Source organism: Cherax quadricarinatus, chromosome 36 (genome assembly GCF_038502225.1).
Source record: "Cherax quadricarinatus isolate ZL_2023a chromosome 36, ASM3850222v1, whole genome shotgun sequence".
NCBI lineage: Eukaryota > Metazoa > Arthropoda > Malacostraca > Decapoda > Parastacidae > Cherax > Cherax quadricarinatus.
Window position 1 is genome coordinate 5,161,285 of NC_091327.1, and position 144,179 is coordinate 5,305,463.

At 44.1% G+C, this 144,179-nt stretch overlaps 1 protein-coding gene across 1 annotated transcript; it reads right to left on the reverse strand.

Moving 5' to 3' along the window:
- Positions 1-3,535: 3,535 nt before the first annotated feature.
- On the reverse strand, positions 3,536-99,361 carry LOC128691336 (uncharacterized). The gene is made up of 5 exons (XM_053780153.2): positions 99,175-99,361; positions 98,891-98,982; positions 6,283-6,599; positions 6,106-6,188; positions 3,536-5,463 (listed from the first exon to the last, which is right to left on the reverse strand). Exons 1-5 carry the CDS (start codon positions 99,184-99,186, stop codon positions 4,285-4,287), a joined length of 1,683 nt encoding a protein of 560 aa, XP_053636128.2. The 5' UTR covers positions 99,187-99,361; the 3' UTR covers positions 3,536-4,284.
- Between the last annotated feature and the right edge of the window lie 44,818 nt (positions 99,362-144,179).

A 144,179-nucleotide genomic window follows, 5' to 3' on the forward strand; every position in this document is an offset into this window, starting at 1 on the left:
ACAGGATAGATAACAGCAGTGTAATTTTGGTTCTTTTAAGCAAAAACCAACAGGGGAAAACCGGGAGAGCAACATCTGAAACTCGCCCAAATTACCCGAGGCCACGAATACTCCACTGTAAATAGGCCATGATTGGCAACGATAAAGATACCAGAAATCCACAGGTAAGGGTACCTAGGGACTAGAGAGGTTAGAAAAATCCACAGTGGCGGCAGCAAAAAACGTTCAAGTAGCGAAGGAATGGAGCACTGCAAAGAATAGAGTTGTGCAGATGGAGGAGAGGAAAGAGAAGGCACAGGAGGTGGATTAGTGTCCAATCATGGTTTAGCCTCTGCAATACATTCTGAAATAGCTTCAAGTGTTTCAGAATTTGAAGACTATGGGAGACAAATATTGGAGATGGAATGAGGAGGGCGAGTAATGATTGAGACAGCAATGGACTGTACCAAAGTAGGGGGGGAACGAAAGGGTGGAGGGAACTGGAGAAGTGTGGGAGGGGACAGAAGAGGCAGAAACCTAGGAGGGGGCAGAAGAGAAAGCTTAGGAGGGGACAGGGGAAGAAGGCACAGTACAAGGAGGGTGAACCTTCACACTTGTAACAGCCAGTGAGGGGAAGAACCAGGTACAGAGACAGGAAAGGTAAAATGTGGAGGTGGAAGAAGGGATTAAAGGAGATTTGAGCTTCTGAGAAGTATAGGGGTGATTGGAAGGTGTCGTCGTATGAGGTCTTGTCGATACCAGGGCTTGTGAGGGAGAACACAAAGAAGCGAGAACAGGCCGAGGTGTTGAGGTGGGGACTTTCAGAGTCCAGGACAACAAAAGAATTAAGAGACAGGAGTGACTATGGAAGGAGTAACCACAGAGGAGGCTGCAGAAGATGGGACCCCAGAGGTGGGGGTATGTTTAGAAACATGAGAATAAGAAATACGGAGTAGTCTCCCTTAGAGGCATGAGAAACTGCCATAGCATAGGGGAAACCTGCTTCTGAGGCACTGGATTTATCCCTCATTTAAGTCGACTTGGCAACGGCAAGAGTAAGAAGGGTGAGCCTCACGACAATTAAGGCAAGAGGTACATCAACTACAAGATGCATTAGAATGGTCTTTGGCACCACAGATTGAGCATTTGGCTATAGACCTGCAATATTTCACTGGATGACCAAATCGCCAGCAATTTCTGTTGCAGTGTAGGGATCACCTTTCGAACTTGTAAATGATGCCCTGCTACATAAACAGAGGATGGGAGTTCATGGCTGTCGAAAGTTAATCGAGCCACATTGCAGGGGTATTGTCTCTGCCCGTGGGCAGGATGGACATAAGCATCTACTTTGAGGACTGGGAAATCTTGGAGTTCCAGCTGTTCGAGAATGCTGTTGCCACACGTCTGGAAATTCTGTTGAACTATGGTTTGGGGCAGAATGACAGTACCACTACAAGAATTGAGGGAATTGTTTTTCGATAGTGACAGGGATAGTATCGATATGTGAAAGAGAAAGATCATGAGCCTGGGTTATGATGCATGTACCACTGAGTGTGCGAAAGGAAATGTCTAACAACACGGCATAGTAGCGCCTTGCCAATACTATGGTTGGAAAGATAGGCAAGAGAGGAAGTCTCAAAGTAAAGAATTTAGTCCATTGTGGAAAGGGAGTGCATGACACGTCAGCCTTTTCTGAGTAGAACGAGAAGGTGGTGAAGTAGTATCGGGCAATTGTCGTTGGCATTTAGGAGTGGGACCAGAGTTGGTCTGACATGGGATGAACTGGCGTTTCGAAAATTGCCGCATCGGGTGAGGCCAGAAGCATAGTCAAAGGAGAGCAGAGGTCAGGCAAATCAAAGGAGTCAGTCAAAACACCAGTACCTGAAGTGGGTGATGAAACAGCACCAGCAAGAGGTACAGGGGCATTAGAAGGGTTTGAAGAGTGGTCAAAAAATGAGGCAGGGTCAGAATGGGGTGCAGTATCAAGAAGGGGCCCGGGGGTAGCAGGGTCATGGATTGGGTCCTCCATGGTTAGGTTACTTTACTTTTTGTTTTTAAGAAAATAAAAAAGGCACAAAGAAAATAGAAATAAAAAAAGGGTGGGGGAAATGGGGAGGAATAGTTCCTAGGAGGAATGAAAGGACCAGAAATCTCCCTCCATGCCCAAGAGGACCTCAGCACAGCAAGTAGCACAGATGCGGCATGTAATCCATGCCATACCCTATCCTTCATGTTAGTAAACCAGCAATCCAGGATAGCAACCTCACATCTGCCGAGCTACCTCGGTGGACAGAAGAGAGGGTGGCTGGATATCCACCACAAAGCATACCTTCTTTGGCCATCACCCCCAGAATCTGAAAGGCTGCCTCCAGAGATACACCCATTGCCCAAAAGATGCCCAAAGCCACCTCTCCCTGGGAGACCAGAGAGGGATTGAGACATCCCCAGGCAATCCAGATTCCATGGCGAATTACACCACTGCCAAGAACCTCAACAGAATAGGATGGACCCCAGTACTCTTCCCCCTACCTAGGAACTAGCGTGCCTGTGGGAAGAATCCCAAAGGCCAAAAAGAGGAAGGGAATAAGGAAGGGGCAGGGAGGAGGAAAGGAAAAAAGGAGGATGGGGATAATGGAATAGGGATGGGGGGATTGGGGGGTAATTAGGTTCGGTCTGAGGAAGGAGACCAACAGGTCTAATTCCTCAGACCAAGAGCCTCTTCATGCCAAGAAGCCCCCTTGAAGAGGACAGGGGCATTAGAGAGGTCCAAAGGATGGTCCAGTAACAAGGCAGAGTCATAAGAAAGAGGCCCATGCGGACATTTTCATGGATTTGGGGCTCCATGGTTAGGTCTCTGTTTTTAAGAAATAAGAGGGGGGGGCCAAGGTGAAGGGGTAGCTCCCAGGAGGATTGAAAGGTCCGTAAATCTCCCTCTGTGCTGAAGAGGACCTCAGCAAAGCCAGTAGTGCAGATGTGGCATAGAACCCATGCCATACCCTACCCTTCATGCCAATAAACCAGCAATCTGGGATAGCAACCTCACATCTACCTAGCTACCTCGGCAGACAAAAGAGGGTGGTCTGAAACCTGCCAGTGTGTACTTCCTTCGGCCACCATCTGGAATCCGACAGTCTCCAGAGATACATCCATCACCTGAAAGACACTCGAAGCCTTCCCCCAGTAGACTGGAGGGGATCGGTATCTCCAGACGATCCAGATTCCATGGCAAACTACATTGCCACCAAGGACCTCAATGGAATGAGATTTACCTCGGTACCCTCCCCCCCAACCTGGAACTGGAATGCCTGAGGGAAGAACCCTACAGGCTGAAAATAGGAAAATGGAAAAGGGATTGGAAAGGGAGGATTGAGTGGAATGGGACAGGGGAGGATTGGGGGGGGTAATTAGGTTCGATTGGAGGAAGACCAAAACGACCAATTCCTCAGACCCAGAGCCTCATTACTACTGCAAGGAACCGCCTTCAAGATGTTTCTATATTTCCTGTATGGGACGTCATGTTTTGCTTTTTTTCAAAGGAAAATGGGTAAAGTCAGTATGTAGAATGATGTTTTATTCATCTTTTATTAATCTCAGGAGTATTTCATTTAACTTTACTTGATCAGTTTTCTCACCAGCTTTAACATACTAGTACCCGTTTTCTACTTTATCGGAATACGAAACTTGCATATTTTAGCAAATTTCAGTACATGACAGTCATGCTGCCGACGTTTGATTTATGAAGAGGCTCATAAGTTGAGGGATACTTACCCGTATTCTTTATTGAATGCTAAGTTACAGTGTCACCCACTTAACTGCCAACAGTAATGTATGAAGACGTTATTTCCATACTTCATTTAACAGATTCGGTTCAATTCATACAATACAGCTTCTGGATAATAGGTTCCCGCTTTATCGCACCTAGAATATTCAACAGGTGGCTTATGCACTTTTTAACTTATCAGGTCTTTTCATTACAAATAATGGCACAAATATCAGCAATATGGAGTTTCCGGGTGATAGTCAACTGTCTGAAAAAGATCAGAACCCAGAATTACAGCCTCATTTGAACCATCACGTTTCACACTGCTTGTCAGTGTGATGCGTCTATGACAGTTCATTTCAGATTCGTCCATACTCTTACTTATTCAGTTTCTTCGACAGTTGCCACTACCGTCAGTCTCTGGTATCTGAAAACAGTGTAAACGTTAATAAAATCTTGCCGCAGAGTATGGAAAAAGACAGGCTTTTGGGTATAACTTCAAGTAGGCTGTTACTAGCCTTCTGACTGAAGATTCATCCATCTTTTTAATTCTGGTACTCAAGTGTTGAACCACTAAATTCGTCGAGGGACACAACCCGAAGAGGATACCCATCCTGATCTTCTACAACTTGTCCTGCTCCGTCTATTATATGTACTCCATCCACCGTCTTGAGAAGTGATGCTCCAATACTGTTATCCAGTCTGAGTTTCATCTTCCCACTTCTCGGTTTCACTTCATTACCCAACTGATCTCTTAACTTTATTGCCAGATTGTCTCTGTCCACTAAAGTCACAGTCTCTCCTCCTCCATCTACAACAAAAACGTCCTCAAAAACGCTGGGGGTAATTAACGAGACGTAATTTTCGTCTGTTAATGAAATTATGTTATTTTCGTCGGTTATTAAGTTGCCTTCTTTATCAAGCATGGCATTAACTTTTGCTTTGTCTAGAGCCACAAGATCTACCGAAGCATTTTCTATTGTGTAGAAATCATTCTCAGATACCAAAGGCATGTTTATCATAAAAGTCACTCCATCAGAGTTCATTACAGTTAAAGGATCATCTTCCATTTTAAGATTCTTGCCGTGTCCCATGATCATGTCACCCATTGAGTGTCTTTGATCACTAACCCGATAGTAACCTTTATTTGAATATTCATTACCTTTATAATTGATATTCAAATTCGGAATTTTAGTTCTTTTGACTGTAGCAGTGAGCGAAAAATCTGAAGACACTATTCCAAGTACCACTTCGATACCTTCATCATTAAAGACTAAAGTGGGGCCTGTGCCAACCTGCACCAGCGTTAAAGTATTGTCGTTATCGTCTACTACAACATTTCCTTTTCCATCTTCAATAATAAAAACTACATCTTTTTCAGATAACTGCACCATGGTTTGGGTGCGTGGTGATCTTGAACCAGGAGCCGAGGCAGAACTGGCGATCACCGGAGATGTAGCCACTATGGTCACCACGTCACCCTCATGTAGTGACACAGGGCTACCATGAGCATTCACCACGACACTAACTGGCTCACCATCAGCAGTCATTACTAGTGTGGCTGCAGCTGCCCCCTTGGTCTTTAAGTGATGATGATGCTGCTGCTCTTTTAGAGCGTCTCTGCGAGGTCTGTCTCCCACAGCAGTCTTACAGACGTGAGCCTCGAGGCATGCATCAAAACAGCATTTATCAGATGCAGCACAGTCGTAGTCTGTGTTGCACAACTGAAACATAACATACATGTTAATAGTAACCGTACTTACAAAACTATTACGAAGAGAATTTAAAAATGTTGCTAAACTAGTAGTGTCATGTACAGAATTATATTATACATTCTTAGCGTCGGTTTTTTTTTCCTTTTAGATACGAACGCTATATAGTACATCGTACATATTTTTATTTATATAATTTTATAAAGGGGGTTCCTAAATACTTTTAAATGCGCATTATGTATACATTCTACAAATTCATACATTTACATAAGCGCTCATCTTTAGTTAGAAAATTACCGTCCCATAAATGAGTTAAGTTTTACAACCTTTCACAAGTTTTCTAAAATTACTCGACTATGCTTAATACATTTGAAACTTACTTAACATTGGTTCAAGAATGAGCTGTATTACGGAGACGAACGCAAACCAAGTAGCCTATATGGCAGTCAAATATTTACATGTAGGCCTTTGATAGACTACCAGCTATATCTATTGTTTACCTCTCACACCTGGCAATACTTAACCTCTTCAACTAAATTGGTAGATAGAGAGTATGGGCATCAGGAGGGCTAAGAAAGTGTTCTATATGAATCTGCTATGGACTATCTGAATTAACGTTAAAGAAGAATAGACTTATTGGATCGTAGCACTTACTGCAAGATGCGGTGCAGCATCCTGTCCGCGGGGGCAATAATCTCGTAGCGGTGGACACAGACCACGATCCTGAGATACCAAATCTGAAGATATTAAGAACGTTAGACTGCATCAGGATGTGGACATTCTATGCTTAAATATACGTCTTGTAAATTTACTCAACTGGAGAAAAATTACCTATGACTGTGGTAGCAGTAGCAGTTGATGTAATTACTGTGGTAGGGATAGATGGGCCAAGAGAGAGTGCTAGCAGATTAAAAAGCGGGTTAGCAGCATGTGTGTGGGTGTCAAAGTTTCTTCCTGCGGCGCTGGGTCTAGTGCCATGGATAGTTGAAATGGTTCTAGTTGGGGATGGAGCAGTGGGGAGAGACTGGGGAAGAGGGAGTGAGAGACCCTCGAGGTGTTCTGAAGCAAGAGTTACTTCAGCTGCTCGGCAACAATACCTCAGAGCATTTCCATATTGGTGTGACTGACAGTAGTGCAGACACGAATACCTGTAGAAAGGGCCAAGTCTTAATTAGTTTAACCTGAAAGTGCTCCCCCCTCCCCCCCACAAATCTGAGGTCTTCTACCTAGTAGATCACCGCGATCTTGGTAATAAAGTTAAAACTATAACAGATCAAATAAAACTACATATAAACTAGAAACTAACCAAGTATTCTAAAATTGCTAGTACCAGTAAAATTTTTTTTAATAACCTTTGAACGTTACAAAAAAGTTCTACAGCTGCTACAGGCAACTAATAAGCTACGGCATGATAAAAGGCAGAAACCTTGGGAAATATTTTTAATTCGTGCTACAGTCAGCTGTGTGCCTCAAGCAACAGAGCGCAACTGCACACAAGTGGCTGAGTTAGGTGTGTGTTCTTATCCTCAGTCGACAGAGTGGCACGTCATCTCAGACTATTCATGTTAAATTAATAGGTACCCCAGAAGGGGTACCTTTGAGGGCATTATTTTACTCCCTCTTATATTTTAGTTATCTTGATAATGCCGGAACCGAGCGGCTTCAATATTCATTATTGGCTTTACGGAAACTATGTAAAGATGCATGAAAGTGCTTGTGTATGTAGCAGCCTTCTGGTCAGTTTATACACCAATTTCTGAATTTTGTTTGTGCAGTAAATGATTAGTTTCAAACTTTTATAACTATGGTATCCTACTGAGGACTAACGGAACTTTGTAGGTGCAATTTTTTTTTTTTTAATATCTACGAGTGTCTCTTGTGAACTATAATACTCCATGGATAATCAGGTTTATGGACTGACTATATGGATTGCAATATTCAGATGAGGCTGTGTAGAACTGAATTTGCCATTTTATTAACAGGTAATAAAATATGAAGTGTTGATTTCAATTAAACTAGAAAATACACTTCTTTTGGCTCCACTTTCGGTACCGAGGACTAAAGTTTGCAGGGATTTTTGACATTAAATAAGCAATAGTAAGATAATTTTCTAACGAGATTCAAACCCTAAATGCTGATTTTTTTTTCAGAAATTATTTGGGGGTTTGATTATAATCGATATAGGTTCTACTTTACTAATTTTATTGAAGACATGGGTTTTAATTTAATATTTTTTTCCTCCCTGCATTGTCCTCTTCGCTTTCAGGCTGAGTGGACGCACTGCGCAAACAGCTCCTGCTTTCTCTGGTGCGCAACTTCCTATTTTCACCAAGATGGCTGCCAGCTACCGCAGGAGGAGCAACACCATGTGTGTTGACCTTGTTAAAGGGGCAATTTACCCTACGAATGCCTCTGTTTTATTACCAACGATTATACGGGACACGTTTGGCATTGAAGTTGAAGAAATACACGGAATAGCACTTAATGGATCATCACGAATCTTCATAAAGTTCTGCACAGTGGAGGCATATGAAAGGACGGTGACTCAGTACCAGGAGAAGAACATCACCGTATCATCTGGTCTGGAGGTACGCCTGCGGGATGCCTCAAAATACTACACCTGGGTGAGGATCTGCAACGTTCCTTTTGAGGCAGATGATGTAGATATCAGAGAGACATTTCAAAGATATGGCGAGGTGCATGCTATAACTTTAGTTCGATGGACGGAGGGAATCTATGAAGGGTTGCCGGCTGGATCTTACACCGTCAAGATGTCTTTAAGAAGACCTATTCCATCGTATGTTGTCCTGGAGGATTTTAGGACACAGCTGTACGTGACCTATGCGGGACAACGAAAGACGTGTCGCCTGTGTGGCGCTTTTGACCACATGGTGGCCGGATGTGGTAAAGCAGCAGCGCCACGGCCTTGGGAACGGCAAGTAGTCACAGAGCCTCAGGCGGCACCTCTGCCGAAGACTTTGAGTGCAGCAGGCACAGGTAATTGGGCGGAAGAAGTGGAGGGCGTGTTAGAGAATTGTGTGACACTACCAGTGGCTTCGGATGCTCCCCCACAAACGGGCCCGGGAGTTGAGCAGCAGCCTGTGGGGGTGGGAGAGACCGGTGATCCACAGGAGTTATCTACGCCCCTACAGGAGATGATTAAGTCTTTCCTGGACGTGCCTGCGGAGGAGAACCCAGCTACAGACAGGAGAATTCTGATGGTTGAGAAGGACTTGATTGAGCAGATTCCAGAGCCTCTGGGGTCAGAGCCTGGCATGTTGCAGTTGCTACAGGTGGAAGCTGAGGTGCACAAGGGCAATGGAAATACTGATATGGAAATTGAGGGCACATCTAGAAAGAGGGCTGGAGGCTCGTCGGATGAGGAGGTTATAACACCAGCTCAGCGTACAGGGAAGAAGACGTGGGCAGGAGTGATTAAGAAGGGGCAGGGTAGTGCACAGGGGGGGAGGGGGTACAGGCGGGAAAGAGTGCACGGGAAAAGACAAGCAGCAAAAAGTGGAACAGACAGGACACAGAGACAGAGGAAAGCCACCCTTTCTGAATCTTTAAGTGCCTAATGATAAACGTGAATGGCCTTAGAGCTGACGGTAAACGAGTATGGTTGGAGGATGTTTTGTTGAGTTTTAACATTGATGTGTGTTTTATTCAAGAACACAATTTCAAGTATGGCAGAGAGTTGAGGCTGAACGGTTTTAGGATGCATGTTGGTAGTTCAGGGAAATTAAAGGGTGGGGTGGCAGTGGCAGTGAGGGAGTCCAGCCCATTCCACGTGCTCAAGTGGGAAGAGGGAGGGGAGGGTGGTGAGGGTGGAAGGGATATGGGGTGAGATTAGAGTATGTTTTCTGGGGATATATATGCCGGCAGATAGTAACATATGGGTAAAGGTGAATTTTGTAAGGGAGGTTTTGCTTTTCTACATGCGGGGTTTACCAATGGTTTCTATAATAGGTGAGGATTGGAATTGTGTAATCAGGAATAAGGATGTGGAGCCGAGAGGGGCAGGGTGTGTGCTTGGAGTATTGAGGGATTTGTTGAGGGATGCAGGGGTTTATGACATAGTCAGGGGCGATGGGTGGAAAGTAGAGCACACGTTTATGCGGAGGGGTTATGCTGCCAGGTTGGATCGTATATATATAACTCGAGATATAACAGTAGAACGTGTAATGACGATAGATTTAGGTTTTTCGGACCATCGTGCCGTTTTGGCAGAGATGGCATGGGAAGGGATGGTTCGTAGGTATGTGGGTTATTGGAAAATGAATGTGAGGCTACTTCAGGGAGAGGGGGAGGGGTTGTTTTTTAGGGAATGGTGGAAGCGACTATGGGAGGCTCGCAACGAAGAGGAGGATGTCTTGGAATGGTGGGAGAAGCACGCTAAATTGCAGATTAGGGAGTATTACCAGCATAGAGGAAGGGATGAAGCGAGGTGGAGGTATGGTTTACAGAAATATTTAGAGGGGCAGCTAAATGATTGTTATGAAGGGGGAGGGGGGCTAGACATGGAGAAATAGAGGTTTTAAGGGGAAGATTGAGGGATATACAAAATTCTCGTTTTGATGCGATACGTGTGAGGGAAGGTTTAGAGGAGGTTCTATGGGGTGACAAACCGTCAGGATGTGTTTTGAGGAGATTTAGGAATAGGCAACAGATGACCACGATTATGGGATTAGAGGTGTGTAAAGGGGTGGGGGGATATAGGGTGGGGCAGGTACTTAGTACCACTGATGGAATGAGCAATTATGCTGATTATTGGTTTAGGGAGAATTTTAAGCAGAGGGAGGGAGGAGAGAGGGAGGGAGAGATTCTGGGAGAAGGAATTCGAGGTATTTTAGGGGACGAGGAGAGTGCGGTAATAGAGGGTAGGATCAGTGAGGAGGTGGAGGAGGCGATGAGGGGCTTGAGTAGGGGAAAAGCACCGGGCATTGATGGAATTCCTAATGATTTCTATATTACACATTGGGATTGTATGAAGGAATGTCTGGTCCGGTTGTTTAACTGTATGAAGGAAAGGGGAGTGTTGGGGGAATTGCAGGGCACGGTGGTAGTAGTTTTGGTCTATAAGGGAGGGGGGGGGAAGACCTTGAGTGCTTTTAGGGCGATCTCCTTCATGTGTGCAGATTACAAAGTTTTTGCGAAGGTTTTAGGTAACCGTATGAAAAAGGTGCTTGACCGAGTCCTACAGAGGACAGTGTGGGATTCCAAGTCGAAGTATGCATGAGAGGCATGGAAGAATTAAGGATTTTGTGGAGGGTAGACAATGGGGGGGGATCTTGAGGATTGATTGGAAGCAGGCTTATGACAGTGTAGACATATGTTGTGGTGTATTTAAAAAAAAAAAAAACAGGGTTTTGGTGATGAGATTGTGCGCTGGGCGACTACTTTGTATACGCCTGCAACGGTCAGGGTACAGGTTAATGGGAAGTTAGGGTTGCCGGTGCAGATGGGGATGGGTTTGCGACAGGGTTGCCCCTTGTCTCAAATCCTCTTTGCATGCATGCAGGACCCTTTTTATAGGCTTATAGAGGAAGGAGTGTGGGAACAGGGAGAGGTGGGTCCTGGGAGATGTGGTATTGTGGGGTATGTGGATGACACCACAGTTTTGGTAGGAAGGGAAATAGGATTGGGGAATGTGGGACGTATAATAGAGATTTTTGGTGGGGCGACAGGGATGAGGGTTAATGGAGCAAAGTCAAAGTTATTAGAAGTAGGCACGTGGGTGGGGAGGGGGTTGGGGGAACAGTATGGGTGGAACGTAGTGGATAGAATTAAGATATGTGGGGTTGTGTATATGGCAGACGCTGGGGAGGCACAGAGAATAAATTCCAAGGAAGTAGTGAGTAGAGCGATGGGTAGGATGCGCGGGTGGAGGGCTGGGGATGTAACATTGCAGCAGAGGGTGGTGGTAGTAAATACACTTGTGTACAGTAAAGTGTGGGGCGTGGCAGAAATATATCCCCTGAGGTTGTGTGATATTCAGGAACTGGAGAGGGTGGTTTTGAGGTATGTGTGGGGTTATGGGAAGCCATGGCTACGGAAGGAGGTGGTGATGATGGGCGTGCGGCAGGGTGGGCTGGGTCTTATACCTTTGGACACACGAGTGAAGGCAGTGTATGTGAAGCAGCGATACTTGAGGGTGGGAGGGGAGAGAGGTAGAAGGGTGGGAGGTCATGAAGGATGTGCGAAAGTGGTGGAAGGGAAAGGCACTACTGGAGTGTGAAGATATGGTGCGAAATTTGTTGGCAGTAAGGGAAGCAAAAAAAAGTAAGGGTAAGTAGGCTTGGGAGGACAGGTTGGCAGGGTACAGTGATACAGGGAGTAGCTACATACCCAATGTATGATTGGAGGGGCATTTGGGAAGACTTTCAGAAGATCAGATTAAAGCCAAGGGTTTGTGAAGTGGTTTATAGATTCTTTATGGGAATTCTAGCTACAAGGTCAGTGCTATATAGAATGGGTTATGTAGGTGCTGGCACTTGTTTGCATTGTGAGGAAGAGGAGACGGCTTTTCATGCCATATATTTTTGTGAAAACTTGGGTTTTGTAAGGGCATGGTTAGCGAGAGTTCTGGGTATAGTGGCGGGAGGGGGGAGAAACATTTCGACTTTGAGGGCTTTGCATTTTGATGTGGGAGGGGTTTCCAAGGACATTCGGAGGGCAGTGATGTATGTGGCAGATTTTTTGTGTCTCTTGGTGCATGCGGGAGGTGGGGGGTGAATATAGGGTGCGGGCGCTTGCGGTGAGTGTGTATCTTACAGTATGCAGAAATAGGCTACTATATGGGAGGTTGTGGGTAAATAGTTTTCCCTTGGGTTATCGTAATCTGTCGGTAGGTGTAATGTTAGGGTTGGGTGTAGTTTAGAGCTGGATTGGGCTGGTTCTCCCTAAACTGGCATTCTTGTTCTTTTTTGAGATTAGTGGAGGATGGAAGGTGGAATAAAAGTGTGTGGTAGTGGAGCATATGGGTGTAAAGTAGTTAGGAATGAAGGGGGGGCGTAGGGGGGGGTGAACTGGTGACATTTGGTTAAGAGACAGGGGTTTTATGACTTTCGACGTCAGGTACGAACTTGAGCATGGAAGGGAACGTGAGTTTGTGTTTTTAATACAGATAGCATGGGGTGGCTTTCTGAAGTGTCTTTTGCCAGGTTGGTTTTGTTAATGATTGAGGTAGTACTGCCCGGTACATGTTTTATTAGGAGCCATAAGTTATATTGTGTAACTTAGTGCATGACAGAGTAAGTCTGATATTGCTCTGGAACATTGTTAATAAATATATATATCTTGTTGAACATAATACATAAAAAATGGGAATATGTATTAGTGAGTTACAATTTCTAGTGTACTGTTACCATATTAGTTGGTATTCTTCACTTTGTCAAATAATTACTATCTATATATTGTTATAAGTTATTTATGTTAGTTCTTATTTTATACGTTTTAAGTGAACAAATGTAAGGTGTTGTGACGTCTAGTGCAAGTGGCATTTATCTTGCACTGGGGAAAAGGGGAAGTGTAAAGTAAATATGATTGGATCATAACGAAATGTCATTGGATATATGTACACTGTATTTAGAAGACGGGAAGGATTGTGAGGATTGTCAATATATGTATTAATTCTTATGTAAATTTCATGGAACTCAGGGTGATAATAATGTACACCTATTAGTCGGATGATAAGTATTGATATTATGCTTATTGTAATATAATTTGATTGATGAAATGTATAATCTGGTTTTTAGCTTTGGAGTAAAGAGATAAAAAGCATAGGGGATGGGGGATATTTTGTAAGCACAAAGATGAATCAGCAACATGTATTTAGAAAATGTAACAATTTTATTTTTCTGTGGCGGAGACGATAAGGGGTTCTCATATTCCTTTATGTTATTGTACTTTAATGTATTTTTAAATTCAATGACTGATGGAGGTTATGAGTGGTGACGGCAGACAGTTACTAGGCATGGGGGGGGGGTGAAGAGTCAGCGGTAGTGTATTAAATCCACCACCGTGCACGATATTGATTGTTATCATGGGGTATATGAGGGTTAGGGTGTGGATTGGTTTCTTTGGTGGATGTGTGCCATCATGTTCAGACTTTTTTTGTATTATAGTCAGCCTTTTAGATGGCTGGATTATGTTTATACATGTTGTCAATGATGTCCTTAATGCTCTAATAAATGTATAAGAGATGTCAATGAGTATACTCAGGTGAAAGTGGTATGTTTTTCAAGGGGGGGGGAGCGTCAGCATTACTAGGTAGGACTATCGTTTTTATTATAAGACCATCTTTTCACGTGAAGCACAGTACATAAAAGTAGTGTTTGATTGGAGTGCAACAGCCAATTCTGATGTCATTATATAAGTGCTTCTTTGGTATTTGTGTAGTCACTGCAGATTATCGTTTTAATTCCTGTATCTTGTTACATATTGATTATGTACCCATATATTTTTTGTACCCGAGTTTTAAATAAAATATAAAAAAAACTTTCGGTACCGAGGACTAAAGTTTGCAGGGATTTTTGACATTAAATAAGCAATAGCAAGATAATTTTCTAACGAGATTCAAACCCTAAATGCTGATTTTTTTTTCAGAAATTATTTGGGGGTTTGATTATAATCGATATAGGTTCTACTCTACTAATTTTATTGAAGATATGGGTTTTAATTTAATATTTTTTTCCTCCCTGAAACAACTAACGCATCTCAACTTTTGGACAGCAGGTATTTTGTAAAGATTGACAAATCCTTCAGTTTTTATCGTCTGGCAGCTCATTAGGTGGTTTGCAAATTCCAATATCACTTGCATATAACTGGCAAACTGGGACTTACCGGTCTGTGTAACAACGCGTGTATTGCTGTCCAGAAGAGACGCCAAGACTGACGAGTCTAACTGATCAGGAAACATTCCTCCAGTTATCTCACGAGTCTAGAGATTATGTTTCGTAAATAAATTTGGTTCACTGGCTTAATGGGTACTATCCTGACTAAGAGGTATCAGCCATTAAATACTGAAGCTATTCAAAAGAGTTGTGTGTGGAGTTAAGGCAGTGTACGAGTGGGAACGACTGGATAGTTATTAGTCCCTGGTCCAGTAGTTAATTCAACGTGAAGTCTGCCGCCCTACTTCAGAGTACTTGAAAGTGTGCGTTATCCTGTATTTCCCACAGTAGACAGCGTAATAGGCAGCTGCGATGGTAATCTCTGGTTGTGGGTGGCCACTCCCCGCACGAATATATAGAGTATAGAGGAATATTTAAGGCTCATGAAATCATAATGACACGATTGCAAATAAACCATACCACGGGTGGAGATAGAGCCCGCGGTCAGTCATAAAACTCGTCGGTCTGGAGTTTTATGACGCTGAGCGCGGGTTCTATCTCCGCCTGTGGTATGTTTTATGGATAGTCAAGGAGTCTCATACTTACGCGGAGGTAGAAGGCCGGGAATTACCTGAGAATACCTGTCTAATCGTTACAGCTGCCTGTTCCTTTTACCGAGGACGCCTTCAGGCGGCTTGTATGAAAGTTAAAAGATTAGTAATTTACCAAGCAAGGCCGGGGATTTATGCATCTCATTAGCTTTGTTGGGACTGACCCCTCAGCCCAGCCCGTACGGGTTGAAGGTGCCTATAACAATGTATGGGACGTATAGTTACTATAGTAAGCTAACTATCTCTTAGCTTTTATACATGTCGACATTGCTCACAAGGTAGACTGAAGTAAACATTGCCCCGGTTTACTATACAAATAGTAGGAGTCTAAGAAACAAGATAGATGAGCTAAGATTACTTGCAAGTGCAGGTAATAGATATTGTTGGTATAACAGAGACCTGGTTCAACTTGAAAGATAGAGAAATGCCTTCTGAATGCAACATACAGGGTTATAAACTATTCCACACTGATAGGGTCAACAGGAAGGGTGGTGGAGTGGCGATGTATGCCAGAGTAAATTTAAATTGTTGTCTTAGACATGATATAAGATTAGAAACATCGAACACTGAATCTGTTTGGCTACAGTTTCTCGAGGGACGTGAGAAATTAATTTTGGGTGTGATTTATAGGCCCCCCAAACCTTTATAGGGAGGGCAGTAAGCTGTTATGGGACGAAATTCATAAGGCATCTAGATATGAAAATGTGACAATGGGAGATTTTAGCTTTAGACAAATTGACTGGAACAATATGACAGGAAATCTTTAGTCTAGTGACTTCCTTGATACGGTTCAAGATTACTTTTTAGAACAGGTTGTGACAGAACCAACTAGAGGAAGCAATCTGCTTGACTTGGTTCTTGCCAACAAAGATTCACTAATTAATAATCTTGAGGTTAATGATGAGCTTGGGGAAAGTGATCACAAATCACTTAGTTTCAATATATCATGGAATTTTTTTTATATTTTTATTTAAAACAACACAATACATTAAATATATAAAAGAACACAGTATCAGTTCTTACTCAAAATTATAAATCTCATTGTCTAAATGAACACAGACGATTAACGTTGTGTTGTCACACCTGTCCCTCATCCCATATACATTACATCCAATGTAACTATGTTAAGTAAGATTACACAAGATAACATAACAATATTCATCATTATTATTATAACCAAGGAAAACCCAAACCTACAATCTGCATTATTTTTTCCACTTTGTTATTTATATATTATTAATCCACATAATCTTCAAACCCTCCTTTACAATACTCATTATTGCCAGTGCCGACACAGCTGACACTTCTACCCCCCCCCCGTATGTACAGTCCCCATTCTAAATAACATACATTAATTTCCCTAATGAATGGTCATTGAAAACAATTTCTACTAAAATAACCCAACCCAGCAGACTTCCAAACAAAAACAGTCAGGGTCATTATAAGACATGTAGGAACGAGTCCTGCAATCATATATGTATACATATATGCATGCATATACACATACGTGTATGTGCACTTATTCATAAGAACAAACTAAATCATACATAGAAATAAATCGCTAAATGACTTGTCTGCAAATAAACTAAATATTACAATCTAATTTCCTCACTAACAGAACACAGAGAGTAGTCGTCAACAGAGTAAAGTCCGAGGCAGCTACGGTGAAAAGCTCTGTTCCACAAGGCACAGTACTAGCTCCCATCTTGTTCCTCATCCTCATATCCGACATAGACAAGGATGTCAGCCACAGCACCGTGTCTTCCTTTGCAGATGACACCCGAATCTGCATGACAGTGTCTTCCATTGCAGACACTGCAAGGCTCCAGGCGGACATCAACCAAATCTTTCAGTGGGCTGCAGAAAACAATATGAAGTTCAACGATGAGAAATTTCAATTACTCAGATATGGTAAACATGAGGAAATTAAATCTTCATCAGAGTACAAAACAAATTCTGGCCACAAAATAGAGCGAAACACCAACGTCAAAGACCTGGGAGTGATTATGTCGGAGGATCTCAACTTCAAGGACCATAACATGGTATCAATCGCATCTGCTAGAAAAATGACAGGATGGATAATGAGAACCTTCAAAACTAGGGAGGCCAAGCCCATGATGACACTCTTCAGGTCACTTGTTCTATCTAGGCTGGAATATTGCTGCACTCTAACAGCACCTTTCAAGGCAGGTGAAATTGCCGACCTAGAAAATGTACAGAGAACTTTCACGGCGCGCATAACGGAGATAAAACACCTCAATTACTGGGAGCGCTTGAGGTTTCTAAACCTGTATTCCCTGGAACGCAGGAGGGAGAGATACATGATTATATACACCTGGAAAATCCTAGAGGGACTAGTACCGAACTTGTACACGATAATCACTCACTACGAAAGCAAAAGACTTGGCAGACGATGCACCATCCCCCCAATGAAAAGCAGGGGTGTCACTAGCACGTTAAGAGACCATACAATAAGTGTCAGGGGCCCGAGACTGTTCAACTGCCTCCCAGCACACATAAGGGGGATTACCAACAGACCCCTGGCAGTCTTCAAGCTGGCACTGGACAAGCACCTAAAGTCAGTTCCTGATCAGCCGGGCTGTGGCTCGTACGTTGGTTTGCGTGCAGCCAGCAGCAACAGCCTGGTTGATCAGGCGCTGATCCACCAGGAGGCCTGGTCACAGACCGGGCCGCGGGGGCGTTGACCCCCGAAACTCTCTCCAGGTAAACTCCAGGTATGATAGAACTATACCAAAGACATTGGTTCCCCCAAACACCCTACACACACACAAAGTTAATGTTACTGATTAACACTCAATATATAATAGGACCTTCCATACAAAATAAGGGTATATATAAACCCCATCAAATACTTGTATATTTTCGTACATAGTGCATAATGTACATATTCAATACAATAAAAAAAAAGAGGTGTATGACAAGGCTGAATCTATCTTCAGATTAAAAATATATAAGACATAACCTCACATTATACATATAAATATAAACCTCCTATATAATGATTCTTATAACAATAAGGGAAAAAACCGAAAATCACATACAACTTTTGACTATGATTTTACAAAAATTCATAAGGTCTACATACCCAGGAGCCCCCAACGGCTCCCTACAATAAACTTTACCCACAACCACCGTGCAAACCAATCAACCATACCTCACCAGGCTTCCAATCACACCAAGAGGGCGCACCACTGAAGAGACCAACCCCTTGCCTCTCGCCCCATACTCAAACGGAGTAAACGTTCAACAGTAAGTCCACGATATCCCTCCGGAAAACTAATTACCCACCTTCCCCCGTATAATTGTTTGTTCCTACATGCTGTCCTATAAAAACTCGCCGCCAACGCTTTTATCCTAATGTTCCCCTCCACCTCCCTCATCCCCCAAGAAACATACAAGTAATCAACTATTACATATCTGATAGCCCTTCCCACCTCTTTGGGTACCCCTTCCATATCTAACATTAAAGCCCTAAGGGGTGATATCTTTCCCCCCCCCAATAAAAAGAAAACCCTCTTCAACCACAATCTTACCACCTCCAATGCAGAACAAAAATATACTACATGAAAAGCCGTTTCAACTTCCCCACAAAAACCGCATGATGCCTCTCTCACAAAACCCATTCGTCTTAGCACCTCTTTCGATGCTAACGTCCCCATAAGAAATCTATATACTAATTCCCTCGCTCTTGCCGGTATTCTTAATTTACTAAATTCCACCCATATCACTCTCCAATCATATGTGGGATACACTGCCATCCCTTGCATTAATTCCTGACGACGGCCCACACCCACTAACCGTTTTACCTTGAGTTTTTTAACATTGCATACCTTTAACATAAACCGCAACATATCTTCACACTCCACTAAGTCCCTGCCACCCCACCATTTGCGGATATCCCCCATCACCTCCCCCACCCGAAGACCCCTTTCCCCCCCGGTGCCCGAATATACCTCTGCTTCACATATAGCGCCTTCACCCTAGACCCTAATGCAATCAATCCCAGTCCTCCCTGCCTTACCGCAGTCATTACTACATCTTTGCCCAACCACGCCCTCCCATAGCCCCACACATACCTTAAGACTCTTCTTTGCATTTCCATAATATCCTGACTTTGTAATGGGTAAATTTCCGCCACTCCCCACACCTTACTATAAATCAGCGTATTTACCACCACAACCCTTTGATGCAAGGTTACATCCCCGGCCCTTAGACTCCTCAGCCTACTCAAAGCTCTGTCCATTACCATTTCTGAATTAACCCTCCTGCTCTCCTGTGCATCTGCCAAAAACAAAATCCCACAAATCTTTAGCCTATCTACAGTTATCCAACCAAACTCTTCCCCCAAGGTCCCTCCTACCCAAGCGCCCACCTCCAACAACCGTGATTTCTGCTTATTAACTCTCATCCCAGTAGCATTCCCAAAAATCTCAATTACCCTTCCCACTTTTCTTAAATCTTCTATCTCATTAAGTAAAACAGTTGTATCATCTACATAACCAACAATATTCCCACAATATCCTCCACTCTCCCCCAACCTTCCCATCCCACCATCAACCAGAACATAGAAAGGATTCTGCATACATGCAAAGAGTATTTGGGAGAGTGGACACCCCTGCCTTAAACCCCTCCCCATGCTTACTGAACTACCCAACCTCCCATTTACCTGTACTCTCATTGATGCATTCTCATACAAAGTCCTCACCCATCCAACCACCCTCCCTCCAAAACCCATTCTCACCATACTCTCAATCAAAAATTCCCTATCCACATAATCATAAGCTTTCTCCCAATCCAGACCTAGAATACCTCCCTTATTACTACCCTCAAGGAAATCCCAAATACGACCATGACCTACCCGCATACTCATCCCCGGGATACCAAACTGTCCCCCATGTATCACCGACCCCATGACCTTCTTCAGTCTATTACCCAAAATTTTCGCAAAAACCTTGTAATCCGCGCACATCAAAGATATTGCACGGTAAGCACTCAACTCTCTACCCCCCCCTCTTCTTTGGCACCAAAACTATGACACCCGTACTTTGCGATATGCCCAACTTCCCACTAGTTAACATATGGTCCAATAGCCTAACAAAACACTGCCTAATACACCCCCAATGTGCTCTATAAAAATCATTTGGTATACCGTCTATCCCTGGTGTTTTCCCGGTACTCATCCCGAAAACTGCCTCTTCCACCTCAACCTCACTTATACCAACCTCCAACCCCACTCTATCCTGCTCACTTAAAACGCTATGGAACCCCCCTTCAAAAATACCCTCCCAGGAACCCCCCTCCCTCCAACTCCATTTCTCCCTAAACCAACTATCAGCATAGAGACTCATACTTTCCGTATTGGATAGGACTCGACCCTCTGGATACCCTCCCACCCCAGGGCTTGTCTCCAATTGTAGAATGGTGGTTACACTCTGTCGGTCCCGAAATTTACGTAAAACATACCCAGACGGCTTATCACCCCACAAAACATCCTCTAACCCCGCCCTAACCCTAATTGCATCAAACCTATCATTGTGTAATTCAGCTATTCTACTCCGCAGACTGTCCATATCATCCCTCCTACCACCTCCCCCAACATAACAATCTTGCAACTATCCCTCCAGATAATTTTGCAACCCAAAACGCCACCTCGCCTCTTCTCGTCCCCTAACCTTAAAAAAATTCGCTATTCCAGGTTTTGCCTGCATTTTCCACCAATCTAACAGATCTATCTCCCTGTTCCTAGCCTCCCAAAAAGGCAACCACCAATCACTGAAAAAAGGCCCCTCCCCCTCCTCCTTAAGAAGCCTTACATTTAATTTCCAGTACCCAGAATAAATACGCACCACTCCATCCCACATCAAATCTGCTATTACCGCCCTGTGATCAGAAAACCCCACATCGAAGGTTTGCACCCTCACAACATCTATACCCTGCTTAATATAAATTCTGTCTAATCGCGCTTCATATCCCCTACGGACGAACGTATGCTCCACTAGGTAACCCCCCCTCCCCACCACATCAACAACCCCAATATCTCGCAATACATCCCTCAGCACACTCAGCACACAACCCGCCCCTCTCGGTTCGACATCACCACTCCTAATCACACAATTCCAATCACCTCCTATTACTGTTATAGCAGGCAAACCTCTCAAGTGATACAGCAATACCTCTCTGACAAAATCTACTTTTACCCTGATATTACTAGTTGCTGGCATGTAAACTCCCACGAAACTAGCTCGACTCTCACCCCAGACGCCATCCACCCTCACGATCCTCCCACCTCCCCCCCTCTTCCCAACCGATGACACGCAAGGGGCTGGTCTCCTTTACCGTAACTGCTACCCCACCTTTCAATTGCAAACCACTGGTTACATACATCCGATATCCTTTCACCCGCAACACACTACCAGCCCTGTGATTATGCTCTTGCAAAAAGCATATGTCAACATCAAACCGCCTTAAAAACCACTCCAACCAAACTTTCTTGACCTCAGTCTTAAGTCCATTAACATTAAGCGTGACACATCTGAAAATTACAGAAGGGGCGGCTTTCCCCTATGCCTCTGGGATTTACCCACTGCACTTTTCATATTACGTGTTCCTTTGCCACTCGAGTTTTCCTGTGCAGTCACCTCCCCCCTCCCTTTCCCAATTTGCAACTCAGGCACACCTCTACCACTATGTGGCATCGGCTCCACAACTGCTGCCCATGACTTCTTCCCCGGCCTCTGCCCCGGGGTAATGACCTCGTCTATCTCTGATGCCGCAGTTCGTTTTCTAGAACTCCCACTTACACATATATCACCCTCAGACAAATCCTCCTGGTGTACCTCCACGGCCACCACATGCTCCCGCCCAATCGTACTCAAGTCTTCCTCCACAATTTGTTGTCCCTCCAACGCTCCAGCTTCACATGAACTGAGGACACCTTTTGCACAGGGTTCCTCCTCATCCAAAAATCCTTGATCACATCTGCCAATAAACCATCCTGGGTTGAAGCGTCCTGGACGAAAGACTCCTCAGATGTCACCTTCGACTCCCCCGACGCCCCTGGGAGAGTGACACACGTCTCCGCCTCCGCCACCTCCCGGTCGACCTCTTCGCTCCAGAGGTCATTCCTCCGGCCTCCCGAGGCATCAGAGCCAGGCACCAAATCACACGACTGTTGAATCGCAATTGGAGTGTCCAGAATTCGAGAAGCCCGCCTCCTAGGACACTGGGCTGCCATGTGCTCATAAGAGCTACACAGACGACATGTTTTCCGTTGCCCAGCATAGTACACATAAACCTGTGTTCTACAACCGATCATCGTAACATAGGATGGTATAGGCCTTGTTAAAGTCATTTTAAGGGTGTAAGAACCTTCCGGCATTCCTTCATATGGACCATCCCTCCACACCCCCATTGTTGCAGAATGCACTGTCCCATAACTTCGGAAAAAACTCCTGATATCATGGAATTACCCAGATAACTGCAATCAAATCTGTCCCAGATTTTCGCTTGGCCGACTTAATGGGACTGAAAAATTACCTGGGCGGGCTAAATTGGGATGTCCTGACTGGGTCAGGTAGGTGATCTTGGTTGCCAATATGACATTTTTCAGAGCATAGTTCTAGCTGCCCAGACAACTTTTGTTCCGAGCAGGGAAATTAGATCTAACAAAAATGATCCCTAATGGATGAATAGATTAAAACATTTCATTGGTCAAAAGAGGCATATATAGGCGTATCAAAAGAGGGGATGGGCAGTTAAGAAATCAATATACTCAATTAAAGAGAAATGAAGAAAGGAATAGGAAACAAAAAGGGATTGTGAGGCTAAGGTCGCAAGGGATTCAAAGACTAGCCGAAAATGGTTCTTTCAGGTATACAGAAGTAAGATTAGGGACAAAATTGGCCCACTTAAGAGTAACTGGTCAGATCACTGACAGTGATTAGGATATGTGTGAAATTCTCAATACCTACTTCCTCTCAGTTTTCACCCAGGAAAATATTAGCGACGTTCCTGAAGTAATAGATTATGTAGAACAGGATAATAAACTATGTACGATTGCAGTAAGTAGTGACATGGTCCTCAGACAAATAGAGAAACTAAAACCTAACAAATCCCCAGGTCCTGATGAATTGTTTGCACGGGTGTTAAAGGAATGTAAAGAGGAACTTAGCATACCTTTGGCTAATCTTTTTATCACTACAAACTGGCATAGTACCTGATAAGTGGAAAATGGCAAATGTAATACCCATTTACAAGGCAGGTGACAGGTCCTTTGCTTCGAACTATAGACCAATAAGCTTTACCTCCATAGTGGGAAAATTTATGGAATCTATAATTGCCGAAGCAATTCGTAGCCATCTTGACAGGCACAGATTGATTAATGAATCTCGACAGTTTTACAAAGGGGCGTTCATGTCTTACGAATTTATTAACTTTTTTCACTAAGGTGTTTGAGGAGGTAGATCATGGTAATGAATATGATATTGTGTATATGGACTTCAGAAAGGTTTTCGAGAGAGTTCCACATCAGAGGCTATTGAGGAAACTTAATGCACACTGAGTAGGAGAATTTTTTTCCTGGGTAGAGGAATGGCTGACAAATAGACAGCAGAGTGTTTGCATAAATGGGGAGATATCAGAATGGGGGCACGTCTCAAGCGATGTTCCTCAGGGGTCAGTGTTGGGCCCGTTGTTCACAATTTACATAAACGACATAGATGAGGGAATAAATAGCGACATAAGCAAATTTGCTGATGACACCAAAATAGGCCGTCCAATTCATTCTAATGAGGATACTAGAGCACTCCAGGATGATTTGAATAGACTGATGCAATGGTCGGAGAAGTGGCAGATGCAGTTTAATATTGACAAATGCAAAGTTCTAAATGTTGGACAGTTAAATAACCATGCCACATATAAACTAAATGTAAATCTTAATACTACTGATTGCGAAAAGGATTTAGGAGTTCTGGTTAGCAGTAATCTGGTATAAACCTTGGTAATAAATACCGACAAGTTGGTTTAGAAAGACACGTAAGCAAACACTATAACATATTTATTAGAAAACGTTTCGGTCCTGGAACCTTGATCACTTCTAACATACAGAGGTAGAAAGACATTATATATATAGGCGGAGAGTGAGATGTGACGCACGTGACCTGAGGAATGTCATAAGAACATAAGAATGGAGGAACACTGCAGAAGGCCTACTGGCCCATGCGAGGCGAGGGTAGACGATGAAATCACGTGACTCCTGTGTTGTTGGGTTGGTGCTGCTTAAGTATCATGTATGCCAATGTTTTTGAAATTTCAAAATTTCAAAAACATTGGCATACATGATACTTAAGCAGCACCAACCCAACAACACAGGAGTCACGTGATTTCATCGTCTACCCTCGCCTCGCATGGGCCAGTAGGCCTTCTGCAGTGTTCCTCCATTCTTATGTTCTTATGACATTCCTCAGGTCACGTGCGTCACATCTCACTCTCCGCCTATATATATAATGTCTTTCTACCTCTGTATGTTAGAAGTGATCAAGGTTCCAGGACCGAAACGTTTTCTAATAAATATGTTATAGTGTTTGCTTACGTGTCTTTCTAAACCAGCAGTAATCTAAAACCAAGCCAACAGTGCATTAGTGTTCGCAATAAAGCTAACAGAATTCTTGGCTTCATATCTAGAAGTATAAATAACAGAAGTCCTCAGGTTGCTCTTCAACTATACATTCTTGGTTAGGCCTCATTTAGACTATGCTGCTCAGTTCTGGTCACCGTATTACAGAATGGATATAAATGCTCCGGAAAACGTACAGAGGAGGATGACAAAGTTGATCCCATGTATCAGAAATCTTCCCTATGAGGATAGACTGAGGGCCCTGAATCTGCACTCTCTGGAAAGGCGTAGAATTAGGGGGGATATGATCGAATATAAATGGGAAACAGGAATAAATAAAGGGGATGTAAATAGTGTGCTGAAAATTTCCACCCAAGACAGAACTCTCAACAATGGTTTCAAGTTGGAAAAATTCAGATTCAGGAAGGATATAGGAAAGCACTGGTTTGGTAAGAGTTGTGGATGAGTGGAACAAACTCCCGAGTACAGTTATCGAAGCTAAAACGTTGTGTAGTTTTAAAAATAGGTTAGATAAATACACGAGTGGGTGTGAGTTGGACCTGATTAGCTTGTGCTGCTGGGTCTGGTGCCGTGCTCCTTCCTCGAGTGGAGGTGACCAGACTGGGTGGGTCATTGGGCTAATCCGGGGGGGGGGGATGAACCTGCTCCACATGGGTCAGTAGGTCTGTTGCAGTGTTCCTTCTTTCTTATGTTTCTATGTTGGGAACGAGTCCTATTTCGGTGTCCTGTAGCTCGATCGCTCACACACTGAAGTCGAATCATTGGTATGGTTGGAAAACATTATGACGTGTTTACATAAGACACCTGCTGTCCCCGTTCGCCCATCATTATAAAATGGGTACCTGGGTGTTAGTCGACTGGCGAGTTACCCTGGGACGAAACTTTACCTAATTTGCCTGAAATGCTCTGCATAACAAGCTGCTTTCTATATACGTATTAGTATGTCATTGTCAGCTAGGCCTGTATACCTTTTACATGTACTTTTTGAAATAAATATAACTGGCCATAGGCCACCTGCACATGCTAATTGTTCTTAGAATTTGGACCGCGTGACAGTACATTAGCACTGAAAATTTTAATAAAATCTCGCGAAGCCTTTTGGTTTATCAGGAAAACTGAAACCTGATAAACTAAGAAAAAAAATCAAGCAACTACTTTAGGCCACCGTTAAAGAATACCTAATTTTAGACCCCTCATCAGACCACCCCCACCGGTGGGAGGGACGTGGGGGGGGGGGAAGAGTACACGGCCACTTGGGAGAAGCAGCACCCAGCGTAGTCGAGTGGGAAGGGAGAACAGGAGCAATATTAACAGGAGACACTCAAGTAAGGACCCACTAAGGGTGAGGGGGATGTGGAAATAAATGGTATAAAATACCGACACAATGGAAATATAAACACAAATGCAGTATAATGTGATCCTTTATTGACAACGTTTCACCCACACAGTGGGCTTTTTCAAGTCACACACGGATCTACCTGGGGTTGGAAGGTACGAGAGTATTTATAGTTCAGAATGTTGAGGTCAGGTGGAGAATGCTGCATCTGATGATCTACCGGGTGGGGTTATAGAGTCTTGGGTAGATAGGCAGGGGTATTGGACAAATTGTGAGAAGACCTTCTGCAGTGTTCTGTGTTCTTATGTGGGATAGCGATGAAGAAGTTTCTTGGCGAGTGGTTCAGCTATGTTATAGAAGCCATTGTTCTGGTTGAAATTGTTGGTTGTAGAGATGAGCGATGATTCCAGGATTCTTCTGTATTGAGTGTTGTCTTCTGTGGCTATAAGTCTTGAGTTTCTGTAGTTAATTAAATGGTTGTGTGAATTGCGATGTTGTACACAGGCAACATCGCAATTCATACAACCATTTAATTAACTACAGAAACTCAAGACTTATAGCCACAGAAGACAACACTCAATACAGAAGAATCCTGGAATCATCGTTTATCTCTATAACCAACAATTTCAACCAGAACAATGGCTTCTATAATATAGCTGAACCACTCGCCAAGAAACTTCTTCATCGCTATCCCACATAAGAACACAGAACACTGCAGAAGGTCTACTCACAATTTGTCCAATACCCCTGCCTATCTACCCATGACTATAACCCCACCCGGTAGATCATCAGATGCAGCATTCTCCACCTGACCTCAACATTCTGAACTATAAATACTCCCGTACCTTCCAACCCCAGGTAGATCCGTGTGTGACTTGAAAAAGCCCACTGTGTGGGTGAAACGTTGTCAATAAAGGATCACATTATACTGCATTTGTGTTTATATTTCCAGTGAGGGGGATGTAAGGATAGTTGAATAGAGGGGAGAGAGAAAAAAAAAGTCTGGGCTAAACCCAACAGCAAAGCACTGTAAAGCATTTATAGAGCATTTATATAGGTCTCCCAACTACTGCAAGAATGGTCGCGCAATTTCGGCAAAGGTTGGATTGTGTGGTGGCCCCAAACGACACTTGGCAAGTCACTAAACAACTGCACAGTGAACGCCTCTTCGCTGCTATGGCTGATGAAGATGAGATGGAGAGAAAATTGTGAAAGCAACGATAATTGCTCTAGGACAAAACAGAAAAAAGGCACAAAAACAAAAAGAGCAAGAATGCATTTAGAAGAGAAAGATTGAGGGAAGATTAAGTATAACGAGGAGCAACAGGGTCGTAAAGAACTAACGAGATTCACAAAATTCTAATAGCGTCTGATAGTCATCAAGATAAGAAGTCCAACAGCCGTAGTGTCTCAAGTCTGTCAAGCGGTCACTGAATGTTTTCCAGAACAGTCAAAGCTGGTATGCCAGTCCTGAGGCTGAGGGAGTGGCTTGTGGCATAGTCATCCCTCCTCACTCCCAGTACCCAGCGTAATGCCCTGTTCTGGATACGTTGTAGCTTTATTGCGCTGATCTTAGTAGTCAGTGTTAAGGCAAGTGGAGTGTCAGTGATTAGAGGCCTGATGAGGGCAGTGTATTGGAGGAGTTTTGCGGCAGGACGTGCGCCTCTCGGCTTATAGAGCCGATAGTCTAGTTCCCGCCACAGGCGTTTTAGAAGTGATGTGTGATTTTATTTGCAACAGAGTAAAGATTGACTCCAAATACGACTGTGGAAGATATAAGATGTTCGTGGTATGGTTATCCATGAAATACTGGTTCTGATTTCCACAGGAGCAGGGATGCCACCTCTTATGGAAAAAGTTTTTTTTTTTTCTTCACTTTTTTGGCATTGGTCAAGTCACCATAATTTCCATGCTCGATCATTTATTATCAAAGAAAGCACTAAACCGACAAGGGTCACACACTGCAGGGCAGAAAATAGTCCTCAGGCTATAAACAGCTAGGTGGAGAGGGATCAGAGGTGAGGGGAGAAAAGGGCTGAAAGGGACGCTAGGGGTTATGTGCCAAAGTTCATACAGTAAAGCAGTTGCTGACAGTCAAAAAGTGATTGCAAGTCAATGGTAGGGCCGTCTGCAAGAAGGAAAGATAAGGTAGGAGTGGTAGGGCGACGGCATCGTTGGAGGTAAATCCTGCGAGCTCACCGGTAAACCGGGCAATCCACAAGAAAGTGAAGAAGTAAAATAAGGACCCGACAAACCTCAGGAATAGGGTGCCGTTCCATGAGGTACCAATGGGCAAGGTGGGTATGGCCAATGCAGAGCAGAGAGAGAGCAGTCTCCCTAGTATGGCAACGGTGGTAAGATGGACACAAATCTAAAAGCTGTTTTAGGTCTTTAAACTAGGAATAGTTAGTGGTATGGGTTTTTGCGGGAAAACTGTGAAGTCTCAGGGTAGTAATATGAGTACTAGGAGAACTAGTAATAGGCAAAATGAGGTGGACATCGGAAAGCCAGTGGCGCTAATTGACAAGGACAGTAATAGGTTTAGTGGAATAACAGAAAGGAGCAGGAATGATAAAGAGAAAGGAGGGTCCTTAAGTATATATTACACAAATAGTCGCAGTGCTAGGAATAAAATGGACGAGTTGAGACTAGTTGCTAGTGCAGGTAACAGATGTATTTGCCATTACTGAGACGTGGTTTAATTCAAAAAGTCGGGACATGCCTGCAGAATGTCACATTCAGGGTTTCAAATTGTTCCAAGTAGATAGAAGTATCGGGAAGGGGGGTGGGATGGCATTGTATGTCCGAGATCGCTTGAACTGTTGCATAAAAACGGGTATTAAGTCTGAAGTAACACATACAGAGTCTGTTTGGATAGAATTTTCAGAGGGGCATGAAAAATTAACTTTAGGCGTGATATACCATCCCCCAAATTTAGATAGGGACCAGGGAAGACTACTATGGGAGGAAATTGTTAGGGCCACAAGGCACGATAATGTAGTAATTCTAGGAGACTAACTTTAGTCATATTGATTGGAATTTCTTGACTGGGAATTTAGAATCATACGACTTCTTAGAAGTAGTTCAGGATTGTTTTTTGAAGCAGTTTGTGGCAGAACCTACAAGGGGTAATAACCTGCTTGACTTAGTTCTGGCAAACAATGAATCCCTTGTTAATAATTTAGAAGTTTCAGAGGAACGGGGTGCTAGCGACCACAAATCAATTACATTTAGAATTGAATGGAAGTATGATAGTAGGGATAACTCAGTAACAGTCCCAGATTTTCGCTTAGCAGATTACGATGGGCTTAGAGAACACTTATCTGTTGACTGGGGTAACGAAGAGAGCTATCAATATGACAGTTTTCTGAACACAATACATGCTGTAAAGTAAAAGGACACAAGTGCAACTAATGTGACATTTATTGTGGCAACGTTTCGCTCTCCAGGAGCTTTATCAAGCCATTACAAACAATACATGGACACAGAGGGTATATAAAGTCTCAGAGTGAGGTGAATACTAGTGAGGTACCATTTCGATGTTCACTAGTAGTAGTAGTAGTAGTGGTAGTGACAAAAGTAATACAATATGGTAGAGCAATTAATTCGTACATGAGTAAAATGATATAAAAGCTATTACTTGGGTAACATAAAAATAGGTTGGACAAATATAAACTGGAATGAGGCAGCTTGTTTCAGTGTTCACTCTGTGCTTTGTGTAGTATAGCAGGAGAGACTATGTGATGGCAGGGTTTACTGTTTTTAGGAGGATTCTTGCTAAGACTTCGGAGACGGTGAAGCTGCCGTTGTTTTGTTTAATTGTATTCGAAACAGCGATCAGTGCTGATTTGAGGCACTTGCGTCTGCGGAAATTAGTTTCTTTGATCACTAATTGGGCGTCTCTGAATTTCATGAGATGATTGGTGGAATTTCGGTGTTGTACACAGGCGTTGTTCAGGTTATCGTTCCTACATGCGTAAATGTGTTCATTGAGGCGGGTGTCGAGGTTTCAGGCTGTTTCACCAGAAACCTCGACACCCGCCTCAATGAACACATTTACGCATGTAGGAACGATAACCTGAACAACGCCTGTGTACAACACCGAAATTCCACCAATCATCTCATGAAATTCAGAGACGCCCAATTAGTGATCAAAGAAACTAATTTCCGCAGACGCAAGTGCCTCGAATCAACACTGATCGCTGTTTCGAATACAATTAAACAAAACAACGGCAGCTTCACCATCTCCGAAGTCTTAGCAAGAATCCTCCTAAAAACAGTAAACCCTGCCATCACATAGTCTCTCCTGTTATACTACACAAAGCACAGAGTGAACACTGAAACAAGCTGCCTCATTCCAGTTTATATTTGTCCAACCTATTTTTATGTTACCCAAGCAATAGCTTTTATATCCTTTTACTCATGTACGAATTAATTGCTCTACCATATTGTATTACTTTTGTCACTACCACTACTACTACTACTAGTGAACATCGAAATGGTACCTCACTAGTATTCACCTCACTGAGACTTTATATACCCTCTGTGTCCATGTATTGTTTGTAATGGCTTGATAAAGCTCCTGGAGAGCGAAAAGTTGCCACAATAAATGTCACATTAGTTGCACTTGTGTCCTTTTACTTTACATATTGTCGGTAATTCTACCAACTTTATTACAATACATGCTGCTCAAAGAACGTTTATCCCTTATAAGGAAATTAGATCAAATAGAAATGACCCAAAATGGATGAATAATAGGCTGAAATATCTACTAGGCCATAAGAAAGGAATTTATAGGCGTATCAAAAGAGGCGAGGGTCATCTTATGAATCAGTATATTGACATTAAGAGGGACATTAAAAAGAGGATAAGAAAAGCTAAAAGGGACTATGAAATTAAAGTTGCTAGGGATTCTAAAACTAACCCAAAAAGTTTTTTCCAGGTATATAGAACAAAAGTCAGAGATAAGATAGGTCCCCTTAAAAATAACTATGGGCATCTTACTGACAAAGAGAATGAAATGTGCTCGATTTTAAATAATTATTTTCTCTCGGTTTTTACACAGGAAGACACTAATAATATTCCGGTAATTAATTTTTATAGTGGGCCAGAAGAAGATAAATTATGTAACATCACAGTCACTAGTGAAATGGTTGTGAAGCAGATAGACCGACTTTTTTTTTTTTATATTTTATTTAAAACTTCATGTACAAATATTAATAGGTACATATATAAAAAAAATGATCAAGGACAACATCAGTAAAACAATATATAAACACAAAACAATCCAGGCAACATCTGACAGTCTACTATATACAAGTTTTTATAACATATCACAATTTAAGAAGGAATAAAGTTATAATAACAAAGGCCACAAAATGGCTATTAATAAAACTCCTAAAATTACAACCTCAACACAATAATGCTCCAAGCTTAATGACAATCACCCATAATACCACTCGCAACAAATACACCAGACCTACAATATGCCTTATTAAGAAACCTGTGCTGCAACACAGGTGACCCATCATCTACCCCCCCACTCACACACACACATTGGAAACTAACCCTATCACCAACCTGAATAATCATGACATTAATTATCCTCAATTTAGGATTATTATGACACATGTCACTTGAGGAAACATTATTTACAACCACGAATGGTACAGGACTACCAAAATTACAATACCTTAAATAAGAACAATAATAATAGGTAATTACTACCAAAACTGATGCTGGACCACGTTACAATAAAAACAAAAATAACTCAGTGCTTCAAGGAAATAGTGAAAGGAAAACCCTCTCAAGAAAATTCAAATTCAATTGCAATACCAGTGCAAGTGGAACATAATACGCTACCAAAGAAATATACATGTTATATAATTTATAGGTTATACATTAATACATGTTATATATTTAATCTGCTCCTTACACCTTCCCCATCAAGGGAACTAAGCAAAACTTATCTTGCACAACCTCTCATCTGGTCACACACTAGTACCTCCAATCACACCCAACCACATCACTGCATTCCCAAGGAGGTGAGCCCGTTGAAATCCCCTGAACCCCCCCCCCTTTTACCAACCCACTCACCCCGGCAGTTGAAGCCCCTTATAACGCCAATAAATTCCCTATTGTTAGTCCTCTATAACCCTCAGAAAAATACTCTTCTCACCTTTTCCCAAAAATGTCTCTGTTGCGACACAAAGTTCGATAAAACGTCGCCGCCAAAGTCCTTCTCAGCACATCCCCACCCACCTTCCCCCTCATACCCCATAAAACATATATGTAGTCCACGATGACATATGCTAAACCTCTTACCACACTCTCCTCCACACCACTCATATCAAGACTCAACGCTCGCAATACCGCCACACCTTGACCCCCCACCCTCACCACTACCTTACGCATCCATACCCTGATGCACTCCAAACCTTCACAAAAATAGACGACATGATACGCAGTCTCTTCCCCACCGCATCTGCCACACCCCCCACCCTCAATAACCCTCCTATCTCGGAGCATCGCTCCCGTTGGCAAAATCCCATGCAGGAAACGGTACATAACCTCACGCGCCCTAGGTCGTATCCTTAATTTACTAAATCTTCGCCATATTACATCCCATGCATACATGGGGTAGATCCCTTCAACCGGCGCCACTACATGTGTCTCTAACAATTTACACAAAGTTCCCACCTTTACTTTTCCTGGTTCCCTGGCTAACATTAAGGCGCGTAACACTGTCTCGCATTCCTTCATTTCCGCCCCTCCATACCATTTCCTCAGGTGAGCATGTACCTTATCTAGCTGACCCTCCCTCCATCCACCTGCACTCATCACTTCCCTCTTAATAAACACACATTTCACGCGCTTTTTACCGGCAATGTCACTACCTCCCTTCGCAACCAGTTGCACCCTGAACCCCACAAAAATTTGAACACCATTCTAAGAATACTCGTGATCGCCGTTCCTGTTAACGGCATCACAGCCGAAACAAACCAGACTTTACTATATAGTAATACATTGATGACAATTACACGTTGCCTAAGGGTTAAATGGTGAGGTCGCAGCATTCCCAACCGTCGCTGCACCTGTTCCACCATCCTATTCGAATTGCTAACCCTTGCAGCACTTAGGTCAGCCTCATACATGACACCGCAGATTTTCAGACTCCTGGTCCTCCGCTGCACATCATCACATCCCCAATCTAATCTCTCTGTCCACTCTCCCAGCCCCATGATCATTGACTTTTCCAGATTTACCTTCATCCCAGTAGCTCTCCCAAAAGTGTGTACAACTTCCCCCAAAAGTCCTAACCGTGTCTCCTCGCTTGCCAAAATAATGGTATCATCAACATAGCCCACCAAACCAGGCCACGGCTTCAGCTCACCATCCCTCCCCCCCGTCCTTAAACGATCCTCCACCATCCTATAAAAGGGATCCTGAACACATTCAAACAATATTTGTGATAAAGGACATCCCTGCCGAAGACCCCGCTCCATGTTGACTCCCCCCCACACACCCATTGATTTGCACCCTTACCTTCGCGTTTGAGTACAACGTATCCACCCACCCCACTATTTCTTCGCCAAACCCCTGTCGTAGGAGAATATCCCTCAAAGCCTTTCTTTCCACCCTATCATAAGCCCCTTGCCAATCCAACGCCACCAACGCTCCTCTTTCCCTTTCCATGTCCTCCAGGAACCCCTTGATAATCCCGTGGCCCACGCTCATTGACCTACCAGGTAAACCAAACTGAGACTCAAACACGGCCCTCCCCACAACACATTTAAGCCGATTCCCAAGAATTTTCGCAAATAATTTATAATCAGCACAAAGCAATGAAATGGCTCGATAATCCCGAAGGGTACTCTGCTGTTTACCCTTTGGGACCAACACCACCACCGCCGTTGCCTGAGATTCTCCCATCTTACCTCCGTCTTTCATGGCATTCATTAACCTTACTAGGAAACCCCTAAGCAGACCCCAGTGCTGTACATAAAATTCGCTAGGTAAACCATCGATCCCGGGTGCCTTACCCTTCCTCATGTCCATAAGGGCTCTCCATATTTCCCCCTCCTCAATGACCCCACCCAGTGCCTCCCGATCACTCCTCCCCAGTTTGCACGGCACATACTCACATACCTTCCCAAGAACCTCACCATCCACCCCACTACTTTTCCCGTATTCCTCAAACCATCTATCTGCATATGCACTCATCCCCTTGGTGTCCCTTAATACCTGACCCTCCCTAAAACCCCCCACAGAAGATATGACTTGCAAACCCGGTATTGTAGTCGTTCGCTGTCGTACCTTCTGTCCTCGCAGCACACAAGCTGATGGCTTGTCGCCCCAGAGTACTTCGTCTAACCCCGCCTGTACCCGTACAGCTGCAAAACGTTCTTCTTGCAAATCCCGTATTCTGTCCTTCAACATGTGTATATCCTCCACCGGGTACACCCCGGCCACCGCCCCCCCCTCGTAACAATTCCGTAATCTAGATTCTAAGTAATTTGACAAACCATACCGCAATTGATTAATGCGTTTGCCCTCCCTCACATAAAAATGACGTATTCGTAACTTAGCCACACTATCCCACCATCCTACCACGTCTTCCTCAGTTCTTCTGTCGGCACAGAGCTGTTCCCAAAATATTGCAAACGCTTCCACTCCCTCCCTATCCCCCAAAACCATCGTGTTCAGTTTCCAATAACTTCCCTGCCTACGAGCCAAAGCATCCCATCCCACCTCCACTACTACCGCCCTATGATCGGAAGACACCATCTCTATAGTTTTAAAAGACTCTACCAAAACCCTCCGAGATAAATATAACCTGTCCAAACGAGCCGCATATCCCCTTCTTATAAACGTATGTTCCACCTCCCACAGACCTCCCCCGAAAGCATCACGTAACTGAAGATCTCTAAGCAGGCCCCCCCAAGACTGAGGAAAAATATCCCGCTCCTCTGGGTTCCACGTCTGTCTTCTTAATTACACAATTCCAATCCCCCCCCACAATCGCGACAGACGGTAACGTGCGTAGGTAATACACGAGCTCCTCCCGCACAAAATCCATCTTCACTTTCACGTCACTTTCTGCTGGGGCATACACACACAAACGCCACTCTCTCTCCCATCCACCATCCTTCCACACGTAATACTCTCCCCCCTCCCCCCTCTCTTTCCTATGCAATACAAACGGGCCCGCCTTCCTGATCAACACACCCACTCCTCCTTTTAAACGCTCAGACGGCAACACATAAGCCTGATACCCAGGCACCACTAATTCACGACCAAGCTTAAAATTGTGCTCCTGCACAAAAGCTACGTCAACCTTATACCTATTCAAAAACATCCTGAAGCACTCCCGTTTAACACCATCACACAGACCATTAATATTTATTGTTACACACCTGAGGCCAGTTTAAGGTTTCCTTCCCCGCCTCATGTCAAGATTCTTCCCTTTCAGACCGTTCCCCTGGACTGTGCCTTTGCCACAGATTCCCCCCTCCTTCCCAACCATCCCCCCCCTTCTGTTGTGGCCCTCTCGCAGAGTCACTCTGGGTACCATAACCCCACGTCTTTTTCCCCGGCCTTTGCGCCGGTGTCAGAACATCGTCCGAATCTGACGCTGCTGCCCTTTTCCTTGTAGCTCCCTCAGTTTCCATATCTGAGTCCTGGGAGCCAGCACAATGGACTTCCACCTCTACCACCCTTAATCCGCCTCCATGCCCCTCCATGGCACTCGCACTGTCCACCACAGGTGCCACCTGATCCTCCCCTTCCCCACACACACCTTCTGCCCTGATCCCAGGGTCTTGTTCGCTGTAACTCTCCACCTCCGTAGACTGTAACATAGCCTGTATCACCGTCTCCAACTCCTCCTCAATAGCCTTCACTGCTGCGCCCTCCTGTACCTCCTCACTTGACAACTGTACTGTTGATGGGCCAGGTGATTCATGGATCACCACTTCTTCCGATTCCCCAGGAGGAGCCACCACCACTTCACTCCACATGCGACCACGCCCTCCTCCTTGCACCCGTTCTTCTTTAGGCATCGGGTGCTCATGCGCAGGTGCTCCGCCCCTTGCCGGCCCAGGAGCCATACTCCGCTTGCCACAGTCTGCCGCCATATGGTCAAATTCGCCACACAGTCGGCACGTACGTCTCTGCCCCGCATACGCTACCATTACCTGGGTTCTAAACTCTTCGAGATATACATACGAGGGTATAGGATGCCTAAGCGTCATCTTGAGATTAAAAGAACCGTCAGGAAATCCTGTGTAAGCACCTTTTACCCATTTGCCAGGTTGGGCCAGATGTACAGTTCCATAACGTTCGAAAACATTTCGAATATCTACCTCATCAGCCTCAAAAGGCACGTTGCGGAGCTTAACCCACGAATAATGTCGTGATACATCAATCAACTTGACCCTCACTGCCGGTGTTACAGTAATGCTGACATCTTGGTAACGATCAACCAAAGCCTCGTATACTTGAGCAGTTAGCACTTTCACGAAAATTCTATATACACCGTTCAGTGCCACTCCATATAAATCCTCGTCTCTGATGCCATATGTCTCTCGTATAATTTTGGGCAATAACATCGACTGACGTAGGTGTTAAAGCCCCACTAATAAGTTCAATGCCCACAGTATTCACTCTCCTGCGCACACCTGGCGCCATGTCGTTGACTGATTAGCTCGTCTGGGAAACAGTAGAGGGGTGCAAAGCACGTCCGCACTCTACCTCATCCAGGCAGCGAATGCACACCTCCTCGTACCACTGCTGTCAGGTTACTGAGGAGCGTCAGGCAAGAGGGTCTGCACGGCCCAATAGCGATGCAGACAATTCTATAGACCGACTGAAACAAAGTAAGTCACCGGGTCCTGATGAGGTTTTTTCAAGGGTTCTAAAGGAATGCAAAATGGAAGTCTGTGAACCATTAACTAATATTTTTAATTTATCTCTTCAAACAGGTGTAGTGTCTGATATGTGGAAGATGGCTAATGTAATTCCTATTTTTAAAACAGGGGACAAGTCGTTACCGTCAAATTACCGCCCAATAAGCCTGACCTCAATTGTAGGCAAATTACTAGAGTCAATTATAGCTCAAATTATAAGAAGCCATCTCGATAAGCATAGCTTGATTAATGATACTCAGCATGGATTCACAAGAGGCCGGTCTTGTCTAACTAATTTATTAACTTAATTCAGTAAAGCTTTTGAGGCTGTTGACCACGATAAAGAATTTGATATTATTTACTTAGATTTTAGTAAGGCATTTGATAGAGTTCCGCACCATAGACTGTTGAAGAAAGTAGCAGCTCATGGCATTGGGGGAAGAGTGCTCTCGTGGATCGAATCATGGCTCACAGACAGGAAGCAGAGAGTGTCCATAAATGGAGTTAAATCCGAGTGGGGATCAGTAACAAGTGGCGTTCCACAGGGATCAGTCTTGGGCCCGTTGTTGTTTATAATATATATCAATGATCTTGATGAAGGAATTACTAGTGATATGAGGAAATTCGCCGATGACACGAAGATAGGTAGGATAATTGATTCAAACGTAGATGTTAGGGAACTTCAGGAAGATTTAGACAAGAACATAAGAATGTAGGAACACTGCAGAAGGCCTACTGGCCCATACGAGGCAGGTCCTTATCAAACCGACATCTACCTAAAGCTACCCAAGAAATAACTCCGGTACCCCATGACACCAACCAAACCCAGCCCCTCCCACTCATATATTTGTCCAGCCTCTTCTTAAAGCTACCCAAGGTCCTAGCCTCCATCACCCCACTGGGAAGACTATTCCACGCATCTACAACTCTGTTAGAAAACCAGTACTTACCTATGTCCTTTCTAAATCTAAATTTATCCAACTTAAATCCATTATTCCTGGTTCTTACCTGGTTCGACACCCTCAGTACTTTATTAATGTCTCCCTTGTTTATGCCCGTCATCCACTTATACACTTCAATGATATCTCCCCTCATTGTACGCCTCTCCAGAGAGTGGAGATTTAAGGCTTTAAGTCTATCTTCATACGGGAGGTTCCTTACACAGTAAATCATTTTAGTCATTCTTCTCTGTATGTTCTCTAATGAGTATGTCCATCCTGTAGTAAGGGGACCAAAACTGAGCAGCATAATCTAAATGAGGCCTCACTAGTGATGTATAGAGCTGTAAAATAACTTTTGGACTTCTGTTACTTATACTTCTTGAGATAAATCCAAGTAATCTGTTGGCCTTGTTGCGCACACTAAGGCACTGCTGTCTTGGCTTTAGATTTCTGCCACTTTTCTTAAGAGTCTCTTGTGAGGTACTCTGTCGAAGGCTTTACTAAAATCCAAATAAACAATATCATATTCCTTATCACTGTCAACTGCCTCAAATGTTCTATTGAAGAACGTCAGTAAGTTTGTCAGGCAGGAACGACCACTCGTGAATCCATGCTGAGATTCATTTATCAAGTTATGCTCTTCAAGGTGACTTCTGATAATGTCAGCTATAATTGATTCTAATAACTTGCCCACTATAGATGTCAGGCTTAAACTAGGATTAATTAGAGGTATGGGTTTAGAAATGATTAATAATGAGTATGGATATATTGACTTATGCTCTGATATTAAGAATCTTTATAGTAACTGTCATGGAGTAACTCTGGGTAATGATAATTTCAGAAATTGTGTAAAAACAATGATGAATATGAAAAATGTGCAGAAGAAAAAACATATGATGGTATTTTATGCTAACAGTCGAAGTGCAAGAAATAAAATTAATGAACTATGGAAATATAAACACAAATGCAGTATAATGTGATCCTTTATTGACTACGTTTCGCCCACACAGTGGGCTTTTTCAAGTCACAAACAGAACTACCTGGGGTGGAACGAACGAACGAAAGTTCAGGTAAGATCCCAAATGGGATGAGCGGGGAAGACGGGACAGACGAAGAATAGTGCTGGAGAGGAGTGTTCTTAGTCGTAGAAATAGAGCCAGGGCTTAACCCAGCATTGTTAGGTAAGACACATATGCAACAGTTAGGTATCTTTATTTCGAAACGTTTCGCCTACACAGTAGGCTTCTTCAGTCGAGTACAGAAAGGTTGATAGAAGCAGAAGATACTTGAAGACGATGTAATCAGTCCATCACCCTTAAAGTTTTGAGGTGGTCAGTCCCTCAGTCTGGAGAAGAGCATTGTTCCGTTGTCTGAAACAATATGAAGTTGAAGTGACAGAACGGCTGGGTTTGAGAAGGACCTGCCCTCCCAAATCAACCTACGTCTCACCTCCTTGCACTATATAAAGGCCCCATTCTGTCACTTCAACTTCATATTGTTTCAGACAACGGAACAATGCTCTTCTCCAGACTGAGGGACTGACCACCTCAAAACTTTAAGGGTGATGGACTGATTACATCGTCTTTCAAGTATCTTCTGCTTCTATCAACCTTTCTGTACTCGACTGAAGAAGCCTACTGTGTAGGCGAAACGTTTCGAAATAAAGATACCTAACTGTTGCATATGTGTCTTACCTAACAATCTGTCGGTATTTCTTACCATTTTAATGCTTAACCCAGCAGCAAAGGCGATCGTGGGACAGATATTGAAAAGAGAAATTCCGGTTCTTCTGTTGGGACTCCGGTGGGGTGAGCTGGGAGTAAGGGACTTGCGACCTTTAGAGCTAGAGAGGAGTGCAGAACTGAGTCATGTCTTAACCCAAAAAAGCTAAGGCGAACGTGGGTCAGAGAATGGTACCTGTCTTAGAAGGTACCTGTCAGCGGATCCAAGGTTATTTGTAAGTAGGGTTAGGAGCAGGATCATGCAAGGAGTAGAAAAGGTTGTGTTGGTTTGTGGGTCTGCGAATGTCTTCAAGGAGAGAGGTCCAGTAGTCATGTCGTGTCTCAAGTTTGTCTATCTGTCTGTCACTGAGCCTCTTCCAGTACAGATTCAGCGCAGGGACGTCTAACTGGGCATGGAGAGACTCGCTTGTGGCGAAGTCCTCCCATCTGACATCAAGCACCCAGCGCAGCGCCTTGTTCTGGACACGCTGCAGTTTAAGTAAGTTTGTTTTTGCTGCAAGAGAGAGGGCTAGAGGAGAGTAAGTTATCAGAGGACGTATTAGGGATTTGTATAGGTGTAGTTTGGTGCGTTGAGAGGCATGTTTCAGCTTGTAGAGGCCCGCAAGGGCCTTACTAGCTATTGCATGCCTTCAGTGAATGTGTCCGTGTAAACGAAGAAGGTAGTCAAGATTAACGCCAAGGACAGTGACAGATTGTGTGATAGGGAAGTAAGTGCGGGTGTCAGCTGTTCTGAGTTCGACAGGTAATGGAGGATCACGTTTCCTCTAGTTAAAATACGTAATGCTGGATTTTGCTGCATTGGTTTTGATCCTCCATTTTTGTTCCCAGATGGCTATCCTGTCAACCTCATTTTGTGTTTTGTGTGTGAGTGTATCTATATTGGCATGAGTGATAAGTTGTGTAATGTCGTCTGCATAGGCTAGTGTGATGGAGTTGTGGTATATAGGTGTTGGAATGTCGTTAGTGTATAAAATGTAGAGGGTAGGGGAAAGGACAGATCCCTGGGGTACTCCAGCATTTAGTGTGAAGTAGTCAGAGTAACAGCCTTGGAATTTGATTCTCATGGTACGGCCATCTAGGAAGTTGCAGAGGAGTTTACGAGTATACCTGGAGTATACCTGGAGAGAGTTTCGGGGGTCAACGCCCCCGCGGCCCGGTCTGTGACCAGGCCTCCTTGTGGATCAGCGCCTGATCAACCAGGCTGTTGCTGCTGGCTGCACGCAAACCAACGTACGAGCCACAGCCCGGCTGATCAGGAACTGACTTTAGGTGCTTGTCCAGTGCCAGCTTGAAGACTGCCAGGGGTCTGTTGGTAATCCCCCTTATGTGTGCTGGGAGGCAGTTGAACAGTCTCGGTCCCCTGACACTTATTGTATGGTCTCTTAACGTGCTAGTGACACCCCTGCTTTTCATTGGGGGGATGGTGCATCGTCTGCCAAGTCTTTTGCTTTCGTAGTGAGTGATTTTCGTGTGCAAGTTCGGTACTAGTCCCTCTAGGATTTTCCAGGTATATATAATCATGTATCTCTCCCTCCTGCGTTCCAGGGAATACAGGTTTAGAAACCTCAAGCGCTCCCAGTAATTGAGGTGTTTTATCTCCGTTATGCGCGCCGTGAAAGTTCTCTGTACATTTTCTAGGTCGGCAATTTCACCTGCCTTGAAAGGTGCTGTTAGAGTGCAGCAATATTCCAGCCTAGATAGAACAAGTGACCTGAAGAGTGTCATCATGGGCTTGGCCTCCCTAGTTTTGAAGGTTCTCATTATCCATCCTGTCATTTTTCTAGCAGATGCGATTGATACAATGTTATGGTCCTTGAAGGTGAGATCCTCCGACATAATCACTCCCAGGTCTTTGACGTTGGTGTTTCGCTCTATTTTGTGGCCAGAATTTGTTTTGTACTCTGATGAAGATTTAATTTCCTCATGTTTACCATATCTGAGTAATTGAAATTTCTCATCGTTGAACTTCATATTGTTTTCTGCAGCCCACTGAAAGATTTGGTTGATGTCCGCCTGGAGCCTTGCAGTGTCTGCAATGGAAGACACTGTCATGCAGATTCGGGTGTCATCTGCAAAGGAAGACACGGTGCTGTGGCTGACATCCTTGTCTATGTCGGATATGAGGATGAGGAACAAGATGGGAGCTAGTACTGTGCCTTGTGGAACAGAGCTTTTCACCGTAGCTGCCTCGGACTTTACTCTGTTGACGACTACTCTCTGTGTTCTGTTAGTGAGGAAATTATAGATCCATCGACCAACTTTTCCTGTTATTCCTTTAGCGCGCATTTTGTGCGCTATTACGCCATGGTCACACTTGTCGAAGGCTTTTGCAAAGTCTGTATATATTACATCTGCATTCTTTTTGTCTTCTAGTGCATTTAGGACCTTGTCGTAGTGATCCAGTAGTTGAGACAGACAGGAGCGACCTGTTCTAAACCCATGTTGCCCTGGGTTGTGTAACTGATGGGTTTCTAGATGGGTGGTGATCTTGCTTCTTAGGACCCTTTCAAAGATTTTTATGATATGGGATGTTAGTGCTATTGGTCTGTAGTTCTTTGCTGTTGCTTTACTGCCCCCTTTGTGGAGTGGGGCTATGTCTGTTGTTTTTAGTAACGGAGGGACGACCCCCGTGTCCATGCTCCCTCTCCATCGGATCGAAAAGGCTCGTGATAGGGGCTTCTTGCAGTTCTTGATGAACACAGAGTTCCATGAGTCTGGCCCTGGGGCAGAGTGCATGGGCATGTCATTTATCGCCTGTTCGAAGTCATTTGGCGTCAGGATAACATCGGATAGGCTTGTGTTAATCAAATTTTGTGGCTCTCTCATAAAAAATTCATTTTGATCTTCGACTCTCAGTCTGGTTAGCGGCTTGCTAAAAACTGAGTCATATTGGGACTTGAGTAGCTCACTCATTTCCTTGCTGTCATCTGTGTAGGACCCATCTTGTTTAAGTAGGGGCCCAATACTGGACGTTGTTCTCGATTTTGATTTGGCATAGGAGAAGAAATACTTTGGGTTTCTTTCGATTTCATTTATGGCTTTTAGTTCTTCCCGCGATTCCTGACTCCTAAAGGATTCTTTTAGCTTAAGTTCGATGCTTGCTATTTCTCTGACCAGTGTCTCCCTGCGCATTTCTGATATATTGACCTCTTTTAGCCGCTCTGTTATTCTTTTCCGTCGCCTGTAAAGGGAGCGCCTGTCTCTTTCTATTTTACATCTACTCCTCCTTTTTCTTAGAGGAATAAGCCTTGTGCATACATCGAGTGCCACCGAGTTAATCTGTTCTAGGCATAAGTTTGGGTCTGTGTTGCTTAGTATATCTTCCCAGCTTATATCGGTTAGGACTTGGTTTACTTGGTCCCACTTTATGTTTTTGTTATTGAAGTTGAATTTGGTGAATGCTCCCTCGTGACTAGTCTCATTTTGTCGGTCTGGGGCTCCACGCATACATGTCTGAACCTCAATTATGTTGTGATCTGAGTATATTGTTTTTGATATGGTGACATTTCTTATCAGATCATCATTGTTAGTGAAGATGAGGTCTAGTGTATTCTCCAGTCTAGTAGGCTCTATTATTTGCTGGTTTAAATTGAATTTTGTGCAGAGATTTAAAAGCTCGTGTGAGTGTGAGTTTTCATCAGAGCTGCCTCCTGGTGTTATTACTGCAACAATATTATTTGCTATATTCCTCCATTTTAGGTGCCTTAAGTTGAAATCCCCCAGGAGCAAGATGTTGGGTGCAGGAGCTGGAAGATTTTCCAGACAGTGGTCAATTTTTAACAGCTGTTCCTGGAATTGCTGGGATGTTGCATCCGGAGGCTTGTAGACTACCACAATGACTAGGTTTTGGTTCTCGACCTTTACTGCTAAAACTTCCACTACGTCATTTGAGGCATTAAGCAGTTCTGTGCAAACAAGTGACTCTGCAATGTACAGGCCAACCCCCCCCTTTTGCCTGTTCACTCTGTCACATCTGTATAGGTTGTAACCTGGGATCCATATTTCGTTGTCCAAGTGATCCTTTATGTGGGTCTCAGTGAAAGCCGCGAACATTGCCTTTGCCTCTGCAAGCAGTCCACGGATGAAAGGTATTTTGTTGTTTATTGCTGGCTTTAGACCCTGTATATTTGCAAAGAAGAATGTTATCGGACTGGTGGTATTGTTGGTACTGGGGGGGGATTTTTTTTCCGGCATTAGTATCTGTATCTGTTGGTTTGGAGTGGAGGCCATCGACTGTGGTTCCACTCCAGGAATGACTGGATTTGGTGTACGATTTCTGCCATTTCCTGCCAGTTTTTTTTCCTTCCTGGCACTAAAAAACCTCTCCCTCTTGAGTGGCTGTGGCTACCCAGGTTTTCCCATGGCCTGGATGTTTTGTATCTTTTTGTCCCCTTTAGATGGTATGCCTGGCAATTTAAGTTATAGCACAGTCTTTCCTGTACTGAAGAGGTACACATTTCAGGGTGAAAAAGCTTACAGGAAGGGAGTTTGCATTTTCCTGTTGTCATATGGGCATGACATTTTCTAGGGTGGTCATAGTTGCATGTCCCATCTGTTTTTCCAGATTTCCCATGCCAGCAGATACCAAGTGCATAGTATGTGCACAGGCTTGGTTTCCGTTTGCCTTGGGTTTCTGTGACTGTATTCCCTGTTGGTGCATGCTTCCCTGTCTTATTCCTATCCTCCTTAGCACCAACAATGGAGCTCCCACCAGTTGTTTTTGGTAATTTATCCTCACTATTGCTATTGGAGTCCTCTTGTTTGCTATTTCCTGCGGTATTTCTGGTTTGCAATATTGGTTTTATCTTATCTTTGACTACACTTGTTTCCCTACTATGGCTCCTGTCCTCTATGAGGTCATTTATATGTATTCCTTCCTGCGTATAATTCCCGACTACCTGGACAAAATCTCCAGCTTCACCATTACTGTCTCCCAGGACAATATCTCCAACTTCACCATTTCTGTCTCCCAGGACAGCACCTCCAGCTTCACCATTACTGTCTCCCAGGACAGCACTATCAGCCCCACATTTACTGACTACCAGGACATCACCTCCAGCCTTACAGTTTGTGACTACATGGCCAGTATCAAGGGCAGTACCATTCAGCCCGGACTTTTTATGTTCCCATCTGTTGTAGAAAGCTTCCAGGTTTTCTATGAAAGCAGCTTTGATGTTATCCTCTTTTAATACCCTTGTGATTTTAGTCCACAGATTTTCCTCATTTGGGCATACCCAAAAACACTTCTCTGTTTTAATACTGCTTGTAGCTAGTTCTGGGATATCTGCACAAGGAGCGTGACACCAATTTCCACAAAAATGACAATTTATCCATGTGGTAGCCCGTTTGTTTGACTGACCACAGACTACACACAGCTTCATAATGATTTGAATGGTTGATTTACTGCAAGTCTACTAGCAACCTCTTGAATATTATATTAATAACCTTAAATGAAGCTCTAGCTATTTGTATTTCTGTTTCTAACTCTTTTTGTATATTGGACAGCTTACCGTCACGTTCCTGATTTTTAATGTTTGTGTTTATAAGGGCGCCTACAAACCCATCCGTTTACAGTCTGCTTTATTGTCCAACGAAACTGTTTGAAACCAGTCCCGGGTTCGGACCAGTCAAGGGTTCGGACCAGTCGATCTGCTCTGATCAGTGGGTCACTTATTTAAAACATACTGGTCGGTGATTTGAGCTAACACATGAAGGATCTACTGGAAATTATCTACCCGAGTAATATGTGATTTGACTGATACAAAAGTATAACTTGCGTGTTGAAGAGCCGGTGATATCTGGCAGCTCCTACAATGACGTACAGTCGACCTCTTTGTTTATCAATCGCTGTATCTGGCTTTTCTATTTTTGTTTTTCCGTCTCCACCACAATAAATGCTATATTATCACTATAGTTGACTGGTGCAAATTTTGGAGGAAGGACGCTTTTTCTGTAGTAATAATTGCTTCTCGTTGTGTATATTGCGACCGCTGGTAACTACAGGTTATATGAAATTCACAGTAACGTCTCGTATTTCAAGAAAAAGAAACTAATGAAAGTCACTCCACTCCACTAAGTACCATTATAATACTGGTTAGTTGCTACTACAACACTGTATTCTGCTATTCACTGGTATCACTAGATTATATGCGAGTACACTAGCAGGCCAGGAAGATTATTAAAAACAGCTGACCTGTGGTAAGTTTCTGGCGACTTCTGGCACCTGCCTCTATAGGCTTATCACTTCATTTACAAATTCACCTGTTTTCAAATGACACTTTAGCCTTTATCATCAATATACTAGGGAGCCACTGTAGTATACACTATACACTATGTATACTCAATGCTTTCAGGGAGACTTTCTTTCCTCTGACACAACGTTCAATTATTATTATTTTTTTCACACGGGAAACAGGCCTATGATTCCCCTCTGGCAGTAAACTCTGCTAGGTAATGCACACTAATTCTCCTTTTTTGACTCAGTATATAATGTTTTCCGCCCAAGATTGGTTCCAGGCGCTAGAGGGATGTATCGTATAGGATTGATGACACAAATTAAAGTTCTAGCACGTAAGAGCGACCGTGAAAACACCAGAAAGCCGGGAGCACAACAAGGCACGCTGACGGTAACTATGTAGCAGGTTGAAGTTAGTGCAGAGTTTGTACTTGAGCCCCTCGTGCCACACAGTGTCAAAAGCTTTTTCAACGTCTTTTGCAACCAGGGCTGTCCTGTTTCTTTGTTTTGTGTTCGTGGTCAGTTCGTGGTCAGCTTTGCAGAGCTGCAAAGCTGACCACGAACTTCGTTTTAAAGTCTATCGAAAACCCACCAACCAAAATGATCTTCTCCACTTCTACTCTCACCACGACACCAAAACCAAACGTGGTGTAATTATAGGCTTCTTCCTACGTGCACTCAGAATCTGCAGCAACGAGTTCCTTGAGGAAGAATGCACTATAATTGAACAAATATTTTCTAAACTCCACTACCCTCGTCACTTCATCAGAGACTGCAGACGGCGAGCATTAAATATCTTCAACACACCCAGAGAAGACACTACCGAGAAGAGATACATAGTCCTTCCCACCAACTCCATTGCCAAACATGTTTCCAACATCTTTGCCAAAACATCATTCCAAGTATCTACCTCCACAACCACGACCATCAAGGACATCACCAGTAGTAGGCAGGACAAGCCTCCATCCTCTGCAGGGGTATACATAATCCCTTGTAATGACTGCAACAAGTTATACGTGGGCGAAACATCAAGGGACCTCCAAAGACGTGTTTCAGAACACCAATACGCAAGCAGGTCTGACGACACAAGGAATGCCTGCGTACAACACCGTAATTCACACAACCACTTGATAAACTACAGAAACTCAAGACTTATCGCCACAGAAGACAACACTCAATACCGAAGAATCCTGGAATCATCACTTATTTCTATATCCGACAACTTCAACCAGAATAGTGGCTTCTATAACATAGCTGAACCACTTGCCAAGAAACTTCTTCATCGCTATCCCACATAAGAACACTGTAGAAGGTCTGCTCACAAACTTATCCAATCTCCTTTCCAAGCTACCCAAGTTTTTAGACTCTATAACCCCACTCGGTACATCATCAGATGCAGCATTCTTCACCTGACCTCAGCCGGACTATAAATACTCGCGTTCCTTCCACCCCAGGTAGTTCTGTTTGTGACTTGAAAAAGCCCACTGTGTGGGCGAAACGTAGTCAATAAAGGATCACATTATACTGCATTTGTGTTTATATTTCCATTGTGTTGGTATTTTATACCATTTATTTCCATTAATGAACTATGTTTGTAGCATGTGCTGGGAACTTTGATATCTTTGCATTAACTGAAACGTGGTATGATTTAAAGAGTCGGGATATGACTGCCGAGTGTAATATTCAGGGATTTAAGTTATTCAATGTGGATAGATGTAATGGGAAGGGGGGAGGAGTTGCATTGTATGTTCGAGAAAATATTAATTGTTGCATAAAAACAGGTATAAAAATAGATGGAGCAGTAACAGAGTCTGTTTGGGTAGAGTTCGTGGAGGGTCAAGAAAAACTAATTCTAGGTGTAATATACCGACCTCCAGGCTTGGATCACGATAGAGGGAGACTTCTTTGGGACGAAATTGTTAGGGCTTCTGGACACAGTAACGTAGTCATAGTAGGGGATTTTAACTTTAGCCAAATTGACTGGAATTCTTTGACAGGTAATCTAGAGTCCAGTGACTTCATGGAAACAGTTCAGGACTGTTTTCTGAAACACAGTGTAACTGAACCTACCAGGGGTAATAATTTGCTAGACCTAGTCTTGTCAAATAAGGAAACACTAGTGAATAATCTGGAGATCACTGAAGAGCTTGGCGCAAGTGATCACAAATCCATCACCTTTAGCATTAATTGGGAATGCAAGAATAATGATAATACAGTAAAAATCCCCGATTTTCGTTCTGCCGATTATAATGGAATTAGGGAACATCTGTCTAATCTTGATTGGGGTTATCTAGCTAATGATTTTATTGACGATAATCATACTTATGAATATGAAGGGATCTGCTTTTATGATTGTTTTCTTAATAATGTACACAGTGCCCAGAGTATATACATTCCCCAGAGAGAAATTAGGTCTAATAATAACGATCCCAAATGGGTTAACAGGAGGTTAAAGCATCTATTAGGGGAGAAAAGGGGAATTTATAGGCGCATCAGAAGAGGAGAGGTTAACCTTACTGACCAATATGTTCAGCTTAAAAGAGAAGTAAAAAAGGCGATTAGAAAGGCTAAACGTGACTATGAAATTAGAGTCGCTAATGAATCAAAGACTAATCCAAAGGGGTTCTTTCAAGTGTATAGGACGAAGGTGAAGGAAAAAGTAGGACCTCTGAAATCTGGGAATGGACAGCTGACTGATAATGAACTGGAAATGTGTTCCTTATTTAATGACTATTTTTTGTCAGTTTTTACACAGGAAGATGTAAATGAGATTCCAGTAATTAACAATTATTTAGTTCCTGATGAATTTAAGTTAACTAATATTACTGTCACGAGGGACATGGTTATTAAACAGATAGACAAACTGAAACAAAATAAGTCCCCTGGACCCGATGAGTTGTTTTCAAGGGTACTTAAGGAATGCAAGATGGAGCTTAGTCAGCCATTAACGAGTGTATTCAATGCGTCCATCCTTACCAGTGTTGTGCCAGAGATGTGGAAGATGGCCAATGTGGTTCCTATATTCAAATCAGGGGATAAGTCCACTACTTCAAATTACCGTCCAATAAGCCTGACATATATAGTGGGCAAGTTATTAGAATCAATTATAGCTGACATTATCAGAAGTCACCTTGAAGAGCATAACTTGATAAATGAATCTCAGCATGGATTCACGAGAGGTCGTTCCTGCCTGATAAACTTACTGACGTTCTTCAATAGAACATTTGAGGCAGTTGACAGTGATAAGGAATATGATATTGAACATCAAAATGGTATACAATACCGACAGGTTGTTAGGTAAGACACATATGCAACAGTTAGACAACTTTATTCCGAAACGTTTCGCCTACACAGTAGGCTTCTTCAGTCGAATACAGAAAGTAGGCAGGAACAGTAGAGATGTGAAGACGATGTAATCAGTCCATCACCCTTAAAGTCGTAGAATTTGAGGTTGTCAGTCCCTCGGCCTGGAGAAGTTCAGTTCCATAGTCAGGAACTATCTGAAGATCAAGCGATAGTGCGGAGACTTAAATACTGTCGGAAAGAGAGGTGCAGGGTAGTAGTAGTAGTAGTAGTAGTAGTAGTAGTAGTAGTAGTAGTGAGAGGCAACAGAGGTCATGTCCCTCTCAGAGGTCATGTCCCTCATCTTGTCAGACACTGCAACACGTGGCATCTTGGTACAGAAAACACCTTGGACAAGCTTTTCAAGTGAGAAGGGTTGGATCTGAGAGGGACATGACCTCTCAGTTGCCTCTCACTACTACTACTACTACCCTGCACCTCTCCTTCCGACAGTATTTAAGTCTCCGCACTATCGCTTGATCTTCAGATAGTTCCTGACTATGGAACTGAACTTCTCCAGGCCGAGGGACTGACAACCTCAAATTCTACGACTTTAAGGGTGATGGACTGATTACATCGTCTTCACATCTCTACTGTTCCTGCCTACTTTCTGTATTCGACTGAAGAAGCCTACTGTGTAGGCGAAACGTTTCGGAATAAAGTTGTCTAACTGTTGCATATGTGTCTTACCTAACAGAATATGATATTGTTTATTTGGATTTTAGTAAAGCCTTCGACAGAGTACCTCACAAGAGACTCTTAAGAAAAGTGGCAGCTCATGGTATAGGAGGTAAAGTTCTAGCATGGATTGAGGCATGGCTTACCAATAGAAAGCAGAGAGTTACCATTAATGGAGTGAAATCTGAATGGGGATTAGTCACTAGTGGCGTTCCACAAGGATCAGTTTTAGGCCCTCTCTTGTTCATAATTTACATTAATGACCTTGATGAAGGGATTACTAGTGACATGAGTAAGTTTGCTGATGATACAAAGATAGGCCGTGTAGTTCACTCTGAGGAGGATGTCAATGAGCTCCAGGACGATTTGAACAAATTGGTGTCTTGGTCTGAGAAATGGCAGATGAAGTTTAATGTGGATAAGTGTAAGGTACTTGCCCTTGGTAATGAAAATAACCCTCGAAGCTATAATCTAGGTGAAGTAGAGCTTGGTCATTCAGAATGTGAAAAAGACTTGGGAGTCATGGTAAGCAGAAATCTAAAGCCAAGACAGCAGTGCCTTAGTGTGCGCAACAAGGCCAACAGATTACTTGGATTTATCTCAAGAAGTATAAGTAACAGAAGTCCAAAAGTTATTTTACAGCTCTATACATCACTAGTGAGGCCTCATTTAGATTATGCTGCTCAGTTTTGGTCCCCTTACTACAGGATGGACAGACTCATTAGAGAACATACAGAGAAGAATGACTAAAATGATTTACTGTGTAAGGAACCTCCCGTATGAAGATAGACTTAAAGCCTTAAATCTCCACTCTGGAGAGGCGTAGAATGAGGGGAGATATCATTGAAGTGTATAAGTGGATGACGGGCATAAACAAGGGAGACATTAATAAAGTACTGAGGGTGTCGAACCAGGTAAGAACCAGGAATAATGGATTTAAGTTGGATAAATTTAGATTTAGAAAGGACATGGTAAGTACTGGTTTTCTAACAGTTGTAGATGCGTGGAACAGTCTTCCCAGTGGGGTGATAGAGGCTAGGACCTTGGGTAGCTTTAAGAAGAGACTGGACAAATATATGAGTGGGAGGGGCTGGGTTTGATTGGTGTTGGGGGGTGCGGGAGTTGTTTCTTGAGTAGCTTTAGGTAGAGATCGTTTTGATAAGGACCTGCCTCGTATGGGCCAGTAGGCCTTCTGCAGTGTTCCTACATTCTTATGTTCTTAAATGTCCAAGGAGACGTATGCAATATGGAGGAGCCCAATGAGGATGGCATACAACTCGGCAGTAAAAATACTAGCAGAGTAACAAATGTCCTCTGACAACATGGCCGGGGAACACTGCCGCGAACCCAACACCATTGGAAGATTTAGACCCATCCGTATAAATAGCAACGGCATGAGTGTGCGATCGGAAGTGATCAAGTGGAACAGTCTACCTAGTTGGGTTATTGAGGCTAGGACTTTGGGTAGTTTCAAATTTAGGTTGGATAAGTACATGAGTGGGAGGGGTTGGATTTGAGTGGGACTTGCACATCAGAGCTTATTTCTTGGGTAGCATTGAAAATTGGGTTGGTCAAATGCTTGTTAGTGGGATGAATTGTAAAGGACCTGCCTAGTATGGGCCAACAGGCCTGCTGCAGTGTTCCTCCTTTCTTATGTTCTTATAAGAACATAAGAACATAAGAATGTAGGAACACTGCAGAAGGCCTACTGGCCCATACGAGGCAGGTCCTTATCAAAACGACATCTACCTAAAGCTACTCAAGAAATGACTCCCGTACCCCTTGACACCAATCAAACCCAGCCCCTCCCACTCATATATTTGTCCAGTCTCTTAAAGCTACCCAAGAAAAAGAGCAAGAAGCAGTTTTAGGGAGGAGAGCTTTGGTGCAGGGCAGTAAGGGAGAACAGACGCGAACTGTCGGAACTTCCTATGGGGGAAAGGAAAAGGCAGATGCGAAATGAACATACATGGAAGGTAAGTGGACAGAAGACTGGAGCGAGTGAAGAAGAGGAAACGGTTGGAGTAAGCAGAGGCATCTAACAAACAAGTGGGTTTTTACTAATCTGAACCAGGATGCCCTCTCTTGAGCAGCTTTACCAGCAGCTGAGAGAAGAGCTCAGAGTTGCTAAGCTGGAGATACGGCGATTAACGGAGGAGAACAAGAGGATTCGTAGTAATCCTCCTGTTGTGAGTCCCCAGGTTAAGAGGGGAGCTTGGTCAGTGGCCGGGCAACATGGAACCACGCTGAAGATGAAGATTGAGACACTTATGCAGCATATGGGAATCTTTATTCAGGAAACGTTTCGCCACACAGTGGCTTCATCAGTCCAATACAAAGAGGAAGGCGTAAGGAGAGGTCTTGTTACAAAGAATTCTTCAACTCTTGTTCAACCTTTGGACGAAGACCTACTTCGACTAGTGGATGGTACCACTATGACCCCGCCTCCATCTGCTTCACGTCACCTCACTACAGTATATAAGCCACGTCTACGGAAATCTCGCCTTCACCAGTTCAGCCACCAGCCAAGAAAGCAAAAACACAAGTCACTGCGGATGCACCTCACGGTGCCACTGTCACTGACACTGACACTGCTGCACCACAACAAGTCCGATATCTGAAGGGTGTGTACTTCTACACAACCAAGGAGTATAAGAACACAATGCTGTCTTCAGAAATCCATCATCACCTCCAGGACGGAACAGTCAAGTATACCTACGACCAAACTGCTACATACACCACTGCAGACATGACCAGACTACTCACTGCCAACACCCAACACCTTGTGGAAGTCAAGTACACCTCAAAGAGGAAATTCAGGATGCTTCAGAATAGGGACCTTGAAGACGGTACCCTCGTCTAGCACGACTATCCATGACCACTCACCCAGCACTTTGCTGTCCGCTAAAGCTGGGGTGTGGCTCCAATCAACCCTGTAACTGCTGCCTCTGCCCGACTGCGCTTCTCTTTGGGGAAGTCAGTGCAAGATAGAAGAAGACGACATCCTCCAACCGGAGGGCCAAGAAAGAAGAAAGATGATTATCGTCACCCCCCACCCGGGGGGCCACTGCCGGGTCACCATCTGGAGAAGACCTGGACCAGAAGGACCTGCGAATCAACATGAATGTAAATGAACACCAACACACGACACTCCACACAGGAGAGCACAGCGCTAGCAGGATCGACACCATGCATTGCCCTTCTAGGGCATGGTTGGTGCCAGAGCCCGAGTATGTACCTTACAAGATGAGGGGGGTACTTGTGCCTCCTCCCATGGGAGACTTAGGTCTCAGACACTCCCTAGACAGGGAGCCAGTGCCGGGCCACCACTTGGAAGGGCCCGGGCCGGGAAAATACCGGCGAATCTTTAACAACAACCTATGCTGTACATTCTACAAGATTGATGGACTGAACACATCGACTCCAGGTTGAGGGACTGATTACCTCATTCTCCTCCTCTCCTTACGCCTTCCTCTTTGTATTGGACTGATGAAGCCACTGTGTGGCGAAACGTTTCCTGAATAAAGATTCCCATATGCTGCATAAGTGTCTCAATCTTCAACTTGTCGGTTTTTCAAACCATTCATCACAAGCTGAAGATCAAGAAAACGGTTGGCGAGGCAGAAACAACGAGAAACCAGATGACTACCGTGGAAACTTCCAACTCATTCTCGGTGCTACCCGACGAATGTGAGTGTTCTACTGGGAATGCCACAACGAGCACCAAAGAAGCATTGGCAGACGTGTTAGGTAAGACATGTGCAACAGTTGTGATGAATGGTTTTGAAAACCGACAAGTTGAAGAATTGAGACACTTATGCAACACATGGGAATCTTTATTGAAGAAACGTTTCGCCACACAGTGGCTTCATCAGTCCAATACAAAGTAGAAATGGGTAAGGAGAGTAGAAGTATGAGGTAATCAGTCCCTCAACCTGGATTCGATGTGTTCAGTCCATCACTCTTGTAGTAAGTGCAGCATAGGGCCAGAGAGGTGGCTTATATACTGCGGTGAGATGAGTTGAAGCAGGAGGAGGCGGGATCTTAGTGGGACCTGCCACTAGTGTAAGATTCCCATGTGTTGCATAAGTGTCTCAATTCTTCAACTTGTCGGTTTTTCAAAACCATTCATCACATCTGTCAGACACTACAACATCATGGAATCTTGGTACAAAGACTTCAACGCTTGCCCAAACCTTTGGACGATGACCTACTTACACTAGTGGCAGGTCCCACTAAGATCCCGCCTCCTCCTGCTTCAACTCATCTCACCGCAGTATATAAGCCACCTCTCTGGCCCTATGCTGCACTTACTACAAGAGTGATGGACTGAACACATCGAATCCAGGTTGAGGGACTGATTACCTCATACTTCTACTCTCCTTACCCATTTCTACTTTGTATTGGACTGATGAAGCCACTGTGTGGCGAAACGTTTCTTCAATAAAGATTCCCATGTGTTGCATAAGTGTCTCAATTCTTCAACATATGCAACAGTTAGGTATCTTTATTTCGAAACGTTTCGCCTACACAGTAGGCTTCTTCAGTCGAGTACAGAAAAGTTGATAGAAGCAGAAGATACTTGAAGACGATGTAATCAGTCCATCACCCTTAAAGTTTTGAGGTGGTCAGTCCCTCAGTCTGGAGAAGAGCATTGTTCCGTTGTCACTTCAACTTCATATTGTTTCAGACAACGGAACAATGCTCTTCTCCAGACTGAGGGACTGACCACCTCAAAACTTTAAGGGTGATGGACTGATTACATCGTCTTCAAGTATCTTCTGCTTCTATCAACTTTTCTGTACTCGACTGAAGAAGCCTACTGTGTAGGCGAAACGTTTCGAAATAAAGATACCCAACTGTTGCATGTGTGTCTTACCTAACAATCTGTCGGTATTTTATACCATTTTAATGTTCATTCTGTCAGACACTGCAACACAAGGGTATCTTGGTACAGACCATCAACTTCGACCTCTACTAGTGAGAACGGCTGGGTTTGAGAGGGACCTGCCCTCCCAAAGCAACCTACGTCTCACCTCCTGGCACTATATAAAGGCTCCATCCTGTCACTTCAACTTCACACACCTGTTCGTGACCAGTCATCAGACACACCAGAGCACTGCTTACTCACGATGCATTACTCTAACAGAGTAAAGATCAAACCAGCGAGTGGTATAACCAATGAGTCGTCCAAACTAACACTTGCAGCTGTCGTTAGTGGCAGGCTGCAAGTCAAATGTAATGCGATTTTATCGCTCAAAGAGGCCTTTGTTGTCGTCTGTACAGACGACACAGAGGCTGAGAAACTACTTACCACCACTGCTACTACCACTCTACGAGACCAGGGATTTCTTGTCTTGACTTCCCCAGCACTGAGGGCCAGGAGAACTGTGTTCCTCAAGCGACTCGACAACCTTATCACTGTACAGGCCACTGAAGAAATCAAGTCATCTATCGAAGCAAAGAACCCTTGGGCCAAGGTGGACTTCATTACTAAAATACCCAATGCTTCATCCATGCTGAAGGTCACCTTCAGTGACGTCAACATGGCAGCCAGAGCTCTCGCTGAGGGCCTGGCTATTCACTACTTCCACATCAACCCAGCCTTCATCGAAGCAGAGAAATTCCAACATATCTCACAGTTCTATAATTGTTACTCATACTTTCACACCACAAATGATTGTCCTACCAAGGACAAGAAGTTCTGCTCCACCTGTGGCCGTGAGGGTCATGACTTCAAGAATTGCACTACTGCTTCACCACCTAAATGCTTGAACTGCAAGAATGACCACCATACTCTTGCTGCCAGGTGCCCTACCAGAAGAGACATACTCAAGAAACAACAACAACAACAAAAGAAACCCAACCCACAAGCAACCACATTCTGCTATCGCCAAGCTTCAAGCAGACACTACCAAGATACTACATGCCACGCAAGCTGCTCCCACCACTTCCTTGCCAGCACCTACTGCCGACTCCACCAAGATTCTTTGTTGCATTATGTATGCTCATGTACAGAATGCAGCTGAGCCTGGTTCCTTCAACACCACCATCAATGAACTTTTCAAACTAAATAATATGCCTGGCCTCACATTCCCTGCATCACCACCTTCCACTGAGATCCTAAAATCTACTGCAAATATTACCAGCATCACCTCTGCTCCACCACTGTCACAACCTCCACTAGACACAGATGGACCAATCAGAGACCACTGAGACGTCGGCAAACCCCACCAATGAGAGTCCACTACCGCTTTCATCCACTGCTAGAGCAACTGACCAGTCGGAAATCTCGCCTTCACCAGTTCAGCCACCAGCCAAGAAAGCAAAAACACAAGACACTGCGGATGCACCCCACGGAGCCACTGCCACTGACACTGCTGCACCACAACAAGTCCGATATCTGAAGGGTGTATACTTCTACACAACCAAGCAGTATAAGAACACAATGCTGTCTTCAGAAATCCATCACCTCCAGGACGGAACAGTCAAGTATACCTACGACCAAACTGCTACATACACCACTGCAGACATGACCAGACTACTCACTGCCAACACCCAACACCTTGTGGAAGTCGAGTACACCTCAAAGAGGAAATTCAGGATGCTTCAGAATGGGGACCTTGAAGACGGTACCCTTGTCTAGCACTACTATCCATGACCATTCACCCAGCACTTTGCTGTCTGCTAAAGCTGGGGTGTGGCTCCAATCAACCCTGTAACTGCTGCCTCTGCCCGACTGCGCTTCTCTTTGGGGAAGTCAGTGCAAGATAGAAGAAGATGACATCCTCCAACCGGAGGGCCAAGAAAGAAGAAAGATGATTATCGTCACCCCCCACCCGGGGGGCCACTGCCGGGTCACCATCTGGAGAAGACCTGGGCCAGAAGGACCTGCGAATCAACATGAATGAAAATGAACACCAACACACGACACTCCACACAGGAGAGCACAGCGCTAGCACGATCGACACCATGCATTGCCCTTCTAGGGCATGGTTGGTGCCAGAGCCCGAGTTTGTAGCTCACAAGATGAGGGGGGTACTTGTGCCTCCTCCCATGGGAGACTTAGGTCTCAGACACTCCCTAGACAGGGAGCCAGTGCCGGGCCACCACTTGGAAGGGCCCGGGCCGGGAGAATTCCGGCGAATCTTTAACAACTTCAACTTCATATTGTTTCAGACAACGGAACAATGCTCTTCTCCAGACTGAGGGACTGACCACCTCAAAACTTTAAGGGTGATGGACTGATTACATCGTCTTCAAGTATCTTCTGCTTCTATCAACTTTTCTGTACTCGACTGAAGAAGCCTACTGTGTAGGCGAAACGTTTCGAAATAAAGATACCTAACTGTTGCATATGTGGCTTACCTAACAATCTGTCGGTATTTTATACCATTTTAATGTTCATTGGCAGACGTGAGTGAGACATCCCTAGAAACCCCAACGAAGACCATCGAGAACGTCTTGACGAATTCTACAAGTGGTGTAATGCTACCTGGCGAATGTGAGTCGACTACTCGGAGCATCACGACGGACGACGCAAAGGAAGGTAAAAAACATTGTTGTTGTTGGGGATAGCCAGATTAGGTACATGGATAGGGCATTCTGCTTGAAGGACAGGAGTAGGAGGCAGAGAGTGTGTTTTCCTGGGGCGGGGATGAAGGATATTGTTAGCCGTCTCGATGACATCATGAGAGGTAATGGGAGCAATCCTATTATCTGTCTCAGTGCTGGAGGCAACGATGTTGGCAGACGTAGGAGTGAGGACCTGATTAGCAGGTATAGGTCAGCAATGGAGATAATTAGGAGGAAGGGTGGGAAACCTGTCATATGTGGCATTTTGCCAAGGAGAGGAGTTGGAAATGAATGGCTGTCCAGAGCAATTGGTGTCAATTGCTGGCTGGACAAATACTGTAAAGAAAATGCAGTAACATTCATTGACAACTGGGACCTCTTCTATGGCAGAAATGACATGTATGCCAGGGATGGGGTTCACTTATCTAGGTGTGGGGTGGGAGCACTGGCCAACGCAGTGGAGGGAGCTGTTTGGTCTTTAAACTAGGAATAGTTAGTGGTATGGGTTTTTGCGGGAAAACTGTGAAGTCTCAGGGTAGTATTATGAGTACTAGGAGAACTAGTAATAGGCAAAATGAGGTGGATATCGGAAAGCCAGTGGCACTAATTGACAATGACAGGAATAGGTTTAGTGGAATAACAGAAAGGAGCAGGAATGATAAAGAGAAAGGAGGGTCCTTAAGTATATATTACACAAATAGTCGCAGTGCTAGGAATAAGATGGAAGAGTTGAGACTAGTTGCTAGTGCAGGTAACATAGATGTATTTGCCATTACCGAGACGTGGTTTAATTCAAAAAGTCGGGACATGCCTGCAGAATGTCACATTCAGGGTTTCAAATTGTTCCAAGTAGATAGAAGTATCGGGAAGGGGGGTGGGGTGGCATTGTATGTCCGAGATCGCTTGAACTGTTGCACAAAAACGGGTATTAAGTCTGAAGTAACACATACAGAGTCTGTTTGGATAGAATTTTCAGAGGGGCATGAAAAATTAACTTTAGGTGTGATATACCGTCCCCCAAATTTAGATAGGGACCAGGGGAGACTACTATGGGAGGAAATTGTTAGGGCCACAAGGCACGATAATGTAGTAATTCTAGGAGACTTTAACTTTAGTCATATTGATTGGAATTTCTTGACTGGGAATTTAGAATCATACGACTTCTTAGAAGTAGTTCAGGATTGTTTTTTGAAGCAGTTTGTGACAGAACCTACAAGGGGTAATAACCTGCTTGACTTAGTTCTGGCAAACAATGAATCCCTTGTTAATAATTTAGAAGTTTCAGAGGAACTGGGTGCTAGCGACCACAAATCAATTACATTTAGAATTGAATGGAAGTATGATAGTAGGGATAACCTAAAGTCAGTTCCTGATCAGCCGGGCCGTGGCTCGTACGTTGGTTTGTGTGCAGCCAGCAGCAACAGCCTGGTTGATCAGGCTCTGATATACCAGGAGGCCTGGTCACAGACCGGGCCGCGGGGGCGTTGACCCCCGAAATTCTCTCCAGGTAAACTCCAGGTAACAGTCCCAGATTTTCGTTTAGCAGATTACGATGGGCTTAGAGAACACTTATCTGTTGACTGGGGTAACGAAGAGGGCTATCAATATGACAGTTTTCTGAACACAATACATGCTGCTCAAAGAACATTTATCCCTTATAAAGAAATTAGATCAAATAGAAATGACCCAAAATGGATGAATAATAGGCTGAAATATCTACTAGGGCATAAGAAAGGAATTTATAAGCGTATCAAAAGAGGCGAGGGTCATCTTATGAATCAGTATATTGACATTAAGAGGGACATTAAAAAGGGGATAAGAAAAGCTAAAAGGGACTATGAAATTAAAGTTGCTAGGGATTCTAAAACTAACCCAAAAAGTTTTTTCCAGGTATATAGAACAAAAGTCAGAGATAAGATATGTCCCCTTAAAAATAACTATGGGCATCTTACTGACAAAGAATGAAATGTGCTCGATTTTAAATAATTATTTTCTCTCGGTTTTTACACAGGAAGACACTAATAATATTCCGGTAATTAATTTTTATAGTGGGCCAGAAGATAAATTATGTAACATCACAGTGACTAGTGAAATGGTTATGAAGCAGATAGACCGACTGAAGCAAAATAAGTCACCGGGTCCTGATGAGGTTTTTTCAAGGGTTCTAAAGGAATGCAAAATGGAAGTCTGTGAACCATTAACTAATATTTTTAATTTATCTCTTCAAACAGGTGTAGTGTCTGATATGTGGAAGATGGCTAATGTAATTCCTATTTTTAAAACAGGTGACAAGTCGTTACCATCAAATTACCGCCCAATAAGCCTGACCTCAATTGTAGGCAAATTACTAGAGTCAATTATAGCTCAAATTATAAGAAGCCATCTCGATAAGCATAGCTTGATTAATGATACTCAGCATGGATTCACAAGAGGCCGGTCTTGTCTAACTAATTTATTAACTTTCTTCAGTAAAGCTTTTGAGACTGTTGACCACGATAAAGAATTTGATATTATTTACTTAGATTTTAGTAAGGCATTTGATAGAGTTCCGCACCAAAGACTGTTGAAGAAAGTAGCAGCTCATGGCATTGGGGGAAGAGTGCTCTCGTGGATCGAATCATGGCTCACAGACAGGAAGCAGAGTGTGTCCATAAATGGGGTTAAATCCGAGTGGGGATCAGTAACAAGTGGCGTTCCACAGGGATCAGTCTTGGGCCCGTTGTTTATAATATATATCAATGATCTTGATGAAGGAATTACCAGTGATATGAGCAAATTCGCCGATGACACGAAGATAGGTAGGATAATTGATTCAAACGTAGATGTTAGGGAACTTCAGGAGGATTTAGACAAACTCTACTCTTGGTCAGAAAAGTGGCAGATGCAGTTCAATGTAGATAAATGCAAGGTTCTGAAGCTCGGGAGTGTCCATAACCCTAGCACTTACAAGTTAAATAATGTAGAACTTAGCCATACAGATTGCGAAAAGGACTTGGGGGTTATGGTAAGCAGCAACCTTAAACCAAGACAGCAATGCCTAAGCGTACGTAATAAGGCAAATAGATTACTGGGATTTATATCAAGAAGTGTAAGCAACAGAAGTCCAGAGGTCATACTGCAGCTTTATACATCATTAGTAAGGCCTCACCTAGATTACGCAGCTCAATTCTGGTCTCCATATTACAGAATGGACATAAATTCGTTAGAAAACATTCAGCGTAGGATGACTAAATTAATACATAGCAATAGAAATCTTCCTTATGAAGAAAGATTGAAGACTCTTGAGTTACATTCACTTGTTAGACGAAGAATGAGGGGAGACCTGATCGAAGTGTATAAGTGGAAGATAGGTATTAATAAAGGGGATATTAACAAGGTCTTGAGGATCTCTCTCCAAGAGAGAACCCGCAGTAATGGATATAAATTGGATAAGTTTAGATTTAGAAAGGACATAGGAAAGTATTGGTTTGGAAATAGGGTAGTTGATGAGTGGAACAGTCTACCTAGTTGGGTTATTGAGGCTAGGACTTTGGGTAGTTTCAAATTTAGGTTGGATAAGTACATGAGTGGAAGGGGTTGGATTTGAGAGGGACTTGCACATCGGAGCTTGTTTCTTGGGTGGCATTGAAAATTGGGTTGGTCAAATGTTTGTTAGTTGGATGAATTGTAAAGGACCTGCCTAGTATGGGCCAGCAGGCCTGCTGCAGTGTTCCTCCTTTCTTATGTTCTTATGTAATGTCTGAGACCAACCTATACATAGACAGAACACGAAGGTCATGAGAGCAGACAAAGTAACGAAAGCAACGAGCATCGCGACGATCAGCTAAGGAAGGGACATTTGCCTCAGCATAGAGGCTTTCAACCGGGGATGAACGAAAGGCACCAAGGCTTAAATGTAGACCTTGATGAAGGGGATTAACTTAGGGAGTGGTAGAAGAAGCTGCAGAATAGACTTGGTCTCCATAATCCAGCTTGGACAAGATTAGGGTGGAATGAAAACAGGAGAATCCGGCGATCTACACCCCATGAATAATGCATAAATTTTCCAGGAGATTCAGCTGACCACAGCAGGCAGCCTGCAGAGGAGAAATGTGAGGTTTCCATGTTAACCGGCAATTGAAGAGAAGGCCAAGAAACTCGACCATATAAGATTCTGTTACACGTGCGCCATGTAAATACAATGGAATATTTGGGACAAGAGGACGTCTAGTGAAGGTAATGAAATGGGATTTTGTACTAGAAAATTTAAATCCACGAGAAGTGGCCCAATAGGAAACCCAGTCTTTCGCATCCTAAAGGAAAGCCGCTACCAGGCGACAGTCAGCACCTGTGTAAGGTGCTGACTGTCGCCTGGTAGCAGCTTCCATTGCATATTTCGTCATCCACAAAGCGATGACCAAATATGCAATGGAAGAATGGAAGGTAGGGCATTCATAGCCAAGATAAAAAGAGTAGAGCTAAGGACACAACCTTATGGGACACCCTCGGCCTGAACAAAGCGAGGCGCCAACCCAGACACGAAAATGTCCGTCAGATAAGAAAGCTGTAAGGAAAGTTGGCAGATTACCATGGAGGCCTAAAGAGTGGGCTTGGGCTAAAATGTTTTACCTCCAAGTCGTGTCGTAAGCCTTCAAGATCAAAAACGACTGCTAGGACTGTTAGCAAAGGCATTTTTGCACATACGTATCTAAGTGGAGCAAGGAGTCCAGAGCAGAGTGGCCCTTGCAAAAGCCATATTTGCGAGGAGAAAAACTATCGAGTCTCTCCAAATACCATATCAGACGTCTATTCCCCAATCGTTCCATTACATTGCAGACTACACTGGTCAGAGCATTGGAATGATAGCGAGGAGTATTAAGCCCCGTGGTGCCTGGTTTGCAAAACTGTAGTACAATGGCAGATTTCCATTGTTGAGAAAGAACCCTTTGCATCTAAATGAGATTGAAAAGACGCAAAAGGACTGTAAGGGCTGTAGAATGCAGATGTAGCATACTGATATGAATATCAGGCCCAGCTGCCGATGAATGGCAGGCAGAAAGCGTGAACTCTAGCTCTTGGAGAGTGAAAGGTACATTATATGGCTCCATTCTAAGAGGAGAAATCCAAGGGCAATTGCTCCTTGGTCGACTTAAGAGGCAAGAAAGAAGGGACAACGGTGAAGCCCTTGTGAGACATGGCCAAGATGGTTCCCGAGTTCCATGTCAACTTCAAGACGTTCTGTAACACTAACACCAGCAACCTGCAAAATGGGAGCTTTCCGGAGTGTACTTGCCATACAACTTCCGGACCTCCTTCCAAACCGCACTCATAGGGGAAGACGAGGTAATGGTAGAGACGTAGTCTTGCCAACAAGCGCGTTTAGCATCGTGTATGAAGTGGCGAACAACTGCCCTTGCCTGCTTAAAATCCTAAAGACGATTTGAGGTCAGATTATATCTATAACGGCCCTACGCAGAAAGTTTCAAATGCACTGCACAGGCACACACAGGACACCAAGGCATGCATGTCTGAATGCCTGCCTGAGGTCCGAGGAATAGAACGTGATGCCACAGTCAAAATTAAGGTCGAAAACTGGTGCACTAGTTTATCAAGACGACGAAAGAGGGTCCCCACAAAAAGTGGGGACCCCCTTTCGTCAATGAGGGCTACGAGGCGGTCGGGAATATGTAGAAAGAGGATAGGAAAGTGATCACTGTCGTAAATCCGGGAGAACAGAAGTGTAATCAAGTGTAACTGATGAGGAACAGATAGAAATATCAATGCAAGAGAGACTGAGTGCAAGAGTCAAAATGGGTAGGAGCACCTGTATGTAAAACAAAGAATGAGAAGCGAAAAGTCTCTACAAGTCACAGTGGGACCCCTTCCCACAGATGGCGAGCGCTAAAATCACCCAAAGAGATGGGCGGCAGTGCAGAAGAAATCAAACTCAATATCCGAGATACAGATGAGATGAGACCATTCCCATTAATTGATAAACTAATTGTTAATTTTTTAAACTTGTTTAATTACCTCACTTTTGTAAATCTAGCTACCTCACTAATACCAGTATGATTCATAACTTGTCAATATAGAGTAAGAAATAGTATTAGCCTGCCAGAAATACCTAGGCATACCCAGGCATACTAGTGGCCTTCTTTGTAAAAAGTACTTTATTTTATAATTATCTTGTATGTAAACCACACATTGTAATCTATACAGAGAAATAAACATTTGAATTTGAATGCATGCGAGGGGGAAAGAGCAAACTTTATACCAGCTGTGCAAAAACGAGCTGCAGTATAGTGCAGCAGAGAACGAACAAAAACTTGTCGACACGGTATACCCACGTACACAAGAAGCATGCTCTCATTAAATGATTCATCAGGGAAGGAATGAGAAGAAAGTAACAGCACATTGCCCGAAACGGGATGGATAACAGCTGAACGAATTTTGGGCTCGTGTAACCCAACACATTGTGGGAAAACAGAGCAACACTTGGAGCTCTCCCTGATTACCCTCGAGGCCACGAATATTCAATTGTAAATAAGACATTTACAAAGACAGGTATGCCAACAAGAAGCGATAAAATCTATGGGCTATTAGGGTCAGTGAAGTCAACGTGTAGGGGTAACGGTAAGCATGTAAGCAAGGAGGAATCAGAATGGTGTGAAGGAAATGATTGTTGTGAGGGTCGTGAGAAAGAATGGGTAGAAGGAGGTGCATTGGTGTCCATTGAGAGTTTAGTTTCTGCAATATAGTTTGGAGACAGAATCAAGTGTCTCAGCATACAAGGAAGATGTCAATACCATGATTTCAGAGACAGGCGAGGTAGAGCAAGTAGAGAACTGGGAGGTCCGAGAGGGGAAAGGAATATGAACCTGGAGAGATGCGCTTGCAGGGGTAGAAGAGTCCTGCAGTGGAACAGGAGGAAGAAGGTTGGGAGGCAACTGAGGAAGACTGGGGTGAAACAGTAGAAGAGGACTGAACGAGGAGGGGTATGAACCTCTCCCTTTGTGTGAGAGTTAGAAAGGGTGTGAGAACCAGGCACTGAGGCTGAAAAGGAAAATTGTTGAGGAATTGTAAGTACTTTGGCTTACGAGACAGGTTTAACTTGGCAGGTCATAGGTGTGAAGATGAAGGTGTACGAGATCTTGTAGACTGAGGAACTAGTAGGCAAGTAGTCGAGGTGGGAATAGGTAAGGAGGTGGGGTTTCAGAAGGTTAAAACCAAAAATAAATTAGAGATGGGGGTGACAACGGAAGACACTACACTGGAGGAGCTGGTAGATGGGAGGACTGCCAAAGTTGGAGGCCTCCTAGCTACCCGCGAATGAGGGACAAGGGGGATTCCCCTGAAGGCAGAGCCAAGAGAGCCATAGCATAAGGCCTTCACTTTCCTTAAGATAATGGATTTCTCGTTCATTACGATAGACTTGACAACGGCGGGGAAAAGAAACGTTCATTGCAATTAAGACAAGAGGGGAGGGGTGGGGGGAAGACAAGATCTATCAGCATGATCTGTGGCACCACAGACCGGGCACACTGCCGCAGATCTGCAGTATTTAAAGGGGTGTCCAAAGTACCAGCAATTTTGACACTGTTGGGGAGTAGGGACTACTTTACAGACTAGGCGATGGACCGCGATATAAACGGAGGACGGGAGTTAATGGCAGTCGAAGGTTAAGCAGGAGATGTTACTGGGAAAGTGCCTCCACCCACAAGCAGACAGGACGTATTTATCCACTTTGAGAATAGGAAGGTCCTGAAGGGCTATTTGCTCTAAAATATCTCAATAAGACAGAAAAAATCACTTTGTATAATGGTATGCAGTAAAACCACTGTGCCACTGCAAGGGTAGAGTAGCATGCTTATGAACTGTGGCTGGAATGTTATCCTGCACCCAACATCTTGCTCCTGGGGGATTTCAACTTAAGGCACCTAAAATGGAGGAATATAGCAAATAATATTGTTACAGTAATAACACCAGGAGGCAGCTCTGATGAAAACTCACTCACACAAGCTTTTAAATCTCTGCACAAAATTCAATTTAAACCAGCAAATAATAGAGCCTACTAGCCTGGAGAATACACTAGACCTCATCTTCACTAACAATGATAATCTGATAAGAAATGTCACCATATCAAAAACAATATACTCAGATCACAACATAATTGAGGTTCAGACATGTATGCGTGGAGCCCCAGACCGACATAATGAGATTAGTCATGAGGGAGCATTCACCAAATTCAACTTCAATAACAAAAACAAAGCGGGACCAAGTAAACCAAGTCCTAACCGATATAAGCTGGGAAGATATACTAAGCAACACAGACCCCAACTTATGCCTAGAACAGATTAACTTGGTGGCACTCAATGTATGCACAAGGCTTATTCCTCTAAGAAAAAGGAGTAGATGTAAAATAGAAAAAGACAGGCACTCCCTTTACAGGCGACGGAAAAGAATAACAGAGCGGCTAAAAGAGGTCAATATATCTGAAATGCGTAGGGAGACACTGGTCAGAGAAATAGCAAGCATCGAACTTAAGCTAAAGGAATCTTATAGGAGTCAGGAATCGTGGGAAGAACTAAAAGCCATAAATGAAATCTAAAGAAACCCAAAGTATTTCTTCTCCTATGCCAAATCAAAGCCGAGAACAACGTCCAGTGTTGGGCCCTTACTTAAACAAGATGGGTCCTACACAGATGACAGCAAGGAAATGAGTGAGCTACTCAAGTCCCAATATGACTCAGTTTTTAGCAAGCCGCTAACCAGACAGAGTCGAAGATCAAAATGATTTTTTTATGAGAGCCACAGAATTTGGTTAACACAAGCCTATCCGATGTTATCCTGACGCCAAATGACTTCGAACAGGCGATAAATGACATGCCCATGCACTCTGCCCCAGGGCCAGACTCATGGAACTCCGTGTTCATCAAGAATTGCAAGAAGCCCCTATCACGAGCCTTTACCATCCTATGGAGAGGGAGCATGGACACTGGGGTCGTCCCACAGTTACTAAAAACAACAGACATAGCCCCACTCCACAAAGGGGGCAGTAAAGCAACAGCAAAGAACTACAGACCGATAACACTAACATCCCATCTCATAAAAATCTTTGAAAGGGTCCTAAGAAGCAAGATCGCCACCCATCTAGAAACCCATCAGTTACACAACCCAGGGCAACATGGGTTTAGAACAGGTCGCTCCTGTCTGTCTCGACTACTGGATCACTACGACAAGGTCCTAGATGCACTAGAAGACAAAAAGAATGCAGATGTAATATATACAGACTTTGCAAAAGCCTTCGACAAGTTTGACCATGGCGTAATAGCGCACAAAATGCGTGCTAAAGGAATAACAGGAAAAGTTGGTCGATGGATCTATAATTTCCTCACTAACAGAACACAGTAGTCGTCAACAGAGTAAAGTCCGAGGCAGCTACGGTGAAAAGCTCTGTTCCACAAGGCACAGTACTCGCTCATATCCGATACAGACAAGGATGTCAGCCACAGCACCGTGTCTTCCTTTGCAGATGACACCTGAATCTGCATGACAGTGTCTTCCATTGCAGACACTGCAAGGCTCCAGGCGGACATCAACCAAATCTTTCAGTGGGCTGCAGAAAACAATATGAAGTTCGACGATGAGAAATTTCAAATACTCAGATATGGTAAACACGAGTAAATTAAATCTTCATCAGAGTACAAAACAAATTCTGGCCACAAAATAGAGCGAAACACCTACGTCAAAGACCTGGGAGTGATCATGTCGGAGGATCTCATCTTCAAGGACCATAACATTGTATCAATCGCATCTGCTAGAAAAATGACAGGATGGATAATGAGAACCTTCAAAACTAGGGAGGCCAAGCCCATGATGACACTTCAGGTCACTTGTTCTATCTAGGCTGGAATATTGCTGCACACTAACAGCACCTTTCAAGGTAGGTGAAATTGCCGACTTAGAAAATGTACAGAGAACCTTCACGGCGCGCATAACGGAGATAAAACACCTCAATTACTGGGAGTGCTTGAGGTTCCTAAACCTGTATTCCCTGGAACGCAGGCGGGAGATACGCCGCGGGGGGCGTTAACCCCCGGAACTCTCTCCAGGTATGGATGTAATATGGGAAAGATCATGAGCTCTGTAACGATGCATGTATCACTTTGAAGAGCATGAAAGGACGTTTTGGAAATCTCATAAGAGCTTTACGAATACTATGGTCAGAAAGAATCAGTTGGAGACGTCTGTTGTAGAGAAATTTAGTCCACCGTTTACTTGTAAACGTGGTCTGCAAATGTGTCGCGCAGGTCGTTTTTGGGTAGACATCGAAGAACCGTCATCAGTTTGTGGTCTGGAATGTTTAGTAGTACCGCTGGCAGCCCTATCTGAGGGAGGTGGGCGATCCAAAATCTGTCGCACCATATTCGGGGAAGCCGGATGCATTGTTAAAGGTGTGTAAGAGGCAGGTGAGGCATTAACAAACTTGTGGCACCTCAGTACCTGAAGCAGGTGACGAAGCATCACCAGCAAAAGATACAGGGGTATGAGAAGAGTCTAGAGAATGGTCCAATAACAAAGCTGGGTCAGAACAGGATGTGTGAACAGAAAGGGATCTGGGAAGAGCAGGATTATCACAGAATGAAGACACCAGGAGGGGTGTTGGTGTTGGTGTGAAAAAAAGAAAAGACTAGTGGGACAGTGAAGGGACAGTCACTAGAATGCATGGAAGGGCTGTAAGTTCCTCTCATCCGAGAGGGCCTCGAGCCCACAAGCAGTGCATATGCAGTGGAGCCCGTGCCATACCCTACCCTTCACGCCAGTAAACAGAAGGGCGGTCGGAACCCCACCACAAAGCATACCTCCTTCGGCTGTCATCTCCCAGAACTGACAGGGAGCCTCTGGAGATACACCCATCATCTGGAGGACACCCTGCCCACTTCTCGGAAATCTGGGAAGGGAGCAGGGCACCTCCAGACAATTCAGATTCCATGGCAAACTACACCACCCGAGTGACCCTACGGAGTGGGAAGAACCCCAGCACACTTCTCCCTACCTAGAAACCGTAATGCCAGAGGGAAGGATCCCAGAGACTACAAACGGAATGTGGAAAAAGGAGGGTTGTAAAGGGGAGGGTTGCGAGGGGAGGAAAAGGGGGGATGGGGAGGATGGAATGGGTAGGATGGGATGGGGAAGGGAGGATTGGAGGGGTACATAGATTCGGGTTTAATTCTGAACGTCTGCAAGTAACATCAGTTGGAATACACACACCCCCTACTAGACTCGTCAAGGGGAGGAGGGAAATTTTGAGTAGTTGCTTGTGTACTAACAATGTCACCGTCCTCACTAGAGTTGGTAATATCAACAGAAACATTAGTCATCATCAGAACCGAGGTGTGATATTCCCAGTTACAGGAAGCAGATGCACACTAGAGTCAAAGGGAGACCGTGGAGGCTCCAAGGGAAAATTTATTAGGCCAGGTGAAGTACCCTGGGAAAGTTCTTGTTCAACAGGATCAGCTGCAATAGTGGAAGAATAAGCACCAATCTCTGGGGCATGGTTAGGGTCAGGTATTGACTCGGCCTGATGAGGGGAGTTGACAACCTGGATATGAGGCGGGTGAGCCCTGAACAGGGGATGAATTAGGCATATTTGTAGAGTAGGGCACATACTTCCTGTCTTGAGGGGGCTGGGCCATAATAAACTCAACATTATCTGGGATTGTAACGAGTGATCCCATTAGCCCTTAAATCATTGAAAACATTAGAGCAGAGTTGAATATCACCACCTGCTATGTCCTTGGCCATCATATCTCGTCATATCCCCGGCTGAGGACCCCTGAGACATGGGGAGTGAGGATGAACCTTGTGGCTGTGTTTGTTGTAGGTGAGGGTTAGATTGGAGCACTCCAAGAGGGGGAGAAGTCCAAACATTGGAACTGGTATAAGAGACCTGAGGAGTCCCACTAGATCCAGGCAGAGCTGGGAGGGAAGCTTGGGACATTGTTGGATAGTTTCTTGGCTTCTAGAATTTTCCGCATTACGTTTTTAATCTCAGGACAGATAGGGGAAACAGCATGGTATTTTCCATTGCAAAGGACACACTTGGGCTTAGTTTTGTTATGGCAATCTCGAAAAGAATGTTCACCAGAGAATATGCTGCAAGTCAGTGATTGGCTACTGCATTTGTTGGTGGTATGGCCAAATGCATAACATTTAAAACATTGTGTAACACTGACAATTATTATTATAATCAAAAAGAAGCGCTAAGCCACAAGGGCTATACAGCGCTGCAGGGTAGGGAAGGAAGCAAGGGAATTGGATGGCAGAAGGGAGGGGGGATGATCAGCAGGTTACAGAAAACAGCGGGGCAGGGGATAGTACGGGGGTAGAGGGTAGCAAGAGATTGAAGTAGAAAGGGCTGAAGGTATCAGAATTTGTGAAGTCAGTCAGTCGTTGTCAAAAAGTCAATGAGGGAGTCCGGATGAAAGGTGGGTCCATCAGCTAGAAGGGAAGGTAAAGAGAGAGCAGTGGAGCGAAGACGACGACAGAGGTAAATTCTGCGTGCTCGTTGATAAAGTGGGCAGTCCAACAGAATGTGGCTGACTGATAATGGAGCTTGGCAATTCTCACAGAGGAGCAAGACGCCTCTCCATGAGATATCCATGAGTAAGACGAGTATGGCCAATGTGAAGACAGGAGAGAGTAGTCTCCCAACCTCGACACTGGTGATAAGAAGACGGCCAGTAACCTATACTCGGTTTAATAGACTGAAGTTTGTTGCCGAGCATAGTAGACCAACGTTGTTGCCAACGGGTGTGAAGGTGGGAAGATATTGCAGCAAAATAGTCCATAAATGGAATACCTCTAAGAAACTGGTAGGTCATGTACTGCTGACCGTGCAGCAGTGTCTGCCTGTTCATTGCCCTGTATGTTAACATGACCAGGGACCCAACAAAAAACAATATCTTTATGCTTGGTAAAGATGCGGCGTAGCCAAAGTTGGATACGGAGGACTAAGGGGTGAGGTGTATCAAATTTTTGTATAGCCTGTAAAGCACTAAGGGAGTCTGAGACAACCACAAATGATGACACAGGCATAGATGCAATATGGATAAGTGCTGTAAGGATGGCATATAATTCAGCAGTAAAAATACTAGCCGAAGATAGTAAATGCCCTTGTACGACGCTGTCCGGAAACACTGCTGCGAATCCTACGCCGTCAGAAGACTTAGAGCCATCTGTGTACACAGCAATGGCATGAGAATGAGAGTGAAAGTGGTCAAGAAAAAGAGAGCGGGAAGCAACCGTAGACAGTTGGGCTTTCGAGCAAGGGAGGGAGAAAACACTCGAACAGCTGGAACTTCCCAGGGGGGTAGGGAAAAGTGAGATGCTACATGTACATAGAAAGGTGGTAGTTGAAGAGAAGACAAGAGCGAATGAAGGCGAAGAGAGAAGGGATGGAGTAAACAGGGGCGGCGAACAAATAAAGAATGTCTACTAATATCAGTGACCATTCTATAAATGGAAGGATTGTGGAGATCATGAGAGCGTACATAGTAGTGCAGGCAATGGGCATCACGGCGATCGGATAAGGATGGAACGTTCGCTTCTGCATAGAGGCTCTCGACAGGGGAAGAGAGGAAAGCACCAAGGCATAAACGTAATCCTTGGTGATGAATGGGGTTAAGGCTAGAGAGAGTAGCAGGAGATGCCGCTGAATAGATCTGGTCACCATAATAAAGTTTCGATAAAATAAGGGTGGAATGTAGGCGAAGGAGGGTTCGACGATCAGCTCCCCACGAAAGATGAGCAAGGGTTTTAAGAAGGTTCAGCCGGCTGTGACAAGTTGCCTTCAGAGAGGTAATGTGAGGTTTCCAGGATAACCTACGATCAAAGAGGAGGCCCAGAAACTTGACTGTATCACGTTCAGGGATACGGGAGCCATAGAGGTACAAAGGATGATCGGAGATGACAGAGCATCTAGTGAAAGTGATTTGGTGGGTTTTAGTGCTGGAAAATTTAAACCCACATGTGGTGGCCCAATTGGAAACACGGTCGACTGCATGTTGGAGAGAAACTGTAAGGAGGTGACAGTCAGCGCCTGCACAGGCAATAGCGAAGTCATCAACATAGAGTGATGACCAAATATTTGATGGAAGACTAGAGGCAAAATCATTAATAGCAAGGAGAAAAAGTGTTGTGCTCAGAACACATCCCTGGGGGACACCTTCAGCTTGGATAAAGTCCGGGGAGAGCACATTATTAACCCGAACACGGAAATGCCTGTCAGTTAAAAAGTTCTTAAGGAAGGATGGTAGATTACCTCGAAGGCTTGGGCTAAAATATTATACCTCCAAGTTGTGTCATATGCCTTCTCAAGGTCAAAAAATATGGCAATAACTGAGTGGTTATTTGCAAAGGCATTACGAACATACGTATCCAAGCGTAGTAAGGGGTCTATGGTAGAACGTCCCTTACGAAAGCCATATTGACGAGTGGAGAGACTGTTGTGTGTCTCTAAATACCACACTAAACGTCTATTTACTAGGCGTTCCATTACTTTGCAAACTGCACTGGTAAGAGCAATGGGACGATAGTGGGAGGTTTCATGTCCCGTAGTGCCTGGTTTGCAGAAAGGGAGAAAAATGGCGGATTTCCACAGCTGTGGAAGAACTCCTTGTGACCAAATAGATTGTAAAGGCATAATAGGACTGCAAGGGCTGACTGATGTAAATGTTGTAGCATACGAATATGAATGTCGTCGGGCCCAGCTGCCGATGATCGACAAGCTGAGAGTGTTGCCTCCAGTTCTTGAAGTGTAAAAGGCACATTATACTGTTCTTCTCTGAGAGAAGAAAAGTCCAAGGGTGCTAACTCTCTGGCAGACTTTGAGGAAAGAAATGAGGGGCATAGATGGAGTCCCTGAGAAATACTGACTAGATGATTGCCAATTTCATTGGCAACATCTAGTGGGTTTGCTATATCAACACCGGCAACCCGCAGAACAGGAGCTGGGTCAGGAGAATATTTACCACTCAGTTTTCGTACTTTTCTCCAGACTGCACTCAGAGGAAGCAGAGGTGATGGTGGAGACAATCTCGCCAGCAAGTGCGTTTAGCGTCACGGATGACACGGCGAGCGATCGGACGCTTCTGTTTAAAATCAAGGAGTCGCTCTGTGGTTCTATTGTACCGGTACCTGCCCCATGCAGCGCGTTTCAAATGTACTGCACGAGCACAAGCAGGAGACCACCAAGGCACGCATTTCTGAGAATGCCTGCCCGAAGTTTGGGGTATAGAATGAGAAGCTGCGGTGAAAACTGAGGACGAGAAGAGGTGTAAAAGCTCATCGATGGAGGACGAAGAAGGAACCTCTTTAAAAACAGTTAGGTGTGAGTAAAGGTTCCAATTTGCCCGATTAAATTGCCAGCGTGGGGTGCGAAGAGGTAGCGAATATGAAGGGGAAGTAAGAATGATTGGGAAATGATCACTGTCATGTAAGTCCGGGAGAACAGACCAAGTGAAGTCAAATGCGGCGGAGGAAGAGCAAACAGAGATCGATGCAAGAGAGAGTATGAGTCCGAGGATCAAAATGGGTGTGAGTACCTGTATTTAAAACATGGAGGGGGTGGGTGGCAAGAAAAGCCTCTAACTGAATTCCACAGGAATCACAGTGAGACCCCCCCCCAGAGTTAATGGTGGGCATTAAAATCACCAAGTAACAGAATCGGTGGCGGTAATGACGAAACAAGGAAAGCAAAATCCGGAATAGATAATGCCCGAGGAGGAGAGAGATATAAAGAACAGAGCGTATACCACCTATGTAAGTGGATACGGGCTGCTGTGTAATGCAGCGAAGTATGAACAAATAGCTGATGGTACGGAATATCAGTGCGGAGAAGAAGGGCACTTTCATTAAAGGTCCCATCAGGAAAAGGATCTGAAGAATACAATAAATTATAGCCTGAGATGTGAGAAATAACAGCAGAGTGTAATTTTGGTTCCTGTAAGCAAACACCAACAGGGGCAAACTGGGAGAGTAACATCTGAAGCTCACCCCGATTACCCCTGAGGCCGCGTATATTCCACTGTAAATAGGCCATGATTGGCAATGATAAAGATACTTGAAATCCGCAGGTAAGGGTTCCTACAGACTAGAAGGGTTAGAAAAGTCCACATGCGGAGGCAGTGGAAAATGTTCAAGCAGCGAAGGAATGGTGCGCTGTGAAGAAAGGAGTTGCGCAGATGGAGCAGAGGAGAGAGAAAGAGCGGAAGGTGGATCAGTGTCCATTGATGGTTTGGCCTCTGCAATATATTCAGAGATTGCTTCAAGTGTTTCGGAATTCAGAGATGTCGTATGGGAGACAATATTGGAAATGGTAGGGGGAGGATGAGTAAAGATTGGAACTGTATTGGACTGTACCAAGGTAGGGGGGGGGGGCGAAAGGGTGGAGGGAACTGGAGAAGCGTGGCAGGGGACAGAAGAAGCAGGAACCTGGGAGGTGGCAGAAGAGGAAGAAACTTGGGAGGGAACAGGGGAGGAAGGTACATTACGAGGAGGAGGGTGAACCTCTGCACTTGTAACTGAGTCAGTGAGAGGGGAAGAACTAGGGACAGAGACAGGGAGGGTAAAATGAGGAGGTGGAAGATGGGTAGGAGGTGTTACCGGACCGTTTTTTGACTTTTGAGAAGTAGAGGGACGATTGGGAGGAGGTGTCGTACGAGGTCTCGTCGATACTGAGGCTTGTGAGAGAACTCGAAGAAGCGAGATTAGACTGAGGCGTTGAAGTAGGGACGTCTGAGCCGAGGACAGCAAAAGGATTAGATACAGGAGTGATTATGGGAGAGGTAACCACAGAGGTGGGTGTAGAAGATGGGATACTAGAAGTGGGGGGACGTTTTGAAACACGGGAATAAGAAACACGTGGGAGTCTCCCTTGGAGGCGGAGATGAGAAACTGCCATGGCATAAGGGAGACCTTCTGTCTCTGAGGTAACGGATTTCCCGCTCGTTTAAATAGACCTGACAACGGCGAGAGTACGAAGGGTGAGCCTCATGACAGTTAAGGCAAGAGGGAGATCGATTGCAAGACATATTAGAATGGTCATCGGCACCACAGACTGGGCATTCGGCGATAGATCTGCAATATTTCGCTGGATGGCCAAATCGCCAGCAATTTCTACACTGTTGTGGTGTAGGGATCACCTTTCGAACTTGTAACCGATGTCCTGCTATATAAACCGAGGATGGGAGTTCTCGGCTGTCAAAAGTTAAACGAGTCACATTGCTAGGGTATCGTCTCCGCCCACGGGCAGGAAGAACGTAAGTGTCTACCTTGAGGATTGGGAGATCTTGGAGTTCCAGCTGTTCTAGAATGTCAGTGCCACATGTCTGGAAATTTTGTTGAACTATGGTATGGGGCAGAATGACGGTACCACTACAAGAATTGAGGGAATGATGTTTTTCAAGAGTGACAGGAACAGTATCGATATGGGAAAGACGAGAGAGCTCATGAGCCTGGGTAGCATTCTGTACGGTAATGATGCGCGTACCGCTCTTAAGAGCATGAAAAGAAATATCTTTACCAACATGGCGTAGGAGTGCCTTGCCAATACTATGGTCAGAAAGATAGGCAGTAGAGGAAGTTGGTCGTAAAGTGAAGAATTTAGTCCACTGTTCAGTCTGAAACTGAGCGTGGAAAGGTAGTGAAGGACGTGTCGATCGTTTCTGAGAAGAACGAGAAGGTGGAGAAGTATCATCAGCAGGTAATTGTCGTTGGAGTTTAGGCGTGGGACCAGAGTTGGTCCGACGTGGAACGGGTCGGCGATTTGAAAATTGCCACACCGTAGAGGGAGAGGCTGGAAGCATAGTCAGAGGAGAGCGAAGGTCCGATAAATCGAAGGAGTCAGTCGAGGCCCCAGTACCTGAAGCGGGTGAGGAAACAGCACCGGCAATAGGTTGTTAGGTAAGACACATATGCAACAGTTAGGTATCTTTATTGTGAAACGTTTCGCCTACACAGTAGGCTTCTTCAGTCAAGTACAGAAAAGTTGATAGAAGCAGAAGATACTTGAAGACGATGTAATCAGTCCATCACCCTTAAAGTTTTGAGGTGGTCAGTCCCTCAGTCTGGAGAAGGGCATTGTTCCATAGTATGAAACAATATGGAGAAGTGACAGGATGGAGCATTTTATAGCGCCAAGAGGTGAGACGTAGGCCACTAGGAGAGGTAAGAACTCAGATGTTGAGAAGTCAGGTCCCTCTCAAATCCAGCCCCTCTCACTAGAAGAAGTGTCACTTCTCCATATTGTTTCATACTATGGAACAATGCTCTTCTCCAGACTGAGGGACTGACCACCTCAAAACTTTAAGGGTGATGGACTGATTACATCGTCTTCAAGTATCTTCTGCTTCTATCAACTTTTCTGTACTTGACTGAAGAAGCCTACTGTGTAGGCGAAACGTTTCACAATAAAGATACCTAACTGTTGCATGTGTCTTACCTAACAACCTGTCGGTATTTTATACCATTTTAGTGTTCAACCGGCAATAGGTACAGAGGCACGAGGAATGTCTGAAGAGTGGTCCAAAGATGAGGCGGGGTCAGAATGGGGTGCGGTATCAAGAAGGGGCCCGGGGGTACCAGGTTCATGGACTAGGGCTGCCATGGTTAGGTTACTTCTTTCTTTTTATTTTTAAGAAAAAAAAAAGAAAAAAAAAATAAAAAAAAAGAAAAACAAAAGGGGGGACCGGGGAGGGATAGGTCCTAGGAGGAATGAAAGGGCCAGAAATCTCCCTCCGCGCCCAAGAGGACCTCAGCACCGCAAGTAGCGCAGATGCAGCATGGAACCCGTGCCATACCCTACCCATCATGCTAGTAAACTAACAATCCGGGATAGCAACCTCACATCTGCCGAGCTACCTCGGTGGACAAAAGAGAGGGCGGCCGGATATCCGCCACAAAGCATACCTCCTTTGGCCACCACCCCCGGAATCCGAAAGGTGGCTTCCAGAGATACACTCGTTGCCCGAAAGACACCTAAAGCTACTCAGGGATACCGGAGAGGGATCGGGACATCCCCAGGCGATCCAGATTCCACGGCAAACTACGCCACCGCTAAGAACCTCAACGGAATGGGATGGACCCCGGTATCCTTTCTCCTACCTAGGAACTAGCGCGCCTGTGGGAGAAATCCCAAAGGACAAAAAGAGGAAGGGCAAAAGGGAGGAGTGGGGAGGAGGAGGAGGAAAGGAAAAAGGGGAGGATGGGATAGGGGAGGGGAGATTGGGGGGTAATTAGGTTCGGTCTGAGGAAGAAGACCGATAGGTCTAATTCCTCAGACCAAGAGCCTCTTCACCACGCCAAGGAGCCCCCCTTGAAGAGGTAACACTGACAAACCGTTCAAGAGATTTGGTCAGGTGTACATCTGGTGCCAAAACATTTGAAACCATTTTGACGTACTAGTTTGGCTGCTTCAGGTGTCAAGTATTAACTTTAATGTTACCTGGTTGCTGGCAGGTTTAGATAATTTATATGCATGGACAACCTTAAGTTCAGAATTCTCCTGAATAAAGTCTGCAACAAGTTCCTCCACTGAGTTCTCACGAAACTTCTCTCCACAAACACAGTTCGTCATTCTTAAGCAGTTGAGTAACTTCAGAAGAGAGAAGTACTGCCCCAGCGTGGGTTTGAAAAACATCCACCGGAGCAACAGTTGAATTTGAACAAATACATTCGAGAATTTCCTTCTTAGACTTGGTTGTCATCGACACGTATTCGTACTCGTATTCGTGCCATGATGTCCAGGAAGGTACATCTGATAGAGAAGTTGCTTTTTTGTTTGAATCTTTCCTTGGTGGAAGCCCTAAACATCCTAAGTCAGCTGACTTATGAAGGTCAGCCCCTAAGATAGCCTACCCTCGAGAAGTGAGGGGGGGACAGGGCCCAAGGCAGAGATCAGCCGGATTAAAAAAAGGGCTACTGGATGGTCAAAATGCCTTGTGTTAACTCGCCAAAGGTGAAGTTGCCGAAAAAGAAGATAGGAAAGTCAGGATAGCAATATAAGCAGTGTTAGTGTGTGGGCCAGTGTAAATGTTGGTGAGGGGAGGATGGGGAAGAGGGGTGAACAAGCAAGTCACCGCCTTACCCTCTTGATGGGATGGGGCTCGAAGTGACCAAGTTTCCTCTCAGCTCTGGTAGAGAACTCGGGATAACCCAAGAAAAAACTCGAGGAACAGTGCTCAAGAGTTGCTCCGATCGAGAATTACTCAGGATAACCCAAGAGCAGGAACGAAGACGTCTTCTCTCCACGGCGGCTGCACGACCTTAGTGTTTATCTGTATTCGAATGTCAGTGAGTGTTTGCCAGTGTCTATTGTGGTCTTCCTGCAGACGATATGCATCCGCAGTAGAGATATCCAGCGTATGAGGCTGTGTTTTGATTTGTGTTAAAGCGGTGTCTGTAGCATGTGAGAAGGCGCTTTGTTCTTTCAGAAGGATGAAAAAAGAATAGAGTACCTTGCAGTGTGTTTGTGCACTGCTTTCTCAGCAGCTTATGTTGTATGCACGTCTGATATAGATCTGTTATAGTTGAGTGAGCGTTATCAAGTTGTTAGAACATGTCCCAGTCTGTACATGAATGGTATACAGTACCGACAATACGAAAATTAGACATGCAACACTTGGGTATCTTTAATGCAGACGTATCGCCATCCAGTGGCTGTATCAATACATATTCTAGGACATTTTGAAGACAGTAGAGATGTATACAAAAGATAATTAGTCCCTCAGCCTTGGAGTTGGTGTGAGGAACACCGTAGTCTCGGAGATTCTGAAGCTCAGACAAGAAAGCGGGTGTTAATATATAGTCGTCAGGTGAAAAGGGGACGGGTAGCAGACGAAGGCATTGTCATTGGTAGGCGGGATTCCCTAGTGGTAGTAGGTCGTACCCAAGGGACAGACATTACCCACTTCCACTAACCCGTCCCTGGAGTATGACACACTTCTACTGGGAAATCCCGCCTTCCAGTGACAATGCCTTCGTCTGCTACCCGTCCCCTTTTCACCTGACGACTATATATTAACGCCCGCTTTCTTGTCTGAGCTTCAGAATCTCAGAGACTACGGTGTTCCTCACACCAACTCCAAGGCTGAGGGACTAATTATCTTTTGTATACATCTCTACTGTCTTCAAAATGTCCTAGAATATGTATTGATACAGCCACTGGATGGCGATACGTCTACATTAAAGAAACCCAGATGTTGCACATGTGTAATTTTCATGCCCCAGTCTGCTTGTGAGCTGAAGTTCGGGTTGACGGGAATGGGTATGGGACTAAGAAATGAAGGGTGATAGTAATATGATCAGAGCCTGAAAGAGAACCAGATGATATGAAGAGGTGAAGGTGATTACTGGCTCTTTGTAATGCCAGGTTTTCCCTGGCCTCTTGGAGTGAAATTGGTGGGGGGAGTGTGGACCAAGGTGAATAAGGTGTTATGTGACAAATTGTAGTAGTTATCTTCCATGTTGGTTAGGAGAAAGGGGGGAAGGGTGACAAGAATTCAGGTTTCATAGTGCTGTTCACCAGAATAGTTATGCCATTCCAGGGATGAGCAGGAGATTGTCGAGCTGTGTAACTGAAGTGGGATTCGCTGAGCATCCTGCACACGTGCTGTTTAATAACAGTACGTCTGGGCGTTCTGACGAATTTTAACGAGTGTGTGTGAGTGTGTGAGTGAGTGTGAGAGTTATAGGCACGTATATTGAGAGACTAAAAGCCATACTGGATGGGTGTTGGTATAGTGGTGTCTGCAGCTCATCTCTGATTACCATAACGAGTATACCATCTGGTGTCTTGTATAGTGATCATTTGAGCGTTGTAGTTTTGGTAAGGAATGGGAGTGGTGGTGGTGGTAGAGGTAGAGTGGGGTTGCATCAGTCATAATGCGATCCAGTTCTTGTGCTGTCACAGGAGAGGAATTAAAAGTGTGATTGAGGAGTGCGAGGAAGTGATGCTGATGGACGAGATTAGATTGAAGGTGGTCTAGGTGTCTGTAGTAGAGCTAGTGGAACGGGAAGTAGAATGAAGAGTTGGAATAGGTTGATCTGAGGCAGACATTGATGATGTCAAGATAACAGAGGTGTCGTTCCAATCAATAGGAAGGAAGAAGTCAAGAGGGAAGAAAACAGGGTTGAGATTGTTTACTAAGAAGCTTGATAAATTAGACATGTGCAACTCTTGGGTATCAATAAAGATACCCAAGATTTGCACATGTATCTAATTTATCAACATGTCGGTTCTCTGAACCATTCATCTACAAACTAAGAAGCTTGTTGAGGAAAGTAGGATATTTAACTTAAAGTCTTAGTGCAGTAAACGGTAGTCAGCAGTATTGTTTCAAGAACAGTGGAAGGTTTGAATGAGATCTCAGCTGAAGGTGTTTCTTCAATGTAGCACCATATGTAGACGAGGAAGTAGTATGGTGAGCAGTAGTAGTTGTGGATGGAGTAGAATTGTGTGTAGGCTCGCAACAGGACTAGGGTGGTTGATAAGGCTGTCCTTATGCAATGAAATGACGTATTCGGTATTCCATGCGTTTAGGACATTGGGAGAAAGTGGCACTGTGATTGTGTACAGTTGATGCACTTAGCAGGATCTGAACATTGCTTCCACACGTGCCCAGTAGAGGTGCGCCTTGAACAAACCTGTTGCTTAACACAAGATACCTTCATGTGACCAAAACTAAGACGCTCGAAACACTGGAGGGCAGATATAATTTGGAAGAAACAGTGAAGGAATGATTAAGTATTTGGCACGAATGCCGTGTTTAAACAATTTCAGCCTCAGAAGAAGTGGAGCAGCAAAATTTTACAATGTAGCAAGGAGGGCAGCGGAGCTCAACAGTAACGTTTTCAGCAGAAATTTCAGTCATTCAGTCTGTCATGATCACAGGCTTGTAGCAGAGTTGTCAACATATTTTGCCACAACTGTGCTCCTGGCCTTGTGGTCAGGAGCCCAGTTGATGGCAAAACCAGCATGAGAAAGCCCGAGTCGAGCATCTTTACTTTTATAGATATAGCTGGTAGCATCAAGAATGACTAAAACCATTGTTGGTCCCAAAGATATTGATGAGAGGAGTCTGAGTGAAGAGAATGTTAGCTGGTTGGATAGTATCCTTATCCGGCTTAGAGTAGTTGAGAAGGGCCATGTTCGAGGATTGAAGAGGTCCCTGTGCAGTTGCCATGGTGACAACAGCACATCTGGAGGTTGATCATAAATTTACAGGCTGCGTGGGGGGTCAAGCGTATATACACCTGGAAAATCCTAGAGGGACTAGTACCGAACTTGCACACGAAAATCACTCACTACGAAAGCAAAAGACTTGGCAGACGATGCACCATCCCCCCAATGAAAAGCAGGGGTGTCACTAGCACGTTAAGAGACCATACAATAAGTGTCAGGGGCCCGAGACTGTTCAACTGCCTCCCAGTACACATAAGGGGGATTACCAACAGACCCCTGGCAGTCTTCAAGCTGGCACTGGACAAGCACCTAAAGTCGGTTCCTGACCAGCCGGGCTGTGGCTCGTACGTTGGTTTGCGTGCAGCCAGCAGCAACAGCCTGGTTGATCAGGCTCTGATCCACCAGGAGGCCTGGTCACAGACCGGGCCGCGGGGGCGTTGATCCCCGGAACTCTCTCCAGGTAAACTCCAGGTATGTACAGAGTACTTGCCTAGGATAGACATCCCGTGCGTTTATCACCTGGACAACTGCCACAGGCACCGGCCAGATGAATATCTCCACCTACGTGGAAGCAGGTCCAGCCGGTCCAGATAAAAGGAAGGAGATACTAGAGAGGAGAGGCGCTGGTGTTATCCAAGTAGTGTAGTCTTGCCTGTCCACTGTGTGGGTATCTTTTACTACCTCAGTGAAGGGGGTTCGACTGGCCTCTTGGAAAATTACTGCGCAAAAGATAACTAACCCGTGTCACACCTAAAAAAGATATTGGTTAAAAAAAAATCAGTTAAAAAGAAAAGGAAGTCTTCAGAGATGCAGCCACACTAAACCGGAGACGAAGAAAAACTGCTTGCCAGTGGACAACACGTACCCAAAGGGCGGAGGTGAGGAAGTTGCAGCCACTGAAAGCACACGGGAGACTGTTCGCCTGCCTCCCAGCAGGCAACGGCAGCCACTGTGGGTTTGGCGCCACAGGGCGGCGACAGTCTATACAGGCAGGTTAACAGCTGTGGGAGACATCTTCACGTGTTTAATCTCAACAAAAAGAGCTGGGAATTGGTGGATAAATCAGCTAAGCAGCAGCCAGAGTAGCAAGACGAACAATAATTTTAATTATACTCTCCCAGCACTGAGATTGCAAGGCAACTAAGCAGGAGCAAATGAGACTGTCCAGGACTAAAGTCAACAACAGAAAGAGCTTGAGCAATATTAATATATTTCTAAGAAGTACAAGGCATACAGGCCTAGCTGACATCAGTGACATACTATTATATAGAAAGTCGCCCTTGTTACGCAGAACATTTCAAGCAAATTGGGTCAATTTTTATCCCAGGATGAGACTCGCCAGTCGACTAACACCCAGGTACCTATTTTACTGATGGGTGAGCATGAACAACAGGTATCTCAAGGAAACACGTCCTAATGTTTCCACCAGTATCGTAAAGCCTCTGAGCTGAGTGCTCTAGCAATCTGACTACGGAAGACCTATTAATATTTGAAGATTTCCTTCACATTTTAGAACTTCGCTCCTGATAAAAATTAACTATTAAATACTATTATAGCAAGTCAAAACAACCAACAGTTGCAATGCCATTCAAGTTCTCAAATATTCAAAATTAAAATTCTTTACATGCACGCAGGTAATTATATAAAATATGATCTAAGTGGAAGACCTAGGCCGTAGGCATACTCCAAATGTTGCACATTAACTGGTACATCAGCTAGGCAGGGCAACGACGTACTCGTCACTTGTGCAGCACCTATGACCACATTGCTGTGCAGTGTGTTCAGCGACAGGGTTCACAGGCGGATGATCAATGTAAGGAGGCATCTGAGGAACAGGAGACTATGGAGGAGACATGACCAGAGTCGCCTCCTTTGCGCAAGACTTGGAGTGTGGAGGTCGACGAGGCTGAATTGAGGGAGGGAGTAACTCTTCCGGGAAAGTTGAGCTCTGCTGGGCAGGCACCGGAGACTGGAGGTGAGGTGCTGCTTGGCGAGGACAGGGCCGTGGAGGCCACCACTGACTCAGTGCTCCATGACCTGTTAAGGACCCCAGGTGAGGTCTCCGTTGAGGGGCTTGTGGGTGCCCTGGATGCTGCATTGGTTCCAAGAGGTGCAGGGGGGGGGGCCATGTCGTAGGCCCAAGTTGATGCTGGTTTGCAAATTGGTACTGTGGTGGCAAAGTGCATGAGGATGGCTTCCGGGTGGAGGCTGGGAGGAAGGCTCGAGGGTCACCGAAGAGAGCAGCCATGATCTTGGATGTGGACTGTGCTCACTCCAGCACAGTGTTCAGGTAAAAAGGTTTGGGCGGATGTGGAGGAGCATTGACCTGGGGTGTCCAGGGGCAAGGGACCTGTGAAAGGAGATCCCAGAAGGGTGCATGAAGCCCAAGGAAGTATTAGGAGGAAGGAGCAAAGGGGTGTTGCAGTGTGTAAAGGAAAACCTCCTTTGATGGCTTCAAGAGTCTCTAAATATTAATGGACTGAGAAGCGATAGGAAGTGTGCATGGTTTCATGGGCTTTTCATTAGGTATGGTGCAGACGTGTTTGTACAAGAACAACCACAGGAAGGGTTGTATGTTAGTGATTGAGGGGTACACTGTACATGCGGCACACTCATTGAGATTGAAAGGAGCGACTATTTTGATGAGGGAGGCTAGCCCGTTTACTGTACATCATTGTGAGGAGGGAGGGGAGGGCTATACGAGTGGATGGGACACGAGGAAGGGACAAGATATCCTGTGTGTTTATGGTCCGGCGGAGGGGGACAGGCAGGTTAAGAATGAGTTTGTACATGATGTGCTGGTATATCACCTGAGGTTGCTTCCAGCTTTAGCTGTGGTGGGAGGCGACTGGAATTGTGTCATACGTCGTAGGGATGTGGAACCTAGGGGGCGGGATATTGTTCTAGCATTTTGAGGGAGCTGTTAACTGGGGTGGGGTTGGTGGATGTGGGGGTGCAGCATGGGAGGTGGAGCACACCTTTGTGAGGCAGGGGTATGCGGTGAGGCTGGACAGAATATACGTAACGAGAAAAGCAGTGGTTCGGAGAGTAAGGGTCTTGGATGTGTTTTTTTTCAGATCAGAGGTGTTTTGGTAGAATTGGGATGGGAGGGACAGCCGAACAGTTATAAGAGTTATTGGAAATTGAATGTTCGGTTACTTCGAGATGTCGAGGGGAGGGTCTTATTTGCAAGTATTAAGGGGAATGTGTTGAACTGGTGGGATACAATGGCAAAGACGAGGATTCGAGAGTTCCATGTTCATCAGGGAAGGCATGAGAATCTGCTGCCTTATGGGCTTATTAGGTATCTTGAGGGACAATTAAGGGAGTATTACGAGAGAGGAAGGGGGAGGATGGGAGCCCCAGTGGCAGACAGAGGGAGTGAAGGAATGACTAACGGAACTGTAAAATGAGCAGTTCGATGTGGCAAGGGTTTTAGGGGGGGGTTAGAGGTCATGTGGGGCGATAGGCCATCAGCGTGTGTCCTGCGAGGGCAGGCGCATAGGTGCATTGCTATGGAAATGGTAGGATTGAGGGTCCACGAGGACATGGAGGGGTATAGGGTGGGGCAAGAGCTGGTTACCATGGAGGGGATGGGGGGGGGGGTATGTTGATGCTTGGCTTAGTGCGTATATGAGAAGTGCGGGTGTGAGCGAGGGGGCATTAAGGGAGATGGGAGAATGAGTTCAGCGTGTGCTTGACAGGGACGGCAGGGAACAGTTACAGGGGACTATCATGGAGGAAGAGGTGTGGACGGCATTAATGGGTAAGAGTCAGGGTAAGGCGCTGGGAATAGATGGGCTGCCTGCTAACTTTTATATATAGCATTGGGGTGTATTTAAAGACTTTTTGGTGCACTTGTTTAATATCATGAAAGAGTGGGGGTGCGTTGGGGGAGTTGCAAGTGACAGTGCTTTTAGTTTTGGTGCCAAAGGGGTGATAGTACATGATGGATTATCGAATGATATCGCTCATGTGCACAGACTACAAACTCTGCGAAAATTTTGGGAAACTGTATTAAGAGGGTCATTGGAAAGGTTATAGTGGGGGGTCAATATGGGATACTGGGGAGATCAATATATGAGGGGCATAGGGTTATTAGAAGGTTTATCAAGTGTTCACGTAAGGGGGGAATGAGGGGTATTAGCGCCAGATTGGAGGGCGGCGTATGACAGTGTCGAGAGGAAAGCCTTGTGGAGAATCATGAGGTGGCAGGGGTTTGGGAGGACTTTGTAAAATGGGCACGTACTTTATATCAGGAAGCCGGAATGTGTGTGCAGATTAATGGGAGGGTGGGGGTCGCATGTGCAAGTGGGCAGGGGATTGAGACAGGGATGCCCTTTATCACAAATATTTGCATGTTTACAGAATCCTTTTTATAGGGCCGTGGAAAGGTGCATGCGGGAGGGGGTAAGGGATGAGCTAAATGGTGGGAGACCTGGTATCATAGGTTATGTCGATGACACAAGTGTCCTAGCGAGTGGGAGGGAGGGATTGGAGGGTCAAATGTTTTTGGGGCAGCAACAGGTAAGGCAGTGAATGTGGATAAATCAAAGCTCACGAGATTAGGTGCATGGTATGGGCAGGAGGGTGTGGGTGAGGGGGAGAGTCGTGGCCTGGTTGAAGATCTGTGGTGTTGTGTATATGGGCGATGCACAGATGGCGAGGGAGGTTAATTCAAGGGGTGTGGTAGATAGTGTTGGGAAGATTGACAAGGTTGCAGCTGACACATCTTGCGTTGCACCAGAGGGTCATTGTGGTCAATGTGCTTCTATTTAGTAAAATATGGCATGTGGCAGCATTATACCCTTTGGTGTATGGGGATGTCCAGAGATTGTTGGGTAGGGTTTTCCGTTTTATCTGGGGTTCAAGATGAGATTGGTTAAGGGAGGTGGTAACACTTCCAGTTGCCAAGGGAGGGCTGGGGCTAATTCACTTGGAACGAAGGTTGAAGAGTGTACATGTGAAGCACGGGTTTCTATGGCTCCATGGGGAGGGGGGTGGAGGGTTCAGGATGGTGCAGGAAGATATTCGTAGATGGTGGAGTGGACGGGATTTGCGAGACCGAGGAGTTGTTGCGTCTATTAATGCTCGTCAGAGATCCAAAAAACATGCGAGCAGGGTCCATGGAGAGGAAGCTATGGCCTAGGGTGGCTGTGGAAGGGGTGTATCCGATGTACGCATGGGAAGACATTTGGGGTCGGTTAAAAGGGTTACGTATCCTGCCGCACATGAGGGAGGTAATGTATAGGTTTCTCCATGGAAAACTTGCTGTCAGGGGTAGTTTTACATAATAGACGAATAAGGGAGGGTGGGGAGTGTCAAGGTTGTGGGGTAGATGTTAGTTTAATATGTTTATTATGCACCCCATACCCATCCTGTGGGCGGTAGTCAAAAGATTACAGAGGTACATAATTGGTCCAGGGACTGGACTCCAAAGTTTTGATAGCTGAGCAAGTTACAGAGGTAATGAACTCACAATTTACAAAGGTAATGAACTCCAGGTAAGTCTGGTCACAATCATGACAAGTTACAAAGGTATTTACAGATTACAGAGGTACGTAATGGGTCCAGGGACTGGGCCCCCAAAGTTTTGATAGCTGAACTAGGTACAAAGGTAATGAGCTCACAAGTTACAAAGGTAATGAATTCTGTAGAATGGTTACTTACGTTTATACTTTGGCTACAATCATGAACAAATTATAGAGTAATGAGCAATTCACACTTCCACACCCGGTCACAACTGTAATGAGTTATTGGTGCAAATATTGATTGTTGAGTCACACACACCACACACACACACACACACACACACACACACTTTAGTTTAATATCTTTATGCACCCCATACCCATCCTGTGGGCGGTAGTCAAAAGATTACAAAGGTACATAATGGGTCCAGTGACTGGACCCCAAAGTTATGATAGCTGAACTAGTTACAAAGGTAATGAACTCCAGGTAGATCTGGTCACTAATCATGGCAAGTTACAGAGGTAATGAATCAGCTTCACTCCTATACATGGTTACAGTCATGAACAAATTACAAAGTAATGAACCACTGATACGTCCACACCTGGTCACAATTGTAATGAGTTATAAATACAAATATTAAGTGGATCATACACCCACACTAGTGCGCGCGCGCACATACACACACGAGGGCGCACGCACGGACATGTGCACACGAGCGTACAAATATATGCATACACACAAGGACGCACACCCACACACACACACCCACACACACCAACACCCACACACACCAACACCCACACACACCCACACCAACACACACCCCCACACACACACACACACACACACACACACATGTGGTAATGCTTTATTTACAGCTAGCAAAGTCAGGGTATTTCTCCAGAATGGTCTGCAATATACCACTGTGGATAAAATACTTAGCCATTTCTTGAACACTTCTGAGTGAGTTGTTTCTAAATTCATTAATTTTATCACACTCCAGTACATAATGACGCAATGTGTGACAATAGTCCATCTGGCAAAGTTTACATTTCGTTTGGTCTACATCTGGTGGTGGTGATTTAACCTGCCACAGATACTTGTAACCCAGCCGGAGCCGGGCGGTAGTGACATCCAAGAGTCTACTTATCTTGTTGGATGCACCATAGACATGTGGCTCCTCCTGCATGATAGAATGATGATAGATGGACTCACTGGTGTCAATCTCCCTGAGCCTTAAGTCCATAAAATTCAGCTGAAGTTCTTTTCGTATTATTGTTCTCAAACTACTACCTGACAAGCCAAGATTGTAATCTACTCCCTCTTTGAAAGCATACAGCTTAGCCAATTTATCAGTTCTATCATGCATCTGAAGACCAATGTGAGATGGAATCCACAGCATGTGCACTCTGACTCCACTGTCCACAATCTTACCATACCTGTGTCTGGCTTCTGACAAAAGCATGCCACAATTTATACTTAATGAGTTGAGAGCATTTATGGATGACAGAGAATCAGTTACAATTAAAGTGTCAACCTTAGATACATGGACACATTTGAGTGCAAGGAGTATGGCAAACAGTTCTGTTTGAAGGGTAGAGGCCCAGTTATTGATGCGTGCTCCAATTTCTTTATGAGAGCCATCACTCTGTATGACAACAGCAGCACTACCAGCTGCACCAGTGGACTGGTGAACAGAACCATCGACGTAAATAATTTGTGAAAGATTGTTCTGTGTGACTAAGTTATCAATACAGCCTAAGGCATCATGTTTGGCTTCAAGACGAAGCTTTGGTTGTGATTTAAGAAGAGTTTTGGGGGGAAATGGAGGAATGGTAGTTTGGAATGGGGTAATATCCCATGGAGCAGGGAAATGTGTCTGTTGTCCAACTTGATATAGATCATGTAGCTGGCTCATGCGGAGGTCGGTTCCAGTTTTTTCGATCCATCTGGAAGGATGTTCACCAGTGCTGAGGAAAGTTTGGAGGGCTTCTGTGCAGGGGTTTGAATGGGCTAGCCTAAGCATATTGACCCCAATAAGGATATTTCTTTCAGTAACACGATCTCTAATGCTTGGAATATTAAGTTCTTTCCGCATATTTAAAATTTTAGCAGTACGAGGGCATCCTAGGATGATCCTCATTGCTTCGTTTTGCAGTTTTTCCAGCCCTCCAAGCTTCCAGTCAGACACGAGTGCAAGTAGTGGCGCTGCATAATCAACCAATGATCTAATATAAGCAAGATACATCATTTTCACAATTTTAACATTAGCACCATACCTGGGATGAAAACCTGCCACAACTCTAAGTGCTCTCAGCCTTTCTTTGTATTGGCGACAAAGTCTCGTTACAACAGGTCCAAGTAGTGGAACCTCAAAGCCTAGATACCTGTATCTGCTTACATATTCTAGAAGAGACCCATCATGCAACTGGATCTGACGAACTGTGCCTCTCTGCCGAGGAGGACGCCTGTTGAGTATCTTTGTTTTATCCCCTGAGATTATTAACCCCAGGTCCTGACACGAGGCTAAAACATGATTAAGAATGTTTTGGGTGTTGGAGAATCCGGTGGTGTGAATCATTATGTCATCAGCAAAACTAACCATATAATGATGGGGCTGGCTAGGCATGGCATTAAGTAAGGCATTAATCAAAATGTTGAAAAGGGTGGGACTAAGCACACCTCCCTGTGGGGTTCCTAATTCAAAATCTTTAGTTACACTTCTATGTCCCTGGAACAACACAGACGACTTTCTGTTGGACAGGTAACCTTTAATCCAGCGGAGAAGCCATCCTCCAACATCCATTCTGGCAAGTTCACTAATGATTACATGTCTGTTGGCTACATCAAAAGCGGATTTAAGGTCAAGGAACGTAGTGTATGAGCTGTCAGTGTGCAGAGTGAGAAAGGTGGTAATGCAATGATGCACACTCCTTCCATGCATGAAGCCATGCAACCGGGGTGACAAGAATTCCTTAATTCTGTGCATAAGACGATTAAGAATCATCCTTTCAAATGTTTTACACAAGCAGCTAGTAAGGGATATTGGGCGAAATGAGTTTTGTTGATTGGGCTTTGGAATGGGAATAATGAGGCTATTGGTCCATGATTTAGGGAGCTCCCCAGTGACATAACTCATGTTATATAATTCAAGTAAAGGATTACCTGGTACTCGACACAGCAATCTGAGTATGTTGTAAGTAATACCATCCTCACCAGGCGACGTGGAGTTGCCCTTAGTTAGTGCTGCATCAAGTTCATAATTAGTGAAAGGAATGTTGCAGTCATCTGCCTTGCTGAGCATAAAGCAAACAAGTCTCTCCCTTGCATCATATTTGTCCATTAATTTCGCCTGTGTGGTACTGGGAAGACTGTCATAGCTAGATGTAGCAGCCCAAGCACTGACTAACTCATTCGCCCTATGCAAGGGATGAGGGTGCGCGATCTGCCCAGTTCTGTTACCCTTAATTCTATTTATGTCCCTCCATGCCCGGCTAAGTGGGGTGTGAGCATTGAGACCATTGACAAATTGTTCCCAGTCTGTTTGCCGCAGCTCTGTCATACGCTCTCTGGCAGCAGCAAGGGCAGTTTGGAAGAGGCTCAGCATTTCAGGGGTACGATGGTTTCTATAGGCTAGGCCTAGTCTGCGAGCAGTACGTTTCAATGTTCGAAGTTTAGAATCATTGTAATAGGTATGATTTTTATAAGACTTATGATTATTATGGAAGTCATTTGGATTTAGAGTAGTAGGAGGTTTCAGAGGCGGCTCTAAGAAGTTCTGAATACTGCTCACAAGGTCATTGTTAAAAGTCTCGACAGAGGTACACTCATAGGAATTATACCAGTCAGTCACATGTGCAACAAAGTCATCATGTTGATCAGGGGAAACATTAAGACGTTTCCGTTTGAATATCCCACCAGGGAGAATAGTATTACCAATATCTAGAGAGGTTAGCCTTGGGAAATGATCAGACGCTATATCTGTTACAATGGAAGACTCACAGCTGGCAGAAGTAATGTTGAAGCCAAGACACAGATCAAGGACACCTCCATAGATGTGTGTGGGTTCAAGGTCACCTACAATTTGCACATTATCATGACTGTTTAAGAGTGACAACAGTTGATTGCCATTACGATTACCAAACTGAGAGTTTCCAATGCTTTTGTGTCTTGCATTATAATCACCAATAATGAGAGTAGGTTCAGACTGAGCACAAGTTGGGAGCTCCAAGTAATTAAACTTATCAGCAGGAGCGTACAAGTTAAATATGTTGAGAGCAGAGTTCCCAATATAAATCCTAACACCGTGATACTGTAGCCCCTCTGTTTTCTTATGTGCAAGAAGTTGATGGGGAAGTGATTTTTTAATATATAGAACACAAGAATTAGTAGATTTGAGGTTATATGCAACAAACGATGGCAATTTAGGGGGTTGAGATTTTTCAGGGACTCTGCACTCTTGTAGACACACAATATCAATGGATTCAGTGGTTACTTTATGATGCAGGTCAGAAAATCTTTTTCTAAGTGACGCAATATTCCAACTTAAAATGGATAGTTTATACGAGTTTGGTTCCATTATAAAAGTCCAGGGATAGTTTTCAATTTCTCAGCAAAATGAAAAAACTTACTAAATAACAAACAGACATAATCAATATCAATATCATCAGTATTATCCTTATCCATGAGTCTCCTAAGTGCACTTCCATTAGTGAGACCTCTTGGGAGTCTTTGTACACAGAGGTCACTGCGCTCTTTGTCTGTGAATGTATGGAAGGTGACACTATCCCTCGCACTCAACTCTCCGCTTTTATTACACTCATCACTATCATCACATGTATCACTTCCCTCATCATTATGACCAGTGATACATACACCATTATCAACAACCGGGCCATCTCCACACTCGGTATCTATCAATACATTACACTCATCAGGTTGACTATCATGATGGCCTTCACTGCCCTTATCATCTTCACTGTGATTGTAAACACCACTATCAGATTCATCGTTTTTGTGATTATTAACACCACTGCAATCATCAGTTTGTTCATCATCACCACACTCATTTTCATAATGGCTGACTATCTGTGGGTTGATGTACTCATTTGCAACCTCTAAGTTTTTCCTCGTGGTGCTCAAGTTGTTGTTTCAAACACCATTGTTGCTTCTCCAGTACTGTTATGCGCAGCTGCATGTTGTGTACCACCCCAGCAAGACTAGCGTCATCAGGAAGTATGAAGTCCCGATCAGCTGAGTCAGGTGGCTGACTGACAGCTGACTCAGCCAGACAGATGGTGTCAACACCAGCAGCATTACTAGTGTTGATAGCAGACGTGATCGTGCTCTGTTGATGTACTCCCAGAGTGACTCGCTCAACCATATTGTCTGAGTTCAGGCAAGGGTCAGTATTCAGACATGAAGTATCTGGTAGGCCTATTGCCTCATCATGGGGGGTGATGGGTGAGGCGGGAGCTCTGCGGCTGGCGATGTGGGCAGCTTTCGCTCTGCAGTCAGCATGAGCAGCTGCGACTCCTGGAGTCTTACAATTGATACATTCTAATGCAACGGTCTGGTGTTTCTTGATCATATCATAGCACTGGTGAGAAGGATGGGCCTTGGCACACTGCACACCAGTGTGACTTAGATGAGCATTTCCAAGCAATGTGACCCCAGCGCTGACACTTGTAGCATCTACGGTGAGGTGCTTTGTACAAAGCTATTTTGTAACTCCTGTTAAGCGCTGCACGAGAGTAGATATATGATGGTGGAGTCCCTTGACCAATCCACTCAGCCAATATCAGATCATTTGGAAGTCGACGAGGGTTTGCAACTTGATCTGACAACAGGAATTTAGGATCCATGTACTTATTGACATTGTGGATAACAATAAGTACTTTAGGTGATCTTGGTGGGGCAGCTTGGAGTTGGATGTTAGCATATTTATGAGTAAGAAGTTTTTCTATGAATGTTGGGTCGTTAGTAACAAACGTAATTATCCTCGTCATGCCGAAAGCGAATCCGAAGGTTTTTTTCTGGATTGTCTAATGAAGCTTCGTAAAACCATCTAAACTTGACCTCAAACTCAGTGTTAGCAGGGAAATCAAGCCTAACCGTTCTGCAATAGTTGTTGTTGCTCTCGTTGTTTCTTGCACCAAGTCTCCTTTGAAATCCTCTTTCTTTTTTCAAAGCTCCCTTACTTCTAAAACGTACGAATTCGCCTTCACCATCATTTACTTCGTTCACATCCATAGGTCACTTTTAGTTCAGCTGCTTGAGATGGAAGAGTTAGTCTGTTACTTTTGGGTCAGTGAAACCGCCTTTATTCCATAAGAGAGAAGGGACAAGGAAGGGATATTCACCTCGCTAGACACAGGCAATATGGGTGTAGTGGCCTGCGGGTCGCAGTGCGATTTTCAAGGTCATTCACTGGGCCCACAGTCGTCTCGAGAGTTACCAACACTGTACTACTTGTTAATTACTCCAGACCCGCAGCACTTAACACATCTAGCACACGTGTCTTGGAATGACAGACAAATTTTCACTACTTAAGAACTAGTTCTCACAACACCGAAGGTACGGCCGGAACACTGTAGAACGTTCACAAAGGCATTCTGTAACTTGGCCTTCACTGGCTGGCTTGGAGCGCTGTTTAGCCTGGATCAGCTAAACTCGCCCTTATCCCATATGTAGATAATGGCGACGAGTTAAGGGATACCGGTGAATAGGAAAGTCGAGGAAGGGACATTCACCTCACTAGACACACGCAGTATGGGTGTAAGTGGCATGCGAGTCTTATAGTGCCATTTTCAAGGTCACCCAGCAGGCCAGACATTCCTCACTCATTTTAAGCCTACGTAGGTACTGATGGTAGCACAATGTCCTAAGTCAGTGAAATCCACTCGTGCAAATAGTTACAACAAATCTGCAGCACTTAACACAACCACTAGGATATTTGCTTGTAGCAGGCAGGTAGGCACACAGGAGACTTATTCGTAAGGTGAGTGGAGTGCGGCACAGAGGACTGACACGGGCACTCAAGCATTTATGTGGTCTGGCAAAAACCGCCTCTAGACCATAAGTAAATAGAGGCGAATGGCTGAGTTGGAAATCGAGGAAGGAGGGGAGAGAGGCGAGGTGGAGTGAAGTCAAATCAAGATATTTGTGTTTCACTAGGTATATCACTAGTCACAGTTCACACATAAGAGTTCCAGCAGCAATTCAGCTGCGCTCCAACGATATTTGTTGCATGATGGTAGATGAATCGGCTTTTCATGATAAATTCTCACTACAGGCAGCACACTCCAATATTCAAAACACTCAACCTACTCACCATACAAAATATCCATACTTATTATTGCACTTATTACATACATAGAACACTTAACTCTGATATTAACCCTCCCCTCAAACATCTCCTTGCCAACCTCAATAGAACACATGACCATAATACAAGACACAGATCACTCTTTGATGTTCCTCGTGTCCATCTCACGCTATGCAAAAACTCAATGCACATAAAAGGCCCTAAAATCTGGAATTCATTACCTGTAAATATAAAAGAAACACTACCTGTTTATAAATTCAAGTCTCTTCTCAAAGATCACTTACTCACTCAAAACCAAATAAATACTGAATAACTGAACCATATAAATTGTATATCATAAATGTTTACCTGGAGTTTACCTGGAGAGTTTCGGGGGTCAACGCCCCCGCGGCCCGGTCTGTGACCAGGCCTCCTGGTGGATCAGAGCCTGATCAACCAGGCTGTTGCTGCTGGCTGCACGCAAACCAACGTACGAGCCACAGCCCGGCTGATCAGGAACTGACTTTAGGTGCTTGTCCAGTGCCAGCTTGAAGACTGCCAGGGGTCTGCTGGTAATCCCCCTTATGTGTGCTGGGAGGCCGTTGAACAGTCTCGGGCCCCTGACACTTATTGTATGGTCTCTTAACGTGCTAGTGACACCCCTGCTTTTCATTGGGGGGATGGTGCATCGTCTGCCAAGTCTTTTGCTTTCGTAGTGAGTGATTTTCGTGTGCAAGTTCGGTACTAGTCCCTCTAGGATTTTCCAGGTGTATATAATCATGTATCTCTCCCTCCTGCGTTCCAGGGAATACAGGTTTAGAAACCTCAAGCGCTCCCAGTAATTGAGGGGTTTTATCTCCGTTATGCGCGCCGTGAAAGTTCTCTGTACATTTTCTAGGTCGGCAATTTCACCTGCCTTGAAAGGTGCTGTTAGAGTGCAGCAATATTCCAGCCTAGATAGAACAAGTGACCTGAAGAGTGTCATCATGGGCTTGGCCTCCCTAGTTTTGAAGGTTCTCATTATCCATCCTGTCATTTTTCTAGCAGATGCGATTGATACAATGTTATGGTCCTTGAAGGTGAGATCCTCCGACATAATCACTCCCAGGTCTTTGACGTTGGTGTTTCGCTCTATTTTGTGGCCAGAATTTGTTTTGTACTCTGATGAAGATTTAATTTCCTCATGTTTACCATATCTGAGTAATTGAAATTTCTCATAATTGTTAAACCTAACTGTTATTTTTTTAAATACACTACCTAACAGAATACTCCATTCTACTGAATGAACAGCAATGCATGCAACCATTGGACCTGTCTTTGTAATACTCATTTGTATTTTATAGTTATCTGTTTACAATAATGTCTTATCACTGATTTCATCATTGCTTAGTTAATCTTAAGTTAATTTTAAGCCAGCCCGTAATGCTATGCATATAAGTGGCTTTGGCATGCTGCTCTTACCTGTATTTTTTGTACCTCTGTTTGTATGCTAAATTTCTAAATAAATAAATAAATAAATAAATGTAGTCTTATTTTTGCGAACGCCTAGGGCTTGCCAGGGAATGGTTGGGGAAAGTGATTCAGTATGTGGGGGGGGGGGGGGGGAGGGCTGTCGGTTTTGCGAGCGCTTAGTTTAAAGTGGTGGGGTAGGGGGTGAAGGTTCAAAGGACAGTGGCTTACTTAGTGGTTGATTTTGTTTTTATATCATAGGCAAAGGGGGCGGGGGGACGTAGGATGGCTCTAGCTGCATCTTTTTATAGGACAGTCTCAACAGGGAAATATATGGGGCGAGGTGGGAGAGGAATTTCTCGGAGGACAAGAGATTTCCAATTCAGTGATTAATGGATTTTATAGATTGTCAGGGGCATGAACGGGCTGGCCTCCCCGGGGGAGGGGGGGAGAGCTGGCGTGTTCAGGCGTGTCGTAGAGGTTGATTGTGTGGGGGGGATTGTGAGTTAGAGGGGTTTTGGGGAAGGTGGGTTTTGAATGTGGTATATTAATGTGTGTGACAAGTTTATCTTATAGCATTACTGTTAATGTTTGGCGATGCACTTTTATTTTGTATATATTGTGTGTGACATTGAGTGAAGAGGTAATGGCACTGTAATTTGGAGGTTTTATCCTATCTGTTACATGTACTTGCATCAACATTTGTTCTGGGTGCTTTGTACCGCATGGAGTGGGCGCCGAGTTTCTGAACGGTGTTCAGAGAAAGATAATTTTGTATTTAATGTGTGTGGCATTATTGTTCGTTACTGGTGATCTTCATGTCTCGACTTGTTTGGCCTGAGAGTATGAACAAGTGTTCAGAGATGTTGCATTATACTTTGTAATTCATGTGTGCATTATTGCTGGAAGTGGCACAGTCACCAGATAACTGCACGTTTTGACCAGTTTGGCCTGCGAGCTTGGAAAACATGTACTGTGTACAGAGTAATTTGTGTATTGTAGGTGTTAAGTAAGCTTGCATTGGTGATGGTACAGTACTGTCAACTTGTATGGGGGCTTCTTGCTAGTTGAATGTACTAGCTTACGTTTTAGCTGTGGGCTTTGTATTATATGTAGTGAGACCTGCAAGTCGTGTAATTTTAAAATATGGGGTAGACAATTTTGTGTTTAAGGGGAGTTACAATAAAGTTGTGAAGAGATAATATTAACATAGGATAAGACATTTATACCTGTTTGTTAAATATGTTTAATTCCTGTGCTGAATTCTCAGCATTACATATTATCATCAAGGGGGAAGCGCTAAACCCGGAGGATTATACAGCGCCTGGGGGGGGGGGGATGTGGAAGGCATTCAGGCTTAATTCGGGGAACTGGAGCACAGATCCAATTCCCTAAATCAAGAGCCCCTCACCAACATCAAGGAACCTTCCTCGAGGGGATTACATGATGCGTCTTTAGTATTCACGCAAATGACCTGTTTTTTTTTTTTAAGTCGGTGTTTCTTTGTAATCTTATCAATGTTAAGTTGAGACACTGTAGTTGGGAGGTAAAAAACATGTGAAATCAGTTTAGGTAACATCCATTGTTTGTAGTATGTTAGGTTGTCAATAGTGGTGTTGGATAACCACCGGGGGGGGGGGGCGTGTAATATGTCGGTGTGTATATGTTCAGTGCAATGAACTGCATGGTCTGGAATGTTTTTCTAGTGTTCGCTTACGTCATCAATGTGGAGTGAAAAATGGATGCATCTGAGGGTACCAGTTATGTACCATTTTAAGGAATGGGTAGATAAGTGTTCGTTGTGTAATTCTGTCGGGTAGTTCCAACATGCTTGGGTTAAGTGATAGGATGAGAGAACAAAAGGAAGGGGAGGGGGTTGTGTATCCACACGGAGTTGCAAGTGTGAGGTGTAATGTTACCTGTAGGTAGGATGGTGTTTAGTTATTGAACATGTTTTATATATTTATATATTTTTGTACCGTCATGTTTTAAATAAAAAAAAAAAAAAAAAACACGGGATCGGACAGTTTCAAGGAATCGCTATTTCCCAATTTCCACTGCAGAGGGCAAACTATTGGGAAGGATTAAGGCTCCAGGAGAGGCATATTATCCCTATGGAAGTTAAGCCAAGAGGTCTATGCCTAAGAAAGCATTTGCACGATATCCTGAACGAGGGGTGCACTCAAGAGTGTCAGGGAAGACTAAACTTCTGTCCGGTACAAAGTTCCCTAACATAGGATGGTGGGCAGCATAGCCACCCAGGAGGATGAAAGTGCTGGGTAGCTCACAGATTAGGTCAGCAAGATGATTATCACTTCTGCTGAGCTTTCTTAGAAAACAGGCACTACATTAGCTGTGGCACCTAATGGAACCCCAGAAAACCGCACCACTGACTGAGCCAGCAGCTGTTGGGACCAGGCACCCCAGAACAACTATTACCGGCAGGAGGCGGCAGTGAAATCCCCTTCAAGGTTAAGAGCTGGGTGACTGAAGCAGAGCTCATTCTCTCCTTATGCTTTAACCAGCCTTTCCTTTCCCCTTTCATGGAGATCCCCTTTCAAGAGCCCCCTTTCCAACCTATGTCTACCTGAAGAGAGCAAAAGAGGTGGGCAGGCAGGGCCCGAGGTTGCCTGGGTAGGTGTTAGTTTAGTTTAATATCTTTATTATGCACCCCATACCCATCTTGTGGGCGGTAGTTAAAAGATTACAGAGGTACATAATGGGTCCAGGGACTGGACCCCAAAGTTGTGATAGCTGAACTAGTTACAAAGGTAATGAACTCCAGGTAGATCTGGTGGGGCTAGTAGCATGGTGCTCAGAGCGAGACGTGTCATCGAGGGAGGTTTGTCCTACCAAGAACTCCACAGTAACAGGGGTTTTCCTGCAAGAAACTGCCGCAGGCGATATGCAATGATGCATTAGTATATTATTCAACTAGTCATCTTTACACAAATAGTATACTTGGAGGAGGGGTTTCGGGTGAACGCCCGTGGCCCGGTCCGTGACCAGGCCTCGTGGTGGATCAGGACCTGATCAGCCAGGCTGTTACTGCTGGCCGCAAGTGAACGAACGTACGAATTACAGGCCGGCTGGTCAGGTAATGACTTGAGGCGTCTGTTCAGCGCTCTCTTGAAGATAGAAAGGGGTCTATTAGTAATCCATCTTGTGTGTGCCGAGAGGCAGTTGAACAGTCTTGGGTTCCTGAGACTTATTGTGTTGTCTCAGCGTACTCGTGGCGCCCCTCCTGTTCATTGGAGTGGCTGCTGCATATCCTGTCGTGTCTTACTTTTGTAGGGAGTGATTTTTTGTGTGCAGATTTGGGAATAGTTCCTCTAGGATTTTCTAAGTGTATATTATCATATAACTTTTTTTCCTGCATTCGCGGGGGGGGGGGGGAGGGGATGAGGGAGGTAACCTCTTCACGGGGAGAGGGAAGTAGGGACACTGCTGGGGGAGGGATGTACTCTTCGCATGGTGGTGGGGGGGGGCCAAGAGGGTACACCAGGGTCACTCAAGGTAAGGTCAATATACTACGTATGCACTGGAGGAGGTAAAGGAAGGTAGTGTACCTGGAAGGGCTGGGGGCTGGTGGTTGGGGGCTGGTGGTTGGGGGCTGGTGGCTGGTGGTTGGGGGCCCAGGCTGCCTATGATGCTTTAAGTAAAAATAATGAATAGTTGGAAGAACTGTCTAGGAGTTAATTTATTAACGTTAATCGTGATAGTGTAGCCAGAGAAAACCACTGGATCCTCAGCTCGGCTCAAGTTTTGATGTATAATATCAATTTCTACAAACACATGTACATGTCCCAGGATGCGACCCACACCAGTCGACTAACACCCAGTTACCCATTTTACTGATGGGGAACAGACAGCCGGTGGAATAATATAAACGCCCAGTGTTTCTACCCTCGCCAGGAAACGAACCCGAACAATCGCCGTGTGAAGCGAGAGCTCCAGCCACCGGACCACAGGGCCTGGTGACAAATACAAACCTAGGCAATGATGGCATAACATCAATCTAGGTTATTCAATTCCAGAAAAATAATTCCTTAATATATAAATTAGTTAAATGTTTTGTAAAAAAATAAATTCCGTACAACTAATTTTTTTTTCTTGAAAAAACAGGACTGACCTGTAGGGTTCAGAAAAGAAAATTTCTGCTGCAGCATTCACCGTCGGCACATACATCAACGCCACTGTCAGCACATACATCAACGCCACTACCTGAGGATATATAATTATCAATAATGTTACGAAAAATGCAAAATGCCAGGCTTTTATAACGAAGCAGATATTCCTACTAACTTTCAGGCAATAACAGCCGCCAGATTGTTCCTGACAGTTTCCACGAGTAAGTTTGAAATCCTGACAGTGTACACAAGGGACGACAGATTTTAAAATACTTCATAAAGTTACCTTATTAGCCATATCAGATGACAGCCAATATAACACTTCCAACACTTGACAGAATCTTGAGATTCAAAGTTAGGGTGGTTGTAGACCAGCACACAACATGCACAGCCCCCTCACTGCTACACGCACAGCCCCCTCACTGCTACACGTACACCTCCGGCACTAATACTACCGCACACACACACACACACACACACACACACACACACACACACACACACACACACACACACACACACACACACACACACACACACACACACTCGAGATTTATTGCCAGCAGAGGTTGACAAGTAAAGCGGATTTCACAGGACCACCACTCAGTAATCACTGTGTTGAGATCAGAGTTCTCATTGGTTCTTTATGGTATTCGCTGTCATTGATTTATTAGTATAATGAAGGAAGAGGTCGTTTATAATATGCTGAATTCTTTGCAGTAATTTGATTGTTGCTTGGATATAGTGATGGCAGGGAAGGGGAGGGGAAAGGGAGAAAGGGTCGTGATGTAGAGGGAGGAATGCAAGTGTGTATGTGCGCATGTAACTATATATATATATATATATATATATATATATATATATATATATATATATATATATATATATATATATATATATATATATATATATATATATATATATATATATATATAATATAAACACTGATCTCTGGCTGAAGGAGACTCGAACCTACGAACCTAAGGACAAGGTACTCAGTGCTTTACCAATCTACCCACACTGGACCAATACCTTTTCGTGTAGCATGCGCTACACGTTTGATCCAAGCCTTGGATCAAGCGTGTAGCGCATGCTACACGCCAAGGTATTGGTCCAGTGTGGGTAGATTGGTAAAGCACTGTGTACCTTGTCCTAAGGTTCGTAGGTTCGAGTCTCCTTCAGCCAGAGATCAGTGTTTGTGTATATTTCGCATGCTCTCGCGAATTCCTTGCATATATATATATATATATATATATATATATATATATATATATATATATATATATATATATATATATATACACACACACACACACACGCACACTAGTGACTGGCACAGTAAGATCAAAACTACCAGGAACATCAGTCATTGCCTCTACAAATAGCGTCTTGCTTGGAGCACCTCTGGGAAGTGATCCATTGACTCAATTCTCAGGAAGAAACTGGATGAGATGAGGAGGATGAAACAACGAATAGGCAATCTTGACACCCATAATGCCTAGTACCTTCTCACAAAGTATTTGAATTTTCGCAGGTTAACATAGTTCCTATGATGTGCACCCTCATACACTCAACCTTATACTGCATGAATACAACAGTATCCTGAAGCATACTTTTACGAAAATACTCAACCTAGAAGATGGGCAGTGGGACCAAGCGACACTTCCAGTCAGACTAGGAGGCACTGGTGTCTGCAGGGCATCACAGATTGCACTACCTACTTTCCTGTCCTCGTGTGTTTCATCCAGTGGACTTGTAGCAGCGATTCTCCCTGAATATTTTAGGGACAAAGTTGGAGTCAGTGATGAAAAGTTCGTTGACAGAGCCACACTCTCGGAGATAATCTAACAGGCTCTGAAACCTGATCTCGGATGACCCAGTAGTGGAGAATATAGCCTCAATAGTGTTTCAGAGAGTCGCTGAAGAATAGAACCCATCTCCTTGCAGGGAGAGCTCCTCATTCAGGGGCTTTTTTGTTGGCTGTTGCCAATTCCTTCCTTGGCACACACCTCGATCCACAAGGAATCCTCATTGGTGACGCCATGTGTTGGATCATGTGTGACGTCATGTGTTGGATCATGTGTGACGTCATGTGTTGGATCATGTGTGACGTCATGTGTTGGATCATGTGTGACGTCATGTGTTGGATCATGTGTGACGTCATGTGTTGGATCATGTGTAACGTCATGTGTTGGATCATGTGTGACATCATGTGTTGGATCATGTGTGACGTCATATGTTGGATCATGTGTGGCATGTGTTGGATCATGTGTAACGTCATGTGTTGGACCATGTGTGACGTCATGTGTTGGATCATGTGTGACGTCATGTGTTGGACCATGTGTGACGTCATGTGTTGGACCATGTGTGACGTCATGTGTTGGATCATGTGTGACGTCATGTGTTGGATCATGTGTGACGTCATGTGTTGGATCATGTGTGACGTCATGTGTTGGATCATGTGTGACGTCATGTGTTGGATCATGTGTGACGTCATGTGTTGGATCATGTGTAACGTCATGTGTTGGATCATGTGTGACGTCATATGTTGGATCATGTGTGACATGTGTTGGATCATGTGTAACGTCATGTGTTGGACCATGTGTGACGTCATGTGTTGGATCATGTGTGACGTCATGTGTTGGATCATGTGTGACGTCATGTGTTGGATCATGTGTGACGTCATGTGTTGAATCATGTGTGACGTCATGTGTTGGATCATGTGTGACGTCATGTGTTGGATCATGTGTGACGTCATGTGTTGGATCATGTGTGACGTCATGTGTTGGATCATGTGTGACGTCATGTGTTGGATCATGTGTAACGTCATGTGTTGGATCATGTGTGACGTCATGTGTTGGATCATGTGTGACGTCATGTGTTGGATCATGTGTGACGTCATATGTTGGATCATGTGTGACGTCATGTGTTGGATCATGTGTAACGTCATGTGTTGGATCATGTGTGACGTCATGTGTTGGATCATGTGTGACGTCATGTGTTGGATCATGTGTGACGTCATGTGTTGGATCATGTGTGACGTCATGTGTTGGATCATGTGTGACGTCATGTGTTGGATCATGTGTGACGTCATGTGTTGGATCATGTGTGACGTCATGTGTTCGAGTGTGTGAAAACCCTTGATTTAATATATATATATATATATATATATAATATATATATATATATATATATATATATATATATATATATATATATATATATATATATATATATATATATATATATATATATATATATAGTTTCTGAGAACTGCCTTGATATAATATGACATATGAGGCCGGAACTTACTACCTACCTGAAGAATGTTCCCGGAATTAACGGCAAAGTTCACGACAGGTTACGGTGGATCAGGGCCTGCTCAACCAGGTTGTTACTGCCGGTACCAAGGAATGCAAAGTATGAACCACAGCCTGGCTGGTCAGACTCTGACTTAAGGTGTCCAGGTCCCACTTGAAGACAGCTTTGAGGTAGTCGAACACTTTTGGGCCTCTGACACACATTGTGTTGTATCCCCCTGCTCTTCATGTGTACATTTGGGACTAGTCCTGCATGGATTTTCTAAGTGTATGTCATCATGTGCCTGTCTTGCCTGTATTCCCAGCAGTACAGGTCAGGGGACGTCAATTGTTCCCACTAACTGAGATGCTTTATTGCACTTAAGCGTTCTGAAAGTTATTTGTATATTCTCCAAGTCTGCAGTTTTGCCTGCCTTGAATAGCGCGGTTAGTGTACAGCACCACTCCAGCTTAGGTTAGTGTACAGTAACACTCCAGCTTAGGTTAGTGTACAGCACCACTCCAGCTTAGGTTAGTGTACAGCAGTACTCCAGCTTAGGTTAGTGTACATCAGTACTCCAGCTTAGGTTAGTGTACAGCACCACTCCAGCTTAGGTTAGTGTACAGTAACACTCCAGCTTAGGTTAGTGTACAGCACCACTCCAGCTTAGGTTAGTGTACAGCAGTACTCCAGCTTAGGTTAGTGTACATCAGTACTCCAGCTTAGGTTAGTGTACAGCACCACTCCAGCTTAGGTTAGTGTATAGCAGTACTCCAGCTTAGGTTAGTGTACAGCAGCACTCCAGCTTAGGTTAGTGTATAGCAGTACTCCAGCTTAGGTTTGTGTACAGCAGTACTCCAGCTTAGGATAGTGTACAACAGTACTCCAGCTTAGGTTAGTGTACAGCAGTACTCCAGCTTAGGTTAGTGTACAGCACCACTCCAGCTTAGGTTAGTGTACAGCACCACTCCAGCTTAGGTTAGTGTACAGCACCACTCCAACTTAGGTTAGTGTACAGCAGCACTCCAGCTTAGGTTAGTGTATAGCAGTACTCCAGCTTAGGTTTGTGTACAGCAGTACTCCAGCTTAGGTTAGTGTACAGCAGCACTCCAGCTTAGGTTAGTGTACAGCATTACTCAAGCTTAGGTTAGTGTACAGCAGTACTCCAGCTTAGGTTAGTGTACAGCACCACTCCAGCTTAGGTTAGTGTACAGCACCACTCCAGCTTAGGTTAGTGTACAGCACCACTCCAGCTTAGGTTAGTGTACAGCAGTACTCCAGCTTAGGTTAGTGTACAGCAGTACTCCAGCTTAGGTTAGTGTACAGCACCACTCCAGCTTAGGTTAGTGTACAGCACCACTCCAGCTTAGGTTAGTGTACAGGGCCACTCCAGCTTAGGTTAGTGTACAGCAGTACTCCAGCTTAGGTTAGTGTACAGCACCACTCCAGCTTAGGTTAGTGTACAGCACCACTCCAGCTTAGGTTAGTGTACAGCACCACTCCAGCTTAGGTTAGTGTACAGCAGTACTCCAGCTTAGGTTAGTGTACAGCACCACTCCAGCTTAGGTTAGTGTACAGCAGTACTCCAGCTTAGGTTAGTGTACAGCAGTACTCCAGCTTAGGTTAGTGTAAAGCACCACTCCAGCTTAGGTTAGTGTACAGCAGTACTCCAGCTTAGGTTAGTGTACAGCACCACTCCAGCTTAGGTTAGTGTACAGCAGTACTCCAGCTTAGGTTAGTGTACAGCACCACTCCAGCTTAGGTTAGTGTACAGCAGTACTCCAGCTTAGGTTAGTGTACAGCAGTACTCCAGCTTAGGTTAGTGTACAGCACCACTCCAGCTTAGGTTAGTGTACAGCAGTACTCCAGCTTAGGTTAGTGTAGCACCACTCCAGCTTAGGTTAGTGTACAGCAGTACTCCAGCTTAGGTTAGTGTACAGCACCACTCCAGCTTAGGTTAGTGTACAGCAGTACTCCAGCTTAGGTTAGTGTACAGCAGTACTCCAGCTTAGGTTAGTGTACAGCACCACTCCAGCTTAGGTTAGTGTACAGCAGTACTCCAGCTTAGGTTAGTGTACAGCACCACTCCAGCTTAGGTTAGTGTACAGCAGTACTCCAGCTTAGGTTAGTGTACAGCACCACTCCAGCTTAGGTTAGTGTACAGCAGTACTCCAGCTTAGGTTAGTGTACAGCAGTACTCCAGCTTAGGTTAGTGTACAGCACCACTCCAGCTTAGGTTAGTGTACAGCACCACTCCAGCTTAGGTTAGTGTACAGCACCACTCCAGCTTAGGTTAGTGTACAGCACCACTCCAGCTTAGGATAGTGTACAGCAGTACTCCAGCTTAGGTTAGTGTACAGCAGCACTCCAGCTTAGGTTAGTGTACAGCAGTACTCCAGCTTAGGTTAGTGTACAGCAGCACTCCAGCTTAGGTTAGTGTACAGCAGTACTCCAGCTTAGGTTAGTGTACAGCAGTACTCCAGCTTAGGTTAGTGTACAGCAGTACTCCAGCTTAGGTTAGTGTACAGCACCACTCCAGCTTAGGTTAGTGTACAGCACCACTCCAGCTTAGGTTAGTGTACAGCACCACTCCAGCTTAGGTTAGTGTACAGCAGTACTCCAGCTTAGGTTAGTGTACAGCACCACTCCAGCTTAGGTTAGTGTACAGCAGTACTCCAGCTTAGGTTAGTGTACAGCAGTACTCCAGCTTAGGTTAGTGTACAGCAGTACTCCAGCTTAGGTTAGTGTACAGCAGTACTCCAGCTTAGGTTAGTGTACAGCACCACTCCAGCTTAGGTTAGTGTACAGCACCACTCCAGCTTAGGTTAGTGTACAGCACCACTCCAGCTTAGGTTAGTGTACAGCACCACTCCAGCTTAGGTTAGTGTACAGCAGTACTCCAGCTTAGGTTAGTGTACAGCAGTACTCCAGCTTAGGTTAGTGTACAGCAGTACTCCAGCTTAGGTTAGTGTACAGCAGCACTCCAGCTTAGGTTAGTGTACAGCAGTACTCCAGCTTAGGTTAGTGTACAGCAGTACTCCAGCTTAGGTTAGTGTATAGAAGTACTCCAGCTTAGGTTAGTGTACAACAGTACTCCAGCTTAGGTTAGTGTACAGCAGTACTCCAGCTTAGGTTAGTGTACAGCAGTACTCCAGCTTAGGTTAGTGTATAGCAGTACTCCAGCTTAGGTTAGTGTATAGCAGTACTCCAGCTTAGGTTAGTGTACAGCACCACTCCAGCTTAGGTTAGTGTACAGCACCACTCCAGCTTAGGTTTGTGTACAGCAGTACTCCAGCTTAGGTTAGTGTACAGCAGTACTCCAGCTTAGGTTAGTGTACAGCAGTACTCCAGCTTAGGTTAGTGTACAGCAGTACTCCAGCTTAGGTTAGTGTACAGCAGTACTCCAGCTTAGGTTAGTGTACAGCAGCACTCCAGCTTAGGTTAGTGTACAGCAGTACTCTAGCTTAGGTTAGTGTACAGCAGTACTCCAGCTTAGGTTAGTGTACAGCAGTCCTCCAGCTTAGGTTAGTGTACAGCAGTACTCCAGCTTAGGTTAGTGTACAGCAGTACTCCAGCTTAGGTTAGTGTACAGCAGTACTCCAGCTTAGGTTAGTGTACAGCAGTACTCCAGCTTAGGTTAGTGTACAGCAGTACTCCAGCTTGGGTTAGTGTACAGCAGTACTCCAGCTTAGGTTAGTGTACAGGAGTACTCCAGCTTGGGTTAGTGTACAGCAGCACTCCAGCTTAGGTTAGTGTACAGTAGTACTCTAGCTTAGGTTAGTGTACAGCAGTACTCCAGCTTAGGTTAGTGTACAGCAGTACTCCAGCTTAGGTTAGTGTACAGCATTACTCCAGCTTAGGTTAGTGTACAGCTTTACTCCAGCTTAGGTTAGTGTACAGCAGTACTCCAGCTTAGGTTAGTGTACAGCAGTACTCCAGCTTAGGTTAGTGTACAGCAGTACTCCAGCTTGGGTTAGTGTACAGCAGTACTCCAGCTTAGGTTAGTGTACAGCAGTACTCCAGCTTAGGTTAGTGTACAGCAGTACTCCAGCTTAGGTTAGTGTACAGCAGTACTCCAGCTTGGGTTAGTGTACAGCAGTACTCCAGCTTAGGTTAGTGTACATCAGTACTCCAGCTTAGGTTAGTGTACAGCACCACTCCAGCTTGGGTTAGTGTACAGCAGCACTCCAGCTTAGGTTAGTGTACAGCAGTACTCCAGCTTAGGTTAGTGTACAGCAGTACTCCAGCTTAGGTTAGTGTACAGCAGTTCTCCAGCTTAGGTTAGTGTACAGCAGTACTCCAGCTTAGGTTAGTGTACAGCAGTACTCCAGCTTAGGTTAGTGTACAGCAGCACTCCAGCTTAGGTTAGTGTACAGCAGTACTCCAGCTTAGGTTAGTGTACAGCAGCACTCCAGCTTAGGTTAGTGTACAACAGTACTCCAGGTTAGGTTAGTGTACAGCAGTACTCCAGCTTAGGCTAGTGTACAGCAGTACTCCAGCTTAGGTTAGTGTACAGCAGCACTCCAGCTTAGGTTAGTGTACAGCAGCACTCCAGCTTAGGTTAGTGTACAGCAGTACTCCAGCTTAGGTTAGTGTACAGCAGTACTCCAGCTTAGATTAGTGTACAGCAGTACTCCAGCTTAGGTTAGTGTACAGCAGTACTCCAGCTTAGGTTAGTGTACAGCAGTACTCCAGCTTAGGTGAGTGTGCGGCAGTACTCCAGCTTAGGTTAGTGTACAGCAGTACTCCAGCTTAGGTTAGTGTATAGCAGTACTCAAGCTTAGGTTAGTGTACAGCAGTACTCCAGCTTGGGTTAGTGTACAGCAGTACTCCAGCTTAGGTTAGTGTACAGCAGTACTCCAGCTTAGGTTAGTGTATAGCAGTACTCCAGCTTAGGTTAGTGTACAACAGTACTCCAGCTTAGGTTAGTGTACAGCAGTACTCCAGCTTAAGTTAGTGTACAGCAGTACTCCAGCTTAGGTTTGTGTACAGCAGTACTCCAGCTTAGGTTAGTGTACAGCAGTACTCCAGCTTAGGCTTGTGTACAGCAGTACTCCAGCTTAGGTTAGTGTACAGCAGTACTCCAGCTTAGGTTAGTGTACAGCAGTACTCTAGCTTAGGTTAGTGTACAGCAGTACTCCAGCTTAGGTTTGTGTACAACAGTACTCCAGCTTAGGTTTGTGTACAGCAGTACTCCAGCTTAGGTTAGTGTACAGCAGTACTCCAGCTTAGGTTAGTGTACAGCAGTACTCCAGCTTAGGTTAGTGTACAGCAGTACTCCAGCTTAGGTTTGTGTACAGCAGTACTCCAGCTTAGGTTAGTGTACAGCAGTACTCCAGCTTAGGTTAGTGTACAGCAGTACTCCAGCTTAGGTTAGTGTACAGCAGTACTCCAGCTTAGGTTTGTGTACAGCAGTACTCCAGCTTAGGTTAGTGTACAGCAGTACTCCAGCTTAGGTTAGTGTACAGCAGTACTCCAGCTTAGGTTTGTGTACAGCAGTACTCCAGCTTAGGTTTGTGTACAGCAGTACTCCAGCTTAGGTTAGTGTACAGCAGTACTCCAGCTTAGGTTAGTGTACAGCAGTACTCCAGCTTAGGTTTGTGTACAGCAGTACTCCAGCTTAGGTTTGTGTACAGCAGTACTCCAGCTTAGGTTTGTGTACAGCAGTACTCCAGCTTAGGTTAGTGTACAGCAGTACTCCAGCTTAGGTTAGTGTACAGCAGTACTCCAGCTTAGGGTGAACAAGTTATTTGAAAAATCATCATTGGCTTGATATCCCTTGTTTTAAAGGTTCTAATTATCCATCCTATTATTTTCCTAGTAAATGTGGTAGAGTCACTGTTGTGATCTTTGAAAGTGATATTCTCTGACATATTCACCCCAGGTCCTTCACACTAGTTTTTCGCTCTATTGTGTAGTTAAAATTTGTTCTTTACTCTGATCCAGTTTTTATTTCCTCGAGTTTTCCATAGCGGAATAATTGAAATTTGTCTTCACTGAACTTCATATTGCTTTCTGACGCACATTAAAGATTTGGTTAATGTCTGCTTGAAGATTTGCAGTGTCCTCAATAGATGACACTGTCATGCAAATTCTAGTATCTTCAGCAAATGGAGGACACGGTGCTGTGGCTTGCAACTCTGTCTATGTCAGATATGAGGACGAGGAAATGGATTGGAGAGAGTACTGTAATTTGTGGAACAGAGCTTTTCACGTTAGCCACCCCTGACTTTAGTCTGTTTACTATTACTCTTAGTATTCTATTTGCTAGGAAGTTATAGATGATCTACCCACTTTACCTGTTATTCCTTTATTACGCATTTTGTGTTATTACACCATTATCGTACTAGTCAAAGTCTGGGTATACTACATCTGCATTTTGTTTGTCTTCCGGTGCATCCAAGACTATGTCATAGTGATCCAGTAGTTGCGAGAGGCAGGAGAGACCTACTCTAGTTGTGCCCTGAGTTGTGCACTTGGGTATCCAGGGGGTTGGCGATCTTGCTTCTTAGAACCCTTTCAAAGATTTTTATAATGTGGGACGTTAGCGCTGTCGGTCTGTAATTCTTTCCATTTGCTTTACTGCCACCTTAGTGAAGTGGGGTTATACCCATTGTTTTGAGTGACTGTGGGATGACCTCTGTCTATGCTCCCTCTCCATAGAATATTTAAGGCATGTGAAAGGGGTTTCTTGCAGTTCTGGATGAACACGGAGTTCCATGAATCTGGGCCTGCGGCAGAATGCATGGGCATACCATTTATTGTCTTTTCAATGTTCTCTGGTTTTAGGCTATTTTCAGAAATTCTGGAATTAACATCTTGGGATCTTAATACAGGGAATTCTTCACTAGCCTAACCATTGGGCACGACCTACTTCCACACTGGACAAACGTGATACCACCTACGGCTGCTGTATCTCTCCTGCCTACAGTATATAAGCCACTCTTCGCACATATACTGTATTCTTTTCAAGGCTGATGGACTGATCACATGTGCTCAAGGCTAAGGGACTGATTACCTCAAACTCCTCCTGTTCTTCACCATTCTCCTTTGTATGGACTGATGAAGCCACTGTGTGGCGAAACGTTTCCTCATTAAAGATACACAAGTGTGGCACATGTATCTAATTTATCATAAAAAAATCATATAGATTGTCGACCCTTAGTCTAATTACCGGATTCTAAATGCTAAGTCAGTAACTCACTCATTTCTTTGCTGTCACCTGTGTAAGTTCCATCTATATTTGTCATAAGATAAGAAATATTTTGGGTTTCTTTCAGTTTCATTTATGGCTTTAGTTCTTCCCATGTTTCATGGCTTCTGAATGATTCCTTAATGATTCTTCAGTTTTATATTTTCTATTTCTTTGGCCAGTGCCTCCTTCCATATTTCACTTTTTAAAGATATTCTCCCAGATAAAGCTAGGTGGTTCAGATACGAAGATGACACTTTTTGCCTTTGGTCTAGAGATCACAACATTGATGAGTTCCTACCTAGACTCAATGGTCTAGTACCCTCCATTAACTTCACAATAGAGCATGAAATACACAACATTCTACTTTTCCTTGATGTTTTAATCCATCATGTCGACAGAATATTCAAATTTACAGTTTACAGGAAGTCCACCAATGTGTCATCATACATTCATTACTATTCCTATCATGAATTTAGGGTTAAAAGGAGTGTTTTCCTTACAATGTTCCTGAGCCATTCGCCTCTCAACCACTGGGGAGAGAGGACGCTCGCTTGGACTGCTACAACTGCCCCCTGGTGATTTTCTTTGGCAGTGCACCGACAAAATGGCGGAGGGAGGGGTACGCAGTGTAAATACCGTCTGCATAGAGCTGGTCAGAGGCACGCTTAATACTTCGACGATGAACGTCTTATTGCCAACCATCATCAGAGATGTCTACGGTGTACCTACAAAGGAATTATACGGTGTGGCGCTGAACGGGATGTCAAGGATCTTCATCAAATTGAATCGTGCCAGTTTGTATGACAAGCTCGTTGAAGAATTCCAGGAAAAGAGAATAACTGTCAACTTGGCGGTGGACGTCGTCATGAACGATGTTTCCAAATATTACACATGGTTAAGGTGCATAATGTGCCTTTCGAGGCAACTGTGTATGGGCTGAAGGAGGCATTTAGCAGCTATGGTCGGGTCCATTGGGCGACAATGGGAGTCTGGAAGGATGGGTCGTATGAGGGGCTCCATGAGGGATCCTACACACTCAAAATGTCGTTGGCCCTGCCGATCCCATCATACGTGACGTTGGTGGGACACAGAATGCAGGTTTTTGTGCATTATGCTAGTCAGCAGTGAACGTGCCACCTGTGTTGCTCATATGATCATATGGCGGCACAGTGTCCCAGGTGGCAATCGTGCAGAGGGCCGGGAGTGTCTGCAGTGGAGCAACGATTGTGTTTTGGGGCCCGAAGGGGACGACGGAGCTGACTTGCAGAGTGGTCGCTGGAGCGAGGAAGTAGACCATGAGGAACAGTCAGCTGACAGGTGTGTAACGCTCCCTGAGCGTTCAGAAGATGTGGATGAATTGTCAGGAGAGAAAGGGTGTCAGGATAGTGTACCTCAGGAGCGCTTCATGGACGAGATACTCCAGGAGTTTTTGGGAAAGACTGTGACTGGTGTCTTCAGTGAAGGTGAGGAAGTCATGACGGTCCCATCACCTGGGGGAGGGAACCCCAGTGCAGGTACCTTGCAGCAGGTGGTGCAAGTGGAAGTTCATCAGGAGCAAGGCCAGGACGTGGATATGAGTGTCAGTGGCGGATCCAGAAAGAGAACAGCTGGAACTGGAACGGTGGAGGTAGAGGAGTAAACCACAGCGGCATAGAGGAAAGCCGCCATTGATATAGCTTTCAGGAGTGTCACTCTTAACGTGAATGGTCTCTGGTTGGAGATCAAGGGAGTGTGGTTGGTCTGTTTTTTGCACAGGTACCGGGTTGATGTGTGTTTTTTACAGGAACACAATTTTCGGTATGGATGTGATTTGAGGTTGGACAGTTACAAGATGTATGTTAGTTCTGCCAGGCAGTTAAAAGGGGGAATTGCAATAGTCATCAAGGACACCAGCCCCTTGCGCATCACGGGTTGGGAAGAGGTGGGGGAGGGTAGTGAGAGTAGATGGGGTATGGAGTGAGAGGCGCATTTGTCTTAGAGGTACATATATGCCGGTGTCGGGTAACGTAAGGGTTAAAGCAGATTTTGTGAGGGATGACTTGTTGTATTTTTTACGTGCATTGCCAGCGATCACGATCATTGGCAGGGACTGGAACTGTGTGATTCGTGAAAGGGACGTGGAACCGAGGGGAGGCAGGGTGTGTACTGAAGGTTCTGTGGGACACATTGCAAGATGTTGGTGTTGTGGACGTAGTGGGGGGGGGGGTCGCCTAGCACCTGAGCATACTTTTGTCAGGCAAGAATATGCAATGCGACTAGATAAGATTTACATAATGGGGGGTATAGAGGTGAGGGACGTGCAAACGGTCGATGTAGGTTTCTCAGATCACAGAGCGGTCATAGCTGACTTGCAGTGGGAGGGAGTGGTCAGAGTTCATGCGGGATATTGGAAGTTGAATGTAGGATTGCTTAGGGGTGAGGATGGGGGTGCGGGATTCGAAGAATGGTGGGGTAGGGTCACTGAGGGTAGGGATAGGGTACTGCAGCTCATTGACTGGTGGGAGTTGAAAGCAAAGCCTTGCATTGCGACCTATTTCCGAGGCAGGGGGAGGGAGGAAGCAAGGTGGTGCTACGGGTTACAAAATTATTTGGAATCACAGCTGAAAGGATTGTTACGACAGGGGATGGGGGGGGGTGGCGAAGCAGAATCTATAAGGGGTAGACTTGCGGACATCCAAAATGAATGGTTTAATGGGATACGTTATCGTTCAGAATTGGAGGACGTGCTATGGGGCGACAAGCTGTCTGGGTTTGTGTTAAGGAAGTTCTGAGAACGTCGTGCTGTGACTACCATGTTGCGATTAGTGGCAAGCTACGGGGTGGGGGGATACCAGGATAGTATGGTTTTCGCCACTACAGAAAGCATGAGCTATTACACTGAGGCTTGGTTTCGGGAAAAATGGAGGGGGCAGGTGGGTATCGTTTCGCGAGTTTTGGCAGGGAAGGGTCGAAATGTACTGGGGACGAAGCTTAGAGAGAGGATGGAGGATGATATACGTGAGGAGGAGGTAGCAGAGGCGATTTTTGGGATGCGGACTGGCAAGATGCCAGGCATTGATGGGTTACCAATTGAATTTTATAGGACACTTACAGGGCAATTTCTTTAATGTGTGTAGATTATAAGGTTTTTGCGAGGATATTTTGCAGTCGTATACTGAAGGGGACCCTGGGGTCGGTAGTACATGTGGGACAGTATGGAATTCCTGGGAGAAGTATGAGAGAGGGGCATGGACGTATCAAAGATTTCCTGGAGGGGGTGGAGGAGGAGGTATTCTTGGTTTGGACTGGGAAAATGCGTATGATTGTGTGGATAGGGGTTTTATGCATGAGTGTTTGTTTGGTTTGGGTTTTGGTGCAAAAGTGGTGGGTTGGGTAGAAACATTGTATGCCGGGGCAATGATGAGGGTTCAGGTGAATGGATGACTGGGGAGCAATATATGCATGGAATGAGGTTTGAGGCATGGATGCCCGCTTTCCCAAATCTTGTTCGCATGTGTCCAAAATCTGTTTTATGAGCTTGTGGATCACGAGTGGAGGAGGGAGTGTGATAATCAGTCGGGAGGGCGTATAGTGGGGTATGTTGATGATACAAGGGTTTTGATTAGTGCACGGGAGGATTTCATCTACGTGGGTGAGGTCGCAACAGGTATGAGGGTTAACAGGTGTAAGTCGATGTTGCTAGAGTTGGGGAGCTGGGTGGGAGGGAGAATGAGCGAGGGGTTTGGATGGACATGTGTGGATAGGATTAGGATTTGTGGGATTATGTATTTGGTGAACAAACAGGCAAGCAGGGAGGTTAATTCAGTGGTGGTACGGGACAAGGTGCTGGGTAGATTACGTAGATTACGAGCTGGGGCATTCCTCATTGCACCAACGGGGGATGATCGTAAATTCACTTGTGTAGTAAAGTCTGGGGAGTGGTAGCTGTTTATCCTTTGAGGGCCTGTGACGTAACGGAGATACAGAGGAGGGCGTTGAGGTATGTGTGGGGATATGGACGGGCATGGTTGGGATGTGAGGTGGTAATGTCTGGAGTACGAGCGGGGGGTTTAGGTTTGCTAGCTTTGGGATCTAGGGTGAGAGCAATGTATGTACGGGCATGTTACTTGAGACTAGGGGGGGACTAGAGGATGTAGTGTGGGGGAGGTTGGAAGAGAAGTTCGATGCTGGTGGCGTGGAAAGGAACTAGAGGGGTTTGAAGACTTGTTGCGATTCATGTTAAAAGTGAGGGATGTCCGTGGTATGCTTGTAGGAAGGCTGGTGAATGTAGGATTTCGGCAGGAAGCATTCTCAGGGGTGGAGATTTATCCCACGTATAATTGGAAGGTAATTTGGGAGGAATTCCGGAGGCTTCATATACCAGCCAAGGCGCAGGAGGTGGTGTATAGATTTATGATGGGGATCCTGGTGTCCAAGGTAATGTTATGGAAAATGGGTTTTGTTGAGGATGCAACTTGCGTGCATTGTGATGATGAAGAAACGGCTCTTCACACAGTGTATTTTTGTCCATCCCTAGAAGAGGTAAGGTTGTGGATGCGAGGTGTTTTCAGGATGTTGGGAGGGGGGAGGGTGACTGTGTTAAGGGCGTTACTATTTGACGTGGATGGGGTGACACAAGATGTGGCACGAGCATTAAGATATATCATCGTGGACTATTTGTACATGTCCTGGGGAATGCGTGAGGTATGGGGCACTGGTAGGATCAAGGCATTGGCTGCACGTTTTTACAGAACAATGTGCAGAAACAGAAGCGTCTATGGTAGTAGGTGGGTTGCGTTTTTTCATGAGGGGTATCGCGATATGACGGTAGTAAAACTTCGAGGATTAATTGGAACAGGACGGCAATGGGCTGGTGGACAGCGATGATCTGGCGTGAAAGTGGACTGAGTAGTAGTATGATAAGGGTGGATGCGGGGGGGAGAGGGTTGGTTCTGGTATGTTATTGGTGTAGATGAGCAATGGCTTCGCCAGTTGCATTAGTTGCAACGTTGGTTGTGTTGTTTATCTAAACATGTCTGCTTTTGTATGATTAGTTATCCATTATAGTGTTGTGGAGTCTCTATTGAACAGTATGCTTTACATGTATTGTGTTCCACTTAACGTACTTTGCTTATGCTTGTTGTCCTGTGCACCCGGGGATACCTGGGTTTTGTAGAGGACTCTGTTATCTTGTGTTAATTAACCTTTGAATTTATGTTGTGAGGATATCTGGCGGTTGTCACTGTTTTATGTTATGTATAACAAAGTACTGCTTTATATGCATTATAACTTTGATGGAGTTTTTCCCTCATATATATGAGACCTAAAACAGAGCTGTATTGGTCATTTTATGTTAGGGTGCTTTTGAATCATGACGAACATTGTAAGTCATTGTCTGCGCTGCATATTGTTAGTTGTACAAGTTTAGGTATAATATACGCGTGTGTTTCGTGTATATGTAGGAAAGCAAATATGTGAAAGGTGGATAGGGTATAGGGGATGGAACATGGCTATAGTCGGTGGCAGTATTTATTGTGGTACTGTTATGTATTTGGTATTGTATTTTACCTGTTAGAACTGTTGATGTCTTGGCTCCAGTGAGCTTATGTATAACACTATGTATACACTGTAAAATGTTTTTTGATAAAACATTTAAAATGTTAGGATAGCAGCTGGCTTTTTTCACTACTGTAGAGTTGTTATTGTCATTATATAATATATTCTTAGGTTTAAATTGGTTTGGTTAATTTATAAGTTAAATAAACAATGGTGAAATGTTGTACATTTTGGTGAACTGGGGTAAATAGGGGGGGATGTAGTTATACTGCTTGCTTTTTTGCGGCATGTAATTTTACTGTGTGTATATTGGAATTTGCAGATGGGAAGGGGTAAGAGGATTCTTTATTTTGTCTTATTTGTACATTTATATTTTATTGTAATGGAATTATGCATAATGGCAGTATACATCTATCAGCTGCATGGAGTGTATATATTTGACACTACTGCATATTGCAGTGTTTAGACAATGATGACTTTATGTTGTCTGTCGATGATCTGATTCTGTATACTTTTGTTTAGTTAATGTATTGTATGTTTTTAAATAAAATATGTCAAAAAAATGTTCCTGAGAGCTCTGCGTATCTGCAGTCCTGAATATTTAGAAGATGAAATCAATAAGGTATTCATCATTACCACAAAACTGAGATACCCCAGGAATTTTGTTGAGAAGGCCCTAATGTGAGCTAGGAAGACTTTTTACAGGACTTAACCTAAGGACAAGCCTGCCAGGAAAAATGTACTGGTCTTACCATACAATGAAAATTTGGTCTGCCTGCATGAGGCACTATAAAAGTTCAAAATAAAAATTATTTTCAAAAACACTGGGACAGTAAAACAGAGGATGATTAAAAACACACAGCCAAATAATGTGGCTAGTGTTTACAAGGTCCAATGCACCCTTTGCCCATTCTCATACATTGGTCAGACAGGTAAACCTCTAGAAACAAGATTATCCTAACACAAGTACTCAATCAGGACAGGCCAGGTGTCGAATGAAATCTTTAACCATGTCAGTTCTTATAATCACCCACCGGGGTGGGCTGTTCCCCCGATCATTGTATCCAACAGTTCCATCATGGAAAGAAACATATTTGAGTCCTCTCTGTTGAAACATGATAGGAATGCCATATATAACTCACATTATGGGCTGTAGAAACTCAGCTATTTAGTGGAGTCTATTGTGCACAGCCTTAAACAACAATATTGTTCAATTCAATTCAAATAAAGTTTATTCTCTATAAGGGTTACAATGTGGGGTTTACAGGTTTTGGGTATTGTGTGGTTTACATGTTATAAAATACTAATTACAGAGGGGGCCACTAGGACGCCTAGCGTGGCTAGGCATTTCGAGCAGACTTAGATTAATTCTTAACATTAAATCCTTACAGATTATGGTATCAAGGCTAAGTGACTACATCATAATTTGTGAGTTTAGCAATGTGAATGCTTTTGTTTTGGCACAATACAAAGTGTCTATATTGGAGTATCATAAGCAAACTTATGACTAGCTAGGATTTATTATTTTAAGATTAAGATTAGTATTTCTGGGTTTATAGTCAGTGGGTGAGTGTAATTGTGAACTACCAGGTGGTTATCATGTAGTTAGTTGTCGGGGTGGATCAGGGAGATAAGATGTTTTCTAACTGTAATTTTGAAAGTGATGAATGTGTCCATAGTTCTAGAGTTTCCAGGTAGGGTGTTCCAGATTTTAGGTCCTCTGAAATACATCGAATTTTTGTAAAGGTTTAGTCGAACACGGGGAATGTCATAGAGATGTTTGTGTCTGGTGTTATGCCTGTGGATCCTGTCACAACTATCAAGAAAGCGTTTTAGGTCAAGGTTAATATTGGAATTTGAGGTTCTGTAGATATAGATTGCACAGTAGTAAGTGTGGATGTTCTGAACAAGGAGTAAGTTTAGATCTATGAAGAGTGGGGGAGTGTGTTGCCAGGGATGGGATTTAGTGATTATTCTTACTGCGGCTTTTTGTTGGGTTATTATTGGCTTTAGGTGTGTTGCTGCAGTTGAACCCCAAGCACAGATAGCATAGGTGAGGTATGGATATATAAGTGAATGGTATAGTGTGAGAAGGGCAGTTTGCGGCACGTAGTATCGTATCTTGGAGATGATCCCCACCGTTTTGGATACTTTTTTTGTTGTGTACGAATGGTATATAATACCGACAAGATGAGATTAAGACACATGTGCAACATCTGGGTATCTTTATTGTAGACGTTTCGCCATCCAGTGGCTTTATCAATACAAATTCTAGGACATAACTTGAAGACAGTAGAACTATGTACAGAAGATGAGGTAATCAGTCTCTCAACCTAGGAGTAGGTGCGAAGAGCACCATAGTCGTGGAGATTCTGATTCAGAATCTCCACGACTATGGTGCTCTTCGCACATGTTGCACATGTGTCTTAATCTCAACTTTTTTTGTTATGTGTTGGATGTGGGTGCTGAAATTTAGGTTGTTGTCGAGGTATAGGCCAAGGAATTTGCCCTCATTATGTCTGGCAATTAGAGTGTTGTCGATCTTAATGTTAAGTTGCGCAACACCTGCTCTACTACCAAACATAATATAGTAGGTTTTGCGAGTGTTAAGTGTAAGTTTATTGGCTGTCCTCCAAGTCGATGTTATTAGCAGCTCCTCGTTAACAATGGTGTTCATGGTGGCAAGATTAGGGTGGGAGATGACATAAGTCGTGTCATCAAAGAGAATGGGTTTCAGATGTTGGTATATGTTTGGAAGATCATTGATGTAAATGAGGAAGAGCAGGGGTCCAAGGGCACTTCCCTGCAGAACTCCAGTATCAAGTGGCCGTATTGATGAGGCTGTGTCTTTAATGGTGACATACTGATACCTATTAGAAAGGTAGGATTTAAAATATGCAAGCGCATGGCCTCTTATACCATAGTGGTCAAGTTTGTGGAGTAGGATGCTGTGGTCTACTGTGTCAAACGCTTTTCTTAGGTCAATAAAAATTCCTAGCGGTTATTCCTTATTTTTCAATGCTGTGTAAAGCAGGTCTAGCATTTTTATAATTGCATCATTAGTGCTTTTATTTTTCCTGAATCCAAATTGGCAGGGGTTGAGTATGTTTTGTGACGTTATAAATGAATATAGTCTCCTGTGCACGAGTTTCTCGAAGATTTTTGATAGCAATGGTAAGTTTGATATTGGCCTATAGTTGTTTACGTTTGTAGGGTCACCACCTTTATGTATTGGTGTAACCCTTGCTGTCTTGAGTAGTGTCGGGAAAGTGCTAATTTCTAGTGACTTGTTAAAAAGTAATGTAATAGCATGCGAAAGGACATGGGCCGTTTGCTTGTACAATAATGGTGGGACATGAAACAGATTCCCTGAGTTATTTTTAAGCGACTTTATGATCGCGGTGACTTCCGTGGGCTCAGTTGGTACAAGATAGAAGGAATTTGGGAAATTCCCATCTAGGTAGTCCCCGGCACGGGCATTGGTACGTGGGATTTTACTGGCGAGATTAGATCCTATGTTTGAGAAGAAGTCGTTTATCTTGTTAGCTGTATCAGTGGGATGTAGTGGTGTTTCATGAGGTTTAGTTAGAACAATATTCTTGTTTTTTTTCAGTTTGTGGGTCCCTAGAATCTGAGAAAGTGTTTTCCAGGTCTTTTTTATATCTCTTGTGTCAGTGAATCTGCTGGAGTAGTACAATTGTTTGGCTTTCTTTATTAATTTGATGAGAACCGTTGAATATTGTTTAAGAATATCTTTGTGCATTAAGCCCTGTTTGTATTGCTTTTCATTATCAATGGATTTCAGAATGCTGATGGTTAGCCATGGGCAACCAAGCCGTTTATTTGTGATCTGTTTCGTTTTTATAGGACAATGTTTGTTGTATAGTCTAAGTATTTTGTTAAGAAAAATGTCTGTCCAATCGTCAATACCATTGGCATTGGAGAATTTTGTATGCAAGTCAACAGTCTCTATGTCTGCTGTGAAATTCCTTATTGAGGCCTCGTCATGGAGTCTAAATGAAACTTTGTTGTATTCGAGTGGTGGCTTACTAATGTTTGTTAAGAGGAAAGTTGATAGTGCTGTCTGTGATTATCCCTGCTTTACGGGGGGCTAGTATACTGGTCCATATGTGGTCTATTATGGTTGCACTTGTCTCAGTGAGCCTGGTTGGTTTAGTTATTGTTGGTGTGAGAAGTGTGTTGTTCATATTGTTGATGAAATCAGTTACAGTCTGATCATCTGGTAGGCCAAGGTTGATGTTGAAGTCTCCAGCTAAGAGAAGGTGGTGCTTATTCATTTGTCTGTTTGCTATTAGTAACTTTAGATTCTCACTGAAGTTTGGGATGTTTGTGTGGGGTATCCGGTATATGGCACCGATTGTTATAGGCGTCTTGAGGTTTTTTACAGTAAAATTAGCAATAATGTATTCCCCATATTCATCACTAAAGCAATTAGTGCTAATACAAGATAGTTGGTTAGAGTAATAGATTGCAGTACCACCCCCAACTTGGTATGGTCTGCAGTTGTGGATTGCTGTGTATCCTGGTAGTGGGTAGATATCAATTGTGTCCTGCTTAAGCCAGGTCTCAGTAAGAATAATGCAGGAGAAGGGTGTCTTTAGTGACTCAAGGAGTGCCAGGAGGTCATCATAGTGTTTGCTTAAGGACCTGATGTTGTAGTTAAGAACTGATAGACTTTGAGCAGTGTTCAGGATAGTGCTGGCTTGTGATGCTGTGTAATAAAGGCAGTTACTTTCCAATAGGTTTTGATTGTGTGTTAGATTATTGAGGTTTAGATCAGGGTCAACGTGATCATTCATCTTTTAGGTTTAAAATAGTGGTTGTTTATATCCTGTATTATGTGGTGAGTTCTAATACTGATATCTGTAGTGTTGGGAGGTTTGGATAAGTATACCGCTAAAGCACTTTGGTCATATAGAGTATAGTCACTAATAAACATAATGAGATTGATATTGTCTATGTGTTGTGCTAGAATGAGCTAAAGTACAACTAGGTATAAACTAATACTATAAAAAAAATTACAAGTGGCACCAGACTCACTCTTGTAATTGCACTAATGTCTAATATAATGAATTTAGTGTTGTCAATGTATTTTACGAGGTCAGCAGCAACGTCGGACGGCCACAGAGGTTGGTAGGTTAATCGTCCACTCTGAAGTGGGGGATTATCGTGAGGGGCAAGTGTTGAGGACGACCGAGGGAATGAGTGGTTATGCAGATGCATGGTATGAGCAGTATTTGGGACGTAGTGCAGTGGGAGGTGCAGCATTGCATAGTGTCTGTGAGCTAGTGCCATGTTCATTGGGGCATAGTGATCGAGTAGCGCTGGGTGGGAAGATAGATGAGGGTGAGGTTTGGCGAGCATTAGTGAGTATGCATACTGGAAAGGCTCCCGGGATTGATGGGTTACCCTGTGAATTTTACCTGCAGAATTGGAAGTTAATGTGTGGATTCCTGGTGGAGTTGATGAATATCATGAAGGAGAAGGGGGTGTTGGGGGAGTTGCAAGCCACAGCAGTGGTTGTTCTGGTCCCAAAGGGAGAGGTCCAGAATACCCTCAAGGATTATTGAGCAATATCTTTACTTTGTGCGGATTACAAATTGTTTGTGAAAATACTGGGAAATCACCTGAAATGTGTCGTGGGGCGTGTCATATCTGGAGGGCAATATGGGTTGCCTGGCAGATCTATGGTCGAGGGTCACAGACGTCTTAAGGGGTTTGTAGAGGGTTTGGGGGGAAAAGGCTTTCTTGCTTTGGATTGGCAGGGAGCTTATGATCGTGTGGAACGGGAGGCGTTGCGGCAGATCCTTCTAAAGCAGGGATTTGGGGAAGAGGTTGTGGAATGGGTGGAGACATTGTACCAAGGGGCGCGGGTGCATGTGCAAATTAATGGTCGCATAGGGGAAGCAGTGTGTATGGGGCGGGGTCTCAGGCAAGGATGTCCACTATCTCAAATCCTGTTTGCCTGTGTTCAAGACCCTTTTTACAGACTCATTGAGGCACGTATCTGTGGGGGCGTGGGGACAGGGGAGGTGGGGTGTGGGCCGGGGATTGTAGGATACGTCAACGACACGACAGTACTTGTGCTGGAGGGAAATAGCTTGAGAGAGGTGGGAGAGGTCATTCGTACATTTGGGGAGGCTACGGGGATGAGGGTTAATGTGGAGAAATCTTGCTTCTTAAAGTTGGGAAATTGGAACTGGCAGGGGGATTGGGATGCTGGTGTGGAGTGGAGGGTGGTGGATAGCTTAAAGATATGTGGAATAGTGTTTATGGAGAATCAAGTGCAGTCGAGAGAAGTGAACTCAGAGCGTATTGTGGAACTGGTGCAGCATAGATTGGGGAGTTTGCGCCCGTATCATTTGACATTGTTGCAGAGGGCCATTGTGATAAACACGTTACTATACAGTAAGGTTTGGCATGTGGCGGCAGTTTACCCCTTAACGGGGCAAGGAATTACGAGAATTTTAAAGCAGGTGTTTAGGTTTATATGGGGTTCTGGGTGTAATTGGCTGAGGAGGGAGGTGGTAATGCTGCCGGTACGTCAGGGGGGGTTAGGGTTATTGGATCTACGGCGTTGGGTAAAATGTGTTTTCTTACGAAGGGAATATGTACGGGTCGGGTGTGGGGGGGGGGGTTAAAGCTTCTGTATGAGGGAGTGCAGAGGTGGTATGTGGGTGCAGAGTTGAGGGAATGTGAGGAGGTGCTGCGTACCCTCATGGTCCTACGGGAGCCTGGCAAGAGTCGCATAGGGGTTTTGGCGAGAGTAATTGGGAGCCAGGTGGTGGTGCCGGTGGAGGGAATATACCCCATGTATGGATGGGGAGATATTTGGTGTCGTTTTCGTAAGTTGAAGCTCAGACCTCGGGTGCAGGAGGTTATGTTCCGTTTCCTGCATGGCATTTTGCCATCAGGAGCGGTCCTGCGGGCGAGGCGAATAGTAGAGGAGAGTGGGTGTGAAGTGTGTGGTGGCGAGGATACGGCATATCATGCTGTGTATTTTTGCGAATGTTTGGGGAATGTTAAGGATTGGATGAGTAGGATTGTGAGGCTAGTGGGAGGGGGGGCATACCGGTGTTGAGAGCACTCGTTTTGGATGTGGGAGGGGCGCCAGAGAGTACACAACGCGCATTGGCATATTTAATGGTAGATTTCGTGTACGTGTCGTGGGGTATGCGTGGGAATGGGGATTGGGTGGCGAGGAAACGGGTACTGGCAGCTACTTTTTATAGGACGGTTTGCAGGAACAGGGAAATATATGGATCGCGGTGGGAGGGGGCCTTCCCCGTAGGTTATTGTAGTTAAACTATTGGGATCTTACTCGCATTGTAGTGGGGGGAGTGGTTGTCATGGCTGGGGCAAGGATTGAGAATGTTATCCGGGGTTTCAATGGGCTCGCCGTCGGGAGTGTGTGTGTGTGTGTGTGTGTGTGTGTGTGTGCGTGTGTGTGTACTCACCTATTTGTACTCACCTATTTGTGGTTGCAGGGGTCGAGTCCTAGCTCCTGGCCCCGCCTCTTCACCGGTTGCTACTAGGCCCTCTCTCTCCCCGCTCCATGAGCTTTATCAAACCTCGTCTTAAAACTGTGTATGGTTCCTGCCTCCACTACGTCATTTTCTAGGCTATTCCACTAGTAGGTGTTAGGAGGTACGTGTGATGCTAGCTGGTCAGTAGGTGTTAGGAGGTACGTGTGATGCTAGCTGGTCAGTAGGTGTTAGGAGGTACGTGTGATGCTAGCTGGTCAGTAGGTGTTAGGAGGTACGTGTGATGCTAGCTGGTCAGTAGGTGTTAGGAGGTACGTGTGATGCTAGCTGGTCAGTAGGTGTTAGGAGGTACGTGTGATGCTAGCTGGTCAGTAGGTGTTAGGAGGTACGTGTGATGCTAGCTGGTCAGTAGGTGTTAGGAGGTACGTGTGATGCTAGCTGGTCAGTAGGTGTTAGGAGGTACGTGTGATGCTAGCTGGTCAGTAGGTGTTAGGAGGTACGTGTGATGCTAGCTGGTCAGTAGGTGTTAGGAGGTACGTGTGATGCTAGCTGGTCAGTAGGTGTTAGGAGGTACGTGTGATGCTAGCTGGTCAGTAGGTGTTAGGAGGTACGTGTGATGCTAGCTGGTCAGTAGGTGTCAGGAGGTACGTGTGATGCTAGCTGGTCAGTAGGTGTTAGGAGGTACGTGTGATGCTAGCTGGTCAGTAGGTGTCAGGAGGTACGTGTGATGCTAGCTGGTCAGTAGGTGTCAGGAGGTACGTGTGATGCTAGTCTTAGGAGGTCGTGTGATGCTAGCTGGGTGTTTGGAGGTACGTGTGATGCTAGCTGGTCAGTAGGTGTTAGGAGGTACGTGTGATGCTAGCTGGTCAGTAGGTGTTAGGAGGTACGTGTGATGCTAGCTGGTCAGTAGCTGGTCAGTGTTAGGAGGTACGTGTGATGCTAGCTGGTCAGTAGGTGTTAGGAGGTACGTGTGATGCTAGCTGGTCAGTAGGTGTTAGGAGGTACGTGTGATGCTAGCTGGTCAGTAGGTGTTAGGAGGTACGTGTGATGCTAGCTGGTCAGTAGGTGTTAGGAGGTACGTGTGATGCTAGCTGGTCAGTAGGTGTTAGGAGGTACGTGTGATGCTAGCTGGTCAGTAGGTGTCAGTAGGTGTTAGGAGGTACGTGTGATGCTAGCTGGTCAGTAGGTGTTAGGAGGTACGTGTGATGCTAGCTGGTCAGTAGGTGTTAGGAGGTACGTGTGATGCTAGCTGGTCAGTAGGTGTTAGGAGGTACGTGTGATGCTAGCTGGTCAGTAGGTGTTAGGAGGTACGTGTGATGCTAGCTGGTCTGGTACGTGTGATGTAGTCAGTAGGTTAGGAGGTACGTGTGATGCTAGCTGGTCAGTAGGTGTTAGGAGGAGGTACGTGTGATGCTTGCTGGTCAGTAGGTGTTAGGAGGTACGTGTGATGCTAGCTGGTCAGTAGGTGTTAGGAGGTACGTGTGATGCTAGCTGGTCAGTAGGTGTTAGGAGGTACGTGTGATGCTAGCTGGTCAGTAGGTGTTAGGAGGTACGTGTGATGCTAGCTGGTCAGTAGGTGTTAGGAGGTACGTGTGATGCTAGCTGGTCAGTAGGTGTTAGGAGGTACGTGTGATGCTAGCTGGTCAGTAGGTGTTAGGAGGTACGTGTGATGCTAGCTGGTCAGTAGGTGTTAGGAGGTACGTGTGATGCTAGCTGGTCAGTAGGTGTTAGGAGGTACGTGTGATGCTAGCTGGTCAGTAGGTGTTAGGAGGTACGTGTGATGCTAGCTGGTCAGTAGGTGTTAGGAGGTACGTGTGATGCTAGCTGGTCAGTAGGTGTTAGGAGGTACGTGTGATGCTAGCTGGTCAGTAGGTGTTAGGAGGTACGTGTGATGCTAGCTGGTCAGTAGGTGTTAGGAGGTACGTGTGATGCTAGCTGGTCAGTAGGTGTTAGGAGGTACGTGTGATGCTAGCTGGTCAGTAGGTGTTAGGAGGTACGTGTGATGCTAGCTGGTCAGTAGGTGTTAGGAGGTACGTGTGATGCTAGCTGGTCAGTAGGTGTTAGGAGGTACGTGTGATGCTAGCTGGTCAGTAGGTGTTAGGAGGTACGTGTGATGCTAGCTGGTCAGTAGGTGTTAGGAGGTACGTGTGATGCTAGCTGGTCAGTAGGTGTTAGGAGGTACGTGTGATGCTAGCTGGTCAGTAGGTGTTAGGAGGTACGTGTGATGCTAGCTGGTCAGTAGGTGTTAGGAGGTACGTGTGATGCTAGCTGGTCAGTAGGTGTTAGGAGGTACGTGTGATGCTAGCTGGTCAGTAGGTGTTAGGAGGTACGTGTGATGCTAGCTGGTCAGTAGGTGTTAGGAGGTACGTGTGATGCTAGCTGGTCAGTAGGTGTTAGGAGGTACGTGTGATGCTAGCTGGTCAGTAGGTGTTAGGAGGTACGTGTGATGCTAGCTGGTCAGTAGGTGTTAGGAGGTACGTGTGATGCTAGCTGGTCAGTAGGTGTTAGGAGGTACGTGTGATGCTAGCTGGTCAGTAGGTGTTAGGAGGTACGTGTGATGCTAGCTGGTCAGTAGGTGTTAGGAGGTACGTGTGATGCTAGCTGGTCAGTAGGTGTTAGGAGGTACGTGTGATGCTAGCTGGTCAGTAGGTGTTAGGAGGTACGTGTGATGCTAGCTGGTCAGTAGGTGTTAGGAGGTACGTGTGATGCTAGCTGGTCAGTAGGTGTTAGGAGGTACGTGTGATGCTAGCTGGTCAGTAGGTGTTAGGAGGTACGTGTGATGCTAGCTGGTCAGTAGGTGTTAGGAGGTACGTGTGATGCTAGCTGGTCAGTAGGTGTTAGGAGGTACGTGTGATGCTAGCTGGTCAGTAGGTGTTAGGAGGTACGTGTGATGCTAGCTGGTCAGTAGGTGTTAGGAGGTACGTGTGATGCTAGCTGGTCAGTAGGTGTTAGGAGGTACGTGTGATGCTAGCTGGTCAGTAGGTGTTAGGAGGTACGTGTGTCAGTAGGTGTTAGGAGGTACGTGTGATGCTAGCTGGTCAGTAGGTGTTAGGAGGTACGTGTGATGCTAGCTGGTCAGTAGGTGTTAGGAGGTACGTGTGATGCTAGCTGGTCAGTAGGTGTTAGGAGGTACGTGTGATGCTAGCTGGTCAGTAGGTGTTAGGAGGTACGTGTGATGCTAGCTGGTCAGTAGGTGTTAGGAGGTACGTGTGATGCTAGCTGGTCAGTAGGTGTTAGGAGGTACGTGTGATGCTAGCTGGTCAGTAGGTGTTAGGAGGTACGTGTGATGCTAGCTGGTCAGTAGGTGTTAGGAGGTACGTGTGATGCTAGCTGGTCAGTAGGTGTTAGGAGGTACGTGTGATGCTAGCTGGTCAGTAGGTGTTAGGAGGTACGTGTGATGCTAGCTGGTCAGTAGGTGTTAGGAGGTACGTGTGATGCTAGCTGGTCAGTAGGTGTTAGGAGGTACGTGTGATGCTAGCTGGTCAGTAGGTGTTAGGAGGTACGTGTGATGCTAGCTGGTCAGTAGGTGTTAGGAGGTACGTGTGATGCTAGCTGGTCAGTAGGTGTTAGGAGGTACGTGTGATGCTAGCTGGTCAGTAGGTGTTAGGAGGTAGCTGGTCAGTAGGTGTTAGGAGGTACGTGTGATCTGTACGTGTGATGCTAGCTGGTCAGTAGGTGTTAGGAGGTACGTGTGATGCTAGCTGGTCAGTAGGTGTTAGGAGGTACGTGTGATGCTAGCTGGTCAGTAGGTGTTAGGAGGTACGTGTGATGCTAGCTGGTCAGTAGGTGTTAGGAGGTACGTGTGATGCTAGCTGGTCAGTAGGTGTTAGGAGGTACGTGTGATGCTAGCTGGTCAGTAGGTGTTAGGAGGTACGTGTGATGCTAGCTGGTCAGTAGGTGTTAGGAGGTACGTGTGATGCTAGCTGGTCAGTAGGTGTTAGGAGGTACGTGTGATGCTAGCTGGTCAGTAGGTGTTAGGAGGTACGTGTGATGCTAGCTGGTCAGTAGGTGTTAGGAGGTACGTGTGATGCTAGCTGGTCAGTAGGTGTTAGGAGGTACGTGTGATGCTAGCTGGTCAGTAGGTGTTAGGAGGTACGTGTGATGCTAGCTGGTCAGTAGGTGTTAGGTGGTACGTGTGATGCTAGCTGGTCAGTAGGTGTTAGGAGGTACGTGTGATGCGTGACGCTAGCTGGTCAGTAGGTGTTAGGAGGTACGTGTGATGCTAGCTGGTCAGTAGGTGTTAGGAGGTACGTGTGATGCTAGCTGGTCAGTAGGTGTTAGGAGGTACGTGTGATGCTAGCTGGTCAGTAGGTGTTAGGAGGTACGTGTGATGCTAGCTGGTCAGTAGGTGTTAGGAGGTACGTGTGATGCTAGCTGGTCAGTAGGTGTTAGGAGGTACGTGTGATGCTAGCTGGTCAGTAGGTGTTAGGAGGTACGTGTGATGCTAGCTGGTCAGTAGGTGTTAGGAGGTACGTGTGATGCTAGCTGGTAGGTGTTAAGTGTGTGATCCAGTTTGATAGTGGAGAATTTAGGTTTATATCTCTGGCATGCGTGTCCCATGGGATGACTGTATTGCCCTCTGTGTATATAACACCTTGCTATGCTTGTATTACCCTCTGTGTATATCACTTACCATCACACCTCTGTCATGTATGCATGTTTGCAGTAAGAATGCTTGGGTGTGGTTTGTTGTGAATGAGATACTGTTGCGATGTGACAGGCTTATGTGCTCATGTACAGCTGGGAGACTGAGTGACAGGGAACTGTATGCTGCTGAGAGACAGTGGTGGTTGCCTAAATGAGGGAGAAGAGGGGGGGGGGTGTAATAGAATGTTTTGGTTATAGGAGACAGTATTGAACGTTGCCTTATTAAGGGCTCATCTCTGATTGGAGGTTAATGAGATAGGATTATATACACATATACGAATTACAGGGTTATTTTCCAAACTGTTCTTACTGTGTACCTTGTGTGTGGTGAGAGGAGACATGTATCAACATTGTTTAATGTCACTTTGTTTTATGTAAAAATTTATATATGTTTGGTTTTGTTTCATTTAAAGTTTATATTAATTTAGGTCACAACTCTGGTACTGTTTTGTTAAGTGCCATGTTTTCTAGAGTGAGTAATTGATCACAGATGCTATGCCACGCAACCTCTGCTCCTTTTTGCAACGTGTATTTTTATAAGAGACAGTACATCTCTTACTTAGCAGGACAATTAAGGAAAATCCTGCTCCCACTTTATTACCATAGTAAAGATGTACATTGTTGTCTATGATTAAGACAGCAAGAAACAAACATTTGCTTTGCTTCATCGAGGAGGTGACAAGGATGCAAGGTACTAGGTCAGCGTTTTTTTTTGTGCTAGGGCAGTGACGGCTTGGGGTGGTGTACTGACGCCAGATTACTTTTGACTCTAGAGAGAGTCACACTGACGCCAGGATAACCAGCAAAGGACACTGATCTGTGCGTTAGTGTGAGCAAAGTGTCTCTAACACAAACACTTCAGAGAAGTGTGATCAGCTTCTCTTGTGATACATTGTGAACAATAAAGACAAATCTTGTGGAACATAGTGTACCAGTGTGCGTTTCCTAGACAATGGAAGACGTGGACATCCAAGGACACTTCAGCTTCTATCAAGTCACCGATATCTGTCGAAGGTGTTGAGAACACCATAGCTCACGTTACAAAGAGCAAGGTATGTTACGAATTTCTTGTAGATCGGGGGATTGCGCAATTCTTGAGTCACAAGGAGTTTGTAATCAACCTATAATCGGCAGTAAGGTGTGGACTTTTGAGTCCAAACAAGTAAGTATTCGTCAGCCATCATCGAATGAAATATGCTGACATAACACCCCCTAGGGGTAATTTATACTTACAAATTGTATCTCTTGACAGCCCACTGTTGTGATGGTTTCGACAGCTTCTAGACCTCGTCTGCAGGGGCGGCTGTGTAGACGATTTGCTGTCATTTATCAGCTAAGTGTTCATTATATATTATATCTTAGCTGGTAAGGCCAAAAATCTCAACAGAGTTTTGGTCGTGCTCGAACCGGATAAAGACCACACTGTGGTCCAAATATGTTGTACTACAGTGTACAAATAACCTATGAGCCAAGGTCCTTCGAAAAAAGCTGTAAAACTAGTGTTTTACAATATAAATCAGTATAAATGAGTCCCTCCAGACTCAATCACAGAGAATGGGCAGCCAAAAGAAAACGGGCGCTCACCCAGCGTTCACCCAAAAGAAAACGGGCGCTCACCCAGCGGACACCCAAAGAAAACGGGAGCTGGGTGACTCACCCACACCCTGCAACCACTGCTCCAATCTCGAGAAAATGCTGATTAATACAACAACTACCCAAATGATGTTGTTTGTCTGAGTGTATATATACACATAGTGTTTATAATGTTTATAGACAGAAATTAAGAGACAAGATTGTGTTAAAGTTTGTTTCTTATAGATCTACCTGTTATATTAAAGGAACTTATATATAAAGTGTAAGCTTTCAAATATATATTAACAGTGAAATTTATATATGTGTAAGTAATATTCACGTGTGATTACAGTTATACAGTGACATTTATAGTGTATAGTGAATGAAGTGTATAACATCGTTATTTACGATTAATCATCATGGTCAGGCTGACACAGCAAACTCGAGCCGTAAACATCAGCCACATGTACGGTGTACCCTTCATGGTCATTAACCCTGAGGTTAAGCTTAGTGGGTCAGTAGTGTCTGACTCGATTATTGCTGACTTAAGCATAACAAAAACTCAGCTGTCTATAGCAGTACAGTGTTTTTAAACACTCTAAGTGTGGTGCTAGAATTTTCAGTATACCATTAAAATGGCTTGTTTGAAAACTCAGTTTCAGTCTTTACAGACTAAGATTACACAATTAGAAAATCTAATTTCAGTCTGTATAGGATTAACTCAAGATACAAACATAGATTTTGATGATCTTGAGGTCAAGTTTGAATTATTTACACAACGTCTGGAAATAATTAATTCAGACTATACACATTATGAAAATAAATTTCTTGAATCAGATCCATCTGAAGATGAAATTAAAAATGTTTTGGATACTTTTAGTGATCAACAATTAAGGTGGACAGGAGTACAGGCTATCTGCCGTAAAACTCTGTCACAGAGACCTACTACTAGTGGTCAAACACCTGTTACACCTGTAACAACAACAAGTGTCCCATTACCAAGCTTACCTACATTGTCATTACCTATTTTCCAAGGTCATAATTATGAAGAATTCATTAGTGGTTTTCAATCCATAGTAAATTCACGAACTGACATAGATGAGATTGCTAAGTTCAATTACCTTAAATGTCTTGTGAAGGGAGAACCCTATGAACTGATTAAGTCATTTCCGGTGGTTAAAGGCAATTATCAAATAGCCTTACGTGTCTTAGCAGACAATTACTTCGATGCTGACAAGGCTAGAGTTAGACATGCAGTCTTAATATCAAGCTTGAAGCCACCCAAACATTGTTATTCAGACTTACAGGCATTTAGAATTACATTAGACAATAGTCTCAGATCTCTAGGTGCTAAATATGACCTAAGACAATGTGATTGGTTTATCAGTGGTATTGTACAAGATAAGTTGTCACCACAAACTATTGAACGATTAAATATTATGTTCAATAAACGCTATTTCACTTGTGAGGAAATTAGCAATGGTTTACAAACAATAGTTTCATGCATGCAAGCAACGAGACAAGATGAAAAATCCACAAATCCCAGTGGATAATAAACCTTCAACTCAGTATAAAAAGAGTATACCTACTCCCACTAAACCACATAATGGGAAATCCCATATAGGCATTTATCAAGCTGTGAATACAATAGACAGTAAACAGACTGTCATACATAAACGTACTCCAAAATGTGTACTTTGTGATGGAACACATTGGGCACAGTATTGTAGTCAATACACATCAATGGAGGCACGTAAACAACGTGTTCATCAGCTGAAAAGATGCATCAAGTGTTTAGGTGAACACAAGGGAGGAAAATGCTCACTGAAGAAGTGTTTTAAATGCAAGGGTATGCATCATACAGCATTATGCCCAAATACTTTTGCTGAACAGCAGCAGACTTCCACAGAATCAGGAAGTCAACAAGCAACAGCATTAAATGTGAGAGATAAGTTTAAAGCAACTGCTCTCCCGATAGCTCGAGTTGAGTTATCTAATAAATTACACAAAACCAATGTGCTAACACTATTTGATCAAGGCTCACAAAGGTCCTTCATAAGAAGATCAGTGTTGCAGAAACTGAATAAACAACCCTATGCCAAAATACAGTTAGATATAGCTGGTTTTTTCCATAATTCTGGTAAACAGACATATGACCTAGCCAAAATCACTGTTGGTCTAGGAAACAGGAAAAAGACAGTAGAAGCTGTGGTAGTAGATGATTTGCCTAAGTCTGTGCAGATCCAGGGATTAAAAGAAACAGTTGCAGCACTGAAAGCAGCTAAGGTCAAGTTAGCCTGTCCTGACATACAGACGGACACAATTAGTCCAATTGATTTAATCATTGGAAGTGATTATTATCACTGTTTTGTGCAAAATATAGTAAGTAAACATGATGTTCACTTGCTGAAAACAGCAGGAGGCCACATGATATGTGGTCCCATTCCCTCTCAAAGTGGGAAAGAAGCTGATATTGATTCAGTGGAAAATGTACTAGTTACGAGAATAACCGCTGATCATGTACCACAGCAAAAATTATCATTACTGGAAGAAATGAATGAACCAGTTGATAAGTTGTGGGATTTAGATGCGATAGGTATTGATGTAAATAAACCAAGCCCACAAGAGTCTCAGACTTATAACCAATATTTGGACACTGTCAAATATAAAGATGGACAGTATTGGGTTAGGTTACCATGGAAATTAAATCCACCACATCTGCCTAGCAATTATCGCATGGCTTTCGGACAGATGAAAGCACAAATACATGAGCTCAGGAAGAATCCAGAGCTACTGACTGTCTATGATAATATCATACAAGAACAGTTGGACAATAAATTCATTGAGGAAATAGTCGAAGATAAGTTGAAGACAAACGCTCATTATCTCCCGCACCATGGAGTCAGAAAAGATTCTGAAACCACTCCACTACGTGTTGTATATAATTGCAGCGCACGTGCAAATAAAGATGTAGCAAGTCTTAATGACTGTCTGATGACCGGACCCTCACTAACTGAGAAGCTTGGAGACGTGCTTATGAAATTTCGCACAAACCCATATGCCTACACGGCTGATATTTCCAAGGCTTTCTTAAGAGTAGGACTACAAGAAATAGATAGAGATTATACTCGATTCTTGTGGCCTGAAAATCCACATGATCCTCAAAGTCCTGTGAAAACTTATCGTTTCAAATCAGTATTATTTGGTGCAACATCCTCTCCATTCTTACTAGAAGCTACTCTAAATACACATTTGAAGAAATCTGAAAGTCCCTTCAAAGAAGTCTTAAAGAAAAGTTTCTATGTGGACAATCTTCAAGGTACTGTGAATAAAGAGGAGGATTTGAAATCCTTATACAGAGAAGCTAACAAGGAGATGAAAGAAGCAAATATGCCTCTAAGGATGTGGAATACAAATTCAAAGCAATTAAGGGAACTTATCAAAGAAGATTTCCCTGAAACTGAAATTCCTGATTGCAACAATATGCTGGGACTTAATTGGAACACACAGGAAGATACTCTGAGTCTCAAAAGGATAAACAATAAATCATGCAGTACACTCACTAAACGTAGTTTACTGTCAGAGGTATCACAATGTTTTGATCCTCTAGGACTCGTCTCACCAATTACCATAAAGGGTAAAATGCTTATGCAAGATGCATGGAAACTCAAAATTGGATGGGATGAGAACTTGCCTCTAGAAATGAGTCAAGCATGGGATGAAATATCCAGGGAGTTTAAACAACTTCATCAAATTAAATTTCCCAGACAAATAGGTCAAGAGGGAAACAAGTACACATTACATGTGTTCTGTGATGCGTCAACCAGAGGTTATGGCGCTGTAGCTTACATGAGTAATGCTGAAGGAAGTACACTAATTACTTCAAAGGCCAGGGTAGCACCCTTGAAGGTCAGAACAGTACCACAATTGGAACTGACAGCACTCTATGTAGGTACAAAATTAGCTGTCTATCTCAACAAAGTACTTGATCATCTCACTATTGAGAAAACCGTGATCTGGAGTGATAATGAGGCAGTTCTCCAGTGGTTAAGAAATAATAAGAGTAAGTTGGTCTATGTACAGAACAGAGTAGCAGAAATAAAAGAGATGCAGAGAGATTATCTCTTTCTTCACGTCTCTACCCAAGAGAATCCAGCTGACATGTTGTCACGTGGTGTCCCACTCAAGAAATTTGTGGATAATAAATTATGGCTCCACGGACCGAACTGGCTCTCTGATGAAAATAACTGGCCTCAGCAAAAAGCTCACATTATGCCAGAAGAAACAGTCTGCTTGAACACAGCAGAAATAAGTTGTGTAAATACTGCAGACACAACAGAAATAGTCATTGATGGATCTAATTACTCATCTTTGGGTAAACTCTTAAGAGTTACAGCTCTTGTCTTTAAATTCATTAAAGGAATAAAACCTGATTATGAATGTCTTGAACCCATTAAATACTGGGTGAAACTAATACAGAAAGATGTTTTCTCTACAGAATATAAATTTCTAGAAACACAAGATAAATCCCCAAAGAAACCTGTTATGATTAATTCTTTAGGACTTTATCTCGACTCAGAAAAGATTATAAGATGTCGAGGAAGAATTCATAATTCTTCACTACCTAAAGAAGCCATACATCCAATATTGATCCCCAAGAATCATTGGCTAACAAAACTGATTGTGCAAAACGCCCACAGTAACGTGTTACATGGTGGGGTAGCTGACACACTTTGTCATATACGACAATCCTACTGGATACCTCAAGGTCGACAAAGTGTGAAAAAACAAATAAAGGACTGTATTACTTGTCGTCACTACGATATGCGAGTATGTCAGTATCCAGGTCCACCTCCATATCCCTCTGAAAGAGTTTGTCATATCACTCCATTTGAGGTGACAGGTGTAGATTATACTGGACCAATAATTTTAACCAAAACAGTTGACAAAGTTCCCATCAAGGTGTACATCTGTTTGTTCACTTGTGCTACAACTAGAGCAGTACATCTAGAAGTAGCCACTGACATGTCTGCTGAAACTTTTATCAAATTATTCAGAAGGTTTGCAGCCAGAAGGGCATGTCCCAGACTGATGATTTCAGATAATGCAACGAACTTTGTTGCTGGTGCTGCTTATATAAGCAAGATCTTTGATCAACCAGAAGTACAACAGATGCTGAATCAACGCAGATGTCGTTGGAGATACATTCCTCCTAAATCTCCATGGCACGGCGGATTTTATGAAAGAATGATCGGCATTGTAAAACGTTGTTTAAGGAAGACTCTTCATCGTCAGAGAATAGACTTAGAAGAATTCCGTACAGTTGTGACTGAAATAGAAAATAGAGTCAACAACAGACCTCTAACTTATGTTACCGATGATCTGGACAATTTAGAAGTGTTAAGTCCATCTCATTTACTCCATGGCAGAAGGCTCGAACCTGTTCCTCCCATGAATGATAAAGAAATCATAGAGGATCCTACTTATTTCGAACCTGAGCAACTCAGACGTAAATTCAAACACCTTAATAAAGTGATTGAACGTTGGGAGAAAATTTGGCGAGAAGACTATCTCACCTCATTGAGAGAACACTTCTATGGAGCTGGTGTTCCTGAAAATCATAAGTCCTTAAGACCTGGTGACATAGTGATTATCGACAATGATGGTCCGAGGTCCCAATGGCCACTTGGAAAAATTGTGACCATATATCCTGATGCAAATGGAATCATCAGGACAGTTGATGTTTTGAGCAAAGGTGTAGTGAATAAGCGGACAATAAATAAACTAGTGCCGTTAGAATTACACAGTGTTGAAAACAAAATTAGTGATTCTCCAGAAACCACACAGACTAAAGCTGTTCAGAAAAGACAAGCAGCAGTGGTGGCGAGTGAGAAAATCAAATTAATGTTAAGTGATGAATAGTTCACCTGCAGCGAACCTCCGCCGCCCCCCAGTGTGGAGAAATTTTCTCCAGGAGGGGGGTATCAGCCCCCTTCAGCCCCCTTCAGCCCTCTCAGCCCTGAGGGGCCACTCAGAAGGGGCGAGCGTCTTGTTTACTGCTAGAGTGAGTAATTGATCACAGATGCTATGCCACGTAATCAAGTGACCTCTGCTCCTTGCAGGGGTGTTGCAACGTGTATTTTTATAAGAGACAGTACATCTCTTACTTAGCAGGACAATTAAGGAAAATCCTGCTCCCACTTTATTACCATAGTAAAGATATTGTACATTGTTGTCTATGATTAAGACAGCAAGAAACAAACATTTGCTTTGCTTCATCGAGGAGGTGACAGGGATGCAAGGTACTAGGTCAGCGTTTTTTTTTTTTTGTGCTAGGGCAGTGACGGCTTGGGGTGGTGTACTGACGCCAGATTACTTTTGACTCTAGAGAGAGTCACACTGACGCCAGGATAACCAGCAAAGGACACTGATCTGTGCGTTAGTGTGAACAAAGTGTCTCTAACACAAACACTTAGAGAAGTGTGATCAGCTTCTCTTGTGATACATTGTGAACAATAAAGACAAATCTTGTGGAACATAGTGTACCAGTGTGCGTTTCCTAGACAATGGAAGACGTGGACATCCAAGGACACTTCAGCTTCTATCAAGTCACCGATATCTGTCGAAGGTGTTGAGAACACCATAGCTCACGTTACAAAGAGCAAGGTATGTTACGAATTTCTTGTAGATCGGGGGATTGCGCAATTCTTGAGTCACAAGGAGTTTGTAATCAACCTATAATCGGCAGTAAGGTGTGGACTTTTGAGTCCAAACAAGTAAGTATTCGTCAGCCATCATCGAATGAAATATGCTGACATAACACCCCCTAGGGGTAATTTATACTTACAAATTGTATCTCTTGACAGCCCACTGTTGTGATGGTTTCGACAGCTTCTAGACCTCGTCTGCAGGGGCGGCTGTGTAGACGATTTGCTGTCATTTATCAGCTAAGTGTTCATTATATATTATATCTTAGCTGGTAAGGCCAAAAATGGGGTAGGTTGTCATCCGTTAGTTATAAGGATGTTTTCTTATAAATGGTTATCATGTATTGTGATTACGTCAATGTGTGACATACATGTATACTGTATGTTTAAAAAAAAATAAAACTGGTTGAAGAGTGGTACTCTCTCTCTCAGACTTTTGTCTTCGCCTTTATCACCATGTGGTACACTAATATTTCAACTCCTGTACATAGTGTACATAGTGTACATAGGTGTACATGCCTATATATAATTGGTAAAGGAAAATACAAGTTAAATACTATTGCTATGTTTATTTTCATTCTAAAACCATTACGACCAGGCCAACAGGCCATTATTACCTGTGTTCATAATAACGAAGTTCCTAACATCCAGTCAAATGTGGCAGACTCTGACAATCCTCCTGACATTGTCCTCATCGCCTCCGAGCCGTGTGGACGAGCTGCGCAGACGCTCCTGTTTGAGTTTGTTTTGCGCAGTTTACCTGATTGAGCTGCCCCTAGCGTTGGTTGGTGGAAACTTTGTTTTCTCCAACATGGCGCTGAATAGCAGAAGAAGAATCAACACTGTCTGCATTGAGATGATCCGTGGTGCTGTCACAGGATCCAACATGGATTTATTATTACCAGCGATCATTCGCGATACCTATGGTATAGCAAATGAGGAGATATGTGGTGTCGCATTAAATGGAATGACAAGAATCTTCGTTAAGATGACGTCTGCACAAGTCTACGAGGCAGTGGTCGACAAGTATCAGGAGACCATCATACAGGTTAATACAGCTGTGTCGGTGAGACTTCATGATGTATCTCGACACTACACCTGGGTGAAAATCAGGAATGTGCCTTTTGAGGCGACTGATTTTGATATTACCAGTGAACTGCGTACTTATGGGACGGTTCACGTAGCCACAGCAGGGAGATGGGCAACTGGACCGTATGCAGGTGCGCTGGAAGGCGCGTATACAGTTAAAATGACTCTTCGGCACCCTATTCCTTCATATATTGTGTTGAAAGAATTAAGGACTCAAGTCTATGTAACGTATGCGGGGCAACAACGTACGTGTCGGCTATGTGGGTCATATGACCACATCGCGGCGCAGTGTGAGAAACGAAGTGGGTACCCGGCACAACAGCAACGGCAACAGCAGCAACAGCAGCAACAGCAGCAGCAGCAACAGCAGCCAGTGGACGAGGTTGGCGATGAGCGAGAACAGTCTCTTGCTACACCGCCCCAACAACGGTTGTCATGGAGTGAGGAGGTAGACAAAGAAAAGGAGCTTGAATCGCCAGTTGTAACGCTACAAGGAGAATCTCAGTCATTGGACATACATAAGGTTTTTGAGGAGAGACTACCTAATATGGGTGAAGAAGTGGCGGCGTCTTTGGTAAAGGCGTTGGATGACTTGTTAGAGGAATCGGTCCTAGATCAGGTGGAAGACCCAGGCTCAGTTCTGGGGAAGGCTGTGAATGATGGTATGGCAGAAGATGACGGTTTGTCGACGAGAGAGTCTACAGGATTGAAGGTGCATGCAGTAGAGGTGGAGGTGCATCAGGAAGGTGCTTCAGATGTCAAAATGCAGGTGGAGGGAGGGACACGAAAGAGGACTGCAGCATCATCGGATTCTGATGATGTGCTAACTCCTGCCCAACGCCCTGGGAAAAAGTCTTGGGTGGAGGTACAGAAGAGAGGGAATGGTGAAACCAAGGATCAAGGGAATGCAAAGGTGATTCCCAACAAAGGGGGGAGGGACAGAGGTGTTGCAAAACGAACTGGGGTCAAGTCAATGCCGGGGACAAAAGGAAAACCCATTTGTTGAATTCAAGTGTTTTACTATAAATATTAACGGGTTGAGAGCTGAGAGGAAGCTTAAGTGGTTTAATGAGTATTTGGTGCGACTTGGCGTGGATGTGGTATTCTTACAGGAACATAATTTTAGGCCTGGTTATGAGTTGGATATGAGTGGTTATAATGTGTACATGGAACATGCGACACGTTTGAAAGGTGGGGCTGCCATTTTGGTAAAGGAAACTAGCCCGTTTATAGTAAGGCGTAGTGAAGGGGGGGAGGGGAGGGTAATTAGGGTGGATGGAACTTGGGGTAGGGTTCCCATTAGTTTAGTATGTGTATATGGTCCGGCTGAGGGTGACGTGAGTATTAAAACTAAATTTGTTCGGGACGTGCTGGTCTATTTTTTACGTGGTTTACCGAATGTTGCAATAATAGGCGGAGATTGGAATTGCGTGATACGTCATAAAGATGTGGAGCCCAGAGGTGCGGGGTGTTGTTTGGGTATATTGGGGGATATATTGACCGGGGTGGGGTTAAAGGATGTGTGTGGGGGGGGAGGGATGGTAGAGCATACCTTCATTAAACGAGGTTATGCGGCGAGGTTGGACCGAATGTACGTGCCTAGTGCGGTTACTGTGCGGAGGGTGGATGTGATAGATGTGGTTTTTTCGGATCATAGAGGAGTGGTAATAGATGTGGATATTGAGGGTGTGCCTCGGAGGGGTCCATCATTTTGGAAATTGAATGTAAAGTTATTAAAGGAAGAGGATAGTCTTTTGTCTTTTGGACATATGTGGGATCGTTTAGTGGTAGAAGCACCAGGGGATGGTGCCATGGTTAATTGGTGGGAAACAATAGCAAAAAAACGTATTAAGGAATATTATATTAATCGAGGGAAGAGATATAATCAGTTACAATACGGTTTTCAAAAATATTTAGAGGGGCAGTTGCGCGAATGTTATGCACAAATTAATGCTAATTATCCTGTTATTGAAATTGAAAGTTTGAAGGAAAATATCCGGAATTTACAAAATGAGAGGTTTGATGGGGAAAGGCTTAAGGGCGGGATTGAGGAGGTTTTGTGGGGAGATCGGCCGTCGGCGTGTGTGTTGCGGAGTCAACACACACGTCGCAAGGCAATGGAGTTAATGGGGTTGAATGTTCAGGTAGGTATGCAAGGGTATAAAGTGGACCAGGTGTTGACGACGACTGAGGGTATGAGTGGGTATATTGATGCTTGGGTTAAGTTGAAAACACAAAGTGTGGGAATAAGTGAAATAGCATTACAGTCAATTGGAAGGTTTGTGCAGTGTGAGTTGACAGAGCATGATCGATTCGTTTTGGAAGGGCCGATAACGGAGTGCGAGACATGGGTAGCTTTATCCGGGGCGCAATTAGGAAAGGCACCAGGAATTGATGGGTTGCCCAGTGACTTTTATCTCCAAAATTGGAGCGTTTTAAAAGAATTTTTGGTAAGATTATTCAATATCATTAAGCGGGATCGGGTTTTAGGGGCACAGCAGCGGATGGCTGTGGTCGTTTTAGTGCCTAAAGGTGAGCCATTAACAGTTAAAGACTATCGTGCTATTTCGTTATTGTGTGGTGATTATAAGATTTTTGCAAGAATTTTAGCTAACAGAATAAAAAAGGTCCTGGGTAAAGTGATCGATAAGGGACAATATGGGGTGCCGGGAAGGTCTATGTATGACGGGCATGGTTTGATTAGAAGTTTTATTGAAGAAAGAGTAAAATTGGGAGTGGGGGGGGTGTTGGCTATAGATTGGGAGGCGGCATATGATAGTGTAGAAAGGGAAGCGTTATGGAAGATTATGAGATGGCAGGGGTTTGGAGAGGAAATTATATCATGGGCCAAATTAATGTATCAAGATGCATCCTTGCGGGTGCAGGTAAATGGAAGGTTAGGAGAACAAATTCAGATGAGCAGGGGTCTACGTCAAGGTTGTCCCCTTTCACAAATATTTTTTGCGTGTTTACAGGATCCCTTTTATAGAGGAATTAGGGCCTTATTGGCAGCAAAGGGGGTTGGTGACGAAAGGGGTGGGGGGGCTGGCATTGTTGGATATGTTGATGACACAACGATTTTAGTAAGTGGTAACAGGGATTTGCCTCGGGTGGAAAAGTTAGTAAATGTTTTTGAAAAGGCTTCTGGCATGTCAATTAATAGGGAGAAAACGAAGTATATGGATCTTGGAGATAGGTTAAGTGAGGAATGTGAAGTAGTTGAAAGGTGGAAAAAGGTGGACCAATTACTGATATGTGGGATCGTTTATGTAAGTGATATCAAGTTAGCACAACAAATAAATTCAGTGCGTATTGTAGATGGTGTACTGAAGCGCCTCAGTGGTTTACGAGCTGCACACTTAACTTTGCATCAAAGAGTAATTACAACGAATGTCCTATTATATAGTAAACTTTGGCATGTAGCAGCAATATATCCGATACTTCGTAGTGAGATACAAAGGTTACAAAAGCGCGTTTTTAGATTCATTTGGGGTACTGGAAGCGAATGGTTAGGTAGAGCGGTTGTCACACTCCCAGTTGGCCGTGGAGGGCTGGGTCTTATAGCTGTTGAAAAGAGGATTATGAGTGTGTATTTGAAACGTAGTTATAAGCGGGAGGGGGGGGCGAGGGAAGGCGGACTTCATAAGATACGTCAGGATATGCAACGGTGGTGGGTGGGTAGGGAGTTCATAATAGGTGAGGCAATGTTACGGGTCATCATAAACATGAGCGATCCTTCACATATTAAATTGGGAAACCTTGATGGGGTGGAAGGTAAGGCAGTGGTAGCAGTGGTAGAAGGTGTTTATCCGATGTATGATTGGCGTAATATCTGGGGGCGTTTGAACAAATTACGTTTAAAACCTAAAGTACGAGAAGTAATGTATAGATTTTTACATGGGATCTTACCGTCTGGAATGGTTTTATTCCATAAGAGAATACGGGAGGATGGGATATGCAAGGCTTGTGGTGGATGGGAGACTGTTTTCCATATAGTGTATTTTTGCGAATGTATTGAACTAATAAGGGTTTGGTTGGGTAAGGTAATAAGGTTAGTGGGAGGGGGGGGTTTGCAGGTGTTGAGGGTTTTAAGCTTAGACATAGGTGGGGTGAATCAGATGGTAGAGAATGCGGTAGGGTATATAATTACGGATTATATTTATATGTCTTGGGCTATGAGAGGAGCGAACGTGTGTGAAAGAATTAATGCATTAACAGCAACTTTTTATAGGACAAAGTGTAGAAATAAGGAGGTGTATGGGGGGAGATGGGAGAGGGATTTAAGTGAGGGTTATAGGAATTTCACTTTACGGGATTTACGGGAGTTGAAAGGCAGGTAAGGGGGATGAAATGGGCTGGTTTCCTAGAATGGGCGGTAGCATGATGAGTTTGATGAATGTTATATGAGGTATGTCCGGGGTGCAATTTTAACATTATTTGTTCTGAGTGTTTCAAGTACAATACAGTTATATTTGGAATTATCGACTTATAACTATGTATGTGTGTATATATATGCATGTGTTGTATGTGTGTATTTGTGTATGTATGTGTATGTGTATGTATGTGTATATATATATGTATATGTATATATATATGTATATGTATGTATTATGTATTGTATGTATGTTTACTTTCTTGTATATACCTTTAATGGTTTTTCTCATGAACATTTTCAATGATATACAATACATATTTTCTATGCGCATTTATGATTTTGATACAATGTGTAAATGTCAAAATGGCTTTTTATGTTCCAGTTTAATTTACAATTGTATTTTTGTAAGCACAATTGATTTGGTGCCAATAGAAGTATGTAGTTTAAGAGTTTTACGAACCCTTGAAGTTGTAAGAATTGGATGAAGTTATTCGTGGTTGAGTTGACGGAATATTATAACTGACGTTGTAAGTGATTGTGTTCAATTAGACAACATACTTTATATACTTATTTATATGTATGTACATGTATGGTAAATTGAAGTCTGATTTTAAAGGTGAAGAGTGGGTTTTCCTTTTTTGTTCTTTTTTTTTTTCTCTTGATGGTAATACAAGGTTGTATCATGTACACCAACAAATATGGTAATACAAGGTTGTATCATGTACACCAACAAATATGGTTAGGGGAATGTGGTAAAATTTTCGTGTTGATTAGACATTTATAATACAGATGAAATACTAGGCTTAGGTTAGGGTAAATTTATGATAATTGTGGAATGTTCTAAAAAAAAAAAAAAAAAAAAAAAAAAAAAAAAAAAAAAAAAAAATCCTCCTGACTCAGTACCCTCTACCTCTAACAACCAGACAGACAAACAACCTGATTGTCGTTATTCCTTACATACACGACAAGTAATGAGGAATCCTCAAGTTTCAATAAATACAAATTCAGCTCCTCATCCATGGCTGTGTAAGCCGTTGCTACAGAATTTGATCCCCCCAGAGATGACGTTCACTCTGCATATGTAAATCTCACCCTATATATATATATATATATATATATATATATATATATATATATATATATATATATATATATATATATATATATATATATATATATATATATATATATATATATATATATATATATATGTGTGTGTGTATGTCGTGCCGAATAGCTAAAACTGGTCAATTAACAAGAACTCATTTAAAATTAAGTCCTTTTTAAAATTTTCTCTTACGTTTAAAGACATATTTTTTTTATTTATGTTAGTGTAAAAATTAATATTTTGTACCAAAAGAACGCTAGAAAACTTACCTAACCTTATTATAACAAGCATAATTTAATTTAGCCTAATCCAAGTAAATATATTTTAGACAAGTTTACAATAATTTAATAATAGACAAACACAATGAAATATTTTTTTTTCGTTAGGTTCAGGATGACTTTTGCAAAATTATTGCATACGCAAGATTTTGCTTTCCTTATTTGGCAAGAGCTAGTTAAACCATAACCGCAAGTTTTACCTATTTGGCACGGCATATATATACATGTGTGTGCAAGCGCATTCAGTGGCCACTTTATTTGGTACATTCTTCTAGTATTGGGTAAGATTTCCGTTTGCCTTCAAAACAGCCTGAATTCGTCATGGCATGGATTCAGTTAGGTGGTGGAACCATTTCTTAGAGATCTTGATCCATTTTAACATGAGAGAGTCATGCAATTGTTGCAGATCAGTTGCTTATTCATGCTGCAAATTTTTGTTCTACCACATCTCAAACATGTTCTACTGGATTGAAATCTTGTAACTGTGGAGGCCATTGGAGCACACTGAACTCTTTGTCAAGTTTGTGGAACCAGCTTGAAGTTACATGTACTTTGTGACATGGCGCACTATCCAGCTGGAATTAGCCACTGGAAGATGGGTAAACTGTGGCCGTAAAGGAATGCATATGGCTAGCAACAATACTCAGGAAGTCTGTGGCATTTGGTATTGTAGGGATTAATGTGTACCAGGAAAACATTACATACTATCATCAGCCTGAGCTGATGGTAGTATGTAATGGATGGATCCATGGATGGATCCATGGATGGATCCATGGATGGATCCATGGATGGATCCATGGATGGATCCATGGATGGATCCATGGATTCATGTTTTTTTGCCAAATTCTGACCATCTGCAAGTCGCAGTATAGTACGCGATTCGTCAGAACAGACGACAGTTTTCCAGCACCTTGAGGGTTCAGAGATGCTCTTCTCCATACCACTGTTGTAACAAGCGGTTATTAGAGTTACTGTCACCTTCATGTCAGCTTAAACCAATCTGGTCATTTTCCTCAGACTCATTATTAACAAGAAGTTTTCACACACAGAACTCTCGCTCACTGGATGTTTTGTATTTTTTTTACACAATTTTATGGAAAGTCTAGGAATGTCGTGTGAGAAATTCACAGGAGATCAACAGTTCTGAGATACTCCAGTGACTCCGTCAAGCACCAACCTTCTACAGTTAAGTCACTTAGATCACATTTTTTCCCCATCGTGATGTTTGGCCTAAACTACAACTGAGCTTCCTGTTCATGTCTGCATGCGTTTAGGCAGTGAGGTGCTGTCACGAGTGGCTGAGTAAACATTTACGACAACGAGCAGGTGTTTAGGTGTACCAAATAAAATGGCCATTTTTTTTTTTTTTTGTGTGTGTGTGTGTATATATATATGTGTGTGTACTCACCTATTGGTACTCGTCAATTTGTGGTTGCAGGGGTCGAGTCATAGCTCCTGGCCCCGCCTCTTCACTGATTGCTACTGGGTCCTCTCTCTTTGCTCCCTGAGCTTTATCAGATCTCGTCTTAAAACAATGTATGGTTCCCACCTCAGCTACGCCACTTTCTAGGCTATTCCACTGCCTGACAACTCTATGACTGAAGAAATAGTTCCTAACATCCCTTTGACTCATCTGAATCCCCTCTCTGCAACATCCTGTCTTTGTCCACCTGATCTATTCCATGCAGTATTTTATATGTCGTTATCTTGTCTCCCCTGACCCTCCTGTCCTCCAGTGTCGTCAGGCCGATTTCCCTCAACCTTTCTTCGTAGAACATTCCCTTGAACTTCGGAACTAACCTCGTTGCAAACCTTTGCACTTTCTCTAATTTCTTGACGTGTTTGACCAGGTGTAGGCTCCAAACAGGTGTTGCATACTCCAGTATGGACCTGACGTACACAGTGCACAGTGTCTTGAACGATTCCTTACTAAGGTAACAGAACGCTATTCTCAGGTTTGCCAGGCCCCCATATGCTGCA

Excerpts from the sequence above, each read along its gene's own strand:
- LOC128691336 (XM_053780153.2), bottom strand. Across the intron at positions 6,189-6,282 it reads TACTGCTACCACAGTCATAG|ATTTGGTATCTCAGGATCGT; the intron begins GTAATTTTTCTC and ends TAATATCTTCAG. Across the intron at positions 5,464-6,105 it reads ATGCTGCACCGCATCTTGCA|TTGTGCAACACAGACTACGA; the intron begins GTAAGTGCTACG and ends GTTATGTTTCAG.